Below are 144179 nucleotides of genomic sequence, written 5' to 3' on the forward strand. Positions count from 1 at the left end.
GTACTTTTTCCCTCAATCCTGCCCTTTTATTCAGTCACAAATATATTGGGCAGGGCTCTTAATAACAGAAATCAACTGTAGCTAATATGGGCAGAAAAGCAGTTTAAAGAGATGTCATGAAAGAATTCTTACGGAGATTGGGAAAGCTGGAATTTAAGGCTAATCAGCAAGAAATCATTTCCAGTTTGATTATGCTCTTGGATCTTGAAACTGGATTCAGACACCACAGCCTATACCAATAATACCCCGATACCTCCAGTGACATTTGCCTCTGGATTCTAGATGGTGTACAGATAACTGCTATACTCTTACAATGAGCAAAGAGGAAGCACCTGCCACTGTCACTGTCTCTCCAATAATGGATGCTGTGTGACTCTCACTTCTTCACTGGCTTCCAATTAAAGCTCAGAAGCAAGTGTTTGAATCCAGGCTTCCAAAAGGGGAAGGGTTATTTGACTTCTGTATGGGAGGGGTGTTTGCCTCCTAAGTTGAAAGAGTCCTTACACATAGGACTTTTGTTAAATGCAAGTAATGTGAAACAATGGCAAATGTACATGCAACCAACCATTATCATAAATCCATTAGAAATGATAGCTAAAATGGATCATTTAAGAATGGTGAAAGTTTAAATGATTATAAAACTAAGGAAATCTCTGTAAGGGTTGTTTCTGAAGATGTTAATGCACTGCTTAAATATTTAAGAAAAAATTAGTCTGTTTCAAAGCCAATTTTCTGAGCTAAGTTCTGTTGGTTTTAAATTTGGAATGAAAAGTATGATTATTGGCCTAATAATGATTTGGAGGCTCATTTACTATCGTGGGTTACTGCTAAGCAATGTTTCAGATTCATTCATGATGGTAGGAAAAAAGTCAAAGTGAATAAAATGAGGCACGTTAACTCTTTTTCTTCCCTTACATTAGACATTCTTCAGAAATAAACGTGTTTATTAATTGATATTTTATTACCATCATAAGTTTACAGGAATCTTATTTTAGTTATTATGATGCTTATATAAATACTGGTCATCTAAAGGAATGTGGTGATGAAATTATGAAATTTGGTATGTAATAAATGAAATGCTTGTGCTCTAAAACAGTTACCATTCTCACACTTTGAAAGCAATGTATGGTTTAGATTAAAAACGTTTATTCGGGACCAATATAGATTATGGGACAGCATTTAAAGAAATTCTCAACTCCTGGGATCTGTGAGCTTTCTAAACTGGATGACTCAGTCAACAAATCATGGAACTTCCCTGTAACATGGACTGTAAAGTGTGACTCAATATAACCCTGTTCTAACATATTAGACTGTCAAAATCTTCTAAAGAAAACTGTCTTGTATTCAGTAATTTATTTGCACAATTATAGAATATTTTAAGCTTTAACTTTGTTCTCCTACCCACCTGTATGCACATGTGCGCGCGCGCGCACACACACACACACACACACACACACACACACACAAACCAACACACAGAGAGACAATTAGACACACATACTCAACTGGGACGCAGAATAGTCAAACCTGTATTTTACTATCAGTTCTCCCATATTTAATTCTTTGAAGAACCAGACTTCCAATAATAGTAAGTCCAATTACAGCTTGACTTTATAGCAAAACTCAAGTCTTGAGTAGTAGATAGGTGAATTGTAATAACCGTTAATCAGTTTTTATAACTAGTGAATCTAGTTATAAGAAAAGCAATGTGTGGCAAAGAGGTAATGGAAGGAGGGTGGGAGTGGCAAGTAAAAGCAATAAACTTGTTCAATGGTATAATTTCCTTTTTTTATTTGGCTTTAAGAAACCAATTTGGGATCTATTTTCATAAGTAAGTTCTTAACTCTGGCCCTATGATATTGTGATTGTAAGAAATATATATTTAGTCATTCAGATGGCCAAAATATATTTCTCATATATATTTGGTCTTTGTTCACAGTTCCTGGCTCACAGCTCCCAAAACCATAGCAATTTTTAAGTGTGGAAAGTGTTAAAAGTGTCTTTTGTTATGTTAACAGGGTATCATTTGGACAGCACTTAAAGATGGAGCCTGGTTGCCAAGAAAGCCAACCATGTGATTAGAAGGTTAGAATTTTAAGTCTCACCCCCTGATCTCTTGGGAGGGGAGAAGAGGTGGAAATTGAGTTTATTTGCGAAGGCTGATGATTTAATCAATGGTACTTAGGTCATAAAGCTTCTTTAAAACCTAGAAGAATGGATTTGGAGAGTTTCTGGCTTGGTGAACACATAGCTATTCAGTGAGAGAGGTGCCCTGGAGAGGGCATGGAGGCTCTGTACCCTTTCTCCATGCCTTGTCCTATGTATTTTTTCCATCTGGCTATTCCTGAGTCATACCCTTTTGTAATAAACTGGTAATCTAGAAATTAAAATGTTTTTCTGAGTTGTGTGAGCCACTCCAGCAAGTTAATTGAACCCAAGGTGGAGATCCTGGGCACCTTTCATTTATAGCCACTCTTTCAGAAGTATGGGTAACAACCAGGCCTTGAAACTGGTATCTGAAGAGTGTGTGTGTATGTGTGTGTGGGTGTTGGTGTGTGGGTGTTGGTGCGTGGGTGGGTGTGTGCGCATGCACGTGTTGGAGCTGGGGTATCAGTCTTGTAGGACTGAACTCCTAACCTGTGGATTCTGATGCTATCTCTGGGTAGCTAGTGTAAGAATTGAGTCAATTTCTCCAACCCCCTGCTGGTGTCTGAGGATTATTAGTCAATGTGAGGGAACCCCCCCTTTCCACATTGGAAATTGAGTCTCAGACTACCAAAAGAAGCCCTTTTAAATTTACTGTGAACATTTTTATTGTATTTATACTGGTACTGCTTTTGCCTTTAAGGCATGTATAACCTGAAACAATATAATTGTATACTTCTAAGATATAGAAATAATAGAATAAAAACTGAATTAATAAAAAAAGTAATTAGCACATTGTACTCATTATGGCAAAAACAACATTACTCTTTCCTAGCATAAAATCTTTCTATGACCTGGATATTATTGTAGAGAAATGGAATATTATAGTCATTAGAACTGTCAATTTTAACAAAGAAAACCTAGATTATCAGATAACCAAAGAAACTATCTTCTTTCTATACTCTGAAAAAAAATATTCTATAAACCTGATAGAATCTTCATAATTTTCAGAGTTTTTTGGATCATGTTGATAAGACATTCTCTTATGAATGTATGTGATGTAAAATCAGTGGCTGTTCACCACACAGTGACAGGAAGGTTAGGGTGATTAATGTGGAATGGGGGTAGGAGGCACTGGCAGAATGTAGCTTTTTCATAAATTGTATGTTCCCCAAGGAGCTGCTTATTATGGCGCCTTCAGCACCAATCCCATCATTTCTTGCGGAACATGCCATATTCCAAATTAGTGCTCCATTCCCAAGACAACTTTCCTCGAGAAGCAGTCCTTTCCTGTACCGTGGATTCTTTTGACAAACTATTTCAGCAAGTGACACTTGTCCTCTACTTTCTCCTTCACGTCTTCCTCATCTGGCTCATGAATTTTCAATTCATGTTCTCGTACATTTGGGGGAAATTCTAGAACACTACCAACGGGGCAAGTACTTAATTTCAACTCTGGCCATCAAATAAGTCTTTCAGGGTTTTAACACTTTTTCTACTTCTACCTTTCCTCATATTCTTATACTCAAACCTATGTTATTTCTATGCTTTTACCTAAGCCCTGTGAAAATAGTAATAAAATTGATAAAGCTAATCTCAATACCTTTGTGGACAGAGATGGCATATAAATTAACATCTGAGCTGTGCTTCCATAGGCGTGGTGTTCCAGGAGCTTGGGCTGGGGAGAGCAGCAGGGAGAGTTAACTTATGGGCTGTGGTACATGTTAATAAAGGGAGGAAAAGGGATATCATCTTGTGAAGAAACCAAAATTGAATGCCAAGCAGAACAAATAACTGAGAAAAAAATCCAAATACTATCAAGGAAGTAAATGTATAATTTTGATGAGCACTCTTACCCAAGGAAAGAATAATCTGGAAGAATTCTCTGTACCAGAAGAATTTTGTCAGAGATTCTCTTGACAGCCTCCCGTGCTTTCTGCCTTTGGTAAAAAGTACATTCTTAAGGGCAGTAAGTTTTGTTGAAATTCTACCCCTTCTTCAGAAATCCCTAATCTCAAGTAGGGTGGAGATGTTTTTTTTTTTTTCAGGTTTTCTTAGTGGGTGGTTTAAATATGCCTTTATATATTCCACTGTAGAGAAATGAGTTCTGACCATGGCCCTACAGGGATGGACTTTCCAACTAACAAGGGTGCAGTTGCCAAGGCATTAATGAGAGCCTCTCTCTCCACTCACTTTGTTTACCACTTTATTCAATTAAAAGTAAGAGTTTATCAAATGCCAAGGGCTGTACAAGATGTTGAGGGCAAGTCAAAATAGAAATTGTCCATGTCATCATAGAGCTCACAGGTTGGACAATTTATAAGCTCACTCCCCTCCAGCCTGGGTCGGTCATCAATTGAGAACTTGAGGTGCTGGGTGGGCAGTTAGTATTCATTTTCTGCATAAGTAAGAGCAGAGTAAGGTGGGATATTCATTGGTAGAATTTCATGAAACAGAGGTTTTTCTAGAGATCTTCAGGGAACTTACAAGGATTGTGTGTTTTTTCAAAAGTATGCCAAGAGTAGGAAAGGAATCCATTGTTACTATGAAAAAGGATATTTTTGATGAGGGACAGCAACAAATCAGTATAGATGGACATGGGGAGCAATCATGTTGTTGGTTAGGCATAACAACAGTTTAGTATTCATTTGACCAATATGTACCTACTACCTATTCTCTGAAAAGCATTGGAGATACAGCCTGCAAGAAGCAAATGTTTTTCTTTCTCTCATGAATCCCACATATTAACTGGAGAGACAAATTTAAAGAATGTAATTACACAATTTATTAATGAATGTAATTGCCAAGATTAAAGAGAAATTTCAGAATGTAAAGAGAGCACATCAGGAGGGTATATAACTTAGTTTAGGGCATTTGTAAATGTGTCTTTGAGTAAATTATACAAAGGGTAAGTAGAAGTTTCTAGAAAATGTGTGCAGGAATGATACATAAATACTATCGTCACAAGGAGCAGTCTTTGTGCACTCTGAAAGAATGATTACGTATGATGAGTGTGAGTAACTAAATTTGGAATGAGAGCTTTTGGGGAGCACGTGGTTGTCTCTGCTCTGTGGAGCAGGCAATTCTTAATCTTATGGTTGTGATTTCAGGCCCCATGTTGGATATAGAGATTACTTACATAAATAAAATCTTTATTAACAAGGAAAAAAGAAAGGGAGCCTTTGGGAGTGAAAGGCAGAGAATGGTAGACAAGGGTTAATTTCTGTGATTCCTAATTGACCACATTAAAGATTTCATGTTTTATCCTACTTGAGTGGGCATCTATCTAAGTTCTTGGGTCAGTGAAATGTCACAAATAGATTTGTCTCTAAAAAGTACTAGCAAGAATGTGTTGGGTTGAGGACAAGAATGAATTTAAAGAAAGCAGTGAGGAGACTACTTCAGTATCCAAGAAAGTGGTGGTATAGATATAGAATATGGTGATGGCAGGATTTGTTGTTGGGATGGATCTAAGGAGTAAGCAAGAAGGAAGAATCAAGTTTCTCTCTTATATAACTGCATAATAATTGTGCCAGTCACTGAAATAGAGGATATAAAAGGATTAATCCTTTTTGGAAGAAATAATCTAAATTTTATAGAGAAAGAAGTGCTTCTACAAATAGCAATGTCAAATAGGGAGATGGTTCTGAGGTTCTGCAACTCAAAGGTGAGGTCAAGGCTAAAGGCATCAATGTGTGAGTCATTGTATGTCAGAGTGTAATTGAAGTTAGGAAAGTGGATAAGCTTGCCTGGGAAAAAGTGTAGAGTGAACAGAGACTAGCACATAGGGTCAAGCCTAGAAGAACTACAGCATTTTAAAGATTAGAGGAATAAAAGAGTCTACAAAGGAGGCTGAGAACTGACCAGAAGTATAGAAGGAAAAGAAAGACTATCTTGGGATATATGTCTTTTAAGTATATCACTGGTCTTCAGGAATCACATTTATAATCAGGATACCACTATTAAGAACCCTCTGTGCCTCAATTTGCTCATCTATAAAGTAGAGGGTAAGAACACTTACCTGCCTATCTCAGGGGAATTTGAAGATCAAATATGATAATGTCCAAAAATAAATTCAAAATGGATTAGAGACCTAAATGTGAGACCTGAAACCATAAAACCCCTATAAGAAAATATAGGTAGTAATCTCTTTGATATAAGCCATAGAAACACTTTTGTAGTTCTGTTTCCTATGACAAGGGAAACAAAAGCAAAATTAAACTATTGAGACTACATCAAATAAAAAACTTTTGCACAGCAAAGTAAACCATCAACAAAACAAAAAGAACCTACTGAATGGGAGAAGATATTTGCAAATGGTATATCCAATGAGGGGTTAATATCCAAAATACATAAAGAACTTAAGCAACTCAACACCAAAAAACACAATCCAATTAAAAATGAGAAGACATAAATAGACATTTTTTCAAAGAGTACATACAGATGGCAAAGAGACACATGAAAAGATGCTCAACATCACTACTCGTCAGGAAAATGCAAATTAAAACCACAATGAAATACCACCTCACACCTGTCAGAATGGCTACAATTAACAACATAAGAAACAACAGGTGTTAGCAAGGATGTGGAGAAAAAGGAACCCTTGTGCATTGTTGCTGGGAATGCAAACTAGTGCAGCCACTGTGAAAAACACTATGGAAGTTTCTCAAAAAATTAAAAATGGAATTACCATATGATCCTGTAATTCTACTACTAGGTAATTTATGAAAACAAATAATAAGTTTGAATATGAAAACACTAACTTGAAAAGATATTTGTACCCTAATTTTATTGTAGCATTTACAATAGCCAAGATACGGAAGGAACCCAAGTGTATATTCATAGATGAATGGACAAATAAAGTGTGGTGTGTGTGTGTGTGTGTATGTATGCGTGCACACATATGCATGAGCATACACACACATATAGGAATATTATTCAGCCATAAAAAATTAAATCTTGCCACTTGCAATAACATGAATGGAACTAGAAGGTATAATACTAAGTGAAATAAGAGAAAGACAAATACCACATGATTTCATTCGTGTGGAATTTAAGAAACCAGACAAAATTAAAAAAGAAACAAAAAACAGACTCTTACCTATAGAGAACAAACTGATGGTTACCAGAGGGAAGATGAGTAGGATGGGTGAAATAGGTAAAGGGGATTAAGCGTACATTTACTGTGGTGAATATTGAGTAATGTGTAGATAGTTGAGTCATTTTATTGTACACCAGAAACTAATATAACACTATGTTAATTATACTTGAATAAAAAAATACATGATAATGTCTGAAAGGTCCCTGAGTACAAAAAAAAAAAAAAACTCTATGACAGCTTAAATTATAATTATGCATCATCATTTTCCCTCTTAAGTGTTTTATTATCTCTGTGTTCCTGAGGGTAAATGTACATGAAAATAAGACTCTGCCAAAAGCTTTTACTCAGCATGCTATCTCCTAACCTCTTTAGGTAAAGTTTTGTTCATTTTTCATCTCAGCTCAAGACTTACTTCTTTAGGAATGCTTGGCCTCAACTTCCAACATAGGCAAGACTCCATTGTTATAGAACTGAGTTCCTTTGCTTTAGAGGACTTAACTTGGATTTTTAATTAAACAGAATTTTGTGATTATTTGCTTACACTAGAATACATGCTTCATGAGAGCATGGACCATGTCTTTATTGATCTTTGCTTGATTACTATTTCTTAGAATACTCTTCGTGAAATGTAGGTATTTAAAAATACTAGTAGAGGGGAGCCAAGGTGAGTCAGTCAGTCGAGCTTCCGACTCTTGATTTTGGCTTAGGTCATGATTCCAGGGTCATACAATTGAGCCTGTGCCTCATTGAGCATGGAGCCTGCTTAAGATTCTGTCTCTGTTTCTCTCTCTCCCTCTCTCCCTGTCCCTCTCCCCCACTTGTGCTCTTTATCTCTCTCTCTGTCTCAAAAAGAAAAATATTAGTAAAATAAACTGAATAAATGGATTAATAAATGTTTTCTTCAAAAGTCAAGAAAGAGGAATTGAAAATAGAAAAATATTTAATTTACCAACATGTAACTCATGTGTGAAATTAGGAAGACCTAGCTCAGTAAAGCATTTGTGATGCAAAAATGAAGGGCATTGGAGAACAAATAGAAAATAAAATGCAATGATAGAGAACAGACAACTTGTTCAAGAGGATTGGCTATGATAAAGATGAGGGTGTGTGCCTGGGTAGCTCAGTCAGTTAAGTGTCTGACTTTGGCTCAGGTCATGATCTCATGGCTCATGAGTTTGAGCCTGCATAGGGCCTTTTGCTATCATCACAGAGTCTGCTTCGGATCCTTGGTCTCCTTCTCTCTCTGCCCCTACCCTGCTTGCTCTCGCTCTCAAAAACAAACAAAACTTAAAAGAGAGATGGGAGAAAGCAGTGGAAGTATTCTTCCACACCTAGTGAATATACCTTATTTCATGAACACTAGATAAGTGGAATCAGCATTAGAGGACTCCAAAGAGCATACTTTACAACCTGAAAACAATTCAGAGACTGAAGTTAGACCTGAGTAGCATGGCATCCCACAGAGACAGCATTGTTTATGGATACGTGGGCAGTTGCATGTATAAAAAGGGGACCAGCACAGAAGATGAAGATGAAGTATATCATTTTTTGGAGGCTGTCTTCTTCATGTTAGGGTATCATTGTAGTGGGCCTGCCTGAACATGATTCTGTAGTACAGAAAGGAAGGTGTCCCTCAGTAAGCCTGCCATAGGAGTAGGCCTGTTGATGTCAGAAGGTGCGGGCTCAGAAGAAGGTATGTTGGTCCTTCAGGCTGCTTAGTACAGGTGAAGCAAGTACTCATATAGCACATATCCCACATCCCTGAGGATCCTGTGCAGTGCTTTGACCAGGCTGCATTAACACATGGTGGTAGTGTAGTACCTCATCACACTGGATGAACTGTTTCCCACGTTCATATCCCAGGTCTTAACCAACATTTCAGAGGCTCACTTTGATCATCTGAGTCAGTTTCTAACTAGATGGTATCACTGCACATTTCCCCATAAGAAGTAATTCCCAAAGGTGATGTCCCATGATACTTTAGACTCTAGGTTAAAACATCTTGAATATTTTCCTGACAGATACATAAGAAATAGACCTGTAAAAGTCCTCAAAAGGGCTGCTTCTCTCTATAGACAATAGCCAAAGTATGGAAGGAGCCCAAATGCCCATCCACGGGTGAATGGATAAAGATGTGGTGTGTATATATATATGTATATATATATACCAGGTATATATATATATATATATATATATATATATATATATATATATATATACAAAACATAAGAGACTCTTAAATATAGAGAACAAACAGGGTTACTGGAGGGATTGTGGGAGTGGGGATGGGCTTGGCTATTTCCAGCTTGGCTAGAATGAAATTCTCACGTTTTTCTTTAGACTGCTGTTGCCTGTTGGCAGACAACTGACCTCTTCGATAAAGTCTCCAAGGCTTGGAGGAAATTTGATGGTTAGAAACTTCCTTTCCCAAAGAAAGAAGTTGGTCTTTAGCTTTCAGGAGAAGGCCCACGGGAGGCAGCCATTGGGGATGGAGTAATTTTAGGCTCAATGACCCATACTAATTGCCAGAGGCTTTGGTCATAGTATAAAGGAAATGAGAGGCATTTTTAAAGGTGAAGTTCCATCTCAGTGCTAGTTAGAAGTCTCCTAAAATCAAAATAAAGTCAATCTCCACGTGACCCAGTCTTCACCCAGTGTTGTAGTTTAATAGATTTCTGTATCTAAAAGTAATTTTAAAAACATATAGAGATTAAATTGAGAAAACAACAAAAGAACATTATTTTCCAAATACAAAGAAGAGTTCCTAAAAATTCTATGTCCTCAACTATTTCTCTCAGAATCTGATAGCTACTTCTTTGAATCCTGTCTTCTTTTGGTAAAATTCCAGAAAATTCTCCATCTTCTTAGCTTGAGTCAAATCTCCTCTCCTTTTTCCAGTCTCCTTTTGGGCACCAGACCCATCAGTGGCTTTCCATATTTTGCAAAAACAAAAACAAAACAAACAAAAACCAAAATGAAGTTGATTTTGTGCCTCTAAAATTTCCTAATCATCACCCTGCTTCTAAACAATGGAGAAACAGAAATTGTGTAGGGATTCAGAATTCTCCTTAGTAGACAAAGAGAAGGGTAAATTCTTTATTTTCTTGTCACACAAGCTAAACCCCAGATTTCTCATTTCTTGAGCAAATGAATATATTGTGTACCTATTGACTCTAAAGTTGCACCAGCCTCATTTGAATTCAGAGCTGCTAATACTGGATATTTGACTTTGGGCAAGTCAGGTAATTTTCTCCTCTCTCAGTGGAGTTATTAATAGCTGCCACACAGGGATGTTGAGAGGATTACATGGAAAATATAGGAAACGATTCTGTTGTAAATGGCACATAGTTAGCTTGCAACAAGAGCTGGTTCCCTTGGAATAGAGTTCTCTGCTTGTGACAGTTGTAACTGGCACAGTAATAATTACTATGAGGATTAATTTTAACCAAAGTTTGTTTCCGCATATAAGGCAAGTTCAAAAATTTGACCAAAGACATTTCACTTTTACATTTGACCTTGAATTGTATAACACTTATGCTGTAAATAATTTTAAAATTATTAGTATTCAAATACCAGTGGGAAAAACATGGAGAGAATAGATTCTAACATGGTTTTTGGCAAATTGCTTACCATATGTGAAGCTGGATATTTTAATGAGGTGTTTTCTCTTGTTTCATCACACTTACTTGTGTTGACAAGAATCCCTTGAACATGATCAATGCCAAAATCTCACTTTGGATATTAGTTAATATTCTCATGTTCTAAAATTAAAAAATACCTCTATTTCTACTGACATTCATTTGCCTTTGCTTCTTTTTGTAGTTGATTGTAAAAGAGTTACTCTCATAAACATGTCATTACCATTAAGATTATTTGAAAACATTTTTATAAGTGTTTACCTTTGCTTCAAAGGATATAGTCAACTAATTTTCATGTCAGCCTTATCCTCAAGTAGAGTAGTTCCAGGGAACTTTTCACTGAACTTATTTATGTCTAAAAAACAACAACGTGCTGAATCAGTAACAAGAGAAGGAATCCGAAGCTTTTGGAAGTCTTTTTACTAAATTGAAAAATTTACTTTCATTGCATCAGTGTTTTATTAGAATAACTAATCAAATATATAATGCCCAAATTCTTTTATTTATCTATTTATTTATTCATCTACTTATTTCTAAAAATGTTTTATTAGTATTATTTTTTTTCTTGAGAAAGAGCATGAGCAAGGGAGGGGAAGAGAGAGAGAGGGAGAAAGAGAATCCCAAGCAGGCTCCATTCTCAGTGTAGAGTCCGATGCAGTGCTCTGTCTCACAACTGTGAGAGCATGGCCTGAGCCGAAATAGAGTTGGATGCTTAACTGACTGAGCCACCCAAGCACCCCAGGAAATTCTTTTAAATCAACGTGTTTGTGTTTTTCTTAAAAAATCATAGTTTGTGTCAAGGTAATTCTAAATTACATTGGATAACCAATTGGGATCAGATGGATTGAATCAGTTTTAGTTTATGTTTCATTCACAAGAACCAATAGCATTCTTCTACTCAGGAATTTAGGGAATGAAGCTATTTGTTTATTAAAACAAAAATAGCAAAAATTTGTCAGAGTAAATACAAACCAAACATAAAACAATTTGGAATTGAAAGTGGAAAGTCACTAATAACTTCTTTCCTTCCTTCCTTACTGCCTGCATTCTTTTTTCTCTTTCTTTCTTCTTTCTTTTCCTTCCTTCCTCCTTCCTTCCTTCCTTCCTTCCTTCCTTCCTTCCTTCCTTCCTTCCTTCCTTCCTTTTTCTGTCTTTCTGTCTTTCTTTGTTCTTTCTTTCCCTTTATCCCTTCTTCCTTCCTTCCTTCCTTCCTTCCTTCCTTCCTTCCTTCCTTCCTTCCTTCCTTCCTTCCTTCTTTTTCCTGCTTTTATATCTTCCTTCAACTCATGTGAGAAACCCTATCCACAGGGATTTGAGATGGGGAGGTGAGCGGAGAGAGGAAATACATGTAGGCAACTCTTTGCAAATTGTTCTCAGTGGTAGCTTCAGGAGGGGCAGACATGGGCCAAGAAGATTATATTAGAATATACTAGAATATGTTTGTAGGCTACAAGGAAGAAAGAAAAATTAATATTTGTTGATTCACCTAGATTAAACACTTGTCTGACATTTGACATTTAACTGAGGGCAGTATTTCCCTTTGACTGCAGAACTACATGGTAATCTACCCTACACAAACTCCTGTCCTGCCCATTGGTGAAGGAGTGAGAGGAGAGAAAACAGGGGAAATTAGAGTAGCACCTGCAGAACAGTCTGGTGCCTGAATCAGGTACAACTGTTAGTCCTAAAGGGATATACCATCATGTAGTCTGTGTCAGGAGTGCTTTCCTTTTTATGGATGAATAATATTCCATTTTATGGATGGACGACATTTAAAAATTTTTATTGATGCAAAGCTTTTTAAAAATTTTAAATTCAAGTTAGTTAATATACAGTGTAGTATTGGTTTTATTTGGGATTGTGTGACTACATAGATCAATTTCAGAAGAATTGACTTGTTAAAAATATTGAGTCTTTAATCCATTACCACAAAATATCTCTTCATTTATTTATGTTGTCTTTGTTTTTTTCCAGTTTTTTGAGGTTTTCTGCATATAGATTCTGCATATATTTTGTTAAATTTATACTTAAGTATTTTATTTTTTGAATTGCTATAATATAATGTACATATATTATATTACACAACATATTATATACTAGATTGTATACTATAATATTATACAATATAACCATACTTTGCACCTTTGATATGCTTGCTTTTTTACACAGATTTCTGGGAAGATTTTTTTGGTGAGAGGAATAAATTCTGTAGAATTTTCTTTATAGCCAATTGTATTGTATCTGAGACAGTTTTTTCTTTTTCAATCTATTTATCTTTTATTTCTTTTTTTGTCTTCTTATATTATTCTTTTACTTGTATTATTGTCTTTTTACTTCCAGCACAATGTTGAATATGAATGGAGAGAAAGAACATTCTTTTGTTCCTGATCTTAGAAGGAATATGTTCAGCTTCTCATGATTTAGTGTGGTGTTAGCTGTAGGTTTTATGTAGATGTTCTTTATCAAATTGAAGAATTTTTCTTGATTCCTAGTTTTATGTGGATATTGGATTTTGTTAAATGCTTTTCTGAATCAGTTAATATGATCGTAGGATTTTTCTGTTTATGTTAATTATATTGATTCTCAAATGTGAGTTAGCCTTGCACACTTGGAATAAGTTTCACTTGGTTATGGTGTATGACACTTTTTATACATTGATGCATTCAAGTTGATGATATTTTTGAGGATTTTTGTGTCTTTGTTCATGAGAGACATTGGTTTATAGTGTTCCTTTCTTGTAAAGTCTTTATTTGTTTTGATGTTGGGGCACTGCTATCTCAGAGAAAGAGTTGGGAAGTATCTCCTCTGCATCTTTTTTCTGAAAGAGATTTTAGAGAATTGGTGCCATTTTTTCCTTAAATGTTTGTTAGAATTTACCAATGAAATGATCTGGGTCTGGTGATTTATTGGTTTGGAAGCCTATTGCTTATGATTCAACTTCTTTCATAGATATAGAATCATTCAAGTTTTTGTGTGAATTTTGGTAGTTTGTGTCTTTCAAGGAATTAGTCCATTTTATTTAAATTATCATATTTGTGGCCATAGAACTGTTCATATTATTCCTTTATCATTTTAATCCATGGAATCAGCAGTCATGAGTCCTTTTCAACTCCCATATTAGTAATTTGTGTTTTCTTTCTTTTTTGTATAGTTAGCCTGGATAGAAGTTTATAAATTTTATGGCTGTTTTCAAAGAACTACCTTTTAGTTGTATTTATTTTTTCTATTGTTTTCTTGTTTTTAATTTTATGCTTAGTTCTCTAACTGCATTTTTTTCCTTTTTTCTTGCTTTAGAATTAAACTGATAATCTTTTTATAGTCTTTTAAAGTTGAAGCTGAAGTTAATTGATTTTAGATATTTCTTTTATATCATAAGTGGTAAATGTTACTCATTTCCCTTTAGACACTGCACTGTTTTCACAGCATGACAGTAACTTCGATAAGTTGTATTTTTATTTTCATTTAGTTCAAAATATGTTTTAATTCCTCTTGAGACTCTTATTTAACCCATGTAATATTTAGAAATGTTCCATTTAATTTCCAAATACTTGGTGATTTTCTAGCTAAGTTTCTGTTATTGACTTCTAGTTTAATCTCATTGTAGTTGAAGAACATACTTTGTAGTATTTATATACCTTTAAATTTGTTAAGGATGTTTTATGGCCCAGAATGTGGCCTCTTTTGGTTGGTGTTCCATATCAACTTGAGAAGAATGAATATTCAGCTGTTAATGAAGAGAGTATTCTAAAATTATCAATTAGACGAAGATGATTGATATTGCTGTACGAGTCTATTCTCTCATTGATTTTCTACCTACTTGAACTATCAATTACTAAAGAGGAAGATGTTTTAATTTCCAGCTATAATAGAGGGTTTGCCTATTTCTCTTTTTCATTTCTATTAGTTTTTGCCTCACATATTTTGATGCTCTAGCACTAGGTCATACCCTTTTTGGATTGTTTTGCCTTCTTGGAGAATTAACCCCTTCATCATTGTGTAATGTTCCTCTTTATCACTGGTAATTCTCTTTGTTCTGAGTTTGTCTTGTTGGAAACTAATATTATTCTTCCAGCTTTCTTTTGATGAGTCTTAGTATAATTAGTCTTATCCCTTCCTTTGCATTTATCCTATCAGACTCTATATTTGAAATGATTTTGTTTTAGACAAAAATAAGTTGTGTTTTGTTTTTTATCCAGTCTGAAAATTTTTATTTTTAATTGCTATATTTAGAACATTTTATTTTATTTTATTTTATTTTATTTTATTTTATTTTAAGATTTTATTTTTTTAAGTAACCTCTATACCCAACATGAGCTCGAATTCACAACTCTGATATCAAGAGTGGTACATTCCACCAACTGAGCCAGCCAGGCGCTCCTTAGAGTATTTTAATTTAAAGTGATTATTGATATGTTTGGATTAATATATTTTTTTAACATTTATTTATTTTTGAGACAGAGAGAGAGCATGAACAGGGGAGGGTCAGAAAAAGAGGGAGACACAGAATCTGAAACATGCTCCAGGCTCTGAGCTGTCAGAACATAGCCTGACGCGGGGCTCGAACTCACAGACCGCGAGATCATGACCTGAGCCGAAGTCGGACGCTTAACCGACTGAGCCACCCAGGCGCCCCATGTTTGGATTAATATTAACCATGTTTGTAAATATTTTTTTATTTCTTGTCAGAGATTTCTTTTTCAGACTTCTTTCATTTTAATTAAGCATATTACACAGTTTCATTTTATGTATCCTCCTAAAATATCAAGGATACATTTTTACAAATATGTTATTGGTTACCTCAGAGTTTACAATACACTTTTTGAGTGACATAAGTCTACCTTCAAATAAAACTATTCTCCTTCTCTTGTAGTGCAAGTATCTTAAGTCCAAGCATTCCCAATCTCTTGCTCCTGCTCCTGATAACATTGGTGTCATTTTACTTTGCTTATGTGTATGCTACTATCACCCAATGCCTTGTTGCTATTATTACTTTAAATACAATTAACTTCTAGATCAATTAAGAAGAAGAAAAGGCCCCTACCTTACAACACTCACAAAAATTAGCTGAAAATGGATTAAAGATTAAGTTAAGACCTGAAACTGTGAAACTCCTACAAGAAAACATAGAGGGAGGGAAAGCTCCTTGTCGTTGGACATCAGCAAGTCAGACTATATGTAACTAAAAAGTTTCTGCACAACAAAAGAGAAAGGGAAGCCTACAAAATGGGAGAAAATATTCTCAAAACATAAATGTGATAAGAGGTTAATATGCAAAATATATAAGGAACCCATATACGTCAATAGCCAAAAGACAAATAATACAGTTAAAAATGTGCAAAGGGGCAACTGGGTGGCTCAGTCGGTTGTGTCTGACTCTTGATTTCAGCTCAGGTCATGATCTCACAGTTTCTGGGTTCGAACCCTGCATCAGGCCCTGTGCTGATGGTGTGGAACCTGCTTGGTATTTTCTTTATTCCCTTTTCTCTCTGCCCCTTGTGTTCTCTCTCTGTCTCTGTCTCTGTCTCTCTCAGAAACAAATATATATTAAAAATAAGAAAATAAAAACAAAAATGGGCAAGGGATCTAAATAGACTTTCCCAGAGAACATATACAAATGGTCAGTGGTGCATGAAAAGGTGCTCAGTATAGCTAATGATGAGGGAAATGCAAATTGAAACCACGATAAGATATCATCTCACACCTGTTAGAATGGCCATCAGTGCTGGTGAGGATGTGGAGAAAAAATAATGCTGTGTGCTGTTCATGGAAATGTAAATTTGTATAACCACTATGGAAATCAGTATGGAGGTTTCTCAAAATATTACAAATATCATATGATTCAGGATTCCACTTCTGGGTATCATCTGAGGGAAATGAAATCGCTATCTTGAAGAGATATCTATACCCCTAATTCACTGCAGTATTGTTATAATAGCCAAGACATAGAAACAGGTGTTCGTCAGTGGATTAATAGATGAAAAAAATGTGATACATATACACGCATGCACACACACACACACACACACACACACACACACACACACACAATGGATGATTATTTCACCATTAAAAAGAAATCCTGCCAGGGGCGCCTGGGTGGTTCAGTCGGTTAAGCGTGCGACTTCAGCTCAGGTCATGATCTCATGGTTCATGAGTTCGAGCCCCACTTCGGGCTCTGTGCTGACAGCTCAGAGCCTGGAGCCTTCTTCGGATTCTGTGTGTGTGTCTCTCTCTCTGCCCTTCCCCTGTTCACACTCTGTCTCTCTCTCTCTCTCTCTCTCAAAAGTGAATAAACTTAAAAAAAAAAAAAGAAAAGAAATCCTGCCAGTTATGACAACATGGATCAACCCTGAGGGCATTAAGTTAATTAAAAGAAATCAGACAAATACTGTGTGATCTTACGTATATGTGGAATCTAATAAAACCAAACATGTAGAAACAGAGAGTAAGTTAGTGCTGGCCAGGATCAGGCAGATGGAGGAAATGGGTGAGAGAAGTCAAAGGATACAAACTGCTAGTTATAAGATAAATAAGTTCCGGGGATAATGTACAAAATAATGGCCATAGTTAACAATACTATATGATACACTTGAAAAGTTGCTAAGAGTGTAGATCTCAGAAGTTCTCACCACGTACAAACACACAAAAATGGTAAGTATTAGGTGGTGGATGTCTTAACTAACCTTATTATGGCAATCCTTTCACAGTATTCTAATATCAAATCATCCCATTATACACCTTAAACCAATCCAATGGTACATGTCAATTATATCCCAATAAAGCTGTAGAAAAAGAAATAAGAAAAATATTTTATTTTATTTTCATTTATTCCTTTCCCACTGTTCTTTTTTTTTTCTTTACATATATCTGTGTTTCTGACTTAATTTTACTTCTCTCTGAATTAACTTCTTTGGGTAGATTTTACAGGGCAGGTCAGCTAGTGATAAATTAATTCTCTGCTTTTTTTTTTGTCTGAGAATCTATTTTTTCTTCACTTTTGAGGATAATTTTGCTAAGTGCAGATTTATAAATTGATTTTTTTTCTTTTAACACTTAAAATATTTTGCTTCGCTGTCCTCATGCTTGTACGTTTTCATAGAAGTCTGCTGTAATTCTTCAAGTTGTTTTCCTGTAGGTAATCCCTCTACCCCTACTTCTTTTAAAGTGGCCCCATAGTCTTTGGTGTTCTGTTGTTTGAATAGTATATACCTCATGTTTTGCTTTTGGTGGGTATTTTTGCTGTTTCTCTGCTGGGTGTTCTCTGGTTTTCCTGTATCTGTAGTTTGATGAGCATCATTAATTTTAGAAAGCTCTTAGCCATTGCTGATTCAAATATTTCTTCTGCTCTGTATATTCTGTCTTCTCTTTCTGGTTTTCCAAATGTTTATATATTAGGTCTTTTGAAATTGCCCTCAAAGTTCTTGGATTTTTTTTCAGGATTTGTTTTTTCTATATTTCCATTTCACTTTTGGAAATTTTTATTGCTATGTATTTAAGCTCACTAATTCTTTCCTTAGCCAATTCAAGTTTATTGATGAGCCCATTAAAGATTTCTTTATTTCTGTATCATGTTTAAAAAAATTTGGTTTCAGCATTTCTTTTGATTCTAAATTCAAATTCCCATGCCTCTGCTTACAAAATCCATCTGTTATTGTATATGTATCTGTTTTTTTCCATTAGATCCTTTTAACACATTTATTATAATTATTTTATATTCTTTGTTGGTAACTCCCACATTTTGTCATATCTGAATCTGGCCATGATGTTTGCTTTTTTTCCCCATGGTCCATGTTTTTTCTCTTAGTGTGTTTTTCATTTTTTTTGGTTTAAATTTGGACTTGTTGTTTTGGGTAATAGGAACTGAGATAAATGAGTCTCTAGTGTGAGGATTTATGTTAATACGGGTAGGTGTTACACTGTATTTTAATTTTGTTGTTGTTGTAGTTGCAAGATATTCTAAATTCCTCTAGTGTCCTTGGTTTTGTCTCTTCATAACTTTGGGCATTTTTAAGTTCTCCTTTCCAGAGAGCATTTGCACTTTGCAGGTTTTTCAGCTATAATCCACTCTGATTTAGTATAGTCTCCTGGTATGGTGATAAGGCATAGCGGGGAAGAAGTATTTAATAATCTTATTATTGAATCTCAGCCTTTTAGTGAGCCCATGTCTCTGGTCTGTGACTTTCACATGTCTTTCCTTGTATAAAGTTTCCAAGTAGGGATACCTGGCTTGAGAAGCCCCCTCTCCCCCCCCCCATCACCTTTTTCATACAATGCTTATATAGGTAGTTATACTGCCTCTACACAATCCAGTTCATGTCACATAAAGAAATAAATAATAATAGGGAGCAATTTTATAATTTTTACTCTGTGTCAGGGACTAGTCTTAGCCCCTTATATATTTTAACCTAATTGTTCCCAGTAAATAAATTATGAAGGGGTACTATAATTATCTGCATTTTGCAGTTGAGGAAACCAAGAGACATGTTAAATGATTTGCCCAGGGTCAGTCGCTAATAAGTGGCAGATCAGGAGTTTGTCATTGAGAAGACTACATCTTGAGTAATTGGAGACTTGGATGGATGGATGGATGTTGGATAAATGAGCCTTTGTTTTGCCAGATAAAAGCATGATTTTAGCTTGTTAGTTATTACTTTCTTTTGCTCTCATGAAAGGGCATAAAAAGCATAGCATTTCTACAACCACTTAGTATATTGTTTACCAGTTATTTCTGTGGTTGCTACCTGACAGCAAGTCAATACTTGTTACTTGTGAATGTTTTCATTTCTTTAGTGATCCCCAAATTTATATTCCTCCTGCACCAATCATTGAAGTGTAATCGAGTCTTCACCAGTAAATGAATTAGGTAGGTGAATCTGTAAATGTTTCTGATGAAATTAGGTTTCATTTTCTGTGGAGTCTGGTGGAAAAAATTAGGCATTTAATTCAATGAGTTATGAGGACACAGTCTGAGCTTCATTGATTTATTTACCATTATTCCTTTAGTGTGGACTTTGGAAATGTAGTTATAACTATTATATTTCCAATAAAATAGGAAACTGAATTTTCACTACTGGAATGTTGGCATATATTTGGGTTAGTTTCTTTTTAAATGTTCCCTATATTTTATATTTAAAATTGATTAAAATAACCTGTTTTATACATTTATCAACATGATCAAATATATCCTATGCTTTAGGCTAGAAGTTTGGGACGTTTGGCTGCCAACATTTCATCCTGTTCATACCATATTGGCCAACATTATATAAAGCCTAACATTCGCTGGAATTTTAGCAAGTAAAAAGAACCAGGATACAAAAGGTATCTTCTGTAAGCTTAATCTGTAAATTTACCAGATATATTTATTTTCTTTAAGCTCCTGAATAAAGCTTGGATATGAGAATTATGATCCTTTAAAAATGTATTTTTATGAAGATAGTCAATTTGGTCAAACAGTTGGGCCCACTGGCCAGCTAACATGAAGAAACATTTTTAGGTAAATATGACGGAATGTAATATCACAGGGAATCTACTCTATGCCTCAAACATATAGAATACATAGCTGGATAAATTAAATGCATAGCTAAACTGGAAATCAAGAATGGAAGAAGCCACAGGCATTTGGAAAGAATCAGAAAAGCAAAGAACACTGAATAGACACCTAGCCAAGATGTCCATAGGGAAAACTAAGGAATATGGGGCTCTACTCCTGATATATACTAATAATCCTGACCCCTGATTCGAAAAGTATAGGAAGCAGGAGTTGAGTTGCCATGAGAAGGCCAGGAACCACACAGGCATATATTGTGAATTGTAACCCAGAAAAATTCCACCCTGGTTGCCACAGGAAAATAGCAAAGGAATTTTCTGTCTGCCATCTGTCTGAATAATATACTCCCAATTTCATCCTTGTAAACCTTTGTTCTACTTGAAAGGTGAATAAAGGGGACCTTCTCCTGCCACAAGGCCTTTGAATCTATTGTTTCCTCTGCTTTGGATGTTCTTCCAGGGAGCCATGTGTCTCATCACTTTTCTTTGATTGGGTCATTGGTCAAAGATCATTTTGCCAGAATGGCCTTTCCTAAACTGCCTGTCCCCTTTACCTTTCTTTAGATTTCACCATAACACTTATCATCTAAAAGATGACAAGTTGATTTGTTTACTATCAATCTTTGTCTAGTAGAATTAAATGCTATGCTTACAGGGACATGTTTAACCTCTTACTACATAGAAAATCATCTGGCATGCAGAAGATGCTCATTAGTGGTTGTTATTAAGAATGTGAGGAAGGAAAGGGAAGGGAAGGAGAGGGAAGAAAGAAAGCAATACAAACAGGTAAAGTAAGTAAAAGTTTGCCTCTCTAAAAATAAAGGAGACATAGTTTGGGATTTATTGCTCAGCGAGTTACCAAGCTGTTCTCATTTTTTAAAAAGTTGCAAATATTATGAAGTCATCAGTGATACTGTGTGAGGAAACAGATGTGCATTTGATATTACGAAGAATTAAGACTCAATGTGTTTAAAATGCCAATTTAATATCATCAGTGCATTACTACCCTCTAATCAAAGATCTAGTTTATGGCAGGAACCATTCTTCTCGATCCTGCTTGAGTTTAAGAAATTTGTCCTCAAGATTGTGCTACTACAGAAGTAGCAAAGAATTTATACCCACATTTCTTTCTCAGTTCATAATCTCTCTTCATGTTTCCTGTATTCTACTCATCTTCACCAATAGATACAATTCTTATAAACTTTATTATATGTCTGATGTCAAGTGGATTTTAAGATCAAAGTAGGCAAATGTGACCCAATGGCCATGTCCAGTCAGTAGAACTCTCCATGGGACAAATGTCTCCAAATGGGACAAATACCAAATTTTGAAATCCTTTAGTGCCTTTTCATGATTTTGGTGTATAACTTTATGGCATTCAGGTTAGAAATGCTGACTTCCTATCTAAAAGCTTTAATTTCCCACAATATAAGATGTAAACCTTCATCTGAGTCTTGAAAGGTATATAATACTGTGCCTTCTTTGGATCGATCCTGAAGGGAAATATAAAAATCATGACTTTTATCATGTTACCTACTGATTTTTAAGCACTATCCATAAGAATTGCCCTTCGTTATGAATATTTGAAATCTATAGGGCAAACATGAATGACAGTAAAGAGAAAACAGGGTCAAAATGGGCAAAGATTTGTCAGACTGAAGGAGAAGATGTTTTACGAAAGGTGAAGAAGTTTCTTTGAGAGACCTACAAATGAAATCTAGCATTCTTAAACATTTTATTTATTAACTTGGTTCAGTATCATGAATATTGGATTTGATTCTTTGAGAGGGCATCTCTTTACATTCCTGTCTTGAATCCAGAAGATGAGCTTAAAGTATAGTGTGGTTACTTACACATCATTATAGGCTTCATATTGTTTTAATGATTCATTTTTTCAGTAAGCATTTATTGTTCATGACTACATGCATAAGCATTTAAGCTGCGGTTGAAATCTATCCCGTTTAATGAATTGATTCAGTATACTACTATTGTGATCCACGTTTATCAGCTTGGGGTCAGAACATCTGGGTAGGCAGAGTTAACAACTGGGAAAGTTAAGACATTCCTCTTCCTTTGCTCTTCATAATAATTCATAGGAGAAATAATGTAGTCATCTCAGTAACTTTTGTTTGTGTGTGGAAGTGGGAGTTGGGGAATGGTGGGTAATAGTGACCATACCCAGATCATCCTCCAGTGTGAAAGAAGCAGGAACAGAACTGAAAGGAAGGCAGAAAGAAGCTCTGTTTCTTTAACCTCCCAGAAGAGTGTGTGATTGGCTAAAAATTTAATTCATTGGCTTACTATAATTACAATTCAAACCAATCTATAAAAACTGGCCACATTTTAATGATGATGGAGCTCTAAAATTATTCTTCTTTAAGAAGACATCATACCTATAACACATGTTAAAATGCTTCTTTGTTATTATCTTAGCCAAAAGTCACACTTGGACACATTTTCTTCCTTTATATTGAGCAACATATGATGGAATGAACCCTTTAAAAGATTCCTTCTGGGCATAATTTAAGACAGAGTTTGTAGGACGTGTGGGTGGCTCAGTAAGTTGAGTGTCTGTCTCTTGATTTCTGCCCAGGTCATGATCCCAGGATCATAGGATCGAGGCCCGGGTTAGTCTCCACACTAAGTGTGAAGCCAACTTGGGATTCTCTCTCTTTCACCCTCTGCCCCTCTCCTCTGCTCATGCTGGATGCAGATTGTCCATGACTAGCATGGTGATTCCACAGTGTTATTAGGGGCCTGTCCTGCTCCTGAGTTTAATTTTCTTCATGTTTAGTGTATGGCTTCCATTTCTGAGGTTTTTCTATGGCCCAATGTAGCTTCTGATGCTCTAGGCAACATATTTATGTCCTGAGCAGCATAAAGGATAAAGATGGAAAGAGAACATGTCAGATACCTCAAGGGGGATACCTCAGGGGAGTCCGCATTCTCAGCATCCCCACTCATATACCAGTAGTATGTAAAAAATTAGTAACGTGGACATACCTAGTGGGAGGCTAAGAAATTGATCTTGGCTAAAGATTGCTCCTGAACAAACGGTAGGATTCTTTTCTGAAAGAAGAGGTAAATGGATACCTGGTATGCAACTAGAGGGTCTGTCACGGAAAGTGGGATGACCAAAAGGGATCACATGTGTGCAGGGCTTGCAGTAGCTGGCAGAACATTGAGAGATCCTTACGTAAATCAGGACCAAAAAGGTCATGATTCTTTTATGTCAGACATCAGGAATTCTGTATGAGAAAGGTATACCATTAATAAATAGGGAGGCAGTGGGCTATCACTAAAATCCAATTGGGGATTAAAACAGACTTCTTTTCTGCATTGATGATTTTATATTCTTCATCCTTAAGGAAAATATAATTTCTTTCTTTTTTAAAAAATGTTCATTCACTTTAGAGAGACAAAGTGCATGCACGTGCAAGTGGGGAAGGGTCAGAGAGAGGTGAGGACAGAGGATCTGAAGCAGGCTCTGTGCTGAGAGTAGAGAGCCCGATGTGAGGCTTGAACTCACAAAGAACATGAGATCATAACCTGAGCCGGACTCAGACACTTAGTCTGCTGAGTCACACAGGTTCCCCAGAAAAATATAATTTTTACATGGTTAAGAACTGAAGACTTTTAGAAGATTGGCCAGTAAAGATTGAGAATAAAAAGAAGTTTAGCTACAGAGTTTTTTAAAAAAATGCTCATTTCTGGGGCGCCTGGGTGGCTCAGTCGGTTGAGCGTCCGACTTCAGCTCAGATCACGATCTTGCAGTCCGTGGGTTCGAGCCCCACATCGGGCTCTGGGCTGATGGCCCAGAGCCTGGAGCCTGCTTCCGATTCTGTGCCTCCCTCTCTCTCTGCCCCTGCTCCGTTCATGCTCTGTCTCTCTCTGTCTCAAAAATAAATAAATGTTAAAAAAATTAAAAAAAATACTCATTTCTTCTATTTCTTTGATACAGTGGTCAATGAGTCAATGATATGTCCTGTCAAATCTAGTTATTTAATTCTCATGACAGTGAGTTTCTGTTTGTTTGTTTCTTTGTTTGTTTATTTATTGTGTCCAGAGTTTATAATACAAGGACCAGAGCTTTCTCCCCAACTCAGGTTTATAAATTTTTCAATTGGCTTGTGAGGTCAGTAGGGATACTTTTTTTTTTTTTTTTTGGTCTAATTTGGTTTCTGGGAAGACTTTGTTCAGGTCCTCAATGCTCATCTGTTCACATGGAATTATGTTCTTCATCTTCTCCAGCTCTTTTTCATATTCCTCATTCCTGGCCTTTGAGGGAGACAAAAACTCAGCACATCTTTTCACATCTTCTTTTTCTTCAGCATCTACCTGGACAGTATATTTACCTCTGGGCATTAAACTTCTCAAAGTCATCTACCAAGCCAGACTTCACCACACTGACCTTGTAGTAAGCCCAGTAAAGGGCTTATAGCAGGTGGATTCTAGGGGAGAGTAGCCAACCTGGATGGAGGTGAGGGTCTCATTCCAGGATTTCAGGGAGTTAGCAATGGCCTTTTGGTTTCCATTTATGGTCTCCCCAAAAGCTACCCAGTCAATGACTTTTAGAGCAAGTTTTTGCCCAGCTCTCTTGAGATCTTTCACCTACCCTGGCAGCCCCATGAGTTTCTTATTTTAAGGAGCAATAGTTAAAAATGTGACTCATATCATTTGAGGAACTTAATCCTGGATTTAATAATGCTGGTTGCTGAGCCTGCTCTAGAGATTCGGAGACAGTCTAGCTGTGATGTGGTCTAGGACTTTCTAGTTAGCAAAACCTCAAGGTGGCTCCATCCTGTCTAGAAAGTTTTCTGTTCTTGGTTATTGGATTTTTTGGAGGGAGAGAGAATAGGTCATTGTGGTAGAGAGTAGGCACAGAAGAGTAGAAAGCAATATTGGAAAATTTTCATCAGAGAGATACTGTAATTTGTTTCCCTCAAAGGAGCATGAACCCAGTAATAGCCTGAACAACTTCAAACCACAAACCTTAGTAAACACCTGTTACTTAATTATAAATTTTTACTACTTAAGCTTTCTTTTTGCCTCACTTTCCTCATTTATTAAAAAGCTTATTCAGTTGCATGAGTTTTAAAATATTTTGTATCAGTGAAGTGGTAAAAAGTAAAAGTTACCCATTAAAATGAAAGTATTTGGAATTGGCTGATTTTCTTGTCTTACATACTTATTTGATTTTTCTTATTATTTGCCAACCAGTGTTTTCTAATTTTGGACTTACTGAAGAAAGTCAATAATTTTCTGTGACTTACTGATGGATCTTTTGTAATTACTGACATATTCAGTCACTGTGAACAATCATTAATTTAATGTTCTCATCATTCCTTATCTAGCCTATTCTACATATTTGATTATTGTTTCCCCTGAGCTCCTCCCCATAGCATATAACATATCCTCAGTGGAATGTAAGCCACATGAAGGTGGCATTTTATATCCATGCAATGCCTTTCTCTTACATATTATAATATCTTGTCATTTTGGAAAATAAAGTAAAAAATGTATCTTAAATGTAGCTGAATTTCAGGGCACCTGGGTGGCCCAGTCAGTTGAGCATCAGACTTCAGCTCAGGTCATGATCTCACGAGGCTTGTGGGTTAGAGTCCCACATCTGGCTCACAGCTGTCAGCCAGGAGCCTGCTTTGGATCCTCTGTCCCTTTCTCTCTCTGCCCCCCCCCCCACTCATTCTCTCTCTCTCTCTCTCTCTCTCTCTCTCTCTCTCACACACACACACACACACACACTTTCTCTCTCTCTCAATAATAATAAACATTAAAAATATTTAAAAATGTAATTGAATATTATTTTTGCAGTAAGCTAAGTAATATTTTTTAGCTATTCTTCACAGTGGCCTTATAGGCTGGCTGCTATTTATTTAAGGTTAGTTATCTTTCCCCTAGAGAGGATATTACAAAGGGAAGGGCAGATTCTTAAGTTAAAATTGTGTTTCCTGATCAAAAGCACAGGATTTATATGGTTGCTTTACTAAAATTATTGTTGCTGCTTTTTATTTCACTCCCAGGTTATTTGGTAAATAGAAACTAAACTTTCTTGTCAATTTATACTTACCATAATTTCAGAAGCTGTTGAGGTTGAAAGCATGAGCTATATTCCTCTGAATCCAGCAATATGAATTTTTAGTAGAAAGAGAGTAAACAAATTCAAAGAACACATGAACTGTTATTAAAGGTTCCTGTTATCATAGAATTAAAAGTTGTTAGTTGTAGATTAGCAATGTGGGTTATTTTTAAAAACAACTTTACTCTTAAATAAATCCATAATTATAGAATTAATAAATTTATGTTTATAAAATAAGTTGCCTCAGCTTATTGATCAGCTTACAGAATCATTTTAGAATGTTCACAGGGAAACAATTAGCTTTCCCTTCCCAAAATATATATTCCTTTCTCTCAAAATGTCTTGAGAAGAACATTCCAACTTCTAAAATTTCCATAATTGCTCTTGTCTGTATCTTCTAGTTTACTTTTTTCTAATGACTATATGATTTAGAGAAACTTCATTTCTATAATTCTTAAAATTTCATCAAAACACTTTCCTGAGCTATTCAGGTAAAACAAAAATATATATTTTCTGACTAATTCAAACAATTGTTCTAATATTCACTTCATTTTGTGTGTACCTACCCTTTTCCTATACATTTTAGACTAAATTTGTTTGATACTATTCCCTGCTAGTTACAGTTGAGTCTTGAACAAAAGGACTTTGGACTACGTGGGTCCACTTACATGCAGATGTTTTACAGTACCCTACTGTATGTGTATTTTGTTGATGATTTTCTTAACAAGACTTTTTTTCAAGCTTCTTTTATTCTAAGACTACAGTATATAATACATACAACATACCAAGTATGTGTTAATTGGCTGCTTATGTTATCTTTAAGGCTTCTAGTCAGCAGTAGGCTACTAGTAGTTAAGTTTTGAGGGAGTCAAAAATTATATGTGAATTTTTGACTGCATGGCCCCTAATTGCCCCTAATCATTGCACCTAATCCCATGTTGTTCTAGGATCAATTGTATTTTCAACTTTTACAACATTAGCCAAGATTTGAGAAAGTGTAGGAAGAAAGAATGTACCTAATCAGTAACCTGAAAGTATAGCTAATGAATATGATCACTACATAAATAGCTGTCAAAACATGGATATTTTTTAAAATGAACGGAGGTGCTAACCAGGCCAGACACAAGGATAACTGTTCAAAATAACTGAGGCTGTCCTGGGAAAACTGAGGCAAATGTTCATACTGGTGATAAATAATTCACCACAAGAACTTGCTAAAATTCCCCACATTCTGGGGATTCTGGGAAGATGGCGGCGTAGGAGGACGCTGGGCTCACCGCGCGACCTGCTGATCACTTAGATTCCACCTACACCTGCCTAAATAACCCAGAAAACCGCCAGAGGATTAGCAGAACAGAGTCACCAGACCCAAGTGCAGACGAGAGGCCCACGGAACAGGGTAGGAAGGGCGGCGAGGCGGTGCGCGCTCCACGGACTGGCGGGAGGGAGCCGGGGCGGAGGGGCGGCTCGCCAGCCAAGCAGAGCCCCCGAGTCCGGCTTGCAAAAGCGGAGGGGCCTGACGGACTGTGTTCCGACAGCAAGCGCGACTTAGCGTCTGGGAGGTCATAAGTTAACAGCTCTGCTCAGAAAGCGGGAAGGCTGGAGGACAAAGGGAGGGTGAGCTGCGGAGCCCCCGGATGACAGAGCTCAGTTTGGCGGGGAACAAAGGCTCTCGCCAGCGCCATCTCCCCCGCCCATCCCCCAGCCAAAATCCCAAAGGGAACCGGTTCCGGCCAGGGAACTTGCTCGCTCCGCGCAAACACCCAACTCTGTGCTTCTGCGGAGCCAAACCTCCGGCAGCGGATCTGACTCCCTCCCGCTGCCACAGGGCCCCTCCTGAAGTGGATCACCTAAGGAGAAGCGAGCTAAGCCTGCCCCCCTGCCGCCGTGCACCTTGCCTACCCACCCCAGCTAATATGCCAGATCCCCAGCATCACAAGCCTGGCAGTGTGCAAGTAGCCCAGACGGGCCACGCCACCCCACAGTGAATCCCGCCCCTAGGAGAGGGGAAGAGAAGGCACACACCAGTCTGACTGTGGCCCCAGCGGTGGGCTGGGGGCAGACATCAGGTCGGACTGCGGCCCCGCCCACCAACTCCAGTTATACACCACAGCACAGGGGAAGTGCCCTGCAGGCCCTCACCTCACCAGGGACTATCCAAAATGACCAAGCGGAAGAATTCCCCTCAGAAGAATCTCCAGGAAATAACAACAGCTAATGAGCTGATCAAAAAGGATTTAAATAATATAACAGAAAGTGAATTTAGAATAATAGTCATAAAATTAATCGCTGGGCTGGAAAACAGCATACAGGACAGCAGAGAATCTCTTGCTACAGAGATCAAGGGACTAAGGAACAGTCACGAGGAGCTGAAAAACGCTTTAAAGGAAATGCAAAACAAAATGCAAACCACCACGGCTCGGATTGAAGAGGCAGAGGAGAGAATAGGTGAACTAGAAGATAAAGTTATGGAAAAAGAGGAAGCTGAGAAAAAGAGAGATAAAAAAATCCAGGAGTATGAGGGGAAAATTAGAGAACTAAGTGATACACTAAAAAGAAATAATATACGCATAATTGGTATCCCAGAGGAGGAAGAGAGAGGGAAAGGTGCTGAAGGGGTACTTGAAGAAATTATAGCTGAGAACTTCCCTGAACTGGGGAAGGAAAAAGGCATTGAAATCCAAGAGGCACAGAGAACTCCCTTCAGACGTAACTTGAATCGATCTTCTGCACGACATATCATAGTGAAACTGGCAAAATACAAGGATAAAGAGAAAATTCTGAAAGCAGCAAGGGGTAAACGTGCCCTCACATATAAAGGGAGACCTATAAGACTCGTGACTGATCTCTCTTTTGAAACTTGGCAGGCCAGAAAGACTTGGCACGAGATTTTCAGGGTGCTAGACAGCAAAAATATGCAGCCGAGAATCCTTTATCCAGCAAGTCTGTCATTTAGAATAGAAGGAGAGATAAAGGTCTTCCCAAACAAACAAAAACTGAAGGAATTTGTCACCACTAAACCAGCCCTACAAGAGATCCTAAGGGGGACCCTGTGAGACAAAGTACCAGAGACATCACTACAAGCATAAAACATACAGACATCACAATGACTCTAAACCCGTATCTTTCTATAATAACACTGAATGTAAATGGATTAAATGCGCCAAAGGACATAGGGTATCAGAATGGATAAAAAAAACAAGACCCATCTATTTGCTGTCTACAAGAGACTCATTTTAGACCTGAGGACACCTTTAGATTGAGAGTGAGGGGATGGAGAACTATTTATCATGCTACTGGAAGCCAGAAGAAAGCTGGAGTAGCCATACTTATATCAGACAAACTAGACTTTAAATTAAAGGCTGTAACAAGAGATGAAGAAGGACATTATATAATAGTTACAGGGTCTATCCATCAGGAAGAGCTAACAATTATAAATGTCTATGCGCCGAATACCGGAGCCCCCAAATATATAAAACAATTACTCATAAACAGAAGCAACCTTATTGATAAGAATGTGGTAATTGCTGGGGACTTTAACACCCCACTAACAGAAATGGATAGATCATCTAGACACACGGTCAATAAAGAAACAAGGGCCCTGAATGAGACACTGGATCAGATGGACTTGACAGATATATTTAGAACTCTGCATCCCAAAGCAACAGAATATACTTTCTTCTCGAGTGCACATGGCACATTCTCCAAGATAGATCATATACTGGGTCACAAAACAGCCCTTCATGAGTTTACAAGAATTGAAATTATACCATGCATACTTTCAGACCACAATGCTATGAAGCTTGAAATCAACCACAGGAAAAAGTCTGGAAAACCTCCAAAAGCATGGAGGTTAAAGAACACCCTACTAACGAATGAGTGGGTCAACCAGGCAATTAGAGAAGAAATCAAAAAATATATGGAAACAAACGAAAATGAAAATACAACAATCCAAACGCTTTGGGGCGCAGCGAAGGCAGTCCTGAGAGGAAAATACATTGCAATCCAGGCCTATCTCAAGAAACAAGAAAAATCCCAAATACAAAATCTAACAGCACACCTAAAGGAAATAGAAGCAGAACAGCAAAGGCAGCCTAAACCCAGCAGAAGAAGAGAAATAATAAAGATCAGAGCAGAAATAAACAATATAGAATCTAAAAAAACTGTAGAGCAGATCAACGAAACCAAGAGTTGGTTTTTTGAAAAAATAAACAAAATTGACAAACCTCTAGCCAGGCTTCTCAAAAAGAAAAGGGAGATGACCCAAATAGATAAAATCATGAATGAAAATGGAATTATGACAACCAATCCCTCAGAGATACAAACAATTATCAGGGAATACTATGAAAAATTATATGCCAACAAATTGGACAACCTGGAAGAAATGGACAAATTCCTGAACACCCACACTCTTCCAAAACTCAATCAGGAGGAAATAGAAAGCTTGAACAGACCCATAACCAGCGAAGAAATTGAATCGGTTATCAAAAATCTCCCAACAAATAAGAGTCCAGGACCAGATGGCTTCCCAGGGGAGTTCTACCAGGCATTTAAAGCAGAGATAATACCTATCCTTCTCAAGCTATTCCAAGAAATAGAAAGGGAAGGAAAACTTCCAGACTCATTCTATAAAGCCAGTATTACTTTGATTCCTAAACCAGACAGAGACCCAGTAAAAAAAGAGAACTACAGGCCAATATCCCTGATGAATATGGATGCAAAAATTCTCAATAAGATACTAGCAAATCGAATTCAACAGCATATAAAAAGAATTATTCACCATGATCAAGTGGGATTCATTCCTGGGATGCAGGGCTGGTTCAACATTCGCAAATCAATCAACGTGATACATCACATTAACAAAAAAAAAGAGAAGAACCATATGATCCTGTCAATCGATGCAGAAAAGGCCTTTGACAAAATCCAGCACCCTTTCTTAATAAAAACCCTTGAGAAAGTCGGGATAGAAGGAACATACTTAAAGATCATAAAAGCCATTTATGAAAAGCCCACAGCTAACATCATCCTCAACGGGGAAAAACTGAGAGCTTTTTCCCTGAGATCAGGAACACGACAGGGATGCCCACTCTCACCTCTGTTGTTTAACATAGTGCTGGAAGTTCTAGCATCAGCAATCAGACAACAAAAGGAAATCAAAGGCATCAAAATTGGCAAAGATGAAGTCAAGCTTTCGCTTTTTGCAGATGACATGATATTATACATGGAACATCCGATAGACTCCACCAAAAGTCTGCTAGAACTGATACATGAATTCAGCAAAGTTGCAGGATACAAAATCAATGTACAGAAATCAGTTGCATTCTTATACACTAACAATGAAGCAACAGAAAGACAAATAAAGAAACTGATCCCATTCACAATTGCACCAAAAAGCATAAAATACCTAGGAATAAATCTAACCAAAGATGTAAAGGATCTGTATGCTGAAAACTATAGAAAGCTTATGAAGGTAATTGAAGAAGATTTAAAGAAATGGAAAGACATTCCCTGCTCATGGATTGGAAAAATAAATATTGTCAAAATGTCAATACTACCCAAAGCTATCTACACATTCAATGCAATCCCAATCAAAATTGCACCAGCATTCTTCTCGAAACTAGAACAAGCAATCCTAAAATTCATATGGAACCACAAAAGGCCCCGAATAGCCAAAGGAATTTTGAAGAAGAAGACCAAAGCAGGAGGCATCACAATCCCAGACTTCAGCCTCTACTACAAAGCTGTCATCATCAAGACAGCATGGTATTGGCACAAAAACAGACACACAGACCAATGGAATAGAATAGAAACCCCAGAGCTAGACCCACAAACATATGGCCAACTCATCTTTGACAAAGCAGGAAAGAACATCCAATGGAAAAAAGACAGCCTCTTTAACAAATGGTGCTGGGAGAACTGGACAGCAACATGCAGAAGGTTGAAACTAGACCACTTTCTCACACCATTTACAAAAATAAACTCAAAATGGATAAAGGACCTAAATGTGAGACAGGAAACCATCAGAACCTTAGAGGAGAAAGCAGGAAAAGACCTCTCTGACCTCAGCCGTAGCAATCTCTTACTCGACACATCCCCAAAGGCAAGGGAATTAAAAGCAAAAGTGAATTACTGGGACCTTATGAAGATAAAAAGCTTCTGCACAGCAAAGGAAACAACCAACAAAACTAAAAGGCAACCAACGGAATGGGAAAAGATATTTGCAAATGACATATCGGACAAAGGTCTAGTATCTAAAATCTATAAAGAGCTCACCAAACTCCACACCCGAAAAACAAATAACCCAGTGAAGAAATGGGCAGAAAACATGAATAGACACTTCTCTAAAGAAGACATCCAGATGGCCAACAGGCACATGAAAAGATGTTCAGCGTCGCTCCTTATCAGGGAAATACAAATCAAAACCACACTCAGGTATCACCTCACGCCAGTCAGAGTGGCCAAAATGAACAAATCAGGAGACTATAGATGCTGGAGAGGATGTGGAGAAATGGGAACCCTCTTGCACTGTTGGTGGGAATGCAAATTGGTGCAGCCGCTCTGGAAAGCAGTGTGGAGGTTCCTCAGAAAATTAAAAATAGACCTACCCTATGACCCAGCAATAGCACTGCTAGGAATTTATCCAAGGGATACAGGAGTACTGATGCATAGGGGCACTTGTACCCCAATGTTCATAGTAGCACTCTCAACAATAGCCAAATTATGGAAAGAGCCTAAATGTCCATCAACTGATGAATGGATAAAGAAATTGTGGTTTATATACACAATGGAATACTACGTGGCAATGAGAAAAAATGAAATATGGCCTTTTGTAGCAACGTGGATGGAACTGGAGAGTGTGATGCTAAGTGAAATAAGCCATACAGAGAAAGACAGATACCATATGGTTTCACTCTTATGTGGATCCTGAGAAACTTAACAGGAACCCATGGGGGAGGGGAAGGAAAAAAAAAAAAAAAAGGACGTTAGAGTGGGAGAGAGCCAAAGCATAAGAGACTGTTAAAAACTGAGAACAAACTGAGGGTTGATGGGGGGTGGGAGGGAGGGGCGGGTGGGTAATGGGTATTGAGGAGGGCACCTTTTGGGATGATCACTGGGTGTTGTATGGAAACCAATTTGTCAATAAACTTCATATATAAAAAAAAAAAAGAAAAAAAAATAAAATTCCCCACATTCTGTAAATTTATTGCAACATGCACTAGCTAAGATTTCCCATATTCCGATGCATATATTTTTACTTTTGGGGAGGAAACTTTTGACATTTTTCATTAAACTACACTTAGTTCTTGGATGGTAGTGAGGTGCTGAGGCTCAGCACTGAAGGAAACACATCCCCCCATGTTGGTTCTCAAAGCATGCATATCAAGCTTTCCTGTTAAATAGAGGTATTACCATTTTATGGTATCTCAAATGTTTTAGGATGTAGTACAGATAAGCTGTAATTAAGCTGTCATATTTAGGTACAACTGTGTAGTAAAACTGCTTTTAAAAACAACATAATTTAAAGGAAAATCTATGCTTTCAAATGCCTGGTGCTTTTTTTAACTTTTAGAGCTTATCTTAGGAGAACTAGTAAAGTGTAGGAGCATCTTTAAAGAGAAAACAAGTATTAGATGAATGAAGTCATTAATCTGTGGAAATCTCTTTGAAAGACAGAATGTTTAGCATAGCAAGTGGTTAAACAGTGATAGAAATGTAAAAGACAGAAACTAGAAAAAACAATAACATTATTACAGTTAAGGTTGCTTACAATCAGTTTAAAGAGATTTAGAATAGGGGCGCCTGGGTGGCGCAGTCGGTTGGGCGTCCGACTTCAGCCAGGTCAGGATCTCGCGGTCCGTGAGTTCGAGCCCCGCGTCGGGCTCTGGGCTGATGGCTCAGAGCCTGGAGCCTGTTTCCGATTCTGTGTCTCCCTCTCTCTCTGCCCCTCCCCCGTTCATGCTCTGTCTCTCTGTGTCCCCAAAAAATAAATAAACGTTGAAAAAAAAAAGAGATTTAGAATATCTATTCCTTCTCTTCCTCAGAATAACTTCATTTAATATTCTGCACGGTTCCTGGTTTGTACTCTGAACTGGCAGGAACAATCATTTCCAGATAGATCTGTGTTTACCAGTGGTAATGAACACATCTATTCAAATTCTCCTTCTAAGTGGAGAATTCACCTGGGTGGCTCGGTTAAGCATCTGACTCTTGGTTTCGGCTCAGGTCGTGATCTCATAGTTCTTGAGTTCAAACCCTTCGGTGGACTCTGTGCTGATATGCAGAGCCTGCTTGGGATTCTCTCTCCCTCTCTCTGCCCCTCCCCCCCCCCCACACACCCCCCCCCAAAATAAATAAATAAACATTAAGAGAAATTCTCCTTCCATATTTGATTAGAAATACTGGTGTTGCCTCAGTAATAGAAGTTTATTATAAAAAAAATTACCAGTTGTTGAACTGAGTAGTACCCACAGCAATACCATGTTTTGTTGTGGAGACGTCAGTTTTGGTACTAGATCTTTTACTGCTTGACAGTGATTACTTATGTAAATAACTTTTCCTCTTTGGACTTAACCATGTGTGTGAACAGGTTGGAATTAGCCTCAAATGTCTTCTTCCTTGAATGTTTGGTGAGTGGTTTTTTTTTTTTAACATTTATTTATTTTTGAGAGAGGGAGAGAGACAGAGCGTGAACAGGGGAGAGGCAGAGGGAGAGGGTGACACAGAATCCAAAGCCGGCTTCAGGCTCTCAGCTGTCAGCACAGACCCTGATGTGGGGCTCGAACTCACGAACCGTGATATCATGACCTAAGCCAAGTTGAACACTCAACTGACTGAGCCACCCAGGTGCCCCTTGGTGAGTGTTTTACTTTAATATTATAATAGAATTTCTCAACTTCTTTCTCTCATTATTGTATATTTTCCATGTTCCTTCTATTGTAGGGTTTTCTAATTTTCCTTTCCTTTCCTTTGGAGAGAAGCTTCTGAAGGAATAGGTTCATGCATTTTTCCACATTTATAAATGTTATAACTGTGATTCACTAATACCTCAACTTTTTGATATGGCTTTTCTCTTACCATTTAACAGATTAATTATTATTTTTTAGGTCACCAGAGACATTTGTGTGACTAACCCAAGATGAGCATAGGAATTCTTATCTCATGTAACATCTCTGCAGGATGTGACCTTTTGGGGCACTTTTGCCATTTTGAAGTTCTCTCCATCATGGTATTTCATGACATTTCTTTTTACTTTTTTTTCCTTAACTTCTCTAGCCACTCTGTTTTTTTTTCCTTTCTTTACCCTCTTCTTTAATATTGGTATTCCACGAACCCTTGTTCAACTTTTCTTTAATTCTACTTAAACCTATAAAAATTTATCCATATCCATAAGTTCAATTTCCACTTATTATGTACATAAATCTCTCTCATTAGACCAAATCTTTTTTAGGTCTGTTTTACTACATACCTAACATTCATCTGAATATCCAACAGATACCTCAGGTTCAACAACTGTAAAAAAATAAACAAAACCAGTTTAGCATTCTAATACAAATGTATTCCTCCCAGAGTATCCCTTATCACTACATATACTAGTTGCCCAAGTCTCTACCTTTTATCAGTTTTATCTACTTAAAAAATTATCAAACTCTTCTTTCCTCTTCATATTCATTACAAATGACTGTGGGTTAGCCTTATTATTCTTTGCATTTATGTATTAATAATACAATAGCCTACTGGCTAGTCTCTTGTTCTTCACCCCCCAACCACTGTCTAAAATTTTGGCATAGATACAGCTTTCTGAAACAGTGAATTTGTTCTAGTTCTTGTCTGCTTGGAACCCTTCAATGTGTTTTCATGGCTCTTAAGATAAAGCCAGAATTACTTGGGGCAGTGGATTCAGCAGCCGACTTCAGTTCAAGTCATGATCTCATGGTTCATGAGTTTGAGCCCTGCATCAGGCTCTGTGCTGATGGCTCAGAAACTGGAGCCTACTTTGGATTCTGTGTCTCTCTCTCTGTCCCTCCCCTGCTCATGCTCTGTCTTTTTCTCTCTCAAAAATAAACATTAAAAAAATTTTTTAGAAAAATAGATAAAGCCAGAATTACTTAACATGGAATAAGAAACCTTCCTGAGTTGGCTCCTGTCCATCTAGTCTCATTATCCTGCTATATAGCACTCTATAATTATTTATATATTTATTTCTTCCCTTGAATTATGTGTCCCTTGATGGTGAGGACTGTGAAATATCTCATGAGCTCAAACTCATGGAAGTGTGTCCCACATTTGAAATATGTTCAGATGGTATTAATTATTTAATTAAAAGACTATCAAGTTTAATAAAAGTAAAATAGGATTAATATGTTCTCAAAGTTATACAGAGTTAATACCTACATGGAAGAATTAGAAACCTAAATTCTAATCTTCAATCTCTATTAATTAGTTGTGTAACTTTCACCAAGTCACATAACTTTCCTGGTCCTCAGTTTCTTACCTGTAAAGTGATTTTGTAGTGTTAAATGATTTCTTAAGCCTCTTCTAGTTCTGACTTTCTGTACAACCTGGTACTGTTCCGTGGTCATAATTTAATGAGACACATTAACTTTTCTGGCCTCTAAGGAACAATTTCCTTAACACTCAAATATAGTGTTTCACCCTAGTTTCTGTCCTATATCTAAGTATGTTTTGCCCAAGGGAAAACAGGCTCAGAGTGCTGTGATGGTGGAGAACAGTTTCTCATTTCCATTGGTTTTATATAAAGGGGAGAAAATGGTGTCATAACTCCAGTGGATTTATTTCCTGCTAACTTTAAAAGCTACGAAATGCTTGAAAATATATCCTCAATGTCACTGATTAGAACGTCCTGTGGAGACAAATTAATTTTCTCTAAATGACATTTGAAAACTTGTTAAGGGCAAAGAACAGGAGAATATGGCTATCCGATGAGTCATTTCATAATTTCAGGATGAAGTTGACTACCTTGTATGATAAGTTTTTGTGGAGCAAACAGGACAAGGTGAGTTTTACCCAGCTATGAGCAAAGTACCTATTACTAATTTAGAAAAGGGAGGGATAACAGTCTGGAAAATTATAGGCACATTTAAATAACTAAATGTGCTATAAAGATATATGCCAAGATTTTGGTGACAAGACTTAGAAGAGTTATGGGTAAATTAATACACAGGGACCAAGTTGGATTTATGAGGCATGAAATAATTACAGACAGTATGAAGAAGAGTTTTATGTTAATGCAAATTGATAGTGATACTGAGACTCCGGTGTTTGCAAATTCTGTTAATATCCTGGAAGTGTGTAATAGAATGGAATAGAAATAGCTAAGCTAATATTAAATCATGTAAGTTTATAAGTCTTGTTTTTTTGAAGAAGATATTATTGTAGCAAAAAAGGTTGTATATTTATGGTGCTAAATACCCAACATAAAAAATGTAGATAATGGAATGCTACCTAATTGGAAAGACATAGGTATATGATTGAGGTAACGGTTCTTTTTTTTTTCTTCTTCTTCTTCTTGTAGACTGGCTACATGTTGAAAGTCATTTTTAAGTAGCTCCTACTTGTTTTACTCTTTTTCTTATTTTAACTTTTGTGATTAAAGAATGACTTAAGTCACCAGTATGACACATTTTAAATAATACATTCTCAGTCATGGGGATTTGAACAAATTTAGGAGTTGCAAATTTAAAATGCTGATGATAGTGTATTCTTACCAAGTCTACAGAATATTTGAGTGAGATGCATGTAATCCTTTTGACTGAAAATATTAACATTTAAAATTTCACAGAACTAAAAACAATGTTTCAAACATGTCCATTACCGGTAGAGTAGTAGTTTAGACACTCAGAAGAGCTCTCCTGCAAAACAACTAAATCTTACATTACAAACACATTGCTGAGTTTCAAGAAATAAAGGAAATCTTCAGGGGCCCAAGCAAGCAAAGAGCAAAGCTGTAAGTTGAAACCTTACCAGGAAGCAGTGAAGAATAAGTAACGGGAAAGCTGAGTTGGCCCAAGGTATAAATAAATACCCAGGCTAACCCTGTGATTAAATGCTGTTATGAGGATGTATCATAGTGTGCAGGAGCCTAACCAGGAGCGTTAAAGAAACCCCAAGTAGGTACCAGAACCTGTTGGATAACAGCAGAAGCAAACAAATCCTTTTTTGTTTGAAGTATCATACTTTTAGGGCCTTATGATTCCCACAGAGTAAGGTCAAGAAAAGAAATGCTTATAATCAGAGACCACAAAACACAGAAGGAAAGAAGACCCAAGGGTAAGTATCAGCGTAAAGAAGAAATATTTCAGATGCTTTTTAAAAAGGTTTTGTTTTTAGGGGCGCCTGGGTGGCGCAGTCGGTTAAGCGTCCGACTTCAGCCAGGTCACGATCTCGCGGTCCGTGAGTTCGAGCCCCGCGTCGGGCTCTGGGCTGATGATGGCCCAGAGCCTGGAGCCTGCTTCCGATTCTGTGTCTCCCTCTCTCTTTGCCCCTCCCCCGTTCATGCTCTGTCTCTCTCTGTCCCAAAAATAAATAAACGTTGAAAAAAAAAAAGTTTTTGTTTTTAAAGGGCACTTAAGGGGTGGCTCAGTCAATTGAGTGTCGGACTCTTGATTTTGACTCAGGTCATGATCCCAGGCTCATGGGATTGAGCCCCATGTCAGGCTCTGTGGTGAGTGTGGAGCCTGCTTAGGATTCTCTCTCTCTCTCTCTCTCTCTCTCTCTCTCTCTCTCTCGGGGTGCCTGGGTGGCTCAGTCAGTTAAGCATTCAACTTCAGCTCAGGTCATGATCTCATGGTTCGTGGGTTCAAGCCCCACATCGGGCTCTGTGCTGACAGCCCAGAGTCTGGACCCTGCTTTGGATTCTGTGTCTCCCTCTCTCTCTGCCCCTTCCCCTGCTCATTCTCTCTATCCCTCTCTCTCTCTCTCTCTCTCTCTCTCTCTCTCTCACACACACACACACACAAACACACACATACACAAATAAATAAACATTAAAAAAAAAGATTCTCTCCTTTTCTCCATCTACCCCTCTCCCCATTTGTTGTCTCTCTCTGTGTGTCTGTCTTTAAAATAAAAAAAAATAACGTTTTTTAAAAGTATAATTGATATTCTTAAACAAGGAGAGAAAATGGAATTATATAAAATGCTCAGTTAAAACCGCAAAAGGCAGAAAAACTGTGGAAGACAAAAATAAGAAAATGGGCAAGAAGAAAAAAAAGTAACAAATATGGTATATATCAATCCACCGCTATCAATAATCATTTTAAACATCAATAGTCTATGCACCAATTAAAAACAGAGATAGTCATGCTGATCAAAGAATAGGATCCCAGTATATATTGTCTGTAAGAATCTCAATTTTATTAAAAGGACATCTTTGAATAATAATAGTAAAGGGATGCTGAAAGATATACCACACTAACACTAATCAAAAGAGTGAACATCTATATTAATTTCAGCCAGAACAGACTTCAGAGCAAGGAAAGGTATCAGTGATAAAGAGGGAATTGCATAATTATAAAGAAGTTAGTGCTCCAAGAAGACATGATGATCCTTAATAAATACATGTCTAATAATAGAACATCAAAATATGTGAAACAAAAACTGATAGAACTACACAGGGAAGTAGATGAATCTACTATTATAATTGAAGACTTCAATGCTCCTCCATCAGAAGTGGACAGATCCAGCCGCAGAAAATTAGTATGGACATAGTTGAACTCAACAGTGCCATCAGTTAACTGGATATAATTGACATCTATTGAGAATTCATCAAACAACAGCAGAATACACATTCTGTCCATGCTCACATGGGACATTTACCAAGATAGACTATGTTCTGGGCCATAGATCACGCCTTAAAAATTTTAAAGGGCTGAAAGTTCTAAGCTTCTAATCCTAGCTTAGTCTTTTAGTGACTGGCCCTCATTCAGGACTATTGCCTCACCAACCATTGCCTCATAAGAACAAAAGACACTCCTATCACCCAGGAAATTCCAATGGAATTTGTTGTATAATGCCACCTCTACATATATCCATTTTCCAAATGTGTGTATTATTGGTGAGATTTCTAGTCAGTTCCATTTGTCTGACCTTGTGCTAGTTTATCATTCTGTCTAACTTATCATAGTCATTTAATTGTTAATGAGGTAAGTTCTTATCAATCCCCTACCTGTGCTTCTTCTCAGGAAGTATCCTATATATTCTGGAATCATTTTTTAGGCCTAGTTATTCTAACTCAACAATCTACTTTTAACCACATTGCCATCATCATTTGATATTACATTTGACAATTAGCAAATACGTATTTGGCATCTACCATATGTATATACATGAGCTATGTTTGGAGATGTAGCACTGCACTGTGCTGTTAAGGCTCCTAAACGACAGTAGCTTATGGACTTACTCTGGATTTCATTTACCATGCTCAAAGCTAGCAAGCAAGCATGTTCTCTTTTAAAAGAATGTGAAATTCAAAGTTGAAGAAAATATGACCATCCTCCCCCTGATTTTAAGAGATGCAAAATAAAACTAAAGCTAAGGAGTTCACGCCTAAGCATAACTGACTTCCAGCCAATTCCTAATACCTATTTAAAATCCGGCAGGTCTGCACATCTGTATACTTTATTCCACATTGGTGAAAGTCTGGAAAGTTGGTGAAAGTTTGTTAAAGTAAAATTAGAAAATCTAACCTTCAAAGTAAGTAGAGAAGGTGTTTCCTTGATGTGATGCATGTGCTTGTAAGAAGGAGCTGGTCTTCTAAATAGTCACTATTCTGAGTTCATGGCTACATTATAATCATTACAGAAATTAAATATTTAGGTACCAAGATTATCAACTGCTCTAATGCAGCTAGTACTTGCACTATTTGTGATGGTAGGGAGTATTTTAATTAAGAAAAGTCAGACTTCTGAGGATTAAATCATCTGTCACTTACCTTCCAAAATGGCAACTAGCCAACTGAGAACAAACTTCCCTAAATAAAAGGGATAAAAAAGATGTCTAGGGAATTCTTCCTTCTGAAGCCAGGAAGCAAATGGAAGACCATGGGGGGGGCAGAGGAACAGCAGAAAGAAGTGACAAACCAGAAAGCTCACATTTTCACTTCACCTATCTCATTCCTGCTGTTTACACTTAGGCTGTGATTTTTATGGAGTACTCTGTTCTCAAAGAATTTTACCAATCCGGACAACACTGGACCCAGAGAGAGTGCTGAAACCAGAGGCCACATAAAACTGGAAGAGTGCAGATGGGATGGCAGAAGCTTATCAAGAGACAGAAGCTTGTTTAAAACATGTTTTTAGAAGACAGTATGTTACCATATAGCAACAAAAGGTACTAAGTTCCAATTGAGCAAAGTATTAAAGAGCATAAAGTGCTATATAATTCTGTCTGTATTCAAAGCCAGTGAAAATGAAGTCAGGGAAGTTATGGGAATTAATTTAAGTTGAAGTGGGGTAAGGCAGCAGTTTATATGATGGCAATTGCTGGTGCCTGGGCTAGAGCAACTTTTTGAAATCTCAAGTTTCTTTCCCATTTGTATGTAGGGATAGGCCCATCAGAAGACCTGGCTCCAAAAGCCCATTGCCTCACCAAACTCTACATATATTGTGGATGCATCATACTTTTCAAAACCCCTGAAGAGGAGAGAACAAAGGAGCAAAGAGAAGCCACTTTAGTACACTTCTGGTTGATAATAAATTTTGCTTTTAATGCTAAGTCTTGTTAGACTTACACAGAATGAATATCTATTAGATTTCTTTTTAAGATCCCTTCTCTAAGCTCCTAAGTATATGCAAAAGGTCCTAGATGGAAATTTTTATTCGACTAGTTCTAAAAAAATGTGGATTTCTTTCCTTTTGTTCTTTTTCCTTTTCTTTCCTTTTCTCTTCCTTCTTCCTCTCCTCCCTTTCCCTCCCCTCTCCTTTCCTCTCCTTCTGTCTTTTTTTTTTTTTTTTTGCTTCTTTTATCTATCAGATTTAGAGCACAAGTGAATTACAAAAGGAGGCAAAGAACCCAGATGGGACAAATGATGCCTAGCAATAGGCCACATGTTTGAGTCTGTAATATGTTTTCACTCTCTCTTCTAAATTTTGAATATAATCCCAGTTAAAAAATAAAAAAGCTTCACAGCTTGCATACCTGACTCCTCATTCTCTCTTCTATTTATTATTTCTAAATGGCTCATCTTTGAGGTGATTTTAAAGGGGTAGTGTTATAGAACTTACGTTTCCTTATTTATGGAAGAATTAATCAAGTGTGTTTAACATTATAAGTGCCTAGAAAGTCAACTTTGACCACTCTGATTACATTGTTAACGTAATACTGAATTTCTTATTTAAATACTGATTATTATTTTCCACATGATTGTATCAAATAAAAGCAATTACTATTGCATTTTGACTACATTTATTGCCAAATAAATGAATGTCTTGAATTTTTAAGTCAGGTGCTCTGTTCATTGAACTGTTTACAGAACAGAATGGTAGTTAATGTATATGGCATTTCCCCAAACTAATTCCATTTGCCACAGAACAATTAAAATATCCAGAACACAGCCTCACTTTTACTAATTCATCTGGTTTCTGTAATAAATTGTGTGTACTAGTGTTGGCTAAACTAATGAAAGTATGTTTTGCTTGTGAAAAAATAATTCAGTACCATATGTTCATTATTTATATGATGGGTGTAAATTATTCAAAATGCTTCTCTTTATTATAAATTTTTTTAAAGTTTTCACATATTTCAGATAACTAGTATTTTTTAAAAAAACAGTTGTTCATATAATATTTTAGTGTATAGTTCAATGTATATAGCTGCTTTCATTCAGCCTTGAAAATAAGATTTTTTAAATGAATCACTTATTCTCATAGAAATTTATGTTGTATATATAACTTCTGAGCTAAAATAATACGCAATTGCCACAAAAAGGCAAATTAATTACAGCATAAAAGGTCATTTTTAAGTTTTCTGACAGTGTAGAACATTAGAAGGACAAAAATCAATGGCACATTGTTCTATGCTGGAAAACATCTTGATTTAATCAAGACACTGTGTAGGCTTTTATGATTCAAAATAATTGTACTTTCTATGAAATCAGACATTCAGATTTGTAAGCTACTGTTTTAATAAGAAATGAATCAAAGATTAGAGAAACATTGCATTTACTTTCTTATTTTCTCTTACAAACAAATGTAACTTTCCAACACAAAGGCATTTCTATTTACTCTTTAAAGTTATATTTATACAATTGATGTATATTTTCAACATTAATGAAATAGCTCTCAAAATGTATAACCACATAGAAGTATAACAATTGTAAATTCAAGGATAACTTATCCTTGAAATTCAGGTTTTTATCATCTTTCATTGAATGGAAATTTGAAATGGTCTCTCTGGGGAATTATTTTCATTAGTACTCTCATCACCAATTCCCCCCAAATGCCCTTATTTAAAGATGAGTCATTGCCTTATTTAAAAAATACATTTTTTCTCTTTGCTTTTCTTTCTATCCTGAAAGCAAATGAATTTTAGGATTCAAAACATCATTGGCTAAACACTTTAACACTATTAACTGTGTGCTCATAAGTGAAAATCATGAGTAAATTTTATAAGAGGTAATGTATTTTATACTGTATTATACTGAAAGACTATGGAAATTGGTGCCAATAAACATGAGTTTGAATTCTAATTTTCCCACATTCCAGCATTTTGAGAATAGCAAATCATTCTCTGCATCTTTTTTTTAATCTGTAAGAAGACAATAATCTGATTTAAAAAATCATATTTTTGTGGGTGCTGGGGTGGCTCAGTCGGTTAAGCATCTGACTCTTGATTTCAGCTCAAGTCATGACCTCATGATTTGTGAGATCGAGCCCTGTGTCGGGCTTTGAGCTGACACTGTGGGGCCTGCTTAGGATTCTCTCTACCTCTCTCTATATACCCCTCCCCCACTTGTTCCCTGTGTCTCCCAAAATAAATAAATAAACTTAAAAAAAATTAAAAATCATATTTTTGTAAGGAACAAGTAAAACTCCTTAGATGAACATATTGATGAACCATAAAATACCATAAATATCTCTGTTATTATGTGAAACCAAAGATAAAGCAGTCATTGAGAATGTAAATATGTGGGGCGCCTGGGTGGCGCAGTCGGTTAAGCGTCCGACTTTAGCCAGGTCACGATCTGGCGGTCCGTGAGTTCGAGCCCCGCGTCAGGCTCTGGGCTGATGGCTCGGAGCCTGGAGCCTGTTTCCGATTCTGTGTCTCCCTCTCTCTCTGCCCCTCCCTCGTTCATGCTCTGTCTCTCTCTGTCCCATAAATAAACGTTGAAAAAAAATTAAAAAAAAAAAAAGAGAATGTAAATATGTAAAACCAAAGATAAAGCAGTCCTTGGGAATGTAAAAACAATATGGAGGTTCCTCAGAATATTAAAGATAGAGCTGTATGATCCAGCAGTTCCACTCCTAGGCATATATCTGAAGGAAGTGAAGTCACTATTGTAAAGAAATGTCAGCAACCCCATTTTCACTGTAGCATTATTTGTAATAGCCCAAAATCTAAAAACAGGTTAACCTAAGTATCTACTGATGGATGGGTAAAAAAAAAATACAGTGCGCGTGCGCGCACACACACACACACACACACACACACACACAGGAATATTCTTTAGCCATAAGAAGAAAGAAATCCTGCCATTTGCAATGCCATGATTGGATTTAGAAGGCATTATACTAAGTGAAATAAGTCAGAAAGAGTAAGATACTGTATCTCATTTGCAAGTAGAATCTGAAAAAAAAAATCCCATATTAGTAGAAACAGAACAGAGCACTGGTTGCTAGAAGTGGGGGACATGGGAGGGAGGCAAGATAAAGAAGGCCTGATTATTTAGACATTGGAAAAATTATTTTACTCTGAGAGCTAAATCATAAAATCAACATAGCATACACAACTAAGCACAGTCATCAAAAATACAGAATGGCTAACAGACATGATAGGAATTAAAATAATATAATAGAACATTTCAAAAATAAAACATAGTTAAAAGCCAACTTATTCATAAAGGGTGTTGGTAGCAAAAGACACTTAGGAAATTCAATTATCAACTCTACAAACTCTCATTTGACTCCAGCTTGATGGCTTACCATGACCTTTAAATTCAATTAGTATTTAATTAAAATTCATTCTACTTTCATTTAATATAGCATGGGAGGCCAGTTTTCTCCTTCAGATCTCCAGGGATTTGGGGGGAAAAGATCTATTTCAAATATTTGTCTACAATTCAGTTCTTACATCAAACTCCATTTTGTCTCCTGCTGAGCTATCATTCTTCTTTATCCCTTTCCCACAGAACCACCCAAATGAGAATGAGTGCATAACAATATAAAATTGTGACCGAGGTTCCAAGGGTGGTATGTGGGTAACATTTGTAGCACAGCACAGAACAATATAGAACTTGAAAGTCATTCAGCAGCCATATCTAATCACTGAGTAATTTCAAAATTCACCTCTCCTTGAAGAGCCTCACCTTTGTAGGTTTCTTATTCCCATTCATTCTGGTTGTCTCTCCCTAAATCAAAAATCTCCCCTCTCTCTACAATGGAGAACAATTCAGTACCCTCCAAATTAACTGCATGTCTTCTTTGCATAGCAGAGTTTATCAGACTGATTATTAAACAAAGAACCAAGGAGCAGTTGTAGAATCTCACACTTAACTGTGTTAGTTTCCTAGCGCAGCCTTAACGAGGTACCAAAACTTAAAAGTCATGAGGCTTAAAACAACAGATATGTATTCTCAGTTCTGGAGGCTTGACGCTAAAAACTAAGATGCTGACAAGGTTTATTCCTCCCAAGGAATTTCTGAGGCAGAATTGTCCTTTGCGCCTCTCCTGGCTTCTGATGGTTGCTAGCAATCCTTGGTGTTCCTTGGCTATGGATGTATCTATCACTCCAGTCTTTGCCTTAGCCTTCACAGTGGCTTTCTTCTCCGCTGTGTCTGTTTTTAAATTTCCCTCTTATAAGGACCTCAGTCATTGGATTCAAGCCAGCCTTAATCCATTATGACCCCACTTTAACTTGATTGTATCTATAAAGACTCGGTTTCAAAAGAAGGTCATCCTCACAGGTTTGGGAGTTTGGATTTCAATATTTTTTATTGAGAGACGCAATTAGATGCATAACGTGGAGCAAATGGCTTATGTAGGAAACTTAAAACCAGATTTTTCTCTATTATCGACCAGCCCCAAGATTTGGCATAGCTGTTAGTCTCTAATAAGAAACATCCCACTTTGTTGGGTGCTCAATATTTTTGTGTTTTGTAGGGTGACAAAATAAGTCACCCAAAAATATGGTATTTTTGTATAAGACTTATTTTGAGCAGAAAGCAGTCGAGAAGAAGCAGATACAAGAAAAAGCTGTCTGCTGTCCCCTATTTGCCTGAAAGCAGGACATAAATTTATAAAGGTGCCCTCTTCTCCTCTCTACTGGGAAGGACAAAAGTTAATCACTGGAGACAACTTAAGACTTTTATCAACTTGGCGACAGCACCAGAGGAATTTACATAATAAACTTTATTAACTAGCCTTGTCTGTCATTAATTTCCCATATATTTGCCTTCCCACAATTTGCCAGCCTTGGAAACCCTTTTTGTTTGTCCTGTCACTTCTCTAAAAACATATTGTTCCTTTGTTAAGATGCTACCTAAGCCCAAGTTCTAACCAAACCTCTGTTACTCACCTTGTGTACTCTTCATGTGTTATATGCGCAATGCATGTTAGTAAATACTTGTTTTTCTTTTGTTAATTTGTCTTAGGCCCATCTAATTTATAGATCCCCAGCTGGAGAACCTAAGATGGTTAGAGAAAGAGATTTTTCTTCCCCTCTAACTCCTATAAATATATTTTAACTTTCTTATGGGATCAAATAAATTACTTGGGAATAGATTGATCCATTTCAGGTCTGTCTTTTAAGATTTGTTAGGTGGGAACACAGCAATGCTCAATTTAGGACTAATTATTCCTCCACAACAGAGGCAAGGCTACCCAATGCCTGAATCATGAGGTTTTCCAGTTGGCTTGGTGGGAATGGGCACTATTTCCAGTTCTATGTGAATTCCAGCACCTTTGCTTCTAGGCTTCTGGGTGGTTCTTTCCCTGACTTTGGGTAGTTTCCTCACAGACACGTATTGATCAGTGCTGAGAGGGCTCATCTGCAGGTTTATAGATTTCTCTCTTTGGGCAGCTTTCTTTTCATCAGTGGTCTGCCCTGTGAACTCTACTTACTTTGCTCTACCAGTCTCTCACCTTTATCTTCTCCGATTAGGGGATCTGAGCTCTGGTTGGGTCCTCCCCCACGTACTGCAATCTTGTGTGACTTTACATCCTCCTGTGTGTGAGCATTAGATTGCTTCCAATATCTTGCTGTAAACAGTGCTGCAGTGAATAACCTTGTCCTTATTTTCATATTGTTAGAGGTTAATTTAACAATAAGATTTCTAGAAGATTTCTAGAATTACTGAGTGAAAAAGTAAGTGTACGTGAAGATTTTTTGTGTATTGCCAAAATACTTTCCTGGAAAGATTGTATCACTATCCATTCCCATTAGCAATGAACCAGTGTGCCTGTTTCCCTAATCCCCATGAACCAAAAATATTGCCATGTTTTTAAATTGTTGTCAGTCTGATAGTTGAGAAATGGTATTTTAATATCATTTTCAGTATCGTTTCTCTAGTTATCATTGAGTTTGAACATCTTTTCATCTGTTTGAGGACCATTTTTATGTCTTTTTTTTGGTGAATTTTCTGTTGAAAATTGTGTGTGTATATATATATTTTAACCTATTAACTACAAGAATTTACTACATTCCAGGTTCAGATAACTCAAAAACAACCTTAGTTTGACATATTCTGGAAAAGTTTTAACTCTTGAAGATTTAAAGAATCTTATAAAGATCCTATAAAGAAAATGAGGTCATAAACACCCATATTTAGTACTTTTGATATTGACTAAGTTACCATATTTAGTACTTTTGATATTGGCTAAGGCCATGAGTTCTGCGTTTGTGAGACTGAGCCCCACATCAAGTTCTGCTGATACCACAGAGTCTGCTTGGGATTCTCTCTTTTCCTCTCTCTTTGCCCCTCCCTGGATCATGTACACACTCTCTCTCTGTCTCAAAATAAATGACATTTAAAAAAAAGTTACCATCTCCCCTTTATAAATTCTCACTCTTTTGGTTATATATTTTGTTTGGTTTGAATGTGAATTTGATATACTGAGAAGTGAGAGTTCAATCAGCTATCAAAGTTGAGATATTTAGGCAGGGAATCTACAAAAAAGGAATTCAAAGGAAAATACTAAGTTAAAATATGAAATTAAGCATAATTAGTCTATAAATAGCAAGGCTCAGTGAGGTCATATATAGCTTATAGATGGCCTTTAATCATCATTTGTTAATTAATTCATTAATTAGTAGGGGACATTCCAGATAGAAAAAAGAAAAGGACTTAGAACCAAGACTTAGTTCTAAGGACTAAGAAACTGCAGAATTCAGAGGTTAGGTAGGGAAAGAGAAGGCCAAATAGAAAAGTAAGAAGTGATGGGCCAGAAAGAGCAATATTATGAGAGAGGAGAATTGTCAGAAAGCTAAGTGGGGAAGGCATTTCTAGAATTGAATCATAAACTATAGAATTCTTCTAAGATGTCAAATAAAACAAAGATATACTATAACACTTCCTAATGAGCATTGATTGTTTCATCTGCCTGCTTTAGGCACCAAAACTTCATGTGCAGTAGTTAGCTAGATCTAACAGTCTAAATTTGAGTTTCTAACTAGAAGAGCTTTTCTAACCATTATATAACCTCAAATTACTGCTATAATATGAAAAGGTAAATAGATTGTCTGAAAAATCTTTCTCTACAACATCACTAATCAAACTTCAGAGCAGTAACTTCAGGGCAGTGGGGAGATTTAATCTTCCATGAAATGCAGTGCTAAATAAAGAAACCTAGTGACCATTTGCAAATAGAGACATTCATCAAGTATAGATGGGATGAATGTCAGGAAGTTGAGCACTCGTTTGGTACATACACACTATATAATTAAAAAAGAAATTAACTGCTACTGGAAATGTCATATTTGAGAAATGGTTTTAAAATTCTACAAAGTCAGATTTAGGAGAAGAAACAAAAAGTTATTTTAAGTATTTTTAGAATGTATTATATGGAAATTTTTTTGAGAACTTGTATGTGTATGACAGAGAGTATGTTTTCATAGTCATATTTTTATACTGGAGTATTTATTCATATTCAGAAGTGTTAGATAATTGATATAAGCCTAATGTCTCTGATAGCAATAGAAATTTGAAAACAAATTTGAAACAGTAGAGAAATTATTTGGACAGGTTCTTGATAATTCAGGGAGAATTATGGACTCAGCATTTCCAAAGCCAAGATTGTTCATAAATTATCTTTGTGTGTTTATTTTTTTGTTTAGTACAACAAGACAAAAAAACCCACAAACCTATGTTTTGGAGTAAGTTTAAAAAGTTCCATCACTTTTTGTTAATGAACCTACTATCTCTCTGCATAAATTGGCAAAATTTTTATCAGATTGAATCCTGATTAAAAAAAAAAATACTGGACACTTGGGTGGCTCAGTCGGTTAAGCCTCCCAACTCTTTGTCTCAGCTCGGGTCATAATTTCACAGTTCCTGGGATGAGTCCCACCAGGTCTGTTTCTGCTCTGACAGTGTGGAGCCAGCTTGGAATTCTCTCTCCGAGTGCAAGTGCATTCTCTTCCACAAAATAACCTTAAGAAAAATTTTTTAAAAAAGTACTTCCTCTGCAAGAATTGAGCTTCAGTGGGCTAAATTTTTAAGATAGACATTAAAACTCCTTTTTCACTATAGAAAGTATATTAAAGAATTCAAATTTCATGTTTAATTATTATCCTAATAGTACAGTCTTGGAACAAATGAGGCCAAGTCTGTTAATAATTTAAAAATAAACTTTTTTTAATGTTTATTTTTGAGAGAGAGAGAGGCAGAGTGTGAGCAGGGGAGGGGCAGAGAGAGAGGGAGACACAGATCATAATTTAAAGTATGATTTAAAAAATTGGCGGTATAGTTTAGTTCTTATGGATGGTAAAACTTGAGTGATTATATTTGACCTTTTTAATCAAGTCAGGCATTCAACTTTGTTTATTTTTTGTTAATATCATTTTCATTAGTGACCTTTGCACTTGATTTAAGTTTAATTTTCTTCCAGTCTTATAAAACTTAATCGTAGATATGAAACAAAAAGCTTAGTCAGTATTTTCCAATGTGTTTACAATTATTTTTATCAATAGCCAATAATCTGCAGTCTGTTTGTATGTTATTAGATACTGCCATGTTGTTTTTCAACTTTGTGTGTACTTCTATACATTATCAACAGTTTGTGAGAGTGATCTTTATATCTTTAACAAAAATTTGCATTGTTAAACTTTATTGTTTTTTTTAGTTTTCTAGGAAATACATACACACACATATTTTCTATTGAGTTGCACATACTTTTCTTAATTGCTTATAAAAAGTTTGTAATTTGGGTAGAAATAGTTTTTCTTTATGTTATACATATTTCTCATATTTGAGGGTCTATTATTGAGAAGTTCTTAATTTTAGTGTAATCAAATTTTTCAGCTTTTTAAATTATGTATACATTTTGGGGATTTCTTTGAGAGATATTTTACTATTTCTAGATAAATAAGATGTGCCTGATATTTTTTTAAGGTTGTATTCTTCACATTTTTTATTTTCAAGAATGTGGAATAGAGTTTTGCATACAAAAAGGGTTATCGTTTAGTGGTTGTTTTCTCAGTTCATTGCATTGGTCAGAGGTTTTGTAATGTATAAAATATCCATTTCAAAACTTTGTGAGGTTAATTTTTAATGAAGTTTCTATGTGTGTTTATTCTGTAATTATTGACAGCACAATTCTGTGTATGTTCACTAAATGGTGCCGTATTGTTAGTAATTTGTAAGTGATGTGTTGAAATAACCCATTGTGATCATGGGTCCATCAATTTCTGTTTTCTACATATTAAGGTAAGATGTTTAATTAAATGCATTTAAATTTAGAATTTTAATTTCTTTTCCTAAAATTGTGTTTCTTTGAGAGAGGGAGAGAGTGTGCAAGCAGGTGAGGGGCAAAGGGAGAGGGAGAGAGAGAATCCCAAGGGGACTCCATGCTCAACACAGAGCCCAACATGGGGCTCAGTCTCATGAACCTTGAGTTCGTGACCTAAGCCAAAATCAAGTCAAAGAGCCAAACACTTATCCAACTGAGCCAAGTGCCCCAAGAATTTTAATATCTTCTAAGTCAATTAAAACTTTTATGTTTCTGTAATCACCATTTTTATCTCTGATAATTCTTCTGACCTTAAAATCTCTTTTGTTTTATACTAATGACAGTTGGTCAGCATTTTATAGTTGCCATTTTTCTGTATGTGTTTCCAGACCATCCCTTGCAGTCTTTCTATGTTCTTATGTTTGGAATAAACATCTTATAATCAGAAAAAGTTGGAGTGGATTTTTAATCTAACTAAACAATCTCTGTCTTTCAGTTGAATTATTTTACTAGCATTGAAGATAATTGTGAATATATTTGAATATATTTCTACAGTCTTATTTTATATTTTTTGTCATCTTCCTTTTTTCTGTCTTTTTCTCCTTTCGTACTTACTTTTTCAACAATCATTTTTTTCCCATTTAGGTTTTCTCCTTTGTACTAGACACGAAATTTTTCATTCTATTTATATTCTTAACTAGCTATACTTGAAATCCAACTATGAATTTTATTATTTGTATGGTTAATCAGTGTCTAATTTCCTTCTGAAGAATTCAATGAACTTAGTATGTTTTCATTTTGACCATGTGTGCACACACACACATCATCCCAGTTTACATGGACTTAATGACCAGCTATTTAGTTCTTTTAAGTTTATTTTTAATTTAAAAATATGTCTAATATATTGACTTAGTATTTCCATAACCAGTAAATAATATATATCTAACCCTATATTAATTTTCCTTTTTCTATACAATGTTCTTCTAAAGATAATTAAGTTTTAAGTTTCATTGTTAGCTCCATTTTGCATGGAAAGAAACCTTTGTGTCACCAGTTTTTACTGGTGTTGAGGACTCTTAGCTGTGATAATACCATAGGTCCTAGCCATGTGTGGTTTTAAAATTTAAATTAGGTAGAGCATGTGACCCTTGATCTCTGGGTTGTGAGTTTGAGCCCCACATGGGGCATAGAGCCTACTTAATAAAAGAAAAAGGGGAAAAAAAGTGAATTAAACAAAATTAAACATTTAAATCCTTAACTGTGCTAGGCATATTTTTTATTATTTATTTATTTTTTAAATTTACATCCAAGTTAGTTAGCATATAGTGCAATAATGAGTCCAGGAATAGATTCCAATGATTCAAGCCCTAAATATAACACCGAGTGCTCATTCCAGCAAGTGTCCTCCTTAATGCCCCTTGCTGACTTAGCCCATGCCTCCACCCACAACCCTCCAGCAACCCTCAGTTTGTTCTCTATATTTAAGAGTATCTTATGTTTTGCCCCCTCCCTATTTTTATATTATTTTTGCTTCCCTTCCCTTATTTTCATCTTTTTTTAATCTTACATTCCACATATGAGTGATGTCATATGATATTTGTCTTTCTCTCACTAATTTCGCTTAGCAAAATACTCTCTAGTGCCATCCACATTGTTGCAAATGGCAAGATTTCATTCTTTTTGATTGCTGAATAATACTTCATTGTATATATATATATATATATATATATATATATATATATATATATATACACACCACATCTTCTTTATCCATGCATCTGTCGACAGACATTTGGGCTTTTTCCATACTTTGGCTATTGTTGATAGCACTGCCATAAACATTGGGGTGCATGTGCCCCTTCAAAACAGCACACCTGTATCCTTTTAGATAAATACCAAGTATGCACTAGGCATATTTTAAGTGCTCAGTAGCCTCATATGGCTAGTGGCTATTGTATTGGTAGCACAGCTATAAGACACTTAAACATGGAAAGTCCTATTGGATGGCACTGCTGGAAGGCCTGGGTGGGTTTCACTTCTCATTATTCAAGAATAGTTTCTTTTTTCCCAAATGGCCCTTTAACTAGAGCTTTGAGAGTTGAGCGTCTTAATTTTCAGTGCTCTAGTTTTCCAATTTGGATATTTGTCCCTTTCTTAATATTTGCTGTTTTCAATTTGCTACCTCTATCTAAGTAGGTTCTTTGGGATTTCCCCTGATTTTTTACAAACTTAGACATACATCTTAAAAATGCTTATTGTAATTTATTCAGTATCTATGAGTTATCAGAGGGCAGCAGACCACTATGATACTGGAATAAAAGACAAAATTAGCTTATTTTTATTATTTCTGTGTATATTCATACATATTTTCTTTTTCTGTGAACTGTCCACTGTATTGCTCTTTACAAATTATCAATTAATTTCTGAATTTTTTATGGACTTGAAGGAACTCTGAAGGAAACAGCCCCTTTGGTACCAGATGTTCTTTGGTGATGTTGCTTTTTTTCTTGTTTTTGCTTTGTTTATTTTTGATGTTTGGTTTTGACTCTGTAATAGTATATATTGCCAAAGAGGCTACTTCATTTTAATTTACATAACTTTTTATGGCTTCTCTTGTTTCATATGAAATTTAGGCAGGTCTTTTCCACACTGAAGATATACATTCTTGTACTGTTGCAGTTTATTTTTAATATTTACATCTTAAACCCATCAGGAATTACTTCTCGTGTAACCTTGAGATGGTAGTTTTATATATCCTCAAGATGTATGAGTTTTTGCAACACTATTCACTGAACAATGCATTGTTTTAACTGATAATAAAAAAATCGTAGAAGTTATGCAAAAGTCCTGTGTGTGTGTGTGTGTGTGCGCGCGCGTGTATGTGTATGGTAATGAAGGTCTAATTTAGGGCTATTTATTTTCTCCTTCCTTATGGTTTGTCTAATATTGCATGAGTAACAGAATAATAGGATTTCCAGAAGTTTACAGTTGTTGATATTCCTTTGTTATTTTTAGTGTCTGTGTAGAAACTTTAGAATTCACTTGTTTAAAAAAATTACATTGTGGCTTTTATTGGTAACAGATAATGCTTTAAATATTAATTTAGAAAATTTAACATTTTTCTTACTGAGCGTTTCTAGCCAGGAACAGCATATTGCCTTTTAATTGATTCAAATTTTATTTTTATGTCCCACAAGAGAGTTTTGAAATTTACTTCATATGAATCTTGAACATTACTTATTAAATATATTTCTGTAGGTTTAATCCTTTCTTGTTTCTATTGTAAATGAAAGTTTTCAAACTGGTTTTGTTTTTGATAGAGGAAGGCAATTTAAATTTCAACCTCTAAGACAATGCCCTTATTTTTAAAAATATTTTTCAGTTGATTTACTTAGTTTTCCAGGCACACAATATTGTTTTGGTAAATAATGATGATTTTGCTTGTTTCTTACCTTATTTCTCTCTTTTGTCAAGTCATGTACGCTCTTATATCAAAAACAGTGTTAAACAACAGTGGTCATAGTGTATATCCTTGCACTATTTGTAAATTTAACAAGAACACTGATTTGCATGCAAAAATCTGTCTCCACATTAAAACTATAAATTTTAGATTTATGTCTAAATACGTGTTTAAACTTACATCTATTACCTGTATTTTCTAATGTCTAATAAATATCCAGGATTTTAAACTTGTTATGTACTATTTACATCAGATGTGGATGTAAAATTTTAATCAAATACCTTTTTACCATTTAAGAAGTGATGATAAATATTTTACATTTGTATTGTTATACAAATTATATTAGTAGATTCCTTCTCTTTTTTTAAGTTTGTGTATTTATTTTGAGAGAAAGTGAGCAGGGAAAGGGCAGAGAGAGTGGAAGAGAGAGAATCCCAAGTAGACTGTGCTGTCAGTGCAGAGTCAGATGTGGCACTCCCATCTCACGACTATGAGATCATGGCCTGAACCGAAGTCAAGAGTTGGATGCTTAACCAAGTGAGCAACGCAGGTGCCCAACAATATCAGTAGATTCCTTCAATATTTAAAATTTTCTTTTTAGAAATATTTTTTAACGTTTATTTCTTTTTTAGAGAGAGATAGAATGCTCGTGGGGGAGGGGTGGAGTGAGAGGGAGACACAGAATCCAAAGCAGGCTCCAGGCTCTGAGCTGTCAGCACAGAGCCTGACATGGGGTTCAAACCCATGAACCATGAGATCATGACCTGCGCCAAAGTTGGATGTTTGACTGAGCCACCTAGGTACCCCCTTCAATGTTGAACTATACTTGGGGGAGCCAGGGTGGCTCAGTCGGTTGAGCGTGTGACCTCAGCTCAGGTTATGATCTTGCCCTTCTGGAGTTCAAGCCCCACATTGGGCTCTGTGCTAACAGCTCAGAGCCTGGAGTCTGGTTTGGATTCTGTGTTTCCCTCTCTCTCTCTGCCCCTCCCCCACTCATGCTCTGTCTCTCTCTCTCAAAAATAAATAAAAATTTAAAAAAATTTAAAAAATACTGACTTATACCTGAATCCAGTAGACTCTAATTAATAAAATATTGTTCTTATTATTTATATTAATATGCATTAATATATGATTATACTCCTATATTCTGTCTGCTAATACTTAATTTATGATTTGTGCCAGTAGTGAAAATGTATTATTTTCTTTGTCTTTCACTTTTATTTAGATTTGCTAAAGATGCCCTTGAACAATTTAAATAGTATAAATTTTATGTTGCTTAAATAATTGGTAGAATTCCATGAATTTTCTGAGGAATCTGTAATTAGTGCTTTATCTTGAATGGGTTTATGTGTTCAGAGGTGTGGGAGGTGAGAGGTTGTTTGTTGACAAGTTTCTCTATTTCTTCTGTGGTAATCTGTATGTTTCAATTTATGCTATCTTGAGTGAGTTATCTTCTATTATTTTGTCTACGTATGCAAATTAATTTTCATTGTTTATTTATAATTCTTTACTATCATCTTTGAAAATTTACCGCCTGGGTGGCTCAGTTGGTTAAGCGGCCAACTTCGGCTCAGGTCATGATCTCGCAGTCCGTGAGTTCGAGCCCCACATCAGGCTCTGTGCTGACAGCTTGGGGCCTGGAGCCTGTTTCAGATACTGTGTCTTCTTCTCTCTGACCCTCCCCCATTCATGCTCTGTCTCTCTCTGTCTCAAAAATAAATAAACGTTAAAAAAAATAAAAAAAAATTTACATCTTTGCATCTTTAACCTTTTTTAAAAGATTAAAGATTTATCTGGTTTATTCTTTATTTTAACTATGGATGCATTTCTCAGAAATTAAACTAAATTCAACTTTTTAGTTCAATATGGGCTATTTATTACTTTTTCAATATAGTCTCCCTTTATTGCTCTTTAACTTTTTAGGTTATTGTATTTATTTTTTGCTTAGTAATGTAAATCATTAAACTATTCAATATTTCTCTAAAGACTACTTTACATGTGTTAAATAGACTATTGAATGTAATATTTCCATTAGTGCTCATTTCTAGGCAGTCTGTTTTGGTTTTAAACCAAAAACTATTTGAGAGATTTTTTTTTTTTAAAGTCTTGACAAGATTAAAAGAGTTCTCTGCTCTCTTTTTTTAGATTTATAATGTTTTGGACATTCAACTAATATATTCTGGTGTCTCATTTCATTCTGATAATAAACCTGGGAAGTAGACATTTTCCATATTTTGAACAATGCAAAGGGATCCTACAGTATTTAAGGAGTAGGATACGTCATGGAAAAATAAGACTGAAATCTAAAATTAAGCCTTGTCCAGATGTTGGGTATTTCTTTTTTCATGTACATATTAAAAGAATTAATGTCTTTATTGAGTAAATGAAAGAATGTGATTAAATGAGACATAGGAGTCTGATGTACCACAATAGTAGGATCAGTCACCCTTTTGGTGGGATGTGCAGCTTGAAAGCATTAAGTGATGTTAGTGGAAATGGTGGAATTTCGAGACAAGTTCAACAGGGCACCCTGCTGCAGTATTAGATAAAAATTTCAGATTTTCTGGCCCCAAGTCACAATGCCATCTTGCCATAAAACTGTGACACTTGCTAGTTACCATTTTTTTAAGTTTATTTATTAGAGAGAGAGAGAGAGAGAGCAAGCAAATGAGGGAGGGTCAAATAAAGAGAGAGAGAGAGAGAGAGAGAGAGAGAGAATCCGAAGCAGGCTCCTTGTTGTCAGCTTAGAGCCCGAAGTGGGGTTCGATCCCATGAACCATGAGATCATGACCTGCGCCCAAATCAAGAGCTGGAAGCTTAACTGACTGAGCCACCCAGGTGCCCCACCATTTTGTTTTTTATTTCCCTGGTTAAATGTCTTACAACATGATAGGATGGAATCTGAAAACTGGATACTAAATAATACTTTCACAATATGTTGTCTTAATGATCTATTGCAGATAAGTATCATTTAGGGATTCTCTTATTTACAGGATGAGTAATAAAAGCTCCAAAATTACAAATATAATTTCATTTGTAATGAGGAATCCCATCTCTCTTTTAAGCTTTGGTTATTTCCTTGAGAATGCACAGAAGAACTCTATGATACTTACCTTGCAAATCAAAACCTGAATCTCTAGCAAGCATTTTATAGTACTGTAGCTTAAATGCTGTGACTAGAAGGTTCTGTGGTATCTAATTTACACCTCCCTTTCCCCCAAGAGAAGGTGAAGACCTGAAAGTCAAGCTGTTCTTTTTGACCTAGAATGTAGGGAGAAAATCTAGACCTTCCTGATGGCAATCACCGTCACACAAAACTCTATTGTAATGCCCTGGAAACGTTGCAAATAATTCTGGTTGGGTGATAGGGCTTAGATATACTTGTGCTTCCATAGAACACTTCTAACCTTGGTCATATGTTACAATAAAAATAAGTCTGCTTCAGCAGAACATTCTGGGAATAACAACACAGATTGTCCCAGCAAGAGAAATGTGTTAATTATTTTATTTCATTTAAGTCAATAAGTGGCTTGTCTCTTAAATGACTATTAGCCCAGAACTAAGGTATCCTGCTTATAAAAATTTGGTTGACAAAGCTTGTCAGTGTCTGCAATTCCGTTTATTTTATGTACATATGAGAAAAAATGTAAAAACCCCATTTGAAACAGCATCTGTCCTCCTTTGAAAGCAGAGATCATCCAGTTTTTGTAGTGGATTTGTCTTTTTTAAGGCAGCAAAATTACCCTATTTGTTTTTACCACAACCTATAAATGTCAAATATTCTCAGTGAAAATGATAAACACATAATTTAACTGTCACATATATGCTCATAAAGCAGGAATGTGTTTTTGGTGAAACTTGGAGATGGGGTTTAACTTGGATTACACTCTTGTAAAGTTATGAATATATATGGAATATGTATTTATTGATCTTCAAAACAGTATTGTTATTTAATTATTAACATATTTTAGAAATAATCACTTATGCTCACTATTTCCTAGCAAAAGGCTTCTTTATTACTTTGAAATAAGTTACATATGTTTATTTGGGATTATGTTACTGGAAATAGGTCCACAGTCAAGCTTCATATAGCGTATGCCATGACACTGAATGTAAGCAATGACTTAAAATTAGATGTGCTACTTTACAGGGTGTGGAGTTGAGTCAGAGTACAATACTAATAGAAATCTAGTCCATAAAAAACGCTATTAGAGGCTTGGGGATGATTATATGGTTATTTATCTATAAACATTGGATTTTTAGAAATAAATGATGAATTTCTACTACTGCCATACATTCCCATATATTCCTATTTTCCAAAGTACTGATAGGTCATATGTATTTATTTTTTATGTTAATTAGAGAATATATGACATATATTAAGAATTTACTGATATTTGTAGACTTATTTCAATCTTTTCCTTTTTCAAAATGGCACACATCTCCTAAAATCCTTATGAATTGCTGACGTTATATGATTTTGTTGAATGGATTGGCTTACTCCTCTATAATAATGTAATCATATGAGGTGGGAGGAGGAAACTAAGTTAAACTAAACTTTGTACTTTTTCTAGTAGAGGAATAATTATAAATCTATAGAAAATCATAGTCATCCTGTCACCAGAGTACTAGCTGTTGTACACACATGAGTAAAACAGGCCATGAATGTAAAGGCACTGCCTACATCATTTTCTTGTTTTAAAACACTTCTTTCCAACCTATTTCCTGCAATTCAGAACCCAGACTAGAAATCAGTTAGTCATCCTTAACACCTCCTTCTCATGCACTCTCTCACATGTAGTCTATTAGCAGTGGTGTTGACTTCACTTCCTAAATATTCAGGACTCCATCATTTCTCCCTGCCACCATTCTACTCCTCGTGCTAGCTGACATCTCAGTTCTCTGCATCTCTTCAGTACAAGTGAAAAGTGCTACTTCCCAGGTCAGTCTGCTTCCACTTGTTCCCTTCTCAATTTATTTTCTATTATGTCCATGTCACTCTCATGTTTTCAACCCTCAGTTGTGATACAAATGTCAAGCTAAAGTCCATGTTAAAGCCTAAGAGCCTGAATGACCTCACCTATATCTAACTCCCCAACCTTAACCGCATCTTGCACTATTCTCTTGTCCTTTCTGTTCTTCCTTCTTACAATAATCCATAGTTACTGTCATGTAATTTTCTACCCAAGGGTCTCTGTATATGTTATCCTCATTGCCTGGAGCATAATTTCTTCCCTTCTCCTCCACTTCCTAACTGAAGAAGGAGTCTGAGACATTTCTCAGGTCTCAGATCAAGCAATGCAGCCTTCCCTGACTTCCTTGACAAATATATTCTCTTGCAGTTTTCCTTCCTAGCACGTATGATAATAGCAATTAGGGTAATTATTTGGTTAATACCTATCTCTGTCACTAGACTATAGTTTTGTGAAGGCAAGGTGGTGTTAGTTATTGTTAACACAATAATGTTATTATTTTATTATTTTTATTTAGTATAATGCTTGCTACCTTACTGAATATTTGCTGAATGAGGACTGTGAATAATGAGTGACAAAATTCAGTTTAAAAGACTAAAAACAATGAAAGAAAGGTAACTTTGGAGCTGGGATACCTGGGGAAGTAGGTCAACCTAAACAGAATTTGAAATTGGGTCACATTCTTCTGGTGGCAGGTCCTACTCTAAATAATTATAAACCTAGTCTTACAATAATAATCAAAAATGAGTATCATTAGTTGAATATTTACTATGTTTCAGGAACTGCATTGGGTTCTTTATATAGTGCCTTAAAAGATTTGAGCCACGATTTTAAAAAGCATCTACATAATAAGGAGATGTCAAATGTTCCCAATTTCTGTGACATTTTTGTCTTTAGCAGGCAAAGATATCTGCTGAAAAGACATCAATTTGAATAAGTATGTGAGGATAATGTTTTGAGATGTAAACAGATGGAAGCTTCTTTTTTTGATATTTCCAACTATTCCATATGGCAGAAGGATTAGATTTTTTTTTTTTTTTGATCAGTCAACGTCAGTTTTTTCTATCCGTGAGGTTAAAATTTCTGCCCTGTCTGGGATGAAAGAGAGAGGAGAATGAGAGAAAAATCTAAAGATTAAAAGCTAGTGTGTCTTAGAGTTCCCAGGAGAGATATGATAGAACCCCTATGGCAACTAGATCAGAAGAAGCCTCATGCCACTGTTGTCTGATGGGGCCAAGAATGCAGCAAGATCCCAGAGTTTACCTTTTCCTGCGTGGTGTGGAAGCAGAAGAAATGTCTGTCATACATGTAGTCCATGTAATGTTTCTGAGTCAGTAGACTCTACTCTCAAGACCTCCTCATTGTTGAGATGTTGCTAGAATATCTATTCATTTGACCCTTTACCTTGTGCAAAAGAGAGCACATTTGCATTTAGCTTCCTTCTTGGAAATTTGTAAATTATTTTGACTACTTTATGGTTTTGTTTAAATAGAAACCTTATTTCCTAGGGGAGGAAGAGAGGAAAGGAGAACGGTATTAGCCAGAGGGATCCAGAGAGATGACAACTTGAAAATCTCGAATGACTAATACTGCTGTTTAGTATCACAGGAATAAAGTGCTTTATATAGACATAAGGAGTCGATGAAACTACATTACTCATAAGGCAAAACACATTTTAAACAAAATTCCATAGGCCAAGAAAGCCAGTTTTCTTAAAAAGAACTAGATTTGCTGTAGCCTCTGGGCAAGACAGGAATTCTTATTGCCTGTGTAAGAGCAAACACTTCCTACAGTCTTTTGAATTTTATGGGTATTTTCTCAGGTTTCAGAAAAAAAAAAAATATATATATATATTTTAGAACATAGAAGTAAAAGCTTCTTTAGAAGTACTTTCTCTTTTTTAGATAATAAATACATGAAGCATGCCTTTTTTTCAGGGATAGAGGTTGGTTTGAAAGCCTTAATGCTCACAAATCACATTATTGTCATTATATATTTTTGGTTGTTTTTTTTTCCAAATAGGTCAATTTGTAGGTTCAAAGAGATTTTTCAAAATTTGTATCAGTAAAAGAAGAACATGATATGCTTCAGAAGTACTTTGCTATTTAGTTTTTCTTCTATTTTATCACCACCATCTTTGCTGGTTGCTATGCAATAAAAATTTGATTGCAATATGGAAAATTTAAAGAGTTTTTTTCAATAAGCAAAATCAAAGGTTTCTTTTTTATTATTTTGCTGAATTCTAGTGAGAAACCTATTTTAATATTCAAGATATTCTAGGATCAAAGGTCTAAATTTTTCTTGGAGTCCATGTAGTTTATATGTGGTTTTCTATAAGTTATTTATCAATGCAGAATTTGTTCTATAGAGAGCAAAATGCTGTGTACATCGTATCAGAGTATATTTGATTTACCTGTGATTTGAACTATTATATTTTTCTTCTAGCTATAAAAAGAATGCTGACTGTCCAGTAGAAAGGTCAGCAGGCAATGCAGCAGCATGGTACCATTCAAGAAGCACCAGCCTAGGAGACAGAGGACAAGGGACAAGGTACTCCCTGACTGTTTTTAATGATCTTGTCTGTGCTGAATGCCCATTAGTTTTGAGCCAAAGAAAAATAATTATTTCTTCCACATACATAAACGTGTATAATTTTTTGTTTCCCTCTCCCAAATAGGAGAGAAATCTACTCCAAGTTAGCAAGATTAAGAGATTATTGTATGCATATGACCAATCAGCATGAGTAACAACCTACAGCCATTAATTGAGTTTATAATAATTACCAAGAAAGGCAGTGTGGTTTAATTGAGGAAATAACAGGCAAACCTGAGCTGATATTTTAGTTTTAGTACTTATTAGCCATGTATACTTGATCAAATTCCTTAAATTTCTGGGCCTCATCTACAACATTAGGCTAACAATGTTTACCTTCCCCTGTTGCTATAATGATTAAATAAAATAATTGACATATGCAGTGTATATCACACAAAGTAATTACTCCATAAATGCTTATTTTTATACTGGAAAAACTCTGATGTTTCACCATCACCAGTTGTAATGTGTTTCTTCTGATAAGCCTCACATACCTGCCACTTACTTTGTCCTCTTTGGACATTTGGTAAGGATTTGATGGTTATTCAGCTCTCCACCAAAAAGATCTTTATACGAAGATCACTATACCTTATATCATGTGGCCCTGCCATTCTGTCCAGCATTTAATTGGTCTGTAACCAGTTGACTGAGCAAACAGCTAGTAGCCTAGGGCTTAATATAGGATATATCAAGAGCCCAAAGGGGCATTTATCTCCCTTCAGTGGGGAAATTTGAATGTGACATTGCAGATATGTATCTTCTCTCCTGTTTCCTGTCTCCTGTCTTCTGTCCTGTCAAAATAAACCTGCATTACTCACATTATCTGAACGTGTCTCTGTTCATTGAGTGCGAACCAAAAAATGATACATAACACAGTTCTCCCTTTCATTTCACCAGTAATATGACACCTAAGTGATACTTTCAGTGGTAAACATTTTTTCTTACTAAAGAACCGGGTATAAAAGACTATCGTCCAGTTTATTTCCAAGGAATAGAACTCCATCCACCATTGAGACCCGCTCCAGAAGCACAAGAACTAGAATATGCAGGTCAAACTGTTCACTGGTCTCAGTCCTTGATAAAATTACTATTTAAGTGTCTAATGCTTATTTCATTTAGTATCAAAGTAAATGGTAATTGGGGAGAAAGTGATGGATTAGTTTAGTTATGAAGTGTAATAGTTGCAAAATTAAGTACAATGCCACTAAGTAGAAATTTTAGGCATAATTACTTCCAAGGGAGATAAAATTTTCAAATAGCCACTTTGGAAGATTACTAATTCATGTTTATAAATTATATTAAAGATGAAAAGCGTTATTTAAATGTTAGGGTATGATCTAATGTGCCTCAAAGAATTTAATTTATGTGCAAAATGACAATTACCAGATTCTAATTAAATAGTAAGAGAGAGTAATGGTCTAATGCTTTGATGATAGGCAGAGTCCTAATCATCTAGATTACTAGAATCTAGTTCTAAGTTTGTTGGTCTTAGGCAATCTCTATTTTTTCTGATGAAACTTAATGAAATTTTTCTTTTCACGGGAATTAAAAAAAATAGAGAGCGCTTGGAGTTGGTCTGACATTTTAAATATCATTAATTGATTTTGATAGAACTAATCAATTGACTTCTTTAACTCTTAAAAAGTTAATTCTTGTTTTCTTTAGCTCTTAAGGAATAAGATGATGTAGATATATATACATGAATAATTATGATTTTTTTCCTCAGAGTAAAATTACTATAATCATTCATATATATATAATTTATATTATATATTCATATGTATATATATAATTTATATTATATATATTCATATGTATGTATGAATATGAAAAATAATTTAAACTGGGATGTAAAAATTTTTGTATATTAAACCATTTCTTAATTAATGATCTATAAAAAAACTCTACAATGAATTTCATGTTTCCGATTAGCTGTGGAATTAATATAATATTTCATAAATCTACCATCTAACAATTATGTGCATCATAGCCTTATTTAAGGGTCAACTTAGAACAAACTAGACCTGTATTTAAACTGAAGTCTTGATATTTTCTTACCCTGCATTCATGCTTATTGATTTTCAGTGTTCGTAGTCATCCAAAGTCTTCATCATTCATTCATCTATTATTCATTCATCAAGCTATTACTGAAACTCTTCTATGTGTTCTGGATGTTCTGCTAAATTTAGAGAATGTAAAGAAAGTTAGAGCTCATCTTCTCCTTTAAAAAATTTCTTCTCCAGGGAATGGGATAAATAAGTAGGTCAAGTACACCAATGCATCAAGTTGTAAAGATAGTATATATACTGGGAGACTAAATCAAATATGTACACAAATTGATGAAAGAACAGAGAAGTCTTCCTGTAGTTTGTTCTCTGAATGGAATATTAAAGTATAAGTAGCTATTAGCCAAGGAAAGCAAGGAAGGGATGTGGTGATCCCGATCCCTGAGATGGAGCTGATTGAACAAAGAAGGGAAGATACAATGTTAATTGTGCATGTCTATATATAGTGTGTGCTAAAAAGGGGACCACTAGGAGGGGAGCTTAGAAAGGAGGCAGGGGCCAGGTAAAGGTAAACCTTGCAGGCTAAGTGAAGGAACATGGATGTAATCAAATAAGTCAGGAGGGGCCAAGGTTTTTCCTGCTTAAGGAACAACTTGTTCCATATTTCTCTGTACAAAAGCATTCAGTACCCTGTATTGTATACCTTTGGCCCTTTGGCTCTCAAGAGAAGAGGATCTGTACAATATGGCTTGCCAGAAAGTATGTATACATCCCAATTAGGGCTCTCTACTTAAAGTTACTTCTCATATTTCCTTAAAGTACATCACAATTGGCTATGTAGTGCTATTAAACACTGTCTCTAGGATAAGTACATTCATACTTATATGTATGTAGTAACAGATTCAATGAGGTAATTAATGGCCAAGTCCAGTAGAATAGAAACTTTGAATTATCTATGTAAAGCAATAATATTTCTGTGTTTAAATAATTAGGCAGTATATATTACATATAATATAGTATAAATAAATCTCAAGGCAGATTTTCACTGTGTGACTTCCTGACTCACCCTAAGGAATCAGAAAACGGTGGTTAACTTTTAGAATAATTTATCTACACAGGTCCTTTGGGTAAGAGGAGAATTCCAATAGTAATTAGCATCCTCATTATCTAGGATGCCTATACATTAAGTTTAGGATATGAAGTTCCTGGAAGAACCTAAAAGGAAATGGAAGCTTATTCCAAGTTATGTCTTATCTTCTGAGTTTTCTCACTCTTAATTGGGGGAGGCATTGCCTTCTGTACAACATGAAGTTCCAATAAATCTTCAGGTAGAGTGTAAATAATGTATGTTAGCTCCATTTATGGGATAATATAAATGGCTAAATTTGTGTGAAAGTAAAGCAAGAAGCTTCATTTCATGACCTTTCAATTTTTGTCATGTTAAAATAGTCTTCAAGGAATCAATTCATTTCCATATCTGGAAGGAGGATATATGTCCCAGTTATTTCTTGTGGCAAGGTAATTTATTGAGATGTAAATTTGTGAGTATGAGGATGGGGCATACTATTTTTTCCAGTGTCCTTGAAGAACCCTTACCCTTCAATTCCAAAAAAGTGTTTTTTCCTGTCTTAGGAGCTCTTTCCAGTGGTAAGCATAGACTGCTACCTACGTTAGGATGACCACATATCTCTTTTTTCCTGGGTTCATATGAGGGCAACAGATGATGCCCATGCTCTGCCCATAACCCCTCAGATTTTTTTTCATGGAAGTGTGTCTTCTGTCCCAACAGTGGGCCCTTCTGTCTTTTTGTGGGAAGGCTCCTCACAGATTCCTGTGACCCACTTTGGCAGCACACAGAGAACTGGAAGTATCTGGGAAGTTATTTATATTCATCTAGAGCTGCACTTACTGACTGATGGGTGCAGTGGTTTAAATATTCTAGCTCCCTTGTCCCCTGGCCCTCTTAAGTGTGACCCATACCTTTTCTCTCTCCAGAGACGTCTTAGGTAGGGTTGCCAAATGTAGCAAATAAAAATACAGGATGTCCAGGAAGAAATTGTTTTTAAGTATGTCTCATGCAATATTCTGAACGTATGTATGCCAAAAAATTAATTTTTGTTCAACTTGAAATCCAGTGTAACTGGATGTGTTGTACTTGATCTGGGACCCTCACTTTTGTGGGACTTGACTGGAAATGGCATTCTTGCTTGGCTTCTCTCTTAGACAGTTCTACCTCCGCACTCATCTACCATGTTTCCTTGGGAATATATCCGAAGAAATCACTTTAATACAAATCAGAATCTGCTGGGGAGCCTAATCTAAGACAACCAGCTTTATCTGTTGCCTTGCCATGATTACTAATCCTTTCTCAAAATGTTCTGGTTTGAATGACAAATTTTATGATCACTCAAGCTATTATAAAAACATAACTTACTGGGGTCGTTGTACTGTGTTCTCAAGGAATATACAGAGACATGAAGTAGAGACTATGAGGTGGGAAATTGGAAACATCATAGAGAAAAGGCTTTTCAACCACAGGGCTTGATCTAAAGTTTGTGGTTTCCACAACAAGTGGGTATAGTGATTCAGACCCTTGAAATACCCTGGAGAGGTTAGAAGATTTATTTGCCTATTTACTGTGACTAAAGGTGTCCTTATCAAAGTTCCCTGTGCCCAAATATATCATAGAAATAGCAGAACAATCAGACCATAGGGGCTATGCAGGTTTGGATAATATTCCGTATTAGCAAACAAGGACTTCTGAAGCCTGAAGTTAAGAAACACACTTGGGGCCTTCACATGGCCCTGAGCTGCGTATGTATCAGCCCTAATAATGGTGAAGATTAAATTCTCTATTAACCCCAAGTGATGAAAATAAGTCATATTTAATTTTTTTATTTTTATTTTTAAAAATTGAGGATAGTTTTTATTTTTTTTAATGTTTATTTATTTTTATTTTGGGGGGGTGCGTGTGTAAGGAGGGGAGAGGCAGAGAGAGAGGAAGAGAGAAAATCCCAAGCAGGCTCTGTGCTGTCATCCCAGAGCCCCACAAAGGCCTTGATCCCACAAACTATGAAATCATGACCTGAGCCAAAATCAAGAGTCAGACGCTCAACCGACTGAGCCACTCAGGTGTCCTTTATTTGATTTAAATAAAATAGCTTTATTGTGGGGTACATCTAAGTTTGTGGCTACAAATTTCTAGCATCACATTTTCTAGAAGTGTATAATAAAGCTAATAATTACTTACTACCTCTTTAAGTTTTAGTTATAACTTCGTAAGTACTCAAAATGGCCACCCAAAACGTTTTGTGTTTATTTGAATCTAATTTCTAGATTTATATACAAGATCATTTCAATATTAACTTTCAGTGATCTCAAATAATACCCATAAAAGTGAGACAAATATTTCATGAAGAGAATTGTACGGGTTAGCATGTGATGTCATTTGTAGGATTTCAAATTAAATATTACAATTAAATTGCAGTCACCATGCTATCATGCATTTGTAAATCAAAACATCACATATAAATCTGAAGCCAGCTACTAGATTCACCTTTACTTAATGGATATAGAAGTTGTATGAATGGTATGGTATTAAACATATAAAACCAAAGAGTATATTTTCTATTACTTTAAAAAATGATCTGTGTTAATCAGTTTCTTTGGCTGAATTAGTATGGCATGACCCTAGCTTTGAAATGTACTTAATTTTCTATCGTCAGTACTTTCTCAATGAAGAAATAAAATTTAGAAATTGGAGGACATGATAAATAGCCTTTATTCTAAGGTCAGACGTAAGATACTCAAAGCTAATGGCGAACATCATTCTAAGCCACAGCAAATGAGCCCTACCAACATAACAAACTGCTGATATCAGCCTGGAAACCATCTTGAATGTCAGGGATATGCTCTTCATTTGCAGCATTTGATTGTTCATATAAATATTTAATGAAAATATTATTAGACTATTCAGCTGAGTGAAATAAACTGATGGCACAAGGAGCTAGAGACGCTTACTTAATATTCACTAAATGAGATGGCATAATAATTTATTTTGCATATTATAGAAGTCTTTGGAGAGGTTTTGTACTTTTAAACTTTTTAGCACTATTTAAAAGGCATCCTGACTGCCATCATTATGAGTTTTTAATGTATTTTTATGGTTAATGAAAATGTAGCACACATTTTATAGGGAGAAAGAAGACCATCATCCACATAATGGATGATGGAAATAAGGTACCTCTGATTCTGAAGGTTGACTTACCTTTAATATAGCTTCACTGAATCTTACCATAAATGTTAACTTTATACCACATAAAATTACACAGTGGGTTTCTCAAGAGTAGAACTTAAATGATTAAATGGATAAGGTAGAAAGCTTTTTAACTATCATGTGAGCTTTGAATTTTCAGGAAAATTGGAAGTCGCCTGTTCTGAATCATGTATATTTTAGAACGCTGTTTTAGCGAGGCAATATGAAGAAATATTTGGCAAAACAAGTTTTAGAAAACTGTTATCAATCAGATCATATATTTACATATAACATTTCTCAAATTCTTTCTAAATGATGCATCTATTAGTTATTTTGAAAAAAAATATTACTTGAGGTTCATGTATATGTACACAGGATAATAAAATGGGTAGAAAAAGAAGACATGTGTTCTAAAAATATGTTCCTTGGAAAGTCAGGAACAAAAAGGTGATACCTACTTTTAAAAAGTTTGTAAAAAAAAAAGGTAGCACTAGAGGATAAACTGTATGCGTGTGTACATGAATGTGCTCACATGCTTAGGGTGTTTTCTCTCCAGTTTACCCACAAGTTATAGAAAGAATAAATCCTTTGCATTATTTCTTAAGTGTGAGACATAAAAAGCATTTGCCAAGCTTGCTTTTATTCTTGGTATTTGTAAGGAAACTAAGATAGTGAATACACATAAGCATTAAGAAAAAATTCCCCAGAATACTGCTGAGTCGGGGTGCCTGGGCAGCTCAGTCACTTAAGCATCTGACTCTTGATTTCAGCTTAGGACATGATCTCATGGTTCCTGAGATCCAGCCCTGCATTGGACTCTGCGCTGAGCATGGAGTCTGCTTTGGGATTTTATCCCTCCATTTCCCTCTGTCCCTCTGTCACTTGTACCCTCCCTCCCTCAAAAAAAAAAAAAAAAAAAATACAGCTGAGTCAGCAATAAATGTTAAATAAATGTAACATTTATGTCCCTCAGACTTCAGCAGTTTATGGTATAAACAAGTCATCCAATCTGATGGGTATCAACAGAAATATACAAGCACATTTCAAAGAGCCATCCACAAATAATCAGCATACTGTGTGTATACTTTAGAATATCTTCTAGGACTGTGAAGAGTCAGCAGCAAATCCATTAAGTAGAAGTAGTTTAAGAGAACTTGCCTATGAACTTCTCCTCTCCCACAAAGAGTTTATTGAAAAATGCAATTTGGGAAACATAATTCTAGGAAATTGTACCAATTAGCATTTTTGTAAGGTTAATTTTTAGATATAAGAACACCAACAAAATACATCTTTAAGGCAACCTCTTCTCATGCCATAGAGAAAACTATATCTTCTTTTTAAGTTTTTTTTTTCAAATTCTAATTAGTTAAAATGAGTGTAATATTAGTTTCAGGTGTACAATAGAGTGATTATGCACATCCATTAAACACCTGGTGCTCATCACAACACATGCCCTCCTTAATCCCCATCACCTCTTTAACCCATCCCCCACTAACCTCCCTCTGGTAGCCATCAGCTTGTTCTCTGTAATTAGAGTCTGTTTCTTGGTTTGCATCTACCTTTTAAGAGTATAGTTTTATAGGGAATTTTTTTGTTGTTTGCTTTTGTTTTTCTTTTACTACCTCTCTTCCTTTTATCTATTTAAAAATTACACTCAACTTTAGATTAATGGCAGCCTAGGAAATTAGACTTAAAGAGAAATTTATTAAAACTAAGCTTGGGGACACTTGGCTGGCTCAGTTGGTTTCATGTCCAACTCTTGATTTTGGCCCAGGTCATGATCACAGGGTCATGGGATCAAGCCTTGCATCAGGCTCCACACTGAGCATGAGACCAACTTAAGATTCTCTCTTTCTCTCTCCCCCTCTCTCTTTCTCTCTCCCCCTCTGACTCTCTCCCCTGCTCTCATGCTCTCTCTCTTTTTAAAAACCAAATCAAACCAAACAGACAAAACTAAGCTTGAAGGCATTGCAGAGTTATCAAGGCAATGAGGAATAATGAAGTCAAGATCTAGGAAAATAAAGAAATCCATTGAGTTGAGCCCCATATTTGGGGTGGCTGCTTTTTTCCAGATAAATTTCAAAAATACAAGCAGACTTTTTATAACCTCAGAAGACTTGGGGACAAAAATTGGTTTTCAGAGAGCATCATGGAGGGAAGATACTGGTGAATGCCCATACACCCCAAGTAAGGGTGATGTGGAAGATATTGGCACTTAAAGAAATTTCAGTTTTGGACTTTCTCAATCCCAAATTAGATCAAAATGGTTTGGGTTGTTGTGCCCTTGCCCACTTGCTAGTAGCAAGCATAAGTCTTCTTTGTGTGAATATGATATTTTCCTAGGCTTCAAATTATTTCTTTATTTTGTGAAATCAAAAGGAACTAGGCACATGAGGAGATGAAATGGGAGAGTAAAAAACAAACAAAAAAATAGAAGAGAAAGAAGATGAAAAAGAAGGAAGAAGAAGAGAAGACAAGGGGAAGGAACAATAGACGCCAAGAAAAAGATCCCAAGGGAATCTGTTTGATGGAGTTCTCAGACACAAACTATCTAATCACAATTATTTTTTTTAAAAAAAGATTTTAATTTTTTAGCAAGCTCTACACCTAGTGTGGGCTCAAACTTACAACCCTGATATCAAGAGTTGCATGCTCTATCAACTGAGCCAGACAGATGCCCCTCTAATCGATATTCTTAATTCAAAGAAATAAAACACAAAATTATAACTTCAGCAGAGAATATATGAGAGATGTGTATGTGTGCATGTATACACATACATACAGAAAAATACATTAACTTAATTGCAACTATGGAACTGAAAAATAAAACAACTTAAAATTCAGGTCTAAATAGATTAGTGTAACTCCATAGTTGTTATGAATGAAGAGGGGATTAGTAAATTGGAAGAAGGATCAGAAGAACATAGGTAAAGAAAAGCCCAGAAGCAGAAGATGATGGATGGCACAGAAGAGAAAACTATTAACATGGGGGCAGTAGTTGAGTACTCTATCACATATGCAAATAGAAACACAAAGGAGAGGAAGGAATAGACAAGAAAACACTGCTTGTAAATGACACAGGAAAAAAAAATGTGTGTGTGTCTAGTAAACCTACCTAATTTTAAGAGTTTAAAGTGATTGAATATAAAATTAATTTCCTCCAACAAATAAAACTACAGTTCTTATTGGTTTAAGCCTATGGTTAAGAAGGAAAGAACACTCCTATGATAGACAAAGAGAGATCTTTTACTATTATTTTATGAGGGAAGGATACTCTTTGAAACTACACCCAATGGTAACATTATAAGAAAGGTAAAATGGAGGACAACTTTAAGCATAGATTAAAAAATTATAAGCAAAATAAAAGCATATCAGATTCAGTAGTATATAAAAAAGATGATGTATCATGATCAACTTAGGTTTATTCCAGGAATGTAAGGTTGGCTTGACCTTCAATAATCAGCCAGTTTTATTATTCATATTAACAAAATAAAAGCACAAATATATAACCACTAAATCAGTATGGAGAAGGTATTTGGTAAAATTGAACATATATTATGACTTAAAAAAACTTCTAACAAATTATGAATAGAAGAAACATCCTTATCCTGATCATAGATAGGCACAGAAAACATAAAGGAGGTTTTGTGTTCAATGGTGAACTATTGAATGTTTTCTTTCAGAGATTAAGACTAAAACAAAGATTTCCTCTCTTAGTATGTCTAATAAGCATCATGCCTGAAGTCATAGCCAGTACAATAGGCAAGAAAAGAAAAAAAGATAAGAACATGGAAAAGGAAGGGAGAATACACATATACATTATTATAATTAATATGCAAATTGACAAAGGTGTTGGATACAATGTCAAAAGGTAGATATGAAATTATATATATGTATATATGGCCTTTGCAGTAACATTAAAATGTTTCAAATACATTGGAATAAATCCTGTGAAAATCTGCCACAGAAAACACTAGAAATATTGTTAGATAGATTTAAAAAGACCTAAATAAACGGAAGCATATACCTGGTCCAAGGATGAAGAGATTTAATAATTTAAAGATATCAGTTCCCCCCCACCCACCCGCAAATAGATTTTTATATTCAGTACTATCCCAATAAAAAAACTGGCAGATTTTTATGTGACTATTCGTAAGGTGATACTGATTTAGTAATACAAATGGTATTTCTAAGCGAAGACACTGCTGAAAAAAATAAAAGGTGATAGAACCTGTCCTATCATATAGCAACAATGACTATGAGAGTTGGTATTGGCTAAGATAAACAAGTACATCAGTAGAACAAAACTGACATATCAGAACAGCATTGTGTATCTATAAACCTTCATAGGGTGCAACAGTGACCTATGGGTGGGCAAAGATTGTTTCAACAAATGGGACAGTGTCAATTGGATATCTGTATAGAAAAAAAAGAACTTGACCTTTTTTTCATGGCATATATAAAGTACCAATTGCTTGTACACTGCAGAATTTGGAAGGCAAAACATGAAATATTTTAGAAAACATGTAAGAACTTTATGACCTTGGGTAGAGAACTATTAATGTTTATTTATTTTGAAAGAGAGACTGCATGTGAGCAGGGGAGGGGCAGACACACACACACACACACACACACACACACACACACACACACAGAATCTGAAGCAGGCTCCAGGCTCCGAGCTGTCAGCACAGAGCCTGATGTGGGGCTCAAATTCACAAACTGGGAGATCATGACCTGAGTGGAAGTCCATGCTCAACTGACTGAGCCAACTAGGCACCCCAAAAGAAGTATTTTTAAACAGGATTCCTAAAAACATTAGCAATAAAAAAGATTATTAACAAATTAGACTACATTAAAATTGTGTTTCAAAAGTAACCATTAAGAGAGAAAACACAGAATGAATGAAAATATTTATAATCCATGTAATCTAGAAAAGACTCCTATCCAGAATATAGAAAAAGTACAAATCAATAGGAGAAACAGAAATTCCAAAAGAAAATGGGATGGAGACTTGAACAGGCACTTCACAAAACAGGATATCCAAATGACTAATACAAATACAAAAGGTGTGTGACTTTATTAATCATTATGGGAATGCAAATTAAAACAACTACCTTACTCCACTCACCACTCTCCTGAATGTCTGTAAAGGTTAACAGTACCATTTGCACAAGAGTTTGGTGCAACAGAGTCTCTCATACACTGCTGGTGAAGTAAAATTTAGCATCAACACTTTGGAAAACCATTTGCCATGATCTGGTAGCTTTCTATGATTTTAAAATTCTACTCTATTTCCATGTGGGTGTACATGTGCAGCAAGACTTAACAAATGTTCATAGAAGCATGCTAAAAACTGAAAGTAACATAAGTGGTCATCAAGAATGAGATAGGACAAAACATAAGAGACTCTTAAATATGGGCAATAAACAGAGGGTTGCTGAAGGCATGTGGGAGGGAGGATGGGCTAAATGGTTAAGGGGCATTAAGGAATCTACTCCTGAAATCATTGTTGCACTATATGCTAACTAACTTGTATGTAAACTAAAAAAAATAAAATAATAAAAAAAGATTGAGTTGGGTAAATGATTATGATATAATTATCCAATGAAACCATCTATTGCACTGAAAATCAGCAAACTTCACTACACATACCACATGGATGGAGTGTATAAACATAATGCTGACTAAAATATGCTAGACACAAAATAAAACATTTTGTATTTTGAGATTCAAGGGACCTATTTCAAAGGACAAAACACGTGCATATGTTCCAGATTAAAATGTTTTCCAAAATATATACTTCTCTTAATGTAACATATTTACCTATGAAATTATAAAACCTAGCAAAGTTCACTGCATATAACATATGCTATAGAAAGACTTGCCGACTGGATGAATCCTTAATTATTTTAGTGAATGATTTCTGTTCTTCTAATTGGACGACCTGCTGTATTAACCAAAATTTATTCTTCCTGAGCACTTTTCCATTTTGGAATAGATGCAGTTAATCTGAAGGAGATAGAAGAGGAAAGAATAAAACAAAGAATCTGTTACAAACTTGATGACATTATTGGTCTCTTGAAAGAGTTCATCATGTGCCCGGCTAGCTCAAAGTCTTGATTTAGTTAGGGAAGAATAATTGTTTTTCTTAGACTACAATCATTAAATCAGAAAAGAAGAACACTACAAAAGATTATGTAGACACAAGTGCCAGTGCTAGATTTGATTGGATGTGTCTAGAAGATATCATCACAAACACTGATAATGGTTCAGTTCAACTGAACTATGTCATTAAGCCTGATTCTCCCTCCTAAGGTGGAGAGAGGGATTACAATGATCAACCCAGACTTCTAGTCCAGATCAGTGTTTTATGGCAGTGAGAAATAAAATTTAAGAGACTGCCTTTCTTCATGACTTTAGGGAAGGTGAGTGGAGACGTTGGAAAAGCATTTCAGCCTTTTTCTCTCAAAGTCAAACTTTTTGGCTGGATATTACTCTATAGCGTTTCTCTGTCATACTAACCAGTGTATGGTCAAGGGTAAATCTCCTGGGGTAATGAGTCTATTGTTCTCTTGGTACAGAAAGAATTGAATCGAAAGTACTAAAGAAAATCAATATACTGAAATCCAGGTAAAGAACTCATAATTTGTTCTTCAGAAATGTCAAAGCTAAAACAGGATACTGAAACTTTCCCTTAAGCTTAAAAACAGTAATCCTGTAATATAGAATGTGATCTATGCGGATAAATGAACACATTTATTCCTTAAAAGAGAAAGCTGAGACTAGCATATAATGTAAATTTAATATTTAAACATCAATTTTGACCAAAAACGGGATTTTTTTTTTTTTTAGTGAGGGTTCTTGTAATTAACTGTCTTTCTGTGGAATTCACTGATAAAATCCTAAATGTACAATGTCATGTTGTTCTCTCTTTCCACTGAGGAAATAAATTTAACCTACAGCAGTATAAACTCAGTCACATGTATTGAGGACTGTTTTGATAGCAAAGGTCATTGAATTCAAGAATGGACTATTTGGAAGAGAATTCATGGATTCTGCTACTGTGTAGTTATTGAATAATAAGACACCTGTCTAGCAAGACTCTTAGGCATTTCCAGCAGAAGCCAAAAGGATGAATCAGATACACTTTCAAGGACCTTTGCCATCCTATAATTCTACAAGACTGATGCAATATATTTTAAGAAGCATAATTCAAAGGTCAGAAGGCAGAGTCATATGTAGCATTGTTGCAAATACAAATCACTTCTGCAATATTTACAGATATTGATAAATGGTATATAGTGAGATTTATCCTTTAAAAAAATTTTATTATTATTATTTTTTTATATTTGAGAGAGAGAGGGAGAGAGGCAGAGAGAGACACAGACAGAATCTGAAGCAGGCTCCAGGCTCTGAGCTGTCAGCACAGAGCTCAATCTGGGTTTGAACCCGCAAGCTATGAGATCATGACCTGAACCGAAGTTGGATGCTTAACTGACTGAGCTACCCAGATGCCCCAAGCTTTTTCCTTTCTTAACATTTCTCAATCTCTGATGAAGAATGTAAAATTCCCAATACATTGTTATACTCTATTATGTGAAACAATTTCTAGTATAGTAATGAAATAATTTTTGATACATTTTGTTTGGAATCAGAACATTTTTGAAATATCAAGAAATCCCACTTCTTTTGTAGACAATTATAAACCATACATTTTGGTATCCCCAATATTTAATTTGATTTGTTCAAATGGTTTCCAGATCCTCAAGGTCTTTTTTAAAAAATGTAATGAAAAGTGAACCGTCTAAAAAGGCTTTTGTGGTACAATTAAATTAAATCATACTCTCCCATAGGCTTGGTATTATTCTAATTGTTACCCTAACATTGCTGTGATTTCATCACCAGTCTTTCTGGTCCTAATTTATTAGCTGTACAATGAAAGAAATATTGAAGTCTGTATTTTGATGCATTATGTCACATTTTCCTTGGTTTTCAAATATCTGTGCTATTTGTCTTAAATTATACTTTTTTATGGTACATGGCATTTCTTTTCTATTTTCTTTGTGAACATCATGAAAAGAATACTAAGAATATGCAACATCAGAATATCAGTGTTTAGAATAAAACGTGAAACTAAGAAGTACTGATAATTTTCCTTATGTAATAAACTCAAACTTGTCTTTTTCTTTATTAATAAAAGTTTGAAAATCCCTAAATATCAAAAATAGAACATTTAGAACACTCAGGTGATGAGGTATTGATTGCACCAACAAAATCAGGAAGGACATGTTGAATGAAGAAATTCACACAGACGATATTAATTTATAAATTAAAGCAGAGTTATCCCACAGTGCTTATTTTTACCTCTCTTATCCATCAGGAACTTCACCATTATGTCACTGTATTTAGAGTGGAGGTCTTTTAGCATCATCCTCGCTCATCTTATGTGTCTGTCTGTAATTTGAAGTAATTTCCAGTAGATGGCAATATGGGTACCAAATCCAAGAGGCCACTCATTTTATAACAGATATGCCCACTACACTAATGGATATTGTGGAAGATCAAGGAAAGTAGCATGAGTGTAGAGCATAATGGAGAATACTATTTATTTTAAAATTGAACATGCGACTGAACTAACAAGAGCAGGTTGATATATAATGAGAGATTGGCAAGCAAGGATTTTAATGACAACAACAAAATACTCTGAAATCTATTTCTATATCAGGCACTACAATAAATTTGAATTTTCTCACTAGAATATATATTGGATCATAGCTGAAGCTTCACTGCATTTTACTGCATCCAATTTTATGGATTTCGGTCTTTCTTGTTGCCTGTTTATCCTGACTTCATACCTTTGATCCAGCCTGACCCTGTGAAACTTGCTGCCTTAGCAAAGAACAGTAACCAGTCACACTTGCATTAGCTGTTTTGGGTCAGCCTTGCTTTATACTCATACCACTACCCTTCTATTTCAGAGATCCTGGCCCAGCTGTATCCGCATTTTTCGTATGCTCTTCCAGTCTTTGGATTTGTACACTGGTTTTCTGTTTCTGGACTTAATACTAGTGTTCTCTTAGGATGCTGGCTGAGTAACATCACTGTTCTCTCTTAGCTCCATGAGTGGGATACCCAGCTCCAATTCATTCTCTTGACCTGTCATTGGCCCCCTGGCAGGGTCTACTCAAGTCCCCAGATGAGGACTGTGTTCAGTGTTAGCTGCATAAAATATAGTACAACTAACAAATGACGTTTTTTATTTCTGGCAGAATTCTTAGACACTCTAGCTCCATAGGTGGTGGATTGAACACTCATTACATGAGCATACTCAAATGCAAATGTCTCACTGATATTTTGGAGGGCTGGGGAAATCTGCCAATGCATTGCTGTTACCACTTAAACATTTCTGATTTTAAATTCAGGAAAGTACCTGCAGACTAGAGAGCTGAGAAAAGAGATAGCTTTGTTTTTTCCAATGAAGCATTCCATTTTCCAGCTTTAATTAAAACAGATGTCTTATGTGAAGATTCTTTTATTTATGTAGAATGCAACTGCTAAAATGTACGCTTTCACCCTCTGAAAAGCCTTCACTGACCAGGAAAATGAGGCCAGGATAACCCAACTTCATTTAAGTCCTTTGAAATTTCAAACATTTCAATTTCAAGTGCTCTTCACAGAGTCTTTCATGCTAAGCTCTATGGGTAGGTCTGCACAGTGCCAAACGAATTTCCAGGAGAGGTGAGAGAATGACAATTGACCAACCCTTGATTTTTATTCCTGAATCTGTCAAGACTACTCATTGGGAAGTGGATTAATGTTCACAGAAGCCTCTCAATGTAAGTCTCAGAGGCTACAGGGCTAACACTATGAATCCTCTTAGAAGGTTTGCAACATTTTTCTCTGAAAGCTCCTAAGGTTATATTTTCAAGGTTGGTGGTGTGTGAAGATTTACTTATTTTGTGAAACCTATTTTAAGGCTTCTTTCCCCTCTCATTATTGATAGATTGATGAGTTATTTATGCTATGAAGCATTCCTCTGCTTATATCCTAAGTAGAGTCTAGGGAAGGGCATCTCCTCTTTTGTTTGTGTTCCTTCTTTTACTAAAAGTCTCATTAGTTTCATTTCTTGTCAGTACTATTTCTTCCCACTCAGATACCCAAGGTAAGAAATCATTTTCTTCTTTTTGGCTCCTATCATGCTAGGATTTCACCAATTATAATGCAAAAACTTTGAGAAGTAGGTTTCCCTATTATTTCCTTTTGAAACATGTAGTGCAGTATTCCACATAAAATGCATATCAGCAATTTTATTTCAGATATTGATTGATTGACCTCTCTTTTCAATATGAAGTGATGCAGCAGCCTTATGAAATGTTAGTGTTCATTTCCCATATTGCTTTTCTGACAGAACATGCATTATACAGGGTATTTCTTGCACTTTAATTGAAAACAGGTGTTATAGATCACCCTTAGAAGATTGTAAGTGTGCATAAATTCATACATGTTCGGTGAGAATTCTTCTTTGCTGGCTAAAGTTGGATAAAATGATTTCCATTTGTTTGGAGGAGGAAAAGAAAACAAAAAAATCACTGCATGCATCATGATGTATGTTCAATAAATAGTAAATATCAAGAACATCCTGTTTTGAATAAATATTTTTAATTGTGGTGTCAGGTATAAAAATTCAAGTTTCAGATTTAAAAAAAAATATTCTTTACCAAATTGTACTCAAAAAGACTTCCTCTCATAAGCATTTAAAATACCTGCATAAAGATAAGCATATAATTGTAAATATTATCAACAATGATGCTAATACCCTTGGCAAAACTAATAGGAAGGAAGTTATATATCGCTTGTAGGAAGGCACACAATGACTTAAAGAATTCTCTGGAGATCATTTCTTTCTTTAAAAAGGGAATACATGTTCATATGTAAAGTAAAGAAAATTGATGATTCTACTATCCTTGAATAAATCTGAATTGCTGATTTTAAGGTATCAAAGTTATCTTTTTTTTCTGGGATTTTCACCTCAGGATTGGAAATTATTCAAATTCAAAACTTTATTCAATTTAAGCAGAAATGTAAAACTTCCCTTGATATCTAACAAAGGTGACTGACATTAAACATTAGATATTTTAGATATTCCAAGATAAAATATTCAGGTTTAACTTGAATAATTTAGAAGTTCTCAAACTAACTAGAGATGTGATTTATAGGCAGACCTGTAAAAATATATTTTGCAAGATACATGGTAACACTCTACTTTTTCAACAAACTCAATTCTATAGAATAAGCTTAGAACTGACAAGGAAAATGGCTGAAACTAAGTCCTAATGCTACCTTATTAGACTCCATTTTTACTCATTATATCAAAAAATATTTATTTTATTTTTAAGACTGTAGTAGATGCTTTTTTCCTCCACTTCATTTTTTTTTCTTTTTACTTATTTATTTATTTTATTATTTTATTTTTTAGAGAAGAGAGGCAAAACAAGCAGGGAAGAAGGGCAGAGTAGAGAGAGAAATTCCTAAGCAGACTACATGCTCAGTGCAGACCCTGACATGGGTTCAATTCCATGACCCTGGAATCATGACCTGACCTGAAATCAGGAGTCAGACACTGAACCAAATGAGCCACCTAGGCGCCCCTCCTACTCCAGTTTTTTGGACCAGCAAGATGAATGTTCGCAGCTGAAGGCTTAAATGCTTTCACTGGAGAATTTCCTTCAGCTAAATAAAAGGAAAGCTTCGTGGAAGGTTATATGTCCCACCCCAAAACTGCCTACCTCCGTTGCCTGGGAGAGCCGTCGGTCGATGACTGACTGAAATGAGGATCACAAACCTGGCCCGCTTTGCCTCCGCGGAGAACATCTTTGTGATTTCGTTTATGTACCAGAGCATCTTGTGGAACCAGGCTGAAGTTAGCCTCTGCTCAAAACTGTATCCTTGCTTGACTTGTTCTTCTTCCCTGTTCCTGTCCTGCTTCCCTCATGCCCCTTCTCCTCAGAGCCCTCCTTTAATATGTCATACCTATTCCCAGAATTCCCAGAAAGTCACTCCTTCTAGGGAATCTGCTTTATGGAAAAGTTCCAAAATAATTAGAATCAGAAAATTAGAAAACTATGGATGTCTAGATAGAGTCAACATTAAAAACAAAGACATGAAAGATGACAGCTTGAAGTTTTAAGAGTTTTGCATTTTACTTGAAATTGTATTTGAAAAATTAGACCATGATAAGTTATGTAGTAATCTTTAGGGCTACCGATATAAAAAGCCAATAGTGAAAGAATATATAATAGAAAATATTCAAATAATAGCAGCAAGAAAGCATAAACTCATGAACAAAGAATAGATGAGACAAGTAGAAAATAACAGGATGATAGATTAGATTCTAAACATATCAATAATTGCATTAAATGTACATAAATTAATACTGAAATTAAAATGAAAAATTGGATGATAAGGTAAATTATGGTTCATAAGAATACAAAAATTATAAAAGCATATACCTATAAGATCATAGCCTTAAATGATTCAAGTAAAGATTAACAGAATTAAAAAAAAAAGAAATGGAAACTTGATAGAAGAAATGGACAAAAATGTTAATGAGTGTATATGGGCCACAGTTAACAAAGTATGTACTTGATATGCACAGAGTGCTGTGTCCAATAATTTCAGAGTACTCATTTGTTTTCTTACTGAAATTGAGAATAAGTATAGGAGACCTATTATTGGAAGTTTGAAAAGAGAGGAAGATATGAGATTACTATCTAGAAGAGTAGGCAAATGGTTAGATTAGGGAAACATCAGTTTCTAGGTAGTACTAGGGCCACTTGAATTTATGACATTTTAATCACATGAGCTATAAATTCATTTAATATTAATGTGTGAGTTTCTCTGGAAATAGAAAGTCAAGAAATGGAGAATTTTTAAAGAATCTAAGATAGCATTATTTGTAAGATGTACCAATTGTATGTGCCACTAAGAAGAAAAAATGTGTGCCAACTAAATTATGCCATGATTCTTTCTGATTCCATGAATATTAAGAGATCTTGATTTAGAGATGTTAAGATATGGGGCAAAAATACATGCTATTTATGATGAAGTACAGTATGAAGGAATCTAATACATAAACAGTGTAGAGAGATATACCTGATTTGGGAGTCTGCTAATAAGAAGCAATTCTTAGAAAAGATATATGCCACAGAAAAGAGTCCAATATTATAGTTAGACTGAGTTTGTCCAGTAGGAGACTGATCCAGGATGATCAGTTTTGGAGTGGAAGGGATATTTTAAATAGACAGGCTAATGCACATAAGTTCAGAGTTTGAACTCCAAAGTTTGATTTCTGCCACTTATTATCTATGTGATTCTGAGCAAGCCATCCACCTCTGTGTTTCAGTTTCTCCCTCTGCGAGATTGAGAATATCAAATATTCTCAATATGTGTATCCTCATATATGTGTGTATATATATATACATACACATATGTATGTATATATATATACACACACACACACACACATGTATTTTAACACATGTAAATAATTGGTAAAGGGTTTTATGACTTCCTCTCTCTCTCCAGTGCTGAGGTGAGAAAGAGAGCAAAATGTTCTGTTATGTGGTTATTGTAGAAGAAAGGATAAATGGTTAATATCCATCCACACCCATCCCCTCGTTCTTTTGCATGACTTCTTATTTGAATGGTTTCCTCACCATTTACTGATGCAAGACAGAAGACTGAGGACTACTTCTAGCATTTTTTCTCACCCCCACCCCCACTTTATAGTATCTATTCCAAAGCCCAATATATTTTCCATGAGTTTTGCTGCTCACCTGAAGTTTGACTGTCTCAGTTTTAGATCAAACTGTTACCATAATCCTTCACTCAGGCTTTTCCAAAACCTTCTACCTTGTTTGCTCACAGGTAGTCCTTTTCCTCCCTCCCTCATGACATGACTTATCTAATCCCATTAAAATCTTCCAGTGTTAGCATTGTGTATCGGATAAAAATCTTCAAGATTCTTTTCAATCTGTCATGAATCTACCATTCAATACTGATAATTAGAGTCTAACGGAGAGAAAAAATAAAACTAAAAATTTTAGTAATTAAGAATTTGAAATAAAAAAATAATTTGAAGTCATACTAAATTATCCATTGGTTAGACCAATTCTGTATGATTAAACTGGCAAAAGGAGACCAGTTTCAAATATGCAATAAATTATGTCAGTGATAAGATTATTGACTAGGATTAGTGAAATTATGCCTTGAAATTATCACGAGCTTCAGGGCTGTAGAAGCAGGAAATTAGGGAAAGGATGCAAGGAGGCCTTGGACAGTCAGAAAGTCTCTTGGGTGACCCCTGTCCATGGAAAGCACAGGAAAAGTTTTGGAACAGTTACAATCCAGGCCAGGTGTGTAGGAATACAGCAGTGAATTGATGTAGACTATGTGACAGAGGAAGCAGGTGAGGGTAGAACAAACAGACTCAAGTTCTATTGAGTTTTGAAGCTAGGGATGGGACAGGCTCTGGGCAGCCTGACTCAAACTCTGTTTTGAATGTACAGGTATCTCCTCAATGCCTCACCCCCATTTTGATCCCTATTCTGCCATTTTTAATATGATATGATTATACAGAAATATATTTTGAGGGCTTACATGTTATGTTACCTTTTCTTTACGTTACTGCAGATGATATTCATTAGTTGTTAACTTTCATATGCATCAGAATCACCAGAAAAACTAAAATGTCTGATTGAGTAGAGATGGATTAGGGCCCAAGAATCTCCATTGCTAACCTAGTTACAGGTGCTGCAGAGGCTGGTCTAGGGACCACATTTTTAGAACCACTGAGCTCTATGATAGTGGTGGAAGGAGACAGAAAAATCCAAATTCACTGAACTCCCTTTGGGGAGGGTATGCTTTGCATTAAGAACAAATACCTGTTTGGGGGAAGGGGCATAAGACTCCAAAATGAATGCTGAATAAAATGCCTTCTAATCCCCTTCTGCTTTGCTGAGCTTTGGCATAAGTTAAGATATGCATGTCTGTGGAGAAGAACTGGGGCTGAATTTCATCTTCCAGCATTAAAAAGAGAAGAGGTATTAAAAGATCTCAAGAATAAATGGGAGGGAAAGGAGCCAGGAAGACTTTCATACAGAGAGGGGAGGGGGAAAGAAGCAAAAGTAAATCTCTACTAATGGTATTTTAAGGTGGAATTTAGGAAAAGGAAAATGTATAAGGGATTTTTAAGAAATTAGCTCTGGGTATGTAAGCCTGTGAATGATCAGAAATGCTTTGGGGCAGGAGAGCATTTTGCAGAAATAAAAAAAATACTACTGTCTGGACCCAGGAATCAGAGGATGAGTGGGGAGCTGATGACTGGTTAAAGTAGCCTTATAAAAATGATTAACAATTGTAAAATATAAATTGTGCCTCAAGCTGGAATCATGATGATCTCTTTTCTCTGTTATATTTGAACTGTTGCAATGTATGTACAACTTTTCAAGTGAAGTAAAAATTCCAAAACTGTCAATTGATAGTAGAAAAGTAGAACAAGAAATCTCAAGAGCTTGGGGGCAGGCACATTAGGTAGGAATAAATATTCCTTCAAATGATGAAAAACAAACAAGTTCTAGCTCGTTTAATCTCTCATATTTCTAGAGACACTTTAAAATCAAGGTCATGATATCTAAGAATATTCCCTGTTGATAGCCATTAATTCCCAGGTTTATTCATCTTTACTAAAATAATAAAGTCCTGACCTGGCTAGTTAATTAGTCAAGGAAGATGAGAAATATTCTGTAAAAAACTAAATAGTAAATAAGCCAAAAATATTTTTTCAGAAAAATTTCACCTCCTTTTCCCTAAATTAAAAGTATATACCTTTTAAGAAAAAAAGTTGGAGGGGTGCCTGGGTGGCTCGGTTGGGCGTCCGACTTCAGCCCAGGTCATGATCTCACAGTTCTTGGGTTCGAGCCCCACATCGGGCTCTGTCCTGACAGCTCAGGACCTGGAGCCTGCTTTGAATTCTGTGTCTCCCTCTCTCTCTGCCCCTTCCCTACTCACGCTCTGTCTGTCTCTGTCTCTCAAAAATAAATAAACATTAAAATAATTTTTTTTAATTGGAAACATAGAAATTACAAATTATAAAATATCCTATAATACAAGTACAGATATTTGGGGATATTATTTACCTGTACTCATTCTCATACATGTCATATACAAAAACACTTAAAATTCTCCATCTTCAAAACTATGTTCATATATCATTTCATATTTTTACTTTTTACTCTTGTGCTTTTGGTATTTTTTGAAATAAACAGTATATTCTTGCAATTTATTACTTTTATCCAAATCAAATAGAAATTTTCTCCTAATGGGGAGTTTAGTTTTTTTAATATGATAATATGTGGTATGTCTTTTTATGTATTACTTTTCATGCTATTTTGATTATTTTCATTACATATAGAATTAAATATATATGAATATCTTTATTTTAAATTTATTTTAAATGATTTAGTGTTTATGCAATAGGTTTAAAACAATACATGTGATTAGATTTATGCTTTTCCAGATTGTCATAGTCAAAAACAATTTTTTTTAATGTTTATTTATTTTTGTGAGAGAGAAAGAGAAAGACAGAGTGTGAGCGGGGGAGGGGTAGAGAGCGAGGGAGACACAGAATCTGAAGCAAGCTCCAGACTCTGAGCTGTCAACACAGACCCCAGCGCGGGGCTTGAACCTACAAACTGTGAGATCATGACCTGAGCCGAAGTTGGAGGCTTAACTGAGCCACCTATTGCCCCATCAAGAACAATTTCATTATTTATGACTCCCTCTTAATGTAAAATGAAGAGATTAGCATAATACTCTCTTCCTTTCCAATTTCTCTCAGTGCAATAAGATCTGCATGTATATATATACTTGTATAATTATTATTATTTTTTATGTCATCCTTTAAGCATCAATGTTAGTCTTTTCTTTTTGCAATTTTGTTACCGTACTGGTCACTATTTTTTGTCATCATTCTGTTGCCTGGTGTAGTTTTTCACATATTGGTCCTCAGAAAACATATGTTGAATTAATGAGTAATCTAAACTTAATTTTAAATGTATAGAATAGCTGTCACAGAGAGGATGATATGAGATAGAATCAGGACTTCTGCTATACTATGAATCTAACCTCCTCTATTTTAGTTCATATTTTCAATTAAAATACATTGCTGGTACAGGTAACAGATCATTTTTTATTTCATGTTCTGATTTTGCATATCCAAAAATCTCTTTAGATTATCTTTACACATTGATGGGAGCTTATGCAAATATAATGTAAACCAGGATTACATTACTTACCCTAAAAATGGTAACTTTTTTTTTTAAGCATGGGTATTTATGATCTTATTTTCTTTATCATCAAGATTTAAAACTTTTCTATAATATGTCAAACTGAAGTTATTTTTTGAATTGCTTGAACCTATAATTTAGTAAATTCTTGTAGTCAGTAGGTGAGTTTAACATGCACAGAAACACACAAACACACGCAGAGACTATTTTTGAATATTTTTTGTTCTTCTATATTTTTTCTAGTTCATTTTTCAGAAATGTAGTCCATTCATGACAGAATTATATTCTCTCTATATTTACTTCTTATTCTCTGCTTTTGATATCCATCATGTCTTTCATAGCTATTGTATGTTAAGTATATTTTTGGTCTGTTTCCCAAATAGTAGACTTAAATTTGTGTTTGGTTGATTCTGTTCTTTCTTAACTCATGCAAGAATGTTTTCTGCATTCATCTGTAATTTAAAAAAAAAATATTTATTTACTTATTTATTTTTAGAGAGAGAGAGAGAGAGAGCACAGGTATGATCAGGGGAAAGTCAGAAAGAGAGAAAGAGAGAGAGAGAATCCCAAAACGGTTCTGCACTGTCAGCACAGAGTCTGATGTGAGGCTCGAACTCTATAACCGTGAGATCGGGACCTGAGCCAAAATCAGAGATGATTAACCAACTGAGCTACGCAGTTACCTCATTCATCTGTAATTTTTAAGCATTTGTTGCTAATATATCCTAGTTACCTTTTCATTTAACTTTTAATACTTCATTTCTGTTGGACTATGTTTTTTTTAATATATCTGGAAACTCAAAATGAATATAGTTTTACATGTCCTGTTGTTTATTATAGTAAATATTTGTATAGGCTTGCTTTGTTTCTGCCTATTTAAAAAAAATTTTAATGTTTATTTTTGTGAGGGGGGGGGAGAGTGAGGGAGAGGCAGAGACAGAGCAAGACAGAATCAGAAGCAGACTCCAGGCTCTGAGCTGCCAGCACAGAGCCCAACGTGGGGCTCAAACTCACGAATGTGAGATCATGACCTGAGCCAGTCAGACACTTAACGGACTGAGCCACCCAGCCGCCCCATCTTTCTACCTATTTTAAGAAGCTGGTCCCAGGCTTTTATGTTATGAAATATTTTATAGGCCTCAGTATTATTTCTTTTTTCACTTTCCCCTACCCCCAGTTTATGCAGTCTTGAAGCAATAGAGATTTGCTCTGACCGGAGGTTGCTGACAGTGTGTCTATGTTCTGTATTTCCATAGATCATTAGTTCTAAAATTTTAGGTTAGGGCGCCTGGGTGGCTCAGTCGGTTGAGCGTCCGACTTCGCTCAGGTCACGATCTCATGGTCCTTGAGTTCGAGCCCCGCATCAGGCTCTGTGCTGACAGCTCAGAGCCTGGAGCCTGCTTCGGATTCTGTGTCTCCCTCTCTCTCTGGCCCTCCCCCCATTCATGCTCTGTCTCTCTCTGTCTCAAAAATAAATAAATGTTAAAAAAAAATTTTAAATTTTAGGTTAAATTATTTAGATCACTCTTGTGTAGGCTTTACTTTATTTTAGGTATTTATATAATACAGCTCTGTGCCCTGAGATGAGAATTTTACATTTTTCATTCCTGGTTCCTGTCATAATTTAAAGCAACCTATAGGTCTTTTTTTTTTTTTTTTTTTTTTTTTTTGCATGTAAACAGTGTTCTTTCTAGAATGCACAGCTCTCTGTGTTTATCTTGTTTTTGCTTCACTTTACATGACTTAACTAAGAAAAAAATGCTTCATCACAGATCCCCTTCTATTTCAGCCTGTGTTGCCTTATGGAGAATTGTCTGACCTAATAATATAGAAGCACTGAGACCGAGAGGTAGAAGTGGTTTTACAGCCACACACAGAGTCTCCCATCAGGAGGAAGGCTGACCGAGGGAACTTCAGTGGCACTGGCACTAAGTCTTTCATGTGGAAGTGAGAAGTGACTTGGGAGAAAGCTTCCTATTTTATTCTTTTTTAGTTGTTTTGTTATTTCAGAAATCTAGGTACTGGTAGATTTCTTACTGTAGTGTCTAAATCTTATCCATTCATTTATTTAGAAATTCAGTAATCTCAGATAAAAGAATCAGCATGGTCAAATGCCCTGTTGTCCAAGGAATCGTAACACTTCAACACACAGCTAGATAGCTAGCTATGCTGCTGCAGTGCCCAAAGCAAGGAAGAATATGATGCAAAAAGAGTCTGAAGGATATAACAATACAAGGTGTTGTAACAGTTTAGCAGACATAAATATCAGATCTGTTTAAGAAATTTTGTTTTTGGGGCGCCTGGGTGGCGCAGTCGGTTAAGCGTCCGACTTCAGCCAGGTCACGATCTCGCGGTCCGTGAGTTCGAGCCCCGCGTCGGGCTCTGGGCTGACGGCTCAGAGCCTGGAGCCTGTTTCCGATTCTGTGTCTCCCTCTCTCTCTGCCCCTCCCCCGTTCATGCTCTGTCTCTCTCTGTCCCCAAAAAATAAATAAACATTGAAAAAAAAATTAAAAAAAAAAAAAAGAAATTTTGTTTTTCTCTTAAGAACAATAGTAAGCCATTAATTCCCAGTGAGTTTCCAATGGGTAACTTATAGTAAAATGCAAATTATTTTCTTTGGTGTATCAAGTTCTGTGTGATAATAGCCTTAGCCTACCTGCCTGGTGCCATGCATGCCATTTCTTCTCTCACCTGCTTTAGTGACACTGCTGTCATTTTCGTTTTTCGAAGGTGCCCAGTTTAAACTCACCTTAGGGGTTTTGTACCAATCGTTCCATCTATTAGGAGTTCTTTTTATGTTGGTTTTCATGTATGTGATTATTTTTGCCATTCATTTAGAGAGCTATTCCCTGACTCCCTACCTCTCTTTTATTTATTTTATTTTTTTCATGTTTATTTATTTTTGAGAGAGAGAGAGAGCAAGAGCGAGCATGAGTGGGGGGGTAGGCAGAGAGAGAGGGAGACACAGGCCTGAAGCAGGCTCCAAGCTCTGAGCTGTCAGCACAGAGCCTGATGCGGGGCTCAAACCCATAAACTGTGAGATAGTGACCTGAGCCAAAGTCGATGCCTAACTGACTGAACCACCAAGGCACCCCTCCCTACCTCTCTTGTAAGTTATCCTTTCACATTTGTTGCTATTTGATATTTTTTCTTGTTTTCTTTACATGTTTATTATCTATCATTCTTACTAGCTTAAGCTCCATTAGAAGAGACATCTTATTAACTTTACATCTAAAGGATCTAGAAAAGGGGCGCCTGGGTGGCTCGGTTGGTTGGGCGTCCGACATCGGCTCAGGTCATGATCTCACAGCTCGTGAGTTCGAGCCCCGCATCGGGCTCTGTGCTGACCGCTCAGAGCCTGGAGCCTGTTTCGGATTCTGTGTCTCCCTCTCTCTCTGCCCCTCCCCTGTTCATGCTTTGTCTCTCTCTGTCTCAAAAATAAATAAAAAAAAAAAAAAAAGCAAAGGATCTAGAAAAAAAAAAAAAGGACAAACTAAGCCCAAAGGTAGAAGAAGGGAGGAAATAACAAAGATCAGAAGAGAAATAAATGAAATAAGGACTAAAAGGAAAATAGAAAAGATCAGTGAAACTAAGAACTGTTTTTTGGAAAAGATAAGCAAAATAGACAAACCTTTCACTAGTCTCACCAAGAAAAAAAGAGGGGGGCTAAAATAAGCAACATTGGAAATGAAATATAAGACATTACAACCAATGCCACACACATAGAAAGGATCGTGAGACTACTGTAAAGAATTATATGCCAAAAACTCGGCGATCTACAAGAAGTAGATCAATTCCTGGAAACATACAAACTGCCAAGACTGAATAATGAAGAAATGGAAAACCTGAACAGACCAATTAGTAAGGGCATTACAAATGACTAATAATGAGATTTCATCAGTAATCAAAAACCTCCCAACAAACAAAAGTCCAGGACCAGGTGACTCCATTGGTGAATTCTACCAAATGATTAAAAAAGAATTGATACCAGTCCTTCTCAGACTCTTTCAAAAACAGGAGGAAACATTTCCAAATCCATTTAATGAGGCCAACATTGCCCTGATACCAAAATTGGACAAAGACACTACCAGAAAAGATTACAGGCCAACATTCCTGATGAACACAGATGCAAAAATCTTCAACAAAATCCAAGCAAACCAAATTCAGCAGCACATTAAAAGGATAATACACCATGGTCAAGTGGTATTTATTCCAGGGGTTCAAGGATGGGTGAACATCTTCAAACAATGTAGGATACCACATTAAGAAACTAAAAGATAAAATTCATATTATCATCTCAACAGATGTAGAAAAATCATTCCACCAAATATAATATGCATTGATGATAAAAAGTCTCAACAAACTGAGGGAAGAGTAGAGGGAACAATACCTCAACATTATAAAGGCCAAATATGACAGACCCAAAGCTAACATCATACTCAATGGTGAAAGCCGAAAGACTTTTCTCTAAGATCAGGAATTAAAAGATACTCACTCTTACCACTTTTACTCAACAAAGTACTAGAAGTTCTAGCTAGTTTACAAGGTATCCAAACTGGAAAGGAAAAGTAAAACTTTTTTAGTGTTTATTTTTGAGAGAGAGAGAGAGAGAGAGAATGAGTGGGGGAAAGGCAGAGAGAGAGGGAGACACTGAATCTGAAGTGGGCTCCAGGCTCCGTGCTGTCAGCACAGAGCCCAACATGGGGTTCAAACTTACGAACTGTGAGATCATGACCTGAGCCGAAGCTGGACACTTAACCAACTGAGCCACCCAGACACCCTGAAGTAAAACTGTTTCTATTTGCACATGACATATTATATTTGGGAAATCCTAGCAACTCTACCAAAACATCTGTTAGAACTAATAAGTTAATTCAGTAAAGTTGGAAGATACAAAATCCATATTAAAAAATCAGTTACATCTCTATACACCAATAAACCATTAGAGAAATTAAGGAAACAATTATATTTGCAATTGCATTAAAAAATTAAAACATCTGTGAATAAGTTTAACCAATGAGGTAAAAGAGCTGTACATTAAAAACTATAAGACATTGATGAAGAAAATTGAAGATAAATAAATGGAAAGATATTTCAAGATCATGCATTGGAAGAATTAATATTGTTAAGATTTCCATATTATCAAAGTGTGATACAGATTCGATGCAATTCCTATCTAAATTCCAATGACATTTGTCCAAGAACTAGGAAAAACCTTATAATAATTTGTATGGAACCATAAGAGATCCTGAATAGCCAAATAAATCTTGAAAAAGAATACAGCTGGAGGCATCACACTTTCTGATTTCAAACTGTGTTGCTAATCTGTTGTAACCAGACAGTATTGTATTGGCATAGAAAGTCTCCTACATTGGGGTGCCTGGGTGGTACAGTCATTTAAGCATCCAACTTCGGCTCAGGTCATGATCTCACAGTCTGTGAGTTCAAGCCCCACATTGGGCTCTGTGCTGGCAGCTCAGAGCCTGGAGCCTGCTTCGGATTCTGTGTCTCCCCCTCAATCTGCTCCTCCCCTGCTCACACTCTGTCTCTCTCTCACTCTCTTAAAAGTAAAAAAACATTAATTTTTTTTTAAAGTCTCCGACGTCATTAGAACAGAATAGAGAGTCCAGAGATACACTAGTGCATATATGGACATTAATTTTCAAGAAAGGAGCTGAGAATGTGTGATGGGGAAAGGATAGTCTATTGAATAAAAGGTGTTGGGAAAACAGAATAGACATATGCAAAAGAATGAAAATGGACCCCTATCTTACACCATACAGAAAAATCAACTTGAAATGAATTAAAGATTTAAATATAAAATCTTAAGCCATAAAAGTCTCAGAAGAAAACAGCCAGTAAGCTGTTTGACATTGGTCTTGATGATAATCTTTTGGACTTGACACCAAAGCCAAGATGACAATAAAAATAAACAAGTGGGACTACATCAAACTGAAATGCTTCTGTACAGCAAAGGAAACCATCAAAACAAAAAATGAAAAGGCAGCCCGTGGAATGGAGAAAACATTTTCATATATCTGATAAGGGGTTAATATCCAAAATATATAAAGAGCTCACGCAGCTCAATAGCCAAAAAACTCAAACAGTCTGATGAAAATATGGGCAGAGTGTCTGAATAGACATTGTTCTAAAGAAGAAATGTAGATGGCCAATAGGTACATGAAAAGGTAGTCAACATCACCAGTCATTAGGGAAATGCAAATAAAAACCACAATGAGATATCACCTCACACTTGTTAGAATGCTAGTATCAAAAAGACAAGAAATAAGTGTTGTCCAGGATGTGGAGGAAAGGGAACCTTTGTGCACTGGTGTAACTATATTGTCAGAGCAATTATGGAAAACAATATGGAGGTTCCACAAAATACTAAAAACCAGTACTACTGTGTGATCCAGCAACTCCACTTCTAGGTATTTATCTGTAAGAAATGAAAACACTGACTCAAAAACATATGTGTACCCCCATGTTCATTGCGGCATTATTTATAGTAACCAAGAATGAAAACAACCTAAGTGTCCATCAACTGATGGACAAAGAAAATGTGGTATATACATATGATGAAATATTATTTCCATAAAAAGCCATAGAAAGAAGGAAATCTTGCCATTTGCAACAACACAGATGAAACTTGAGGGTATTATACTATTTGAAATAAATCAGATGGAACAAGACAAATTACATAAAAATCTCACTTATATGTGGAATTTAAAATAGAACAAAACTCCAAGCTTATAGATACAGAGAAAAAAATGATGGTTGCCAGAGGTAGGGCTTGGGGGTGGGCAAAATGGTTGAAGTTGATCAAAAGGTATAAGTTTTAGTTATGAAATAAGTCCTGGGTATGTAATTAGTACAGTATGTTGATTGTGGTTAACAATATTGTATTACATATTTGAAAGCTGCTAAGAGAGTATTTCTTAAAATTTCTCACCACAAGAAAAAATTTTAACTGAATAGTGATTAATGTTAACTATTTTTATGGTAGTGAACATTTTGTAATATGTACAATCATTACGCTCTACACCTGAAACTAATGTAATGTGATATGTCAATGATATCTCAATAAAAAAAATTTAAAAAGGAAGACCAAACCCAAGAATATCACAAAACTGAAATGCCTGTCTTAAATTTCCACTGTAAGTGTTGAAATGCAAAGGCATTCAAAATGATGAGTGAAATAGACTAAATAAAATCCCTTACCTTGCTAGAGTGAAAAATTGAACATTTCATCATAAACATTTGCTTCTTGGCATAGTAACCATTGTTTTCACCAGAAAATCTCTAGAGAAAAGCTGTCTTACTCTGATGATGTTTGTTGAACTGTAAATTCCTCAGAGGAAGAAATAAATCTTACTCACCTTGATTTATCACATTGTCCAACATTAAGATCTCTAATATAGGTTTCTTTGAAAAGCATTAAGTTGAATTGAACTGAGAGGTGTTATACAACAGTGAAGTATATATTAAAATGTTATTTTAAATATAGGTTCTTTTTCATGAAAGTCAAATATGTGTGTGTTTGGGGTGGGAAAGGGCTTGAGGCAGTGCTAAGAGGATGTCTTATACAGATTGGCAAACCCTAAAAGGAAGAGACATTGATACATGATTTTGTGGATAAAGGCTTACTGAACACCAGGAACTTGTAGGTCCAAGAGGGGTGAGAGACTGCTTGGGAAACATTGGCATGCATCCCCTGGAGTTTAGAAATGTATACTTTTTATTTTCACTCTGTGAATAATGCCATTATGTCTTTGTGTAATAACAAGGTTGACCCTTGGGTGGTGTCTAGAAACTTGGATTTTAGTTGGATTCCCAACCCCTAATGAGAAGAATGATTCACTGTTCCTAAACTATATGTGTAAACTATGTGATTTATGCTGAACACCTCCTTTCCTCCCAGGAGTCTGGAATTTTAATATGTGCTGGGTAGAGGGTACCTATGTGACTGGCTGCTACTGAAAACTGTTTTTCCGTAGTCTCTTATGAGCTTCCCCAGTAGACAATATTTCACACAAGTGGTCACACATTTTTGCGGGGGGGATTAAGCATGACCTACATAATTGCTGTGGGACAGGACTCTTGAAATCTTGCACCTGGTTTACTCTGGGTTTCCCTCCATGTTCCCTTTCTCTTTGTCAGTTTTGTTGTTTATCATTTGGCTGTAATAAATCATAGCTATGAGATGATTTTATATGCTGAGTTCTATGAGTCTTCCTAGAAAAGCATGAGCCTGGTGTTCATAGCCTTGGGAGCTCCCAACGCAAGTGCACAAGAAGTACTTTATGGTTGTTTTACTTCTTATCTGTTTGACTGGTAGTGAAATTGAATGTGTGTTCAAATTTTGGAGATTTCAATATTTTTTTTATTTTCAAATTACCTGTTTATTTTGTTTCCACAGATAGTTGTCCCAAACAATATTTATTAAGTTATCCTTATTTCCCACCATCTTGAAAATCTACTACTGTATATTAAACTGTAAATACATTTGAATTTATTTCAGAACTAAAGTTCATTCATATTGACTTACTTGTCTAGTATTATGCCAATACCACAGTATTTCATTATTGTGCATATTTTTTATAGTTAGTAGGTAGCTGTCAAGAATTTTGCAAGAATTTGAACGCCTCCTTGATTTTTTACATTTTAATCAATTGTTATTGATTAAACATAACTTAAAAAGTTTATTTTAAAACATTTAGTGGAATAGACCTAATGCTTTTACATTATTATTGATAATGGAGTTGAGGGAGATGAGCATAGTAAATAAAAACATAGGCTGTTGAGTTAAATGCCATCACTAACAACACTGCATGTAGAGGAAATACTCATTTTGTAGAAGGGATGAAGAACATGCTTCCAGTGTAATAAAGAAGCTTATTTACCAATGCAGTCAGGAACAATAATTCATTTGTAATTGATAATAAGTTTTAAATACTGGATAAAGTTGGAAGTACAAAAATTATGCATGTAGTGTTGTACACACTCATAAATTATTTAATAAATAGACAAGTTTTTTTTCTTTGATTATAGCTAAGGTGATTAGAATTTTTTGTTGTTTTGCTTTCATATCCTATCTAAAATACATTATTTGTGATTTTCAAATTTGTTTTTCTTTAAAGGAATAAAAATGAAGGCTATGTGATATAAATTATATGCAGAATCTTTCTAGGTCATTATTTTTTTGTCTTACACTTCTCTCAACCATAACTTAACAGCACATTATTTTTAGCAGTTCTTTTATTGATGCTTTCAAAGCAAATCAAAACATGGTTTAACTAGGAACAACAACAAAAAAAACTCCCTGTTTTACACTCGTAGTTAATATAATACAAAGTTATATTAGAGAATTATTTTTTTTAATGTTTATTTATTTTTGAGAGAGCACAAGCAGGGGAGGGGCAGAGACAGGGGGACAGAAGATCTGCACTGACATCAGGGAGTCTAGTGTGAGGCTTGAACTCAAGAACTGTGAGATCATGACCTGAGCCGGAGTTGGATGCTCAACTGACTGAGCTACCCAGGTGCCCCACATTAGAGAATTCTAATAACAAGAATATGACATAAGTTTGTTTGAGAACAAATGTAACTGACTTCAGGAAAATGATGAGAGAAGCAACGTTCTGAAGGACTGGCCACAGACATACATCAGTATGTTTCATGGAAAGAATGGGAGCTGTAAGTTAGTCTAGAGATTTGATTTAGTGGAGAATGACTAAAAAAATTCTACCATGTCAGTAAGTGACATGGACTTTAAAAATTAGAGTTGCTGAAATAAGCAGGACTGATGTTAAATTATGGTCAGATCACTTACTAATAAATTTGAATATTTGAGGAATGAGGAAAATAAGATAAATGGAACATGTGGATAGAAAAAAATATATATAAAAAAGGAATAAAAATAAGAAAAAAGATTTATTCATGCAATTAATATATACTGAATATATAGCACATGTTTGCAATGGCAGACGTTAGAGGTAATGTGAACAGAGAGACAAGACTTCTGCCTTCACAAAGGTTGTTGGTGAATGGAATGACAGTGGTAGATAGAAATGAATAAAAATAATAAATTTTCAAATAATATATTACAGAAATAATATATAAAAAGCATAATATTCAATGCATTAACTTGAAAAGCGATTAATATTTTTGCATCTTTACACATTCTTATTTATTATTTTAATAGAAAACAAAATGCCCTTGTAAGATTAGCTCATAATTTTATTAATTATCTCTAACCAGCATCAATTTGGTAAACATTATGGAAAAATGACAATGTCTTTAGTATATTATATCTTTATGTCATTAATTGTAATCTTCATTAATTTCCAATTTGTAGGCTTTGGATGCTTTTATGAAACTACTCTGATATCTTGGGGTTTTACATTGCTTTACTATATGCAAATGCTGCATGAAGAAAGATATTTTAATATGTTTTTTCTCCAAAGAGATTATATTATACTGGGCTTTTAAAAATATATTAATATCTACTAATCTGTTTGTATTGATAATTTCTGCTATAGCTTTAATTTGTTCAAAAGTAATTTTAAATGCAGTGATACCTTACTGGATGTTAATAAAAACCCAGAAGGTATTCATATACATGTTTGCAAGGGGGATGAAAATGGCAAAAATTATTTTCACTAGGCAGCTTAAAATTTTAACTTAAACATGTATATAATAGTATATGTAATATACTATTATATAATAGTATATAATAGGAAGTGCTTTATATATCTGATCCACTAGTGCTGTGAAATATGTCCCTAGTACATGCTTATCTGTGTAATTGGATAATAAATGTATTGATCACCCTTTATAAGAGAATTGAGTGTTTAAAATATAAAAGTGTCTATAGAGTATTTGCAAAACAAAATCTGTATTTAAAATGAGCACTAATAAAACTGACCCATTGGTTGTTTGGAGTTTCTTTGAGAATCTTTAATTTTTTATCATTTGGCCCTTTGTAAATATAAGAAACAACTAGCCAGCAATCTTTTAATTTTTTTAATGTTTATTTTTGATAGACAGGAAAACACAAGCAGGGGAGAAGAAGAAAGGGAGACACAGAATCTGAAGCAGGCTCCAGGCTCTGAGCTGTCAGCAGAGCTGACAGACCGTGAGATCATGACCTGAGCCAAAGTTGGACACCAAACCGACTGAGCCACCCAGGCACCCCTAGCCAGCAATCTTTTTTTTTTTTTTTTTAATGTTTATTTATTTTTGAGAGAGAGAGACAGAGCACGAGCGTTGAAGGAACAGAAAGAGAGGAAGACACAGAATCCGAAACAGGCTCCACGCTCTGAGCTGTCAGCACAGAGCCCCACGGGGCGGGGCTCGAACTCACAAACCGGGAGATCATGACCTGAGCTGAAGCCAGAGACGCTCAACCGACTGAGCCACCCAGGTGCCCTAGCAATCTTTTAAATTGGATTTCCAAATATGTATCATGAGCCCTCTTTATTAAAAAAAAAAAAATTAACTGTAAATGTTAAATTTTGTAGACTAGAGAAAAGATGAATTAATTAACCAGCATTTATTTACTGGGTTAGATTAGCTTGAAATAGACTTTGAAGTACGGCTTATAAATCATTTTGCAACAGAATGAATTAAGCATCTGAATATAAACAGGGTCCATGTAGTACATTATTTAAACAAAGAAAAAAGTGGTGTGCTAACAAAACAAAAACTTCCTGAAGTAGGAAACTATCATGTTTACTTTCTGTTGTTTTTTATGATTTGTTTTTCTCCTTGATTAAAAAAATCTGTGTAAATTACACAGTATTTGATTATACATACTTATAAGACAGCAGATTCAAGAAAATAACAATTAGAAATCTCTTTAATGCTATTTTGTAATCTGAAATCTCTTTCAAATGGTAACTACTTTTAACAATTTAATACAGGTTTGTACTATGTTTTGAGACTTTTGTTGGGGAGCTTGGGCAGCTCGGGCAGCTCAGTCAGTTAAGTGTCTGACCCTTGATTTCCATCTGCTCAGGTCATGATCTCACAATTGTGAGATGGAGACCCGTATCAGTCTCTATGCTAAGCATGCAGCTTGCTTAAGACTCTCTCTCTCTCCCTCTGCCCCTCTTCCCTGCTCACGCATACGCACTCTCTCTGTCTCTCTAAAAATAAATAAACATTTAAAGAAAAGACTGTTTTGTTGTTGTTGTTGTTGTTGTTGTTGTTGTTATAATTCTATAGGATTTTTCTTTTGGTTAATGAATTTTGTTCAATGTCCATGGGTAGAACAAAAGTTCTTCAGTATTCATCTTACATTCTAAAATGAGCCAAAAAGGAAACCAGCATTTAGGGCTAAACACTTTCCGTCAGGGCATACAGATTGAAAAAATAGACATGGAAAGTTAAAGTGACTCACCCAAGACCATACTTAAAGGAAGTAGAAAATGTTGGATTCAAACCTAGATAATCTGGCTACAGAGCCAGTGTCGTTAACCACCATGATTACTGTTTCCATGGAAGAAACTGCATATGCTTTCACTGTTTTCTGCTGAAGGATTCACTTGAGAATATAACTTTATGCTGTACATTTCTGTATCTGTAGTTCTATTTTGATTCTAATTACTACATGGTAACCCATGGTACTGAGGTGCCATGGTTTATTTAGCAATTCTTTCTTTAATGGACTTTGGGATGATACCTAGTTTCAACCATAAGCCAAGAACCAGTGAATATCATTGCACACATATCTTTGCTTAGAAATGTTGAGAGGTGCCAGTTTAAAAGTTATAAAACCATTAAGTTTTGATCGTTTTTACCAAATGGACCACCAAATATATGCATCAAATGGTACTATAATAATGTGTGAAAATACCAAATTTCGTATGCATTGTTCAAGATAATTTACTTTTTTTTCTCTAATCTGATCAGTTAAAAGTTGCATCTCAGATGAAAATTTTTTATTACCCAGTTTACTTGTAAGGTTAAGGATAAATTTTGAGAATTTTTTATATTGGCAATTTGTATCTTCTGGATATTGTTTTTTTCTAATTGAAACACTTTCCATTGGTAGTTATTTTTTCCTGATTAGTTTATAGGACTTTCTCATTTATTAAGGAGGTTGATTCTGTGTTATACAATGTAAACATTTAATGTAGCTATGTCATTTATGATATCTGTTTATGATGCTTTTGGTTATATAAAACCTTTAAATTTTATGTAGTTACATCCATCATTAGATTATAGTTTTCCTAGAAGGCTTGTGTAAACTTAATGTAAACATTTCTAAACTGGAGAACTGCATTCTTTGGAGCATTTCTGGGGAGGCCATTGCTAGGTGGCACTTAGAAGAATTTTGGAAGGGAGAAAGAACTACTTGAAAGTTCTAAGATCAGAGCTTTAACAAGCCTAATTTGTCAGAATTTCACTGCATTGTTTATTTCACATCTACCGGTGAAAGAGCTCACTTAGGATTCTAATAACAGGCAAGTAGGGAAGAACTGTACAAAATGAAGACAACAGGTTCCTAATGGAGAACTCCTGTATGGGAAAGAATTAAAGAGTGAGGGAACAAAGCAGATAAGTAGTTTTAAAAGTTTGAAAGTTTGAAACTGATTAAAGTATCTACTTGCATTTGTTGCTAAGGCAGCTGAGCCTTTAAGGGGTAAGTGTAAAAATTAATACTTTAAAACATTATTTATGTGCAGGGTGAAGGAAGATGAGGACCACACATACCTTTGATAATACCATCCTGTATTAAGTGCTATAAATGTGTGTTTTGGTATCTGTCAGCAGAAGTCTCTGCTCACTGTTCTTTTCAAAATGTACTAAGCTGTTATTGCACCTTTTCACTTCCAGATACATTTTAAGATGGTTTGACAAGTTTTGTAAATGTCCTTTAGGAATTTATAGAGTAGTTGAAGGAGAAATGACATTTTTACAATGGTGAGTTCTCTCTTACAGGAAAATGTTCTCTCTCAGTTCATTGAGGTCTTCTTATATGACTTTTAGGAAAGCTTTATAGCTTTTCTTTTCCATTTAGACATGACAATTCTTTAATTTTTTGTTTGTGTATATGTTTGTGGGTTTTTAATATTTTTTATACTTTTTATAATTCTTTTCATTACATTTTCTTATGATACAAATGGTACATAGGTAGAAAAATGATTTATGTATGTTAATTTTTATGTAATTTGGCTACTTATTTAACTCTTTTATGTATAAAAATAAGGAATTAATTTTCATATATTTTCACTGTACATAATTGACATGTTTGAAGACAATTACAATTTTTTTATTAAGATAAAATTGGTATATACCATTATATTAGTTTCAGGTGTACAACATAGCTATTTGAATTTTGTATACACCACAATAAGTCTGGTTACCAACGATTACCATACAGTTGGCCTCCCTTCACCTACTTTTCTCACCACCCAAATCTTTCCCTCAGATAATCACCAATCTGTTCTCTGTATCTATGAGTTTTGTTCTGTTTGTTTTGTCTTTTAAATTTCATATATAAGTGAAATCAGTATGGTTTTTGACTTACTTCACTTAGCATATTTTGTAGCCAGTAGCCATATTTCCTTTTTATGGCTGAGTAATATTCCATTGTGTAGTATTTGTATCTGTGTATACCACATCTTTTTTTAATTTAAATTTTAGTTAACGTACATTGAAATATTGGTTTCAGTAGTAGAATTAAGTGATTCATCACTTACATACAACACCCAGTGCTCATCACGACGAGTGTTCTTATTAATACCCATCACCCGTCTAGCCCATCTCCCACCCACCTCCCTCCATTAACCCTCAATTTGCTCTCTATTATTCACAGTCTCTTGTGGTTTGTTTCCCCTCTTTTCTCTTTTCCCCCTTCCCATATGTTCATACGTCTTTTTTTTTAATGTTTATATTTATTTTGGGAGAGATAGAGTACAAGTGGGGGAGGGGCAGACAGAGGGGGAGAGAGGGAGAGGGAGATAGAGAGACAGAGACAGAGAGAATCCTAAGCAGACTCCATACTGTCAGTGCAGAGCCTAACACGGGGCTCAATGTCATGACATATCAGATCATGACCTGAGCCAGAATCAAGAGTCAATCGCTCAACTGACTGAGCCACCCAGACACCCCTACGTCTTCTTTTTTTTAAGTTTTTAAAAACTTATGTTTAGTTAACATACAGTGTAACAGTAGTTTCAGGTATACAATGTAGTGATTCAGCAATTCTATACATTACTCAGTGCTCATCATAACTGTACTCTTAATCCCCTTTTACCTATTTCACCCATCCCCCAACCCACCTCCCCTCTGGTAATCATCAGTTTATTCTCTATAGTTAAGAGTTTGTTTCATGGTTTGTCTCTTTTTTTCTTTTTTTCCCTTTGCTCATTTGTTTCTTAAATTCCACATGAGTGAAATATGTATACAACATCTCTTTACCCATGTATCCACTTATGGGCACTCAGGTTGTTTCTGTATCTTGGCCATTATAAAGGATGCTGCAGTGAACATAGGGGTTCATGTGTCTTTTCAAACTGTACTTTTAAGTTTTTTTAGGTAAGTAGCCAGAATTAGAATAGCTGGATCATGTAGTAGGTCTATTTTTAATTTTTTGCGTAACATCTGTACTGTTACCATAGTGGTTGCACCAGTTTGCATTCCCAGTAGTGTACAGGGGTTTCCAGTAATTGCAGTCTTGAATTCTGCACCCCAGGATTCTATCTTAATTAATAAAGTTGTCTTTTAATTCCATATTACTAATTCTAAAATTATATAAAATATTAAATTATAATTCTTTTTTTTTTAATTTTTTTTTCCGCGTTTATTTATTTTTGGGACAGAGAGAGACAGAGCATGAACGGGGGAGGGGCAGAGAGAGAGGGAGACACAGAATCGGAAACAGGCTCCAGGCTCTGAGCCATCAGCCCAGAGCCCGACGCGGGGCTCGAACTCACGGACCGCGAGATCGTGACCTGGCTGAAGTCGGACGCTTAACCGACTGCGCCACCTAGACGCCCCTATTAAATTATAATTCTTAATGCATAATATTACATTAACATATTTCTTATTTTCTCCAATGCTCTTATTTGATTGGTTGAAATGCCTGGTAAGCTGATGCTGGTGGTTAGGGCATGGTTCAGATTCTTTAAACATCCTTTCCATGTTCCTCTTCACAAGGCAGATTGAATGTCCTCATGATATAGTGGTGGCCAGATTCCCCCAGATTAAGTGATTCAGGATTAAGGCAGAAGCCAAGATCCCTTGATCTAGCACTGGAGATCATATACTGCCACTTAATCTACATTCAATTTGTTAGATAAATCTGCCCACCTTTAAGGGGAAATAAATTAGACTCCATCTGTTGGAGAGAAGTGTCAGAAGATCTGTGGGCATATTTTCAAACCAGTAAAATACATCCTACACAGTATATATACTGTTGCACTCTTTTTTTTATGAATGGTATCATAGTTTCTGTATTCTTCTGCTATTTTTTAAATTCATGTTGTGCAAGCTATCCATACACCTATCCATCTATTCACCCATCCATCTCTTGTTCTAGTATTTTTGCTTACATTTCTATATAAATCCACTTTATTAATATAGTTTAATATTTAGTACCATGTTGATGAAATTAAATTTAAGAATTTTAGTTTTTGACTGCAAACATTGGGGCTATCAATGCTCATATAGTTCTCTTATGCAAATGTGTGAGACTTTTAATGGGGAATATATCTAGAAGAGACATTTCTGAGTAATTGTTTTATAATTTAATTTTTATAGATGGTCAAATTACCCTCCACAACAGCATATTAGAGGCCTCTTTGCTTTGTATTCTTACCACATTTGATATCCCTTATTTTTTTTAATATTTATTTATTTCTGAGGCAGAGAGAGACAGAGCATGAGCAGGGGAGGAGCAGAGCGAGAGAGAGACACAGAATCCAAAGCAGGCTCCAGGCTCTGAGCTGTTAGCACAGAGCCTGACGCGGGGCTCACACTCACAAGCCACACTCAACGAGCCGCAAGATCATGATCTGAGTCAAAGTCAGACGCTCAACCGACTGAGCCACCCAGGCGCCCCATATATCCCTTATTTTTAAAATTTGTCAGTGTTAGTGTGAAAAGTATCTTGCTATAGCTTTGATTTGAACATCTCTGGTTACTAATCTTACTGAACATAGTTCAAACGTTAATTTACCAGTTTGGATGTTCTTTTCTGAAAATGGACTGTTACTTTTTTTTTTCTTTTGCCCATTTTTTTTCCTGTGAGTTTCTTACTTTTGTGTTTATTTGAGGATATTATTTCTGCTTTGTTGTATGAACACTTTTTCCTCATAGAATCAAAACTGACACTTTCAGTTCTGAAAACATGAGAACATATATCTCATAATAGAAAGAAGCAAGCAAACAAAGAAAAACATTTTTCGCTTATGATTAAACAAAACAAAACAAAGGAAAACAAAATTAGGATCAATTTATCTTGTTCTGGCCCCAAGATAAATTAAACCTTTAACATAGTCCCTAACTTACTGACTCCCTAATAAAACCAAATTTATTGTTCACTTTTGCAGTGTTGCTATTTGAAGATATATCCCAATCTTTCGTGTTTAGGGTAATCATGAAAAAATTTATATTTTGGTTGCCTTTGCATACTACACTGTTGAATACAGTTACAGTTTAATAGATTATAATTTCCTTTAGATATTCTATCTACATAATTATATCATCTATGAATAATCTTTATTTTTCAAAAGTGTTTTATTTTTCATGACATCATGTATAACATTGAAGTATGATGAGAGTGGATATTGCTGTCTCATTCTCAATTTTAGGAGAAAAGATTTCAACATCTAACTCTTAAGCATGATTTTGCTGCCTGATTTTAGAATTGCTATTGTAATTCTAGTTGGCTGAGAAATTTTCATTCACAAGTAATGTGGTTTTTTTTGCATTTGTATATGATCATATAATTTATTTGTTCTATTAATATTTAAATTATGTTGTCCTATTTCTTTCATCAGTGTCTTATAGTTTTCCTCATATAGATCTTGTCTGTATTTTGCTATATTTATACTTAAGTGTTTTATTCTTTTGTGGTGCTAATGTAAATGGTATTGCACTTATTCTGCTTTTTAGCAAACTTTAAAAACTTTTGGAAGAGTTTTAGATCCACAGAAAAATTGTAAAGATGTTCCAGAAAGTTCCCATATGCTCTACACAATAGTCTCCTCCAGTGTTATTATCCTATATCAGAATGGTATATGTGAAATAATCAACGAAACATTATTGATACATTATTAGCTAAATAGGTACTGTGCTTAGGTTTCTGTAGTCTTTGCCAATTTTTTCTGTTACTGGATATTGTAATACATTTGGTCACCATGTCTCTTTAGCCCCCTCTTAGCTGTGACAGTTTTTCAGAATTTCCGTGTTTTTTAAGACCTTTACATATGAAGAGGTACTGGTCAGTTAATTTGTAGAGTGTTCCTTGAGAGGGATTTGCCAGATGTTTTCCCCATAGTTGGACTTCAGTTGTATGTTTTGGGGAGAAAGCCCAGAAAGGAAAATTGCCATTCTCATTGTATCGTATCAATGATGCATACTATCAGTATGGCTTATTACTGATGGTAGTAACCTTGAGGTTGAAGTAGTGTTGGTTAGGTGTTTCCATTGTGAAGTTACATTCCATTTCCATACTGTTCTGTTTGGAAGGAAGTCACTATGAACAGCCCTTACATAATGAGTGGGAAGTGACCAGCTCCTTCAGAGCAGAGTATTAACAAAAAATTATTTAGAGGTTTTCCACATGGGAAATTTGTCTTTTCACCCACATCTATTTAATCATTCATATCATTGTCAGACACACCTATGTTATACCATAGGCTACAACTCAACCCTGCTTTATTTAATTTTTTTCAAATTGTTCCAGCTTTAGCTGTTGGTAGATCTTTCAGTTGGCCCCTATGTCCCTTTGACAAATCCCCATCCCATCATTGTGTACATACTGTTTTGGGGTAAGGATGTATATCCATACTTTCTAGGACTTTAATAAGATGCTCCAAGCTCATTTTGTATATTTCCTGCTCCAGTCCTAGAATCAGCCATTTTTCCAACAAGTACTGGTTTTAACTTAGTTTTTAATTTTTTTTAAGTTTTTATTTCGCGAGATAGCACAAATGGGGAAGGAGCAGAGAGAGAGAGGGAGAGAGAATCCTAAGCAGATTCCACACCACCAGCGTAGAGCCTGATGTGGGGCTCAAGCTCACAAACTGCAAGATCATGACCCGAGCCAAAGCCAGATGCTTAACCAACTGAGCCACTCAGGTGCCCCAGTACTGGTGTCTTTTTTTTGAGAATGGCATTAGAAATGAAGATCTATGCGGGGGATGTGCTCTTGCTTCTAATCCCTCTTAGCTGACAGCACAAGCAAATATATGCATGGATACTAACCCCTGAATACTAACACATTCCTATAAATATTTCTATATGTAACTATCTGTATCTGTATTAAGCTAAATCACAAGTTCCTTTTGATGTCTCCAACTCTTAATCTTTTATCACATGTAACATTTCTCTGCTTATCTGTAACTGCTCACTGCAACATTGAGAAACCTGGCTCTCATATATACCATCCATTTGTTTAATTATAACTATAGTATTAACATATGGTGGTTTTAGACTTGTTAACCTATACCCTTAGGAAAACGAATTTATCAACTAGAGTACAATGCTATGCAAAGTTTCATCGTGTTTAGTCTTACAGACTCCACATATTCCAAAGTTACTCAGACTAGCGCCTTTTCTTCCCACCCCTTTAGTGAGATGTTTTCATGCATTTATAATACCCTTATGTGGTTTTTATATATGTTGTTCATTTCTCTGCCAAAACTCTTCTATCTTGTGTATTTATATCTTGACCACATTAGTCATACTTTTGTTTTTAAACATAATCTGCTTTATGCTTCTCCTATGGTTCTTCTGTTATTTTCTGTTGTTGTTTTTATTGATTTTTATTCAAATTGTGTCTCATTTTATACCTAGTGGTTTTTTTTGTTTGTTTGTAAGTAAAACTTTGCATGAAAAATGTTTTCAAAATCATTTGAGCTCTTGATAATGCTTTCTCCAGAGAGGACTGACTTTTTCTTCTGGCAGGCAGATGACAAATCTAATTAATACAATCAGCCCTTGAAATGATCACAGCTGGTCTTTACTCTCTGGTTTATTTTCAGTTCAGCTTTAATTATATTTTGTAGCCCTTTAGGTTCCCAAACCTCGGTTATTTACAAGAATCCCCCATCATTGGCAGGTCTTCATTTGCACTCCCCCACCTCAAACGCGTGAAGCTATGGAAAGTTCTGCTCTCCATCATAGCTTTTGATAACACTAGTCAACGTGATGGAAAAACAGTACCCAATGTCATTTTTACCTTACTCCTAGTTTCTCTAAAATATTGGCTTAAATATTCATCTTTCTTTTTTTTAATTTGTTTTAATGTTTATTTATTTGTGAGAGAGAGAGAGACAGACAGAGTGTGAGCGGGGGAGGGGCAGAGAGAGAGGGAGACACAGAATCCGAAGCAGGCTCCAGGCTCTGAGCTGTCAGCACAGAGCCCGACGCGGGGCTCGAACTCACAGACCATGAGATCATGATCTGAGCCAAAGTCAGACGCTTAACCGACTGAGCCACCCGGGTGCCCCAAATATTCATCTTTCTTAAATAACTCTTAGATGGATTCAATGTGGTGACTTTTAAAAAATAATTTGTTCAGTTGTTTTTAATTGTGTAGCATAAGATTATTACATATGACTTGTCCCATCACTCCTGGAATAGAAAGCACTTACTGCCCAGTCCTTCCTGTATCCTCGCCCTTACATCTGAGATGATTCCCTCCCCACCCCCTGCCAGCCCAGAATCTGTTAAAAGCGAAACAGGCCCAAAATGGAATACTTTACTCTAGGCCCCACATCACCAATCCAAGACTTAATTGGTATGGACTCTTATGGAAATGGAATCTTAAACAGTCAATCAGGAATTGCCTGATCAGCACTGGTTAGGTAATCTGCCTAATAGATCCCTCTCATTCCTAAAGGAAAGTAACTTTGCAATTATCAAGCTGTATAAAACAAAAGACTTTTATAGGCAGATGGGAGAAGGAATAAGGAAGTTACAGTAAGCAAAAAAGTGGTTATTTGTAATACCCCTTGCCCCATAAAAATGAGAAAATCTGAGATTCAGTAGTTGGTAAATGCCATCAGGGAGAAGTTAGCTTCATTTTTCTCCTTACAGCTCCAGTCTTCCCTAGACTTTGGCCAAAAACCTCTAACTTTCCATTTCTTCAATGCTTAGAAAATGATTTTTTCTTATACCTTTACTGGTAGCCATATTATATTAATGAAAACAAAAATGCTTTTTAAATCTTATCTCTTATTGGGGCGCCTGGGTGGCTCAGTCGGTTGAGTGTCTGACTTCAGCTCAGGTCATAATCTTGTGGTTCGTGGGTTTGAGCCCCACGTCAGGCTCTGTGCTGGCAGCTCGGAGCCTGGGGCCTGCTTCAGATTATGTGTCTCTCTCCCTCTCTGCCCCTCCCCTGCTCACACTCTGTCTCTCTCTCAAAAATGAATAAATGTTAAAAAAAATAAATAAATCTTATCTCATATTATTTCCCCCGTTTCTTCTTACTATGGAAAAAGTTTTAAATTTGACTGCTATTTCACAGTAGCTTTTTTAAAATTATTATTTCAAATCTGTTATTCTCTGATTCCATTTTATTTTTAACTTCTCTTAAAAATTCCAATTGGTTTTTCCTTAAATGATTCCTAATAAGGCCTTCTTTAGCAAGTTGTATAGATGCAGTTTCTTCTTGAATATTACTAAGAATAAAATTACAAATATTCTAAAATTTATATTGTTTTTTATTCTGTTTCATAAATAATTTTAGAGAGTTTGTAAAAACATCCATTTTTATTTAGTTGGAGTATGTTTTCTTATGTTTAGTGAGGCTTTAAAATTTTTTTAAGATACTTTTATTCTTTTACAGTTGAAAGTTGAGATAATTTCTAATTGCTTATATTCTGTCCAACTGCCTACTTTAACATGTTCGAATAGTTCAGTCCTAACAATATAGAAACACAGAAACTTGTTGGGAAAAGTAGAAGCCAGTGTTAGGTTGGCTTCTGTGTCAGTGAATTTTGTATTTTGCATTTTATGTGGTAATAAGGGATCAGCATTTCTATCCATGCCAAATAATAAGCTTGTTTAAGCACTACTACAGAATCTAAATTTAGTGTGTCTGCCTCTGTCTGGTGTGCTTCCCAGAGGTGACTGAGGGGGACATTTATACTGTAGATGCCCCATAATCTGTTTCTGATTCCAGCCTTTATTAATTAGTAGGGTCTCTAAATAAAGCTTTCCCAGGCATCCTCCAATTTATTTACATGTGTATGTTTCTTTGTATTATCAGGGAGATAGATAGGGTATCTCCTTTCTTCCACCTGGTTATGTCCATGCTCTAAGTTAATCAAAGTTCTTATTTTGTGGATATCACTCTAATATTCTTTGGAATTTATTAAAATCTATTTTGATGATAAAGCGTTTTTTGTTTTGTTTTGTTTTTATTTTTGTTATTTTATTTTGTTTTTAGATGTAGAGCCAATGAAATTAGCTAAGTGTGCTCAAGGGAATTTTCAAGGCTGATCTCTGTTTTTGATGTTAATAGGTTCTAATGAAACTGCTATTTACTATAAATAGGATTATGGAAATGGACTTAGCATGCGTGGTTCATTTTACATATCTGGAGTATAGTATACTGTAGAACAGACAAGTTGTGAGAATAAAGTAGAGTTTGACTTAAAGAGCTCTTAGCACAATTCCTGGAACACACTGTGTTTCATCAAATCTAAGAGGACATTGATTTAAAGATTTTTGATTATTGGGGCGCCTGGGTGGCTCAGTCGGTTAAGTGGCCGACTTCGGCTCAGGTCACGATCTCGCGGTCCGTGAGTTCGAGCCCCGCATCAGGCTCTGTGCTGATGGCTCAGAGCCTGGAGCCTGTTTCAGATTCTGTGTCTCCCTCTCTCTCTGCCCCTCCCCCGTTCATGCTCTGTCTCTCTCTGTCTCAAAAATAAATAAACGTTAAAAAATAAATAAATAAATAAAAGATTTTTGATTATTTAATTTATAGTGGGAAGAAGAGTAATTACACTATGACTCAATAGTCTGTAATCACTTAGAGATTTCACTTTATACTTATTGAAAGAACTCTTTCAAACATATGTATACACATATAGGGACACCAGGGTGGCTCAGTCAGTTAAGCATCATACTCTTGATTTCAGCTTAGGCCATGGTCTCATGGTTCATGAGTTCGAGCCCCATGTCAGGCTCTGTGGTGACAGCGCAGAGCCTGCTTGGGATTCTCTGTCTCCCATTCTCTCTACCCTTCCCTCTCTCTCTGGCTCTCTCTGTCTCTATCTCTCTCTCTCTCTCAAAATACATAAATAAACATTAAAAAATAATATATACATACACATATATAAACCACACAGCATTGTTTGCATACATTAAAAGAAAATGCAAGCAAAATAAATAAAGGCATTTCTAAAACTTTTAAACATTGGCTCTTCTTAATATCTTTGCAGTTCAGAATTTCATCTTCTGTTCTACCTACATTGTGATAGAAACATTGCTGAAAAGAGTGTTCAACTATTGGATCAGTGTGTTTGTTTTTCTAGCCAGTGACTTAATTTTTCCAATTTGAGTGCTAGATATAAAATAAAATAATTTTATCAGAAGTTGTATCAATAGAATTATAAGTCTGGCTAATATTCTTTCTTTAAATTGATTCCTAAGTGATATCTGATTCAACTGTTAAGTAAGCAGATATTCACTTAGGCAGGTATAATTGACTAATGTGTCACAACTGCCAGGTGGCTGAGAGGGAAAGATTTAATAGTCAACCCAAATACGGAGATAGGACAATTTGGGGAAAATATGCATTATTACTTGAAAACAGAAATCATTTGAAGGACAACAGCATGTGCTTAAGAAAAAAGCTAGGCAGATAGTAGCTGTTTTGTTGTGGAAGTATGGAAAGAGCCCAGATGTCCATCAACAGATGAATGGATAAAGAAGATGTGGTGTATATATATACAATGGAGTATTACTTGGCAATCAAAAAGAATGAAATCTTGCCATTTGCAACAACGTGGATAGAACTTGAGTGTATTATGCTAAGTTAAATTAGTCAGAGAAAGACAAATATCATATGAATTCACTCACAGGAGGAATTTAAGATGCAAAACAGATGAACATAAGGGAAGGGAAGGGAAGCAAAAATAATAACAAAATTTTAAAAAAACAGAGAGGGGGATAAAACATAAGAGACTCTTAAATATAGAGAACAAACTGAGGGTTACTGGAGGGGTTGTGGGTGGGTACATGTGCTAAAAGGGCAAAGGGCATTAAGGAGGACACTTGTTGGGATGAGCACTGGGTGTTATATGTAGGGGTTGAATCATTGGAATCTACTCCTGAAATCATTATTGCACTATATGCTAACTAACTTGGATGTAAATTTAAAAAAAAAAAAAGTGTTTTCTTGTGGTCTTCTCTCACACTATATACTTGAGACTTTTTATTCTTAAATACCTATTAACAAGGTTGTGTATTGAAAGCCCAGGGCTTTGCACATAGAGTCTTTTAATACATACTAGGCTCTGTCCTTTGCTCCTGCGCTGCTGATACCCTCCCTGAATGCCTTGGCTGCGTGTCACAACCATCCCTAGCCTGTTGTGCCCCAGCTACCATAACCCACTTTTTTTTTTTAAATTTTTTTTTTCAACGTTTATTTATTTTTGGGACAGAGAGAGACAGAGCATGAACGGGGGAGGGGCAGAGAGAGAGGGAGACACAGAATCGGAAACAGGCTCCAGGCTCTGAGCCATCAGCCCAGAGCCTGACGCGGGGCTCGAACTCCCGGACCGCGAGATCGTGACCTGGCTGAAGTCGGACGCTTAACCGACTGCGCCACCCAGGCGCCCCCATAACCCACTTTTAATGCCTGTCTGGACTCCACCTGCAAATGGATTCTATTTTGATAAGTATATTGTGAACCATGGAATATGATATGAAAATATTAATAATGTATTTTTTTCTTTATTTTTCTAGGAATTTTGCCTTTATTGCTGCAAGATATTGGAAATTTATTCAAGGTTTTGGCTTTTTATGAATCTGAATTTGTGGCACCAGATATAACTAGAGGATTTAATAAAGGTGAGTATCATGTACAAAAGTTATTTTTCCTATCTGCTTCATGAGCAGTATTATATACTTAGTACTCATTTTACCAAAACTGGGAGACATGTTTCTGTTGGCCCATATGTTTCCTCTACTCTTAATTGTCCAGAATACAATCTGAGCTATTTAAATTAACTTTCAAAGCCCTTGGTAATCTGGCTGTATATTGATTCTCCAACTCTGTCTCCGTATGCTCTCTTCCAAAAACTTCTGCTTAAGTCAGATTGATCTCGTCATGGTCTTTTGAACACACCATGAGCATTTCTGTCTTCCTATCCTTACTGTTCAAACATCCCTCCAGCTAAAATAAATTTTGTTATTTTTTCCCCATAAGTGTTTCCTTTATTACAACATTCTCTCCTGTTATTGTAAAACTCATATTTTCCTTATTTAATTCATTCAACACATACTTCTTGAATACTTATTATTACCAGGCAAGTGGATAAGACAAAAAAAGCCTCCCTCATTATAGAACAATAAAGCGTATAGGAATTAATTAGGAAAAATAATCTTAAAATATATCTTTAGATATTGATCATGATACTAAGGGAAATTAGATTGATCAAAATAGTTTTCATAGACCTTATCAATAACTATCAATTCCAGTCTATGGCACATTTAGATACTGTGCATTAGATTGTTATTTTATCCATGTGTATATAGCTTGCCTGCATAATTAAAGCATAAAATTAAAAGCCTGAATTCATATCTGCCATAGAATTAGCAGTGCAGAAAGAAACAAGAAAGCAATTCAAACTTTGCTTCTTTTTCCCATAGGATAATTTGCAATTGCCAGGTATGTAAACACATTTAAAGCCTCACAATAACACAGATTATTCTTATTGATAGATTGACTCTTGTGTTCCCCTTACCCTGCTTTTCAGCAGAGAGGTAGGCATTCTTATATTCACTTTGAGGATGGGTAAGAAAATTGACTTGGAGGAGAAGTGAGGCTCATCTCTTGCCAGAGAAGTGACCAACCACTCAGTCTCAGGGAGCAGAAGGGTAGAGGGTAGATTCCTGTGTCTCCAGTATCCTTCAGGGCCAAGGCCCCCACTGCTTGGAAGATTCTTAGCATTGCAACCACAGTCCAGAAGGTCCAGCTAGCCACAGAATCTGATCAGAATGTTTAAGCTGAAGTGGCCAAATTCTATCAGGTGGTGACAAACTACTTCTGGCCCCAATAATGATGAAACAGGGAGAACGAACCCTCACATCTATGATGATAAGCACTAAGAAGGTAGTGTAAAATGGTGTTGAATATTAGATTAGAGTGTAGATTGTTTCAGCTCTTATTGTTAAAACCAAAGATGTTGATAACGGCTTTCCATTAAGTTTCGTAACTATCTAATGCTCTTGCCATATGCAAAGTATACATTAACTGACAATTCTATAGATGTCAAACTTTTAGAAAAATATTTATATGCCTTTGTAAAACTTTACAATTTCTTCTCCATGCTTATAGAAATAAAAATTTGGCAGTGATTTCAACACATAAGATATTAAAATTTACCTTTTCTCTTGCATTTTTTTTCTTGCCTCCTCAACCCCGGAGTGCTGGTGCCACATGTCTCTTGCATTTCAAATGACATCTGTAAATAACTTTTTATGAAATCTGTAGGAAAGTTTTTATGTCTTTTCCACTTGGCTACTGGCACCTACAGAGTTCCCATCTGAATTTGGAGATCTATAGTATCTAGTTATCTGTCTCCACAGGACATGATATTGGGTTCCCTTGGAATTAGAGATAAGCCATCTCTCCAAATGTGTCCTTCTGATAGTTGAAGAGCCCACACTAGTTTGTCTATACACATGTGAAAACCTCAAATCTCGCACTCTTTGGAGGTTAATCAGACGTGCCTTTTGGCAAATTACTTTCTTTTTCCTTTCTTATTCATGAGATCACCATTTCTCTCTTTCTGTTTCTCAAAAGGCATTATATGTTCAACTTCAACAGATGTATTTCTTTCAAAATGCTTTATTGTGAGTTATATACATCTGAGAAAACAGATGTATGAACAAAATAATGCAAATGAAAATTTATACCAAACCTCACTATTGAGTGCTGAATGGTTCCAATCACCTGGAAAAAATCAAAGGTACTAGCTTTGGTAATTACCAAGAATTGTTAATCACATATCTTATTTTTCTTTTCCTCTCTATTCTGTCTCATGTTCTATTTCTGTCAATTCAGACTTAGGGATTTTGGCTCTGGACGCCAGCCCATTTTTCCCATTGGAAGTTTTTCAGAAATCCTATGGGTAAGAGAGCATCTGGCTTATGATATTTATAAGTGTCTGAGCTCTCTAATATGCCTAGTTACTGTGGAGACTAAGAGCAAATGGGAACCTGAGCTGAAAACAAACCCGGCAGAGGCTGAACTGAAATGCAGGCTTCTGTAGAGAAAGCATACAAAGTTATTCCACGGTCCTTTCCAACTCAAGTTTTGAACCAGTTATGTTCAGTGTTCTTTGTTTGTAAAGACGGCAGTTTAAAAACAATCACAATATTTATCAGTACTGAAGATAGACATCAGATAACCCCATTTGGCTTAGCGTAATGTGCAATGAAAGTTTTGTGATGTTTGAATCCATTCATTCTGTGTGTGATTGTATATATACTTCTTTTCACTCATTACTATTTTAAAATGTTAATTTATTCATTCTGGGTAAATATTACATATTTCTACCTCAGTTTACTCATTATTGTAACAAAATGTACCTCATTTATTTTATGCCACATTATTTGTCAGTTAAACTCATTTATCATGGACGAGTTTTCCTAACCTGAAAAATAAAGGCACAAATGAAGCTACCCTGTTTGCCATGCCCACTTCCTGCTGTACATTTGCCTAAGGCTTTGTTAGTGCTTACCATTTCCTGTTTTATTTTCATTGTTTGAAAGAGATGCTGTGCTTTCCCCTAATACTTGATGTCTAAGGATATCCCCAGCTTTAACAGTACAAAAAAATTTATCTGTGCACCCTCTCTCTTCAAAAGGGTGTTACTCTTTGCTGCAGATGAATCAAATAAAGGGCACTTGGGTGTCATGGTAGGTTGAGCCTCGGACTTTAGACTTGGCTCAGTTCCTGATCTCAGGGTTGGTGAGTTCAAGCCCCACATCCATCTCACTGCTGTCAGCCTGGAAGCGCAGAGCCCTCTTCAGATCCTCTGCACCCCTTCTCTGCCCTTCCCCTTCTTGCACTCTCCCAAAAAAATAAGTATTTTTTAAAAAATGAGTAAAAGAAGGAACAATGTACTTACGTTAAAACTAATTTTCCAACATTTAAATATTCTTTTATACATAAAATATATCTTTGATGTCAACAAGTTATGAGTCTTTACACAAACACCTTTATCCTAATTGTAAACTTCTCTTTTTGTAGAAATGTTTAAAACAATTTTAGTTGTGGAAAACAGGATGTTGCTCAAGACAGGTACTAAAATAGAAAACAGTAGAATTGGAAAGACTTGACATATGAACTCAATTTCTCCATGTCTAAAGTTTGTTCTTTGGGGATGTTCATTGGAGGTGCTGTGATACTGTAGAAAGAATGAAACAGAGATTAAGAATCCTGGGTGCTAATTCTTGCTCCACCATTTAGTAACTGGGTGTATTTTTAAAAAGGAATACTAATTTCTGCGCAACCAGGCTGACAGGGTCCTTGTAAGGATCAAATATGTATGAGAGTACTTTATACACAGAATAGTATCTAAGTCTAATCTATTAATATTTATTGTTGTATTCCTGATTTGCAAAGTAGACTTATTTCTAGCAGATATACAATGAATTGTTTTTAATTAAATATTTTTAAATTACAAAATGATGCATGCTCCTTTGAAGAAGAGAAACAATGAAAGAATATGTAAGTACAAAATTGATAACTATCTTATAAACTCCTTTCTTTTTTTAAATTTTTAAAAAATTTTAATGTTGATTTCTTTTGAGAGAGAGAGAGAGACAGTGTGAGTGGGGGAGGGGCAGAAGGAGACACAGAATCCAAAGCAGGCTCCAGGCTCTGAGCTGTGAGCACAGAGCCTAACTTGGGGCTCAAACCCATGAAAGTGAGATCATGACCTGAGCGGAAGTCGGACGCTCAACCGACTGAGCCAGCCAGGCACCCCTATAAACTCCTTTCTTAACTCTCAGATACAACTAAGATTAAAAGCCCAGTGTATAACCTTCCACAACTGTTCATACTCAAGTATGCACATGTGCGTGTGTGTGTGCGCGCACGCCTATATGTAACTTTCGCTTTTCTATTTGGTAATTATTCTTGTTTTTCCTCATTATTCTTATCCTAATGCATATCCTTACTTTTCTGAGTTAGTTCTTCCATTCACTTGTTTACTTAAAAGTCTACCAGTTTGTAGTTTAAGTGTGATCTCTGCACATGAAGAAGGAAGAGCTGACATGTTGTTTGAAATCACTTTATGATTTTTACATGATGAATGTAACATAACCTAGCAAATTATTCCTTTATTGATGTACATTAATGTTGTGTCCAAGTTTTGCCACTATAAATAATTCTGAATAACCTTAACTTCTAAAGCAAGTCCTCGATTTCTATTGGAAAGATTCATAAAGGTGGGTCAAAAATATGTATTTTTAACAATAAAAGATAATATCAGATCACTTGCTGATTTCCTATTCATATGAGCCATGAATTTAGAGGGCCACTATTTTTGTTTAGCTAATTTTATAGATCTTAAAAAACACACCATTTTTATTGCATCAATTTTCTTCTTTTTTTTTACTACTAATTATGTTTTTTATTTTTATTGTCCAATTTAGAAAAAAATTATTGTTTATTATTGTCCATTTTTAGAAAGTAATAACTGTGGTAACATCAGTAATCTTTTGTTAAATATTATTCTGTGTTTGAAAAATCTTTCAAGCCTTAGTTAATATTATGCACAAAAGCTCAATTGCAACCAAAGAAATTGTCTATATCAGTGCTGTCCAATAGAACTTTCTGCTATGATGGAAAGTTTCTGTATCTGCACTGACCAGTATGGTAGCCATGAACCACATGTGACTCTTGGGCACTTGAAATGGAGCTAATGTGATTGAGGAACTATAGACTTAATTTTATTTCATTTTTAATTCATTTATGTTTAAATTTAAATAGCCACATGTAGATAGTGGCTCTTTCAGTGGAGAGGGTAGGCTAAAGTGCTTTCACGTGTTTAAAATTGATTCTGTGGGCAGGGAGAGTAAGTGTGATTTTTCAACTTAACAGTTAAAAATATAGTGAAATGGTTATTTTTATGTGAACAATGTGTACGTGCTACTTAAGAACTGGTTGGAGAGTGACTCAACACCATTAGTCATCTTGATCTATTTTGGCAGGTCAACTCAATCAACTCTTGCAATCAGACTTAGCATTTAAATGATTATCAGTCAAAAATGGTACATGGTTCTGCTCTACTGCTCTTTAATTGGTCAAGTATGAGGAAATAGCTTTGTAATATTGATTCATGCTTCTGTTTTGTAACTCTTATGTATTAATATGTATTATAAGCTTTGCATTATTAATTTGAGAATATGTATGTTTATGTGATGGGTTGTAATATAACAATTTTCTTTCCTATTTTTTAGGACAAAATAACATTTTCTTTAATTTTAATTTTTAAATTTTTAATGTTTTTTTTTTTAATTTTATTTATTTTTTTATTTTAGAGCAAGAGAGACAGCGCAAGCAGGGAAGAGGGACAGAGGAAGAGAGAGAGTCTTAAGCAGTCTCCATATTCAGCGTGGAGCTGACGCTGGGCTTGATCCCATGACCCTGGGATCATAACCTGAGCTGAAATCAAGAGTTGGACGCTTAATCCACTGAGCCACTCAGGTGACCCAACGTTTTTTCTCACCTGAATTCTGCCTCATGTGACTTTTCAACACTGGAATCTTTAAAAGGTAAGTTTTACAAAAGTAAAGTATTCAACTACTCTTTCTGAATTGTTAATTTCCTACAATTAGCACTTGAAATGAGTTTCCCTCCCCACCCTCCCTTTCTGACTTGATTTCTGACTCACCTAATCATGAGATTTCAAAGTAACTACTTAGAAGGAGGCTTGTTATTGTCTCCTGTTATTTCTTTGCAGAAAGGAAAGTCAAGAAAAGTTCTGTCTTCTGTTACTGGCACAAATCTGGACTTAGTAGAGCCATCCCAATTTCTAAACCCTACCAGTTTAATATGCAAATATCAATGGCTTGAGTAGTAGAGAATGTAATCCTATTATAGTCTCAAATTTATCTGAGTCCTTAGAAATCCTGATTAGCCTTGGTAATCACCTGGCTCCTTTCTTGGATATTATTAATACCTCTGGTGGTTTCACATTTTTCCATGTCAGAAAATATGATTTTGGCTACAGCTGCTTGTGTCAGAGAAATACCATACGTAGAGTTTGAGTTTTAATAATAAAATATCTAGACAGATATTTTGTTTCATAGTCACTAATTAAGAATCATATATCCATTTGAAAAGTGAACCCACACTGAAACCTAATTGTTTGCAATATTTGATCTATTCTATTTCATTTACCATCCAAACCACTCTATAATATAAGCATAAATCCATTCCTGTTTTGACCTCAATTTTGCATATAGATTTTGGTGTTATATGAACTTTCCAAGTGCTCATATCCATTTAATATTTTATATGGTGAACTGGGATCTCGAGTACATATATATACCCAACCCAGATTATACCTCCATGCCATAAAGTATGAAAACTATGAGTTTGGAGGCATACCTCCCTACGGTTGGCTAACATTCTCCCAACTTAGGCTACATTCTTTCCTCTGTAAAAATCCACCTAATTTTACTTATTTAATACCAATTGTTAATGTTACAAGCATTAAACAAAATATATTGCCTGCCAGTGGTTATTGCATTTCTATCAATATACCTAACATTGGATAGCTGCCTATAAATTATACTTTTGTTTGTTTTTCCTTTCTTGTCAATTTTACTCTGCCCCAGTGTAGTCATACTATCTATAGTTGATTCATAAAATCATATAAAAAATATGCAGTAAGCCCAAGCGGGGTGGGGGGAGCTTTTCAGATCAAATTTAACTGAATTTGAGTCTCAATTATATCAAAAGCCTACAATATAACAATAGACAGCAAAACCAGAAATGTGAATCTTCTTAAGTAGGAAGTTTAAATAAAACTAAAGTGCATCTGATAGTTTGCAAACATTAAATACAAAGGGGAGCTTTAGTGATATTTCAACATGGCTAACTTAGTATGTCTTAAGAATAATATAAATTCCTATGAAATATTTTTTTTTAATTTTTTTTTTTCAACGTTTATTTATTTTTGGGACAGAGAGAGACAGAGCATGAACGGGGGAGGGGCAGAGAGAGAGGGAGACACAGAATCGGAAACAGGCTCCAGGCTCTGAGCCATCAGCCCAGAGCCCGACGCGGGGCTCGAACTCACGGAGCGCGAGATCGTGACCTGGCTGAAGTCGGACGCTTAACCGACTGCGCCACCCAGGCGCCCCTGAAATATTTTTTAAGAAAGCTTAGAAATTCCAAATCAGGAGAATGAGGAAAAGGCACATTATTAAAAAGCTATTTGAATGTAACATTTTGCTGATAAAGTATTGTGTAAGATTAAGGATAGCTGCATACACATTTGCATTCCTCCTGTTGAACATTAGGTATTACTTGCCCTCCTACCTAATGGAGTGTGGCAGCAATGACACTATGCCACGTCTGAGCTTAGCATTTAGCAGGACAGGGGCACCTTCCTCCTAGGTCTCTTGGAGTCCTAGGATGACATGTAATAAGTTCAGTGACTCTGTAAAAAGACACACATGAAGAGGCTGTGAGGCTACATAGAGAAAGAAAGTGACCCAGTTGAGAGCAACTTTCCTACCATCCACCTACCAGTTGAATTCCATGGAACGGCCCCTGTAAATGCCATGTAGAGCAGAAGGATCTCCCGTTTGAGCCTGACTCATGCCTGACCTGCCAAATCATGAATTATAATAATGTGGGTTTTTTTTTAGAACACCAAGTTGTAGGGTAGCTACTTATTCTATAACAGATAACCAAAAAATGTAGGGGTGAGAAAAAAAAGAGCTCCTTGCCAGTTGCAGTTACATACACAACTGTTTCATTGGTTTTACATATATTAACTATGAGGATAGTAATCCTGAAATAATTTATCCAAACTTGTTTATTTTAGTAGATTAACTGACCCTTAGTGTTGTTAATGTGTGGATAATCTTTGCAATAATTATTGGTCTTTACTATTTTAATTTATAGAACTAACCTCTTATAAAAATTATGAAATGATGCAGGAAATTCGGTATTTAGGGAGGCAGTATATTGTATTTATAGAAGAAAATACTAAGTTCTCTTTCAAAAAAATCTGAGATAAGATATTTACTCTGTCACTCATTAACTTGGAGATTTTGATGGAGTCACTGCCTTTGTGGGTCTTAAATTCTTTGCCTGTAAAATTAAATCATTAGATTGCTTATCCTTAGGTAGCTTCCAGCTCTGTTTGAAAAATCTTTAAGTCCCAGGGCACCTGGGTGGCTCAGTCGGTTAGATGTCTGACTCTTGATTTCGGCCCAGGTCACAATCTCAGAGTTCATTGGATCAAGCCCCTATGTTGGTCTCTGGCTGACAGCATGATGCCTGCTTGGGATTCTCGGGATTCTCTCTCTCTCTCTCTCTTCTCTCTCTCTCTCTTCTCTCTCCCCTCCCTTGCTCATGCTTGCTCTCTCTCTCTTTCAAAATAAATAAATAAACATAAAAAAAATAAAAATCTCTAAGTCTCTATTCTATCATTGTTTTATATTTTTTAAAATGTATTTATTTTGAGAGAGAGCGAGAGATAACAAATGGGGGAGGGGCAGAGAGAGAGAGAGAGAGAGAGAGAGAGAGAGAGAATCCCAAGCAGGCTCTGCGCTCACTCCAGTGCTCAGCCCTCTGCAGGCTCGATCCCATGACCATGAGATTATGACTTAAGCTGAAATCAAGAGTCAGACACTTAACTGACTGAGCCACCCAGGCACCCCTGTTTTGTATTCTTTCAGGAGATGGTCAATCAGATGCATCCACAAAAGGTGGACGAAAGAGGGGTATAAGAAAACAAAGTTTAATATACTCACAGGTTCTAGAGTAACAGAGTCATGAGGGGCCCATGAGGGGAGTGCCAAGGGAGCACAGTCAAACAGGCAGGTGGGGAGCAGAGAGTGAGCACAAGGACCCATGGGAAAATTGGGGTCAGTGTGGAGGACACAAGCATGAGGGGATATCACTTGAATGACACTAGGTCACAGAGAGAGAAACATAAGAAGGAGAACTTGTGGCAGGGGCCACCTCATCATACTGGGTGCACCTGGTCACCTAGATGGGGTGCTCACAGTATATTTGGGGAGATGTTGAGGCAGCGGGAAAATAAGAAGTTTTAAAACTTACAGTACAAGTTATTAGGTTGTGCTATAGTCAATATTTGTGTCCCCCTGAAAGTCATATGTTAAAATCCTAATGCCCAATATGATGGTATTAACAGATGGGGTCTTTGTGAGGTACATGGGTCATAAGGGTGGAGCCCTCGAAATTGGGATGTATTTTTATTTTTATTTTTTTTAAACGTTTGTTTATTTATTTATTTATTTATTTATTTATTTATTTATTTATTTATTTTTTATTTATTTTTTGAGACAGAGAGAGAGCATGAATGGGGGGGGGGTCATAGAGAGAGGGAGACACAGAATCTGAAACAGGCTCCAGGCTCTGAGCGGTCAGCACAGAGCCCGACGAGGGGCTCGAACCCACGGACCGTGAGATCATGACCTGAGCTGAAGTCGGACGCTTAACCGACCGAGCCACCCAGGCGCCCCTGGGATGTATTTAAAAGAGACTTCACACAGCGCCCTAGCCCCTTCCATCATGTGAGGACGCAAGAAGCCTTCCAGCTGGAAGAGAGCCTTTATCCAACCATGCTGGCTGGCCCGCTGGTCTCAGACCTCCAGCTTCTAGAACTGTGAGAAATAAATCTCTGTTGTTTATAAGCTCCCTAGTCTGGTATTTTTTTATAGCAGCCCAAACAGACTAAGACAGGTTGCAAATATTTTAACATGTCACAGCAGAATTTATGGTACCGAACCTAGGAGGTTTGAGAGCAGATGACTTCCTTCCCCAACACCAAGTGGTACAATATCTTCAATACTCTTGGCTCTCCTAAATATTTCAGCATTCTAAACTAACCCTTGATGATTTCCCAGCGAAAACTACTTTTGTACAGGAAGGAGTCAGTACATACTGCTTGATTCTCGTGTGTTGGCTTGTCAGGTAACACTTGTAGTTTAGAGAATGCTTACTTATATATTATTTATGAAGGAAGCTCTATTTTCTTATGCCTCCTGTGAGCAATTCAGTATATAAATAATTTGTATTTTCCCATTAGCTTGATGCCTCCTTTGCCATTTCCATACTTTGAAGTTACTTGTGATAGGTTTAAATAATAAAATAATACTAGAGATAATTTGAAATATATTGTTAGCTACAGGAATTTTCTAACTTAATTGGTTTCCCTCAGCATGTGAGTTTTAGGGAGAGAATTATTACTGCATGTGGGTTTTACCTTTAGATTCATGTGGATTGGGTACATTGTGGGTTTCACAGTAGCACTTTCTGTCTTCTTGCCTTCATTTAAGGTGACACTTTGATCAAAGGTGGCAAAGCATGAAATTATGGCCAGCTGTAAAAATGTCACATGCTATTTCAAAATCCTCCTGCAGTTGGGAGAATTTCCTGATTATCTGGACCCACCATGGGAATTAAAATTCAGTGTGCCTGACATTACAGCATGTTTTAACAAGAGCACAATTATATTCCTACCCTGTTCCAATATAGAGTTGCCTCGTCAGAATTGTTAGACAAGTCCACAGAGGATTGGAACTGTCACCAAGCATCAGCTCACACAGGAGAATAAAATAAAGTCAATGGTTTCTGCCTTTATGAAAATCACTAATTGTATTTTATTTAAAAATATGTGCTCCCATGCCTGGAGCAAGCCCTGAGAATGTAAGAGAATCAATCTATTTTCAAATTTTATGGCAAAATACTTTATATGATAAGAGCAGTTAGCTATTTCTTCCTCTATAAAAAAAAATCTAGGACATATGCAGCAACTGTCACAATCATAAAAAATAAGACATTTTGAAAATATGTCTGTAAAATTACCAGCTTTATTTTTATGGAGAAAGGAAAAATGTCTTTTGTGGGCTTCAATTTTATTGAAAAATATTGATTGAGCACCTACTTCACACAGGCTATTTACTAGGCTCTGGGGTACAAGAAATGCATAAATACATTTTCTACCTTTGTGAAATTCGCAGGCTAGGAGAGGAGACAGAAATTCAAATAAAATTAATTCCTAAGTCAGAAGGAAAAAAAGATGTGAAAATAAATAATTGCAACCTAAAGATGATAAGGCTGTCTCATAAGATGGGTTCAAAAACAGTGCTCACGCCCAACAGCAACAGCAGAAAAGTTAAGTCTGCAAAAAGTAGTAATCATTTCTAAGAATGTCCTTGTTATAGGAAGGTGAAAGGTATACTATTTACCTGTTTGTAGTAATTTTTGAATGTTTGTCTTTCATCTAAATTCAAGAATCACTTAAATTCATGAAACTTGTGTGACATTGTCAACAACAATAAAAAGTATTTTTTTTAACTCTAGCTTTAATATTTGGTGTTTGAACCTAAGGAAAATAAAATGTAAGAATTCTCATGTAACCAGTAGACATAAAGTAACAGGAAGGCTAAAGACGAGGAAACAGTGAGTTTTGTTGAGGTGTCTTGACAGTTCCATGGTAGAAAGGTAGACGTATGTATGCATGAGAGGTATCTGAGCTTCTATTCTACTGTTTCTGTGAGAGCATTTCTGTTTCCATTTATTTCTGTTCAAGTTTCATTCCTCTTTTTTTTCTGCATGATTTTTAATTATCTTTTTTCTTCCACTGAATTTTTTTCTATTTTTTTTAAACTGAACATTAGATTATTCATTTAAGACCTTTCTTCTTTCCCAGAATAAGCATTTAAAACTATGTATTTCCCTCCAAGAACTGAATATCTACACTCATAAAGTTTCACATGTTGTGTTTTTTATTTTCATTCAATAAAAATATTTTTTTATTTCCTTTATAGTTTCTTCTTCGATGGCATGTGCTATTTATTGTAAGTATTTGGGAGTTTCCCAACCTTTTGCTCTTCCTTCTAATTCAAAATTTTTAAATACTTTGATCCTTTAAAATTATTGACTTTTGATTTCTGGTCTAGCCTAAGATTTATTCTGAAAATTCATGCATGCATGAACGGAATATATACTCTTTTCTTGTATGGTAGAATAGCCTATAAATATGAGTTACATCAACTAAGCTGTTAGTGTTGGTCAGAGCATGTATATTCTTACTACTTTTCTACCTAACTTTAAAAACAATCTATTTTTTATAGAGAGGTATTGACAATCTGTACCTATGATTTTTAAGTTGCCTACTTATGCTTTCATTTTGCTTAGAGTTTGCTCCATTGTCCATTGTGGCTCAGTTATTAGGTTCATACATGTTAATGGCTTTATATTTTCCTGATATATTAATCTTTTGGTCATCATGAAATGTCCCTCTTTGTCTCTAGCAATATCTTTTGTTTTATAGTATGTTCTGTCTGCTGTTAATATGTTTATTACAACTCTTTTGTAGTTACCTTTTGCACGATGCAACTTTTCCCCATCCTTTTGATATCAATCTATCTGTATTTATGAATCTATAATGTGGATCTGTAGATAGGCTATAATTGAATATCATCCTTGGTTCAGTGTAACAATCTCTATCTTTTGATTAGAGTTTTCATCTATCCACATTTATTGATATTATTGATATGATTGCATTAACCTCTGCCATTTTGCTATTTGTTTTATATACGTGTCTTTTTTTTTGTTTTTTTTTCTTTCCTAGCTTGTTTTGTGATTATTGCAAATTTTTATCATACCATTTTAATTCCTCTGTTGTTTTTCAACATTTTTCTTTTTCTATTTATTTTCTTAGTGATTATGCTAGAGTTAGAATATGAATCCTAAATTATTGTAATCAATATCAGGTTAATACTAGGTTAATTCTGGACATCAATAGCAACTTTCCGCCAGTATGGTTACATTTTTATTCCTTCTTTGGTACTATTATTTTCTTGTATATTTCATTTATGCATGTAATAAATTCAACAATATAGTTTTACACTTACTGGCTTTTTCTTTTTTTCTTTTTTTCAATATATGAAGTTTATTGTCAAATTGGTTTCCATACAACACCCAGTGCTCATCCCAAAAGGTGCCCTCCTCAATACCCATCACCCACCCTCCCCTCCCTCCCACCCCCCATCAACCCTCAGTTTGTTCTCAGTTTTTAACAGTCTCTTATGCTTTGGCTCTCTTCCACTCTAACCTCTTTTTTTTTTTTTTCTTTCCCCTCCCCCATGGGTTTCTGTTAAGTTTCTCAGGATCCACATAATAGTGAAACCATATGGTATCTGTGTTTCTCTGTATGGCTTATTTCACTTAGCATCACACTCTCCAGTTCCATCCACATTGCTACAAAGGGCATATTTCATTCTTTCTCATTGCCACATAGTACTCCATTGTGTATATAAACCACAATTTCTTTATCCATTCATCAGTTGATGGACATTTAGGCTCTTTCCATAATTTGGCTATTGTTGAGAGTGCTGCTATCAACACTGGGGTACAAGTGCCCCTATGCATCAGTACTCCTGTATCCCTTGGGTAAATTCCTAGCAGTGCTATTGCTGGGTCATAGAGTAGGTCTATTTTTAATTTTTTGAGGAACATCCACACTGTTTTCCAGAGTGGCTGCATCAATTTGCATTCCCACCAACAGTGCAAGAGGGTTCCCGTTTCTCCACATCCTCTCCAGGATCTATAGTCTCCTGATTTGTTCATTTTGGCCACTCTGACTGGCGTGAGGTGATACCTGAGTGTGGTTTTGATTTGTATTTCCCTGATGAGGAGCGACGTTGAGCATCTTTTCATGTGCCTGTTGGCCATCCGGATGTCTTCTTTAGAGAAGTGTCTATTCATGTTTTCTGCCCATTTCTTCACTGGATTATTTGTTTTTCAGGTGTGGAGTTTGGTGAGCTCTTTATAGATTTTGGATACTAGCCCTTTGTCCGATATGTCATTTGCAAATATCTTTTCCCATGCCGTTGGTTGTCTTTTGGTTTTGTTGGTTGTTTCCTTTGCTGTGCAGAAGCTTTTTATCTTCATAAGGTCCCAGTAATTCATTTTTGCTTTTAATTCCCTTGCCTTTGGGGATGTCTCAAGTAAGAAACTGCTACGACTGAGGTCAGAGAGGTCTTTTCCTGCTTTCTCCTCTAGGGTTTTGATGGTTTCCTGTCTCACATTCAGGTCCTTTATCCATTTTGAGTTTATTTTTGTGACTGGTGTGAGAAAGTGGTCTAGCTTCAACCTTCTGCATGTTGCTGTCCAGTTCTCCCAGCACCATTTGTTAAAGAGGCTGTCTTTTTTCCATTGGATGTTCTTTCCTGCTTTGTCAAAGATGAGTTGGCCATACGTTTGTGGGTCTAATTCTGGGGTTTCTATTCTATTCCATTGGTCTACGTGTCTGTTTTTGTGCCAATACCATGCTGTCTTGATGATTACAGCTTTGTAGTAGAGGCTAAAGTCTGGGATTGTGATGCCTCCTGCTTTGGTCTTCTTCTTCAAAATTCCTTTGGCTATTCGGGGCCTTTTGTGGTTCCATATGAATTTTAGGATTGCTTGGTCTAGTTTCGAGAAGAATGCTGGTGCAATTTTGATTGGGATTGCATTGAATGTGTAGATAGCTTTGGGTAGTATTGACATTTTGACAATATTTATTCTTCCAATCCATGAGCAGGGAATGTTTTTCCATTTCTTTATATCTTCTTCAATTTCCTTCATAAGCTTTCTATAGTTTTCAGCATACAGATCTTTTACATCTTTGGTTAGATTTATTCCTAGGTATTTTATGCTTCATGGTGCAATTGTGAATGGGATCAGTTTCTTTATTTGTCTTTCTGTTGTTTTATTATTAGTGTTTAAGAATGCAACTGATTTCTGTATATTGATTTTGTATCCTGCAACTTTGCTGAATTCATGTGTCAGTTCTAGCAGACTTCTGGTGGAGTCTGTCGGATTTTCCATGTATAATATCATGTCATCTGCAAAAAGTGAAAGCTTAACTTCATCTTTGCCAATTTTGATGCTTACTGGCTTTTTCAATAATATTGTATTTAACTATTTAAGGGAAGAGAGAAAATATAGTTGTAGTCATTTATATTTATCCACATTTTCATCATTTATATTGCTCTTTATTTTTTTTGTAGATTTGAGTTACTGTCTGATGTCATGTACTTTAAGAATGAAACACTTCCTTTAATATATTTTAAAGCATATCTGTAAGCAATAAATTTACTTAATCTTTGTTGATTTGTAAGTGTTCTATTGTTTTTCTTTTTTGATGGTAGTTTTTTAGGTATACATTCTGGATTGACGGTTTTTTAATTTTTCTTTCAGCGCTTTAAGAAGGCATCTCATAGCTTTCCTGGATTTCATTGTTTCTGATGAGAAGTTACCCATTAATCATACTATGTTTCCTTGTGCAAGATTAGTCATTTTTCTCTTGCTTCTTTCACAACTTTTAGTCTTTGCCTTTTTGCAGTTTGATATGTCCATATGTAGATATATCTTTGTCCTGTGTGAAATGTTTTGAGCTTGTTGGCTGTGTAATGTTTGTCATTAAATTTTCGAAGTTTTAGGCCACTATTGTTAAAATAGTTTTCTCTCCTTTACTTCTGGTACTCCTATTACATGTAAGTTGGTATGTTTCATGTTATTCCACAGATTTTTTGAACTCTTTTTCCTTTCTGTCTTCAGATGGGATAAATGAAATTGATCCATCTTTGAATGTGATGATTCTTTCTTCTGCCATCTAAAATATGCTGTTGGGCCAGTCTATTTTTATTTTGGTTATAGTACTTTCAACTTTAGAATATCCATTTGATTCCTTTTAAATAGTTTCTGTTTCCTTATTGAGACTCCCTATATATTGTTTATTGACCACATGTATTTCTGTAATCTTTAAACATAGCTTATTTTAATTCATGAATATGTTTGTAATTTCTGCTTGCTTTAAGGTCTTTGTTATTGTCAACATCTGTACCCACTCAGGGATAGTTTTTATTGACTGCTTTGTTTCCTTTTTTTCTTTTCTTTCTTTCTTTCTTTATTTTGCAAGAGAGAGTGGCGGGGGGGCGGGCAGAGAGAGACAGAGAGAGAGAATCCCAAGCAAGCTCTGCACTGTCAACACAGAATCTGATGTGGGGCTTGAACTACCTAACCATGAGATCATGACCTGAACTGAAATCAAGAGTCAGATGCTTAATGGACTAAGCCACCCCGATGCCCCATTAACTGCTTTGTTTCTTGAGTGTAGGTCACATGTTCTGTTTCTCTGTTATGTTTCATAGTCTATGGTTGAAAACTGGCATGTTGGATAATATATTGTACCTACTGTGGATTCTGTAGTAGCTGATGTCTCTGCTCAGTTTTGATTTTTTGTTTTTGTTTTTTTTTTCTGGTTTTTTAGCCTGACCTCCTGAGGCTCCTGCATCCACATACCCCAGTGATCAGCCAGTGATGGGTTACAGGTTGTGCGCAAACACTGGGAGCCTATATGATTTCCACCCTCTGCAGATAGATCTGTGTTTAGTTAGGGAGCATGTAAAGTTCAGACAGCTTCAAGTCTCCTTTGACATTTGCTTTCCTCTGTGTCCTCTTGGATCACCCCTGCATGTACATGCAGGCTGCCAGTCAGCCAGGGATGAGTGCAGTTTGTCTTACTCTTCCAATGCTCTTGCATTCCTTTAGTTTCCTTGTAAAATATATGGTAGGTCTGTTGATAGCCCCAAATGAGACTGTAATCCAAGGATGGCAGACCTGAAAGCTTTCCCCATTCATTTTTATTGAGTGCGCTACTTTGCTGATATGCCTCTCAGCTCGTGCTTTTGCCTTGGCTGCAGGTTATGACAGCACTTCGCAGGCAGTGAAGCCCCTACTTTTCGTGGTCAACACCAAACTAACCAAGCTGGGGATGGGTATGAAAACAGGGCCAGGCAAAAAAGCCACTGACTCCCATGTATCTTATCCAATATTCTGGCAACTTTTCATGAATAAGACTCTTTCACTTATTGTTTGTCTTTAGTAGTTTCCAGGGCTATTTTTTGCATATTTTGCCCAATTTTATAGGTTTTTTTTGGGGGGGGTGAGGGGGAGGATTTTCCAGTCTCTTCATTCTGTCACATACTTTTTTAAAAAATGAGCATTGAGTAGAAACTGATATAACTATTTACAATTTACTATAAGGTTACTATGATTAATACAGTATAAATCTAGAATAGACATAATTAGGTCTATAAGTAAAAGTTCATAAAAGAGTCTAAATAAATATGGAGAAATATATGACAATGTGTTGTTTAAAATGATGTGGAAAAGGTAGTTTAATAGTTTTTACTTGCTAGTGGTATAACTGGCTATCCATATGGAAGAAACAAAGGGAAATCATTGTCTACCAACTATTAATTACATCATAAAATAATAAATTTCAGTAAATCTAAGATTTAAATTTTAATAATTTGTAAATAATAATATTAGAAAATTCAGTACATGGGGAGCAACTTGAGATTTTTCTTAAGCAAGACTAGAAGCACAGAGGCGTCAAATGAAAACAAAATGTTTGAGGGAAAAAAAGAAAACATCATTCATAGAGTAAGAAGCCAAATGATAACTCTAAGGAAAAAAAATTGTAGTAAATAAAGAGACAAAATTTGGCACTATTAAAATGTAGCCAAAGTCATAAAGTTGGTGAGGAAAAATACAATAGAGAAAAGAGGTAAAAGAGATTGTGGTAGACAGTGAGACATTGCCAATGAGATCTCTTTTCAAGAGAGAATCTTCCACAAGGAGATCCCTTAGGTAACAACCTGTAGCTGAAGATGCCTTCTGGATCTGTCTCTGCTATCTTGCACCTCCTCACAGCCCCCAGCAATGATGAAACAGTGATGTTGTAAGGACTCACCATTTCTGCCCATTACAGGAGCAATATTTGTATCATCCCTCTCCACCAGGCTGGCAGTCTTCCTCAGAGCTGCTCTTCCTAAAAAAATTCTTCTTCCATCTACTTTCACAGTCTCCCAGGGCTATTTTGGCCTGAAAGCTCCCTCTCTCTTTTATTTATACTCTCTCTCTCTTCTTTTATTTTTCATATGAATAACTCCCAGTAAATCTTATTTCTTTCGAACTTTTCACATTCCCTTCCGCTATTCCTAAAATAAACTTTTAAGAACTTTGAACTTGAAACTCAGAATGATGATCACAAAAAGGGCGCTTCAGAGACTCATCTAATACAGTGAGTTATTATCACAACTAAGTGAGTTTGTCATTGAAAGAGATCTGGGAGAGCAGGTCCTTGTGCAGTCAATAAACTGATCTTATGAATTAAGATTTGGGAGCCATTCTGTAGTTTTGATTAAAAGAACTTCAGTTTCTCTTCCCTAAAAATAAAATAAAATAAAAATCACTCAGTCAGTTACAAAATACAACATATTGATAAACGTGAAAGAAACAAAAGTCACAAAGGGCTGAATATAAAAAATCGTTCCATGAACAAGCCATGTGATTTTTGTTGCATAGTGTTTGCCTGTTTAGTTTCCTCTGCACAGTTACTCCCTATTTTTCTCTTTGTTAGTTATTGCTGAAATGTCCATAATCAGGCACATGTCACTAGATCAGGGGTCACTGTCAAGTACTGTCATACACCTTTACTTATTAGATGAGACCACCATTTGTAATTAATTTTTTCACTTTGTAATATCCTAACATTTTGCTTTCCTACCAGATTCTAAATTTTATAACAAGAGAGACTGCCTTGAGAGTTCATTGATGTAATTTCATTACCTAATGCAGGAACTTGCACTAGTAGAATCTCTATAATATTTAGTAAATAATGGCATAGATACATACATAGAATTCAAATACCATAACACCTTACATCTTCCATTTCTTACAGTTTCCAAAGCACTTTCAGCACTAAAGCCATTTAAACTTCACAATTACTGTATATAAGATGAGCATACATATTTCCATTTTATAGATGAGCAAATTGTGCCTCATAAAAACAGGCACAAACTGATGGTAGAAAGGGAGAAAACAGGTTTTGTTAATTAACATCATCCTCAATTCTCTAGCCTGGCTACTCAAAGAATCACCCTCAGATTTACAATATTTATGTCATCTGGGATATTAGGAATGCAAAATCCCAGACAGGTTCCCCCCCAAACCCCCTAAATCATAATCAATATTTTAACAATTTTCCAGGTGGTATGTGTGCATATTAAGCTTTCAGAAGGATGTTTCAAGACTTTGGGATCCTTTTGATGAGTGAGGTGAAGAATGTAGGGGTGGGGATAGAGTCAAGTTTCTCTGTTTATGTGTGAGAGAGAAGTGACAGGATGAGACAAGAGTTAGGGGAAGTTAGCCCTGTAAAGGGAGAACAGACTGGCTTCAAAACAGAAAATTGAAAATTGAAAAGATGTCTAGTTGGGTTTTCTTAATTGAAAATTTCAGTGTCATATGATGTTAGTGTTCTCTCCATCTCAGCTATGCTAACTTCAGTAAAATATGTATTGCTGTTACTTCTTGGGAATACCAAAACTACAGTGAGGGCGTTTTTTATTTGATTGGTGTTTGTTGGTCACTCTGTGACCAGGTGCTGTTTTGTCCATTATGTTATTCACAGAGCAGTAGGTTCCTTGAAAAGGAGGTAGAGAGCACAAGTGAAATAATACACATAAAAGTGCTCTAAGCAGTGCAAAGGTGCTAAGTAAAAGCACAGAGTTAAGCTAATGTTCATGAATTATCACAATCATGAATGAAAGTGCTCATTTGTGTTTTTATGGAATTTTCTCTATAAGAATATAAATAGAAGAATTTAAGTTTGTGGACACTCTCTAATTGAATAGCTAATTATTTTTTCAGTGTCCGCTATTATGGAGTAAGACAAGAACATAAGACCAAACAAAAACACTTAAGACAAAAACAAACTGCAGCAAGATAAGAAATAATTTACTTGTGAGTTTAATAGGTATAGACTGTGTTCTTTGATGCATTTATATATAATATTTTACAGGCAAGGAATCGAGTATTCAATTAGATTCAAAAAGTATTATGAGTCCTACACTATGGCGAGATAAAGATTTGTGTAGGATATAGTGTCTTACCTCAAAAGTCAAAGATCTGGGATGCTGCAGACTCGGTGGGTACTACTCCTTTAAAGAAATTGTTCTGGGATGCTCTTTACTTAGTTTAATGTAAATATCTTTTCTTTTATATATAGGTGATCCACTTCCCAAACACAGATTCTGTTTTGTTTTGTTTTGGTTTGGTTTGGTTAGGTTTATTTATTTACTTTGAGAAAGAGAGCACAAGCAGAGGAGGGGGGGAGAGAAGGAGAGACAGAATCCCAAGCAGGGATCCCAAATGGAATCCCAATGTGGGGCTTGAACTTATGAACTGTGAGATTATGACCTGAGCTGAGATCAAGAGTCAGACACTTAACCGCCTGAGCCACCCAGGCGCCCCTCAAATACAGATTCTTGGTGTATTAGTTAAAAGAGTCTTTTATTTTTTTAAAGACAGAATCCCAATAATTAAAGAAAAAATATTAGTGGCTTATAATTGAAAATTATAAGATCAGAGGTGCTTTTAAGCAAAGCAGGAGCCTGGCATGGAAACAATGCCATCAAAAGTATATCTCTCCTTTTTTTCCTCTCATTTTTGTTTCTGCTTTCTGTGTTTTCTTTTATTCTCATTTAAGGCTTTCACTATGTGGCAGCAATTGTCTAGCATGTTTTTAGTGTCCAGGAGCTTCAGGAGGAGAAACACTTTCTCCTCACATCCTTTCTAGTTCTCAAATTGATGCTAACCGCTCTGCTTGAGTTCTGTGCCCACTCTTGCACCAAGCACAGAATGCAAGTGCATGCATTGTTGTTGGCCCTCTCAAGCCAGGTGGGCTAGAAACCATCTAACTGACAACTCCTGCTGATGGGGGCCAGTACTGTTAGAAAAGCAAACTAGTAATCTATGGCTCAGGTGGTTAAGTGCTAAGCGTCCAATCTTGATTTCGGCTCATGATCTCACTGGTTCATAGGATTGAGCCCCACATTGGTCTCCACAGTGAGTGTGGAGTCTGCTTGGGATTCTCTCTCTCTCCCTCTCCCTCTCCCTTTCCCTCTGTCTCTCTCTCTCTCCCCCCTTCCCACACTTGTTCTGTCTCTCTCTCAAAATAAATAAATAAACATTAAAAAAAAATGAATAAATAACAGAAGAAAGGAGAAAGATAATTGACACGTGAAGGGCAGCATTTTCCAGCCCCAAATATACATTTTGGCATAAGGATTACATGTGGCTAATTATTTTCGAAAGGCTTCAGACGCAGGAAAAGCTCTAAAAACCCAGAGTGGAAGTCACCCTTTTGTAAGACACATTTACATTTATAAGGGAAATCTCCATTTGTGTGTCTAACTTTCTGTACTAGGAAGAGGATGATGACTACATCTCTAGGAACTCTCATCCTTGGAGAAGGCATGAACTTAAATCTACATAGCGACCATAACCTCATTTACTGTGCCTTTCCTGGTAACCTTATGTACCTAGCCCCCCACCCCAACATCTTTTATCTTTATCTGGAAATGGTATTTAAGGTGGTGACTTGGACCATTTTTAAGAGTTGCTTTGTTTTTCTGGGTATCTCCCATGTATAAGGGAGGTATACATGTTATTAAACTTCTGTTTGTTATTCTCTTGTTAATCTGTCTTTAGTTGCAAGGGGTCTCAGCCAAGAACCCAGAGAAGTAGAGAGACAAGTTTTTTTTTTTTTTTCTCCTCTACATGAACAGGATAACAAGTCCTTAGGGGCCATATCTGTATTTTGGAACACTTTTTGTAGTATCCTCTTTTTATTTGGTAAGAGATACAAAATTCTAATTCACCTTGAGATAGCAGTGTCTGTAAATGAACATGCACATGATGTTTTTCTTGAAAAGTAAAACATGCTTTATGAGGAGTGAGTTTGGCACCAAGGTTTCAAAGAATTAGCTCTGGAGAAACTCAAGTTCTGTTCAGCAGAAATTTTGTTCTTGGTTGAGATTAATTTTGTATTTTCCCTTATTGAAAGCAATGGCAGAAAACCAATGAAACCACAAAGTAATCTTAAACCTTAATAATGTCAAAACCAAGCCCAGTACCTAAATGTCCTCCTTTATCCTTCTCAACGAAAAGTTGCTAAACTGCACTTTGCTGAATTTGAAGTCATCACATGACAGTTTAATCAACTCTTTCCTTTCCTTTGCCAAGAAGCCATCTGGCAGTGTGTCTTTTTCATTGAAAATGTGTCCCTGATCCAATTTTCATTTGTTATCCTGTCAAGAAAGCATTCGTTCCAATGGGGGACCAAATTTGAGCACTGTTCTTTTCTGTAAGCACGAAGGATGAATTTTCATTTTATTTTCAATGAGTAAAGTTTCTTAAGGTTATGGCATGATTGGCAATTCTCTTTTGCTGCTTTTGTATGTTCTGCTGATGTTGCTTTCTTGTTGCTTTTGTTTTGTCATGAACATTCAAAGCCAAGCTTTTTAATTCTAGTATACTGGCATCCCTTTCTTTCATTATGGTGTGTGAACAACTCAGTTAAGTAGAAGCAGCTTCACAGACATAATTCATCCACAAAGAAACAACGACATTAAAGATAAAAGAAACATGTACCTCAGCATAAACTTTCAAGACGAGAATCAGTACTTTGGAAATATTTATTTTAAAAACCAGATAATAAATTTTTTTGCAACGTTCTTACTCTCATTTCTTGCTCCCCCCCAGCTTAATTGAGGTATAATTGACAAATTAGAAGTATATATATTTAAGGTGTACAACAGGACATTTTGACATATGTATACATTGATAAATGACTGCAGCAATCAAGCTAATTAACGTTTAAATCATCTCACATACTTGCCGAGTGTGCGTATGTGTGGTGAGAACATTTAAAATCTACTCTCAGCAAATTTCAAGTATACAATACAGAATTGTTAACTGTAGTCGTTGTGCTGTACAACAGATCTCCAGAACTTACTCATCTGACAAAATTGGAACTCCGTACCTTATGACTGACATCTTCTCATGTCCCCCAACTCTCAGCACCTGGTAAATGCCAATTCTACTCTGTACTTTATGAGTTTGACTTTTTTAAACTATACATGTAAGTAAGATCATACAGTATTTGTCTTTCTGTGATTGGCGCTTATTTCATTTAGTTTAATAATCTCAAATTTCATCAATGTTGTTGCAAATGATATAATTTTATTCTTTTTAAAAGGCAAAATAATATTCCATTATATACAATATGTATGCATATATATATATATATATATATATATATATATATATTCCAGAAATAGATACGTATTTCTCAAATTCTTTTTGTCCACTCATCTGCAGTGGATACTTGGATCATTCCCATAGCTTGACTTTTGTCAGTAGTGCTGTGGTGAATGTAGGAGTGCAAATATCTCTTTAAGATCCTAATTTCATTTCCTTTGGATATATACTCAGAAGTGGATTTTATAAGATTATGTGCCTTCTCTCAATCCAATAAAGCCAGTCTAGGTGCTGAGAACCTCACATTTAATTTCCCTTGGTCACTGCCCTGAAGTGTTCAAGGTTATGTATGTGCCTTCCCCAAGTCCAGTAGAGTCGAACAGCTATTTGCAAATGCTTGTGTATAATCTATAGAGATTTGCAAATGCCTCCTGCTGGGGTGTTGACTAGAGCAGGGAGGGGCACACAGAGTGCTGGGGGTACCTGTGGGCTACCTGTACAGAGATCTGCAGGTGATACGACCTACTAGGTTCATGGGAAGTCCTCTTGGTAGAGTCCATTTAAGCATTTAGTAAAACACAAAACTCTTTTGAGTTTTGCACCCCAGCTGCTGTGAGCTGCCACCCCTTTTCCCTGCTCCTAGCTACTCCTAGACTGTTCAACCTGCTGATGTCCTCAGTTTTCTGGGTGGGGCAAGAAGGAGGTGAGTCTCTTGGGCAATGTCCCATATGGCTGGGAAGCTGGGCACTCACTACACTCTTACTTTCCCTGTGGGACAAATCTCAGGCTGATGGAGTCTCTTCACACCTTTCTCCCTTTCTCTTCTTGGAGGAGAAATGAGGTGTGTAAAGTGAAATTGTTCTCCTTATCTACTTCAGTGTATCTATTCTCAGATATTTTGATTCAACAGAGTGAAAAGGCCTTGTTGCTGGACTCCCCACCTATCAAAATGGTGCTCTCATCAGTGGGTGGTTGTCAAAATCACTGTTTCTGTGAAGAATGAGCACTGAAAATTTTTGCTGACATCACTCTCCTAATTTCTTTCCTTCTTTACACTGCACTGTCCACAACCATGGCCTAACTAAAGTTGCTTCCTTTCTTCAGAACAAATTGAAGATCTTTCATGATTATCTTTGATATGACAGGTATCTTTATGATATTCTGAGTTAGGTGATATGAAATAAAGTGAATAAATTCAACAAAATATATAAAATTCTTGACCACTTGTTTAAGTACAAGAAGATAGGCTACCAGAGAAAAGGGCCAAAGCCATTATAACAAAATACAAAACAAGAAAGCAGAACATTTTGAATATTATTTTAAAAGTTTGTAGTATGCTGCATGAAAAAAGCTAACACTCACCAAATGTAATTAGCTTGCCTGATTGTTTTTTCTTCTATAGACTCACAGACTTCTTGTTTTTCACAGACAATGGCCTCCTCTGATGAGTAGCCTTTGTTGACCTCTTTGTTTTTCCTTTGTATGTATCTCGGTTGTAACATTTACCCCATAGACTTACTATTATACACGTTCCTGTGTCCTTATAAGATATGAACTCCCATGGTGTAAAGTCTGTTCCTCACTGTCTTTTTGTGACACTGTCTAGCGTTTTGTGAATAGGATAAGGTATACAATATGTGAATGGAAAGATGAATAAATTAATGGAAGACACTTTCTCAGAAACTTCCAAAGGAAAAAAAAAACCTCTATAGTCATTTATAGGATGAAGAGGAAGAAAGTAATTTAATCCAAAATCTCAGAAAATGTCTACTCTTATGAACAGTCTGTGGGATCTATGGTGTTTGTTAGTAAAGAAGTACAAGTGTCATAAATACAAGCCATCAATTGTGTAAAGAAAAATGTGTAGGAATTTGAGAAATGGCACTCTACATTTGGCTCACTATAGAGAATGAAAATTTAGTAAATAAGATGGACATAACAACAAAATCTGGAATTTAAAATGTTTTGAGCAGTGTTTAACAGTTTTTAGATAAACAAGATACCCTGAAGAGAAGAGGAGACAAACTAAAGACTGAAATTAAAAGAAATATGAGGCTCCATATATAGAACATTAAACTAAGCCTTCAGAAGAAATAGTAGCTAAATCATTTCAAACCCAGAAAAAAAGGAATGTTCACTGATGCTAATGAGTAAGAAAAACCTGTTAGAGGTTTTCGGAGAAAAGACAAGTATTTTTTGTAAAAATTTTTATATAAATTATAATTGACTTAAAGCTAAGACCAGCAATTTAATTTAGGGGGGAGTAAACCTCAGCTGATTGTAAAGTAATACATTAGGTTTCAACAATTTGATTTCAGAAATCCCTTTAAGGAAAAAAAAACAAAACTGGAATATGAACAGAAGAAAAGCTAGGTTGGTGGTAGAAGATGTAGAAATTATATAAACAACAGAAAATTTCACATCATTATAACATTTAAGTATCTAATAATGAAAACAAACCAGCTGGAAAGCAATATTATGGGGAAGTTATCCTACCATCATTGGAAAAACATTTCTCAGTGAAAGGATAATCATCTTTGTAATTGTAAGGAAGGAATTTCTACCCTGGTGCCATATTTAATTGATGATCTCTTTGATCTCTCTTACTTTTAAGATAGCATTTTGAGTAGGAAGGATTAATGGATCTTTGCAAAATATTTTATTGCTACAAAATATAAAAGAGTCGACACTGTTCACCTGGCCACCCAAGTTAAAACTTGGAAGCCTTCATATCACATCAACCCAACCTCTTTCTAAATATTGTTAGTTTCACCATTTTTTGAAATATGCCCTTTTCTTTTCATCTACTACTCTTACTACTGTAGTAAACTTCTCTTTCTATCTTAGTGATCTCCTTGCCTCTCAGGTCCTCATTCTTCTCACTGTTCAATAATCACTTTTGTAGATAATGTATATATCAGCTCATTTCTTTCATCTACTCAAAAAATATTCAAGTAAAGGCTAAATTTTATTTGGGTTGGTTTTGTATTAAGATGATGATACAACCATACCACCTAGAAATAACTAAGTCATATTTTGTCACAGTCATTCTCTTCCTCATAAGTTCCTTAAATGAGATTTATGAAAGAGGAAAAATAGCAAATAACAAGAAGGTACTGCTTTCTGTCCTGGACTTCTGCCTGAGACCCTAGGACAGGAGTCCCTAGATTTGAACTTGTGGTTTGACCAAGATGTCTTTAACATTCCCCTCAGCTTGACTAAATTTTTTTTCTTCCTTTTTTAAGGGGAGAAAGAAAGCATGGGTTGGGGAGAGTGGCAGAGAAAATCCTAAGCAGGCTCCACATTCAGTGCAGAGCCTGATGCAGGGCTTGATCCCATGACCTGTCAGGGCTTGACCTAAGCCAAAATCCAAGAGTCTGATCATCTGAGCCACCCAGGAGTCCCCACCTGACTAAACTTTAGACTTGTTTCTTCCTTACTATAAGCCACTGACCTCCCTGCTTTGAAGAGCATTTGAAAATTTATAAATGCAAATTTTTTCTCCTCCTGTTTGAAACATATATAAATCTCTTTAAAAACCTCTTTCTAGTTTTAAGACTTAGGGAATTCCAGGAGTGAACTGGGAGCCATCCCATTGAAATGTAATCATCAAAAAAGATAATGTCCCTATGTGCCAGCCTGTGTGGGAGGGTAGGAGTCTAACTGCAGTGGGCCCTGGCTCCAAGTTGTAAAACTACCTCCTATGATGAAAGAGAAAGTTTATTTTCCCTTTGGGTAAGCTCAGTTAGCAAAATTAGAGTCTTAGATGCCCTAAAACCTAAGTCTTAAAAAGTGCCCAGCCCTTTCTTTTAAGGGGAGTTCAGTTCAATCTCCTCTGTTGCAATAGTCTTTACTAAAATCTTCCTTCCCTTTTTAACTTTGGTGCAATTTTATACTTTCATAGGCTTTGCCTATGGAGGAAAGAACATGTTTTCTCCTCTAAGGTCAGATTTTCAAATCTTAACATCAGCCATCTGTTGAGCCCCAAACATGGGCATGTTCAATGAATGATGAGGTAGAGGATGAATAAAATGGCAGCCTGCTATTAACCAGTTCTTCCTGGGTCAGTTTGCCATGGGAACAAGGAGTAGAAGAGCATCAGAAGCAACATGGTGGCTGGGCTGGACTGGATAAGGTATGGGTGCCTGAGGGAGCCACAACATATGTCTGCTAAAATACACACCAATAAATGGAGCTTAATCAGTGTCCTGGAATAGGACCTTATCTAATTATTATTACTTCTTATCATTTAAAGCAGAAGCCAAGGCAAGAGAACTAGTTTGGGAAGAAGAAAGGTAAATACCTTCAAAAGTTTCCCGTTTGATTGTATAATAAAGTCCAACCTCAGACTGGAAGCTAACTTAAGAGCTTCCATTCCTATGTGGTGCAGTGATGAATTGAGTTGTTTGGTAGATATTTACTTGTCTCTATCTCATTCTTGAGATTTGTGTGCACTCTCCTGCGATGCATGAGCTTGGCCACGTGTCTTTCTCTGGCCAAAAGTGTATGAGCAGATTTGAAGCAAACAAAGGTTTTAAATGTGCCTGCATAGTTTGTCTTGTTCTATTGCACCAATATCATTCCCCATGAAAAGAATATGCCCCAGGTGGCCACTAGTAAATAGAGGATGGGAGAAACATAGAACAGATCCTATTCCAATCCATGGTTTACAGACAGACCCTGATGCTCAGAAGGCTGAAGGAAGTGCCTCCTAGCCCAGCCAAGGCTAGGTCAGCTGAACCTGTGTGCAAGACATAGTTTCTTACTTTTTCAGCCACTGAGAATCTGAAATTGTTTCTTACATAATGAAAATACATGTGGCAGTATACTGTATTATAAGTATTATATGTCTCTGTCTCCTGAATTAAACCATGTAAATTAGAAGGCAAGGACTCTGTCTTTTTCATTTTTATATCTAAAAGCCCAGTCCATAGTAGATATCCAGTTACTGAGTCAAATACACAAGTTTGATTGAACTAGCTAGCTACTCTAAAATGTTAATCAGATTATTCCCATCCAGTACATAATTTACTACTTTTTGAAAACATATTGTAGATTTTATTTTTTGCAGTATGCCTCAAACATTTTTTAGAAGTGGGTGGAACACAAATTTAAAATTCTAGCTATCTAATTTAAAATCCTTTGAAATTAGGTGAATATTTTAGCTATGAATACTTGCTGCTGTTGAAATCGAAGAAATGCAATGGAAAATGTATCTCATGGGCTTTTACCTTTATTTGTCAATCACTGATTCATCCAGCCATTCAGCAAAGTAACATCTTTTCACTTTCTACCTTTGTGATGCCATTAAAATAAGTAGAACCTGGAATATGGTATGAAACAGTAACAGAGGAAATCAAGAGCCAAGGACAGAATGGATATAAAAACTAAAAACATGAATGAATGTATGCATAGATTAGTAGTACAGGTTTTCTTTGACACTAATCATGAAACCAACTTATTTGGCATCACTAAACTTAGGTAAGATTTTTTTTTTATTGCCACAAAGTTCTTTGGTAAAAATGAGCCAGATAAATCTTAACTACTAGAGATGTTCCAAGTTCCAAGTTTTACAAAGGATTAAAAACAAGAATTCCTAGCATGCATGGAGCCCTAATTAACTATTTAGCATTCTTTTTTGTCTGTTTTTTTTCATCACTCACCACTCTATCGCAAATTGTCCAGTTCTAATTTGTCTCTCACAAGGATGTGAAGTGAGGATAAGTGGGCTTATCAAAGCACAACATTATGTAGGAAGCTGTTACAAAAGTCCAAGTGAGAGAAAGTGAGAGCTAGAAACCGGATAGTAGCTGTGGATCTAAAAGGATAGTAGTATAATTCACATTAATTATTATGGGCTTGCAAACCAAACGATAACAAACCTCAGGTTTTCATCCTGGGTGATAGATAGACTTTTATGCCATTACCCAAAAGTGGACAATCAGAAAGAGGAGCTAATTTGGAAAGAAAGATATTTTCATACATGTGAGTCAATGATGCACAATATGCTTTTCATTATTCACTTATTATTATTTATCCAGATGGGACTACTTAGTTTAATTATGACTACTGTTTCCTATCAAACTGGCACATGTATAGAGGAATTATGGCATGGATTAGACTTTAATTTCTTCCTCCCATCCAAACTCCAATTTGGTTTATTAGACTTTAATAATGTGGAGAAGGAAGAGAATGAAGGAGGAGAAAAAGGAGGAGGAGAAGAAGATAAGGAGAAAGAAAGAAAAGAATCCCCCACCCTCCCCATTTTGGTTGTCTGTTTGCCAACCTTTATTTATATACATTATGAATATTCAGTTTAGAAAGTATCACATTTCCTTGTGTTCTTGTTAACTTTTATGTATTTGACTACTTCACAAAACAAGGTCAAAAGAGGTTAATGATTGATCTTTGATGTAATAAAAATTGGAAAATATTTGCTCCGTGTATTGAACTTGTGACATGTCACAATTGACATGAGAGGCACATGAGGCACATTGAGAGTGCCTCACATGTCACTCTCTTCCATTTTTCAAATCATTCATAAGTGTAATAATGGAAAGCTGTTCTAATTTTTTCTGGCCAGAGACATAACGAGATGCCTATTTTTCCCAATAAAGTGTTTATGTATGCATACTAATTCAGCTATTTGTCATAAGAATGAGAACACCTTAAGGAAAACAATTTTTTTCAGTGGAATTTTAACCCGAACTGAATTTGATGTCAAATCATTACACATACATTGTTTCATACTCCCACATATTTTAGCCCATGAGTTATAAGAAGTCATGATTCCACATCAAGCAATCGTTTCTGTATTCAGCAGTTTTTAAGCAGAAGTGTAATACAAGGGAAAAATGGAGAGACCAAAGACTACTGCAAATTGCTATCTACTGAGTCTTGATATTCACTTGTATATATTTTTCTTTACCTATCAGATATAAAAGACATTATGAATTCTATGACCAAGAGAATTCTAGCAACTGTTAGTATTTGAGAAAAGTTGGAAATCTATTCCTGTCTTCCTCAGTTAATGGTTTATCAAAAATACAGATATTTTCTCCTTCTGCTTTGAGAATCTAATACATTTCTCCTTTTTCTTGATGTGTGTTCTCAATACCCATTCAAGAGTCACTGCGTTAATTAGCCATAATTACTGATAGGATTGTATCAGTGCCACAAACATGATGGTATTAAAACCTTCTGATAATATGTAACCCCATTTACAAATGAACTTAGATAATGTGCCAAATATTATACGACTTAACTATTTACAGGGATATGAAAGAACTCATTGTGGGTAATCCTCAACCTAATATAATTTTGAAATGTTGATGATACTTATGACAAAGTAGAGTGGTAGGTATAATAATCAATCTATTAGAGAGTGATCAACATTCCTTCTACTTCTTCCCTGGGTATTGGTGAATGGGCAGAAATAGTTTTCTTTTTCTTTTTCATCAGCTATGGAAATTACAGAGTAGAAGATGGGACTATCCAGAAGTCATTTTAAAGTACCCAGGGATGCAAGAATTTCTTATGTCAGTGAATCCTAAAATAATATATTCTCTCCTTCCCATAATGCTTATGTCCTTCCAAGGTGAAGCAGAAACTTTTAGACATACAAGTGAGCAACTGATGTTACATGGTGCCATGGTAAGAATGTGCCCATTTCAGAGAGATATGGTAATCTGAGAAAGATAAGTTTCCTCAAGATGTATTTTAGAGTCAATGGAGATATACTTTTAATTCAAGTTGTAGGTACAAGAGATAATAGATCAAAACAAACCACTTGTTGGTAATGAGACAAACATGCGTGATACTACTCATTAGACACTTAATGAAAAATGTGTTAATCAGAAAGGGAGTAGTTATTTGAATATTATAAAAAAAAACAAACACAAAACACAAAACTTGTAGTAGCAAACTCTAGTGGTAATATTCAAGAGAGGGTGCTTTACCTGACATAGTTCTCAACTGTTAGTCACCTAACCCAGAGAATCCTGTCTATAAAATGGATATATGATAATGTTGTAGACCAAAGTCATGAAAGGTTGCTTCTTCCATTCAAGGACCACCAGTCAACCTTCAATTCATGATTTGGCTTCCTGTATAAATCTACCTATAGAGAGAAAATGTAAAGATTAAGGGATGAACTGTCCCCTTTAAAGTGAATAAGTCAACATTCTGGGTTTTACAAAGAAATCTCATTGTCTTGGTTGAAGGTAATTGGTTAAAGGGAACTGGTTTCTGAGGAGATTGATGCATTCAGTGTCTTTTAACATATAGATTGCAGGGTCTTCAAAGTTGACCATTAGGTCCTATAGCAAAGGGAATTCACTAAGTCAGTAAAGGGCCCCTGTGAGGCCTCTTGGGAGTTAACCTCTAGGCCTCAATCCCTGAAGAAATAATATTGTTCAGTGACTGAGAGAAAAATAATTATATGTGTTTTCACCTTTCATGTTTATTCAATTAACTAAGATTTATTGTGTGCCAATTATGTGCCAAATATGTAATTTTGATCCATATTTAAATCCCGTTGAGATACTTTATAATCTGGCCATATTTTACCTACTTTCATTTTTTCATAGCCTGTTGATGTAGCAATTGGTTTTATGTGACTCAGTGAAATTGTCAATACGTTGATGTAGTTTTCTGATTAAAACCTAAAGCTCTGTTGCATTTGATGTTAACATCAGTATGCCTTAATTTTTCTTCATATTTCCCATTTACACTTATAGTTAAACCTACTCTTCAATACATTGTTTTGCTGCTCTGTTTGTGACTTATGGTGCTGAAGTCTTTACTGCATTGAAAAAAAGAGATAGCATCCATTAAAATATTGTATTTTATGTGGAACAATGGGAATATTAAAAATGGTTGATTTTCATGAGATCTGAAAACTCAAAATTATACTAATCAAAATTATACAACATAATTTTGTGTTGTGATGATAATTACATTATCCCTCAATGTACCATTTGGCCTCTTGCTTTGAAATAGATAACATAGTTAGATATGGAAATAATGAATCTGACTTACTGGTATCTACCAACATATGCTTCTAGTCTTTGATACCCTTTATTGTTTCCGAAATAAGTATTACAGTT

The 144179-nt window shown here is 35.7% G+C and overlaps 1 pseudogene; it reads right to left on the minus strand.

Moving 5' to 3' along the window:
* Positions 1–24479: 24479 nt before the first annotated feature.
* Positions 24480–80805, minus strand: LOC124523450 (ATP synthase subunit d, mitochondrial-like; annotated as a pseudogene).
* Between the last annotated feature and the right edge of the window lie 63374 nt (positions 80806–144179).

This window comes from Lynx rufus, unplaced genomic scaffold (assembly GCF_022079265.1).
Source record: "Lynx rufus isolate CCGP_SWC_20201006 ecotype Redwood Valley unplaced genomic scaffold, mLynRuf1.p SCAF_4, whole genome shotgun sequence".
In the NCBI taxonomy this organism is placed as follows: domain Eukaryota; kingdom Metazoa; phylum Chordata; class Mammalia; order Carnivora; family Felidae; genus Lynx; species Lynx rufus.